Genomic DNA, 144179 nt, shown 5'->3' on the forward strand with positions numbered 1-144179 from the left:
ACACACACACGCACACACAGTGTGGTAAATTTGATATGCACAAAAGGATAAACTATTTACTTCTATTTCATCTTTTCTTATCTGAATATTTAGGCATTTAGCAGATGCTCTCGTCCAGAGAAAATTATCATACAACCTAAATAACATGTTATCAAACTAAATAACACACTATTCAAAAAAAAAAAAAAGTTTCTTACCTCTATCTTTATTACCGGGAAGTTGCAATGGAGAATACGATCTGGATCTTGAATCACTTGAGGGTGTGTCTGAAATATTGTAAATTGAGTCCTGACGCTGTCACTAGACACAGCTTCATGACCAGGTGCCCTCTGTCTTTGCCCATGTTCATGGGTTTTCCGCCTCCCCCTGGCATGTTCAGGAGATTCATAAGATGTTCCAGCGTCGTCAATGTCATCTCTCTGTCCTTTGTAACTCCCGCGATTGTCATCACAAGCATGGCTAATTTTGACGGTGGCTTGATGCGACTCACCACATTCTTCGTCCTCATCATCCCAATCGGACTCTGAATCTTGATCAAAACATGAATAATTGGAGTTTGAGTCCACAATTAGTTCCAAGGCTTGCTCAGCCGTAAACCTTTTTCTGGGCACTAGCATTTTTCTTGGTAGGCTGGTGCGTAGTTTCCATAAATTATATCCTCTTCATGCCATAGCATTACCTGGATACACCCTGCATGCCTATCCGGTCTTTAAGTCGTGACATAGAACCTTTTCAAAATACTATTTCCGGGTCCAATCCCCGTCATTTCAATATGCCGCAGTGCTGTGTTCCTCGTTGTTCTAAGAGATCTGAGTCTAAAAAACGATACCATTGTCATTCTACCGCTTTCCTAGCAACGAGAAAGAGAACATATATAAATATTAAGTTTTTCATCTTCATTTACGTCAAAAGTTATTGCAGTCCTGGGGTCCGTTTCACAAAGCAGGTTCAACAAACTCCGAGTCTTACCCGAACTCTGAGTTGATCTACACTGAGATATGAAACTCTGAGTTTTCGGTTCCAGAACAGCTGATTTGAGTTAGTTTTATCTACTTAGTAGTTTCACCTAGAGTTAAGTGTGTGCCCCACAGCTATAAAAAAGAAAAGACAGCGTCAATGGAGCCCCGATTTGACGAGTCACCATGGCAACGGGGAAGCGTCGGGCTGCGTTTTTCACCCCAGTTGAATTGGAAATCTTAATGCATTCATACAGCGAGTTTGAACATGTTTTTTTTTTTTTTTTTTTTTAAAGTGCAACACGGCTGCAGCGGCAAAGGAGAGGGAGACGGCGTGGGAGAACATTGCTGCTCGGGTCAGTGTGTAAGTTTAAATGGAGTCCGTTGCAATAACAATAATGGCTATTACAGGGGAAAACTGCTTGAATGGTAGCCTATTAATTTATTTCATTTAGGTGCAATACGCGGGGGAGAAGCGCACTTGGCGGCAGCTTAAGATGAAATATAAAAACACTGTTCAAACAGGTAAGACCTCGGCATAAACATCTATGCGCGGTCTTATAACCATCTCCCGACGAATATTGAATTCTCTGCGCAGTAACACTGCACCTTCATCCACGGGATCGTTGTCGAAAGGACATGCCATGTTCGTGAAAAAAAGTTGGCACCTAACTACTAATGGACTTGTGAATTTCCCAGTCTGGGATCAATAAAGTATACCTATCTATCTATCTATCTATCTATCTAATAAATACCTACTCAGTAGCGGTTTTAGGCACGGGCGAAGCGGGCAGCCGCCCGGGGCAGCATTTTTTCATGTCACGTGGGGGGCGGCACGAGTGCAAAAAAAAAAAAAAAAAATCAGCGCTATAAAGCAGTTTTATATTACCGTATTCATCCGAATATAAGACAATATTTTCTCCATTGAAAATGCCCTGAAAAACGCCCTCGTCTAATATTGGGGGTCTAAGCAAATACGCATGTATTGTACTTGCATATGTAAACCAGTAGGTAGGCTCGCCTGATGCCGCGATTACCGGTGAATGGCTGCATTGCACAGTCAATAATCAACCATGTTCTCTGTGTCATTGTCCGTTGTGCTGCTGCAGCCGCATATGAACAAAAGTTGATTTATAATGAAAGGTATATATGGCAGTCTGTGTGCCTGTCAGATCTGGCTGAACTGACCGGGTGGGTGCGGCACCGGTCGGCATCAGGCCAGTGCCGCGGCTGGCCTGCCTGATGCCGACAGGGGCGCCGGACAGGTGCCGGCGCCCCTGCCGTGCACAGCATGGCTGGCTCTGGGAGGGGCGCCTCTAGCAGCCAGAGGGGCTCCGGTAGAGGCCAGTAACGTCTGTTGGGGAGGGGGGTTAGGAGTAGTAACAGGGAAGGGCGCAAGGCAGTAATTTCACCCAGGGCGGCAACATGGGCAGAACCGCCACTGTACCTACTGACTGTTTTTTTTTTTTAAATAACAGACGGCAGAACTAATATGCCACGCCAAAACTCGCCTGCTGACTGAATGAATAAGGAAGTTAAATACCGTGTGTGGCTGAAAGAGGGCGGACACAGAGAGAAACTTGAGGTTTCATGAGAGTCTGTTACTGCGGTAACTGACCAAGAGCTTAAGTTACCTTCTTCTGTGAAACAGACTAGAGTTACCCCTCTTTCTCTCAGAGTTTCCCTCATTTCAGGGTTAACAGACTCAGGGTTTTCACTAAACATGCTTTGTGAAACGGACCCCTGTACGTTTTTTTTTTTTTTTTGGCATATCATCTTAAGATGTCAACTAGCTAGCTAGCTTACTGCTAACTTCTAACTCACCTCAACCTCGTAAACTCTCTTTTTCTGTTGGAACTGAAGGAGTTTAAACCTTTTTTCACTCTCGCAGGTACCTCACTGAAGAAAGAAGTGATTGTAAACAAGTTCACCGGTTCCGCCATTGTCTTTTGTTTTGAGTATCTGTCAGAGCGTTTGGACCCGGAAATAGTATTTTGAAAGGGTAAAATCCATAACAGCGCCCCCGCAAGTATAATGGTAAAAATGCGGATTGCCGGAAAATCTCGTCAATGGCGGGGAAGCGTTGTGTCATGAATGACAGAAATTCTCGTCAATGGCGAAGAAAGAGTTAAGAATCACTCTTAAGTCTTCAAGTGCAATTTCTTTTAGTACAGTCAGCCAAAATACTAATCCTAAAAAAGCCATTAAAAACTTAATATTGATTGGTTCCATAAAAATACATAAGAAATTTTGAGTATTGGGTCACTTTGGTACCAGTGATGAAGGTCGTTCTTTTTATTAAAAGACACAATTTTTGTTGCCAAGCTTGGTGTCTATATAAAGCCAGCACATTTGAAAGTTCTTCAGACACAAAAATGGCTAAAACAAGGAACCTAACGCAGGAAACATGCCTGAAGATAAAGATTCTCAGCCAGGAAGGGTACAGCTGCCGCCAGATAGCCAGGAAGTGCAGATGCAGTCCTTCAGCAGTTGGATCCACTCTGCAGAAATACAGACGAACCAACAGCTTGGAAGACAAACCAAGATCTGGGCGTCCAAGGGTTTCTTCAGCAAGAAATGACCGCATCCTGATCCGCATGTGCAGGCAAAACCGCCGAATGACATCACAGGAGCTTCAGCAGCAGTGGTCAAACCAAATTGGTGTTCAGTGTTCCACCCACACTGCACGCGGCCGACTTTTACATCATGGCTTAAGGTCCTACAAGGCTATCAAGAAGCCCCTGATCAATGAGAGACAGAGGCTAGCCCGGCGTCGTTGGACCCGGGCACACAAGAACTGGACAGCCAGGAACTGGAAGAAGATTCTGTGCTCAGAAGAATTTGTCAAGAATTTAGTTTTGATAGTTTTTCTTGTAAACAATAAACAAAAAAAATATATAATTTGTATTTGTTTGTATCTGTCTAATGCAGCCACACCTTTTGAAATATAAAAAATATTTTTCCACAAATATTTCATGATAATATTTGAAATTGTGTAAAATTTTAAGGGTGTCCAGAAACTTTTTTCCACCACTGTATGTGCAGCTGCACTAACTCCTTCTAGGAAACTAGAACATCAACCCATATGTCATCCCTTTGGTGTGTGCGTGTGTGTGTGTGTTTGCACCTCTTAGACTGACTTAAATCAGAAGATGAGTGACCGTGTGGAGGAAGAGGAGGGCAGAGCAGAGTCTGCAGTGTCCAGCTGTCTGTCCATGAAGAGCGACTGGTCTAAAGATAAACCTCCAGAGTTCAGTGCTGAACCTGGACCTTCAGACACAAAGTAAGACAGCTGTTAGAGTGCAGTGTGTGTTCACTGTTTTCTTGTGAAATCTGTTTGTGAAGCATGGAGAAAGTAGACGTGACCCCAAAACTGATGCTTCAGATCATGAGCCACATCCGCTCTTTTAGCTGGACCCCCCCTCACAAAAAAAGGCTGCGACCAAATCATGAGCTGCTGGGAGCGACTGGGAAAGCTGGGAGCACCAGTGCTGCCAGTGGAAAAGTTAGTCTGGAGCCCTGATTTACAAGAACTAACAACATGTTTCAAACATTTGTGTTTCCAGAGGTTCCTGCCACAGAGCAGAGTCTGCAGTGTCCAGCTGTCTGTCCATGAAGAGCGACTGGTCTAAAGATAAACCTCCAGAGTTCAGTGCTGAACCTGGACCTTCAGGCACAAAGTAAGACAGCTGTTAGACTGTGAGCCTGATGGAATATGATGACATGAGATTATATAGCAAAGCAAGTAGTGAGGATATCAAGAAAAGAGACTGCAAAGAGAGAAATGACTGCTCCCTGCTCTGCAATCCAGCTGTTCAACCAAAACACATCTGGGTCTGTGCTGTTTTCCACAAACTATGATGCTGTTTGATGTTTTGCACCAAAACACCTGAGAACATTTCCACGTGCACCTGCACTCACAAGTTCTTCACACACCTGTGTCTGAAGTTTAGATTCACATTGACTGACAGATAAATCTGATCCTGTGCTGCTCAGACTGATGTGCATGTGATGCACCATGGCTCACATCACACACACACACACACACACACACACACACACACACACACTAACACACTAACACATGCCAGCATGCCAGTGGGAGCAGTGGTGGCCAAAGTCCACAAGCCCATGACTTGAGTTAAAGTGTAGATCCTCCTGGTTAAATATTACTGCACTGCCAGTGGAAGTTGCTCAGTCAAATGTTTTACTTGAGTTAAAGTAATCTCTTTTAAAAATACTTCATTATTCAAAAGTACATTTTCATTTCAACATCAAGTTTCAAGGTAAAAAACACAAGGTTCAACACATTGCTGTATTATTGTCACAGTGCATTTATAGAACCTGAGAACTCTGAAAAAAATATTGTTTCTAACTTTGGCTGAATTTTAGGTTTTGTTTTTTTTTTTAACCTCTGACCTCCAGCTGTGTGAATGAAAATGGGTTCTCTGGGCAGCCACGGCTCTCCCCTTTGCAGACATGCCCACCTTCTGCTAATCCCATGCAGTTTGGGCCCCAAAGCCTGCAGTCCACATGTGTTCTTGTGGCCTGTTGTAAAATGGTGTGTGTGTGCAGACTGGGGCCTAAACAGTCTTGGAGCTGCATCAGTTGGCTTTGACTGGAAAGCTGAGACTCTTGTGGATTCAATGAGCCACATTTGATTCCTGTGTGATGATGTTGGCCCCCATAGCAGCCATTTCACTGCAGGTAGAGCATTTTGTCAAACTGGACGTCGCTGGAGAAAATGACCTCTAGTGACCTCTAAGAGAATCACAGCCTCATCAAACTTTACAGACACAAACTAGAGAGCGAGGCCGTTCAGAGGAGCTCTGCTTCTCCAGCTGGACTGACAGTGAGGGCCAGTTTCTGACACATTTCCACAACGAGGATAAGAGGATACTTAAGAATCGCAATATGTAATGATCGGCAGGTGTAGTGATAGTATTGGATCAGGAGATAAGCATATTGTCCCGGCCTGAGTGTTGTAATACCTGACTTCTGGTCCTGGAACCAGACAGGAGCACTCGAAACCAGCATGAAAACCCACTTGATGTGGAGGGGATTCAGACATTTGTTATGGGGTCTTCACTGGTGTAGTAACCATGGTGACTAATCTCAGGGTTAAATTAAGGGGGTGTCGTCCTCTTTTGCTTGTTGAAAGCTTGTTGCAGTGAGTTTCCTCCTCACGCTGTATTGTGGAGATTTTTTGCTTTTGTTATTGGTCAACTTTTCTTTTACGGATTGACAATTAAAAAAAACAAAAAAACATGAGCTGTCAAGCTCTTGGATTGCTGTATTTGTCATAATCTGCTGCAAAAACTCAAAGTGGATGTCATGCTCCTTACATGGACATTTAGTCTTGTAAATACTATCTTAATTGCATTAATATTAGAATATTGCAATCCATGTAAATGTAGTCACAGAAGGCCCGTTTCCACCGCAGGAACTTCTGGGTAATTTTACGGGGCCGTGGCCATTGTCGCGTCTCCACCGCAGGAACTACCTCGAAGGAGAGTGTTCAGGAACTTTTACAGGGGCTAAAAAATGGCCCTGCCTCGGGGTAGGGACTCTGAGCAGCCCCGAAAAACTCCTGGGTGGGGCTTGGGGTTTACTTGGTGCTGATTGGATATACCAGAGCCCGTCTACGACGAGCCTTGCCACTCTCCATTAACCCCCATTGTATCAAACTTGGTTGCAGTTCCACCGTAATTCCACTGGGGGTGATCGCGGGCGAGTGCAGAATGAATGGGGCTCTATGGAGCTAAACGGCTAAATTTGTCTCTTACTCCTGTTTATGGTTAAAAAATCGCAAATGCTGTTGTAGTTTCTGAAAGTCCAGTATGGATTATAGGTTAAAAGTGAAATTAGCGAGAACTTATATCCTTTCAGTTTCCTACAGTTTGGGCTGTTGTTGGCCATAACACGCTAGCATTTGCTAATGAATGCTGATTGGTCAGTGACGGACTTGCGGCTGTTTACGACCAGGGATCCCACTTGATGGCACCCGAAGACCAAGAGAAACGGGAAACACCACTCTTAAGGAGGACTTTTCCATCAAAGTTGATATTTGTGTGTACAGAGAATGTCTAATACACAGACGGGCTCTCTCGAGTGTCTCTGTCTGCTCTCCGGAGACGGGCTCTGGAAATCGCCGTAAAGCAGCACCTCTCAATGTGTGACGTCATCACACTTTTTGAACGGCTTTTTAGAACAGATAGGTGAACTTAAAAAATCCAATATTCAGCTGAGTGTATTTTTTTAGCCCCAACTTTTGAAAACAGTATTCAAATTACTTGACAAAAAATTATTTCCAGAGAAAAGTGGATTTTTAGGGGTGTAGCCCCATAGACTCCCATTCATTCTACACTCTCCCCCGAGCGCCCTCACATGGACAGAGGCGTGTTTCCGAGACCCGGAAGTTAGACGAGAGTGCCACTTCTCCCCATATTAGAGATTCTCTGGATATACTCATGGCGCGTTATGGTGTCAACAGAAAGCAACAAAATAACTGGCATTAGCTAACGTTAGCTAAAGCTAACAACACGCTTTTTTAACAACATGCATTTTGATGCCCCAGACAAACACGCAACAGTTATGTCACATCCAGAGCCCGGAAACTTTACAGGAACCTTCCTCTCAGTGGAGACACGGCAGTTGAGAGGGCTGAGCGAGACAACGTTCCTGTAGTGGTTCCTGCCCTCCAAATCCTACCAGGAACAAATTTGGCGGAAACGGGGCTAGAAAGTGACATAAGAGACCACTAATGATATTTTATAAAAGATTTTAAGATTTCAGTTAAAACGTAATGTTGTCTAAACATAAACAAACTGCTTTCATCTCCACAGGGACAGGAAGAGGAGTGGAGGTGATGTGAAGGAGCAGCTGTCCTGCTGTGCTTTGTGTCAGGAGGTCCTGAGGGATCCAGTCTCCACCAGCTGTGGACACTGGTTCTGCAGACGGTGCATCACCTCATACTGGGACCAGTCTGATCCATCAGGAGATCCTGCCTGTCCCCAGTGTGGAGAAAGATCCAGAACAAGACCTGGACTGCAGACACCCAGTCAAACCAGCCCAGTGGACGGCGGTCTGCAGGAGGCTTTAGACGAGCATAAGATCAGTCTGAGGAGGAGATGTGAATTTGTGCAAGAAGGAAGTGCTGCAGCAGGAACTGGAACCCCCCTCAACAGGATCTACACTGAGCTCTACATCACACAGGGAACGAGGGAAGGGGTTAATACCCAACATGAGGTGTGGCAGCTGGAGACAACATCCAAGATGGAGACCCTCAGTGACACTTCAATCAAGTGCCAGGACATCTTTAAACCCTTACCTGGCCAAGACACACACATCAGAGTAGTTGTGACACAGGGCGTTGCTGGCATTGGAAAAACCTTCTCAGTGCAGAAGTTCACTCTGGACTGGGCAGAGGGCTTGGAAAACCAACATGTCAGTCTTGTGGTTCTGCTTTCGTTCCGGGAGCTGAACTTGATCAAAGATGAGCGCTACAGTCTTCTCCAGCTGCTCCGTGTTTTTCATCCAACATTACAGATGGTCACAGCAGAGCAGCTCGCCATCTGTAAAGTTGTGTTCATCTTTGATGGCCTGGATGAAAGCAGGTTTTTATTGGATTTCCAGAACAGTGAGGTCGTGTCTGATGTCACACAGACATCATCAGTAGATGTGCTGTTGACAAACCTCATCAAGGGGAATCTGCTTCCCTCGGCTCTCCTCTGGATAACTTCTAGACCAGCGGCAGCCAATCAGATCCCTCCTACATGTGTCGACAGGGTAACAGAAGTCCGAGGGTTCACTGACCTCCAGAAGGAGGAGTACTTCAGGAGGAGATCCAGTGATGAGGAGCTGTGCAGCAGTATCATCTCACACATCAAGGCGTCCAGGAGCCTCCACATCATGTGCCAGATCCCAGTCTTCTGCTGGATTACTGCTACAGTTCTGGAACACATGTTGACTACAGACCAGAGAGGAGATCTGCCCAAGAGCCTGACAGACATGTACTCACACTTCCTGCTGGTTCAGACACAGAGGAAGAAGCACAAGTACGATGAGAGACATGACAGGAGTCAGCAGGAGCTGATGGAGACTGACAGGGAAGTTCTTCTGAAGCTGGGCAGGCTGGCGTTTGAACATCTGGAGAAAGGCAACCTGATGTTCTACCAAGAAGACCTGGAGGAGTGTGGTCTTGATGTCAGAGAGGCCTCGGTGTACTCAGGAGTGTGCACAGAGATCTTCAAAACCGAGTGTGTGCTCTTCCAGAGAAAAGTCTACTGCTTTGTTCATCTGAGCATTCAGGAGTTTCTCGCTGCAGTCTACATCTTCCACTGCTTCACCAACAGGAACACAGAGGTACTGGCCAGAGTCATGAGAACACACAAGAATAAAGGTGTTGACAAAAAGCCATCATTGGATATCTTCCTTAAGACAGTCTTGTATGAAGCCCTGGAAAGTAAAAATGGCCACCTGGACCTCTTTGTCCGTTTCCTTCATGGCCTCTCACTGGAGTCCAACCAGAAGCTCTTAGGAGGCTTGCTGGGTCCGACAGAGAGCAGACCAGAAGACATCCAGAGAGTCATCTACAACCTGAAGATAAGACGAGCAACACTTACCTCTCCTGACAGAAGCATCAACATCTTCCACTGTTTGATGGAGATGAACAACCTCTCAGTACATCAGGATATCCAAGAGTTCCTCAAGTCAGAGAAGAGATCAAAGAAGAAACTGTCTGAGATCCACTGCTCAGCTCTGGCCTACATGCTGCAGATGTCAGAGGAGGTTCTGGATGAGTTGGACCTGAAGGCGTACAACTCATCATTTGAGGGACGAGCGAGACTGATCCCAGCTGTGAGGAACTGCAGGAAGGCTCGGTTAGTCCTGATGTCAAATCAACATTATGCAAACAGTGTAGAGCTGCTTCCATACCTGACACCATCAGAAATACAATAAAGATATGTAGTTCCCTAAATATTCAGGATAAAGGATTGATTCTGTCAGAAAAAATATACTTCAGGCAGTCCAGGGTAAAAGGAGGCAACATGATGGTGATTGAACTTGAACATCAGGTTTCTACTGCTTGGTTTCTTCTGTATCTGAAGGAAACTGAATCAGGTCAACTGCGCTTAGTTATATATGTCTAGAAGACGTTTTGCCCCTTATCCAAGTGGCTTCATCAGTTCTAGACCAGGCTGGTAGTCTGACTACCAGCCTGGTCTAGTGAACAATAATGTTACTGCTCAGGCAGCAATGGAAAAATCAACATGACTTGTAACAAATAATCTGGAATGAACTACTCACTCAGACGCACTCAGGAACAAAGAACAAATGCCCCTTTTCCACTAGTACCTACTTGGCTTGACTTGGCTCGACTCTACTCGCCTCGACACGATTTAGGTTCCATTACAACTGAGTAGCACCTCGCCGTGGGTGGAGTCGTCATAGCAAGGCGGCACACCGTCCAGCTCCCTCTGGATTCTTTGGGCCGCCACCAAGCACAGAAAAGCCTCCACCTCTTCATTTGACCACGGTACCGGTTTGCTTGTCATTTTCCGACTTTGCCAACTTCAGCGGTGATCAATGCGCAAAGTCGCTGTTGCCGTTTTTTTTTTTTTTTTTTTTTTTTTAATGCCGGGTTTGGTTTTCGTGCAGGAGTCGCTCTCATGTGTCAGCGCTCCCCGTCCAATCAGTGGCCTGCACGGCGTTTACGTCACATTTCAGCTCGACTCAGCTCGCTTGGAACCCCGGCTGAGTAGGTCCCAAAATAGTATCTGCTACCAGGTACTACCACCTAATGGAAAAGCTCTCAAACCGAGTAGAGTTGAGCTGAGTCGAGCCGAGTAGGTACTAGTGGAAAAGGGCCAAAAGAGATCCTCCTCACCTGGAGAGCAGAGAGTGAAGGAACTCAGGAGACTTAATACACCTGTGTGAGCTCCTGTCTTCAGTTAACACACCTGATGTCTTTTCATTTCAGGTGTTATCTTTATCTTTTCATTTACTCTGATGGTTTTGTAAAGCACTTTGGAACTTTGCTTTAAAGGTGTAATATAATTATAAATGAATATTATCAGTATTATTATTAATATAATTGTTATAATAACTATTTCATTGGTTTGTCCTGCCTTTTTGAATATTTTGAAAAATCTCTGACTGATAAATATCCAAAACACTGGAAGTTATAGCTCCATATTTTATTCTTTATTCAGATTGAGTGAGTGCTTCTTGACAGACAGCTGCTGTGCTTCTCTGGCCTCGGCTCTGAAGTCCAACCCCCATCTGACAGAGCTGGACCTGAGTGAGAACCAGCTGCTGCGGGATTCAGGAGTGGAGCTGCTGTCTGCTGGACTGGAGAGTCCAAACTGCAGACTGAAGACTCTCAGGTCAGACTGCACTTTTTAATGATGTGTGAACATGTAATATTCTGTTAGCTGATCAGGAGTTTTACAGGCTTACATCTCAAATTGTTGTCACACTGTATTTTCACAACATCCTTGTGTGTTGAAATGAAAAACTGATATTGTACATTATTTCAACATGCAGGGGTCCAAATGGCCTCCATCTGTGGGAATCTGATATTTATTGTGGTAATTTCACAGAACGTATAGAGGACACCGTCATCGAGGTCTTGGTCCAACTATGGATTCACAAAGGATTCCAATATTTTGTTTGATGAATCATCAGGGACAAAAATCCCATGTGAGCAAATCAGTGCATTCTGGTATCTTTCACAGATTAGGCATGATGGGATGGAGTTGATATGTCCAACTTTTCCCATCTTGATTACATTCCCTCATGGTAACTGTTGTCTTGTAACTGTTCTGAACCTCAACTAAACCTTTAGGACCTCTTGTTTTTCATTGATTATTATTTTGATCATCTTCACACACTTTTTCACAGCTCACATGCTTCCCATGCAAAACTTTGTTTAAACTCTGCAGGCTGACAGACGACCACGCCAAATGAACATTTTGTATATTTCAGGATATTTTCTGTCTCTAGTCCCTCAGACTGAGCCATATGAACTCAGTCGACTGTCACCGTGTTTTTGACTGAATACCGTGATATCCATATTGTGAGGACATTGTTAGGATGACTGGTTGGTGCTTTCATGAAAATGTAAATTAGTGCTGAACAGTCATTAGTAATATGGATATGATGAGCGAGCAGGCTGAGGCCAATAACAGAGCAGCGAGGAGCGTCTAATAAGTTGAGAAAACTGCATCCCTTTACTGTAATGCAGCCTTTAAAAGCAGGAGAGGACAACACTGATGCCATAAGATATTACCATATCCCAAATCCCACATGATATCTGATCTCATATCACAGTACCCATATTACACTGTGTTCCAACTTATTATGCAATTTGGATTTCAGTGCCATAAACATTTAATTTTTTGTTTTTCAATTAAACTCATGGCTGGTATTGTGTCTTAGGTCTCTTTGGGTCACTGAAATCAATTTCAGACACCTGTGATAATTAGTTTGCCAGGTGAGCCCAATTAAAGGAAAACTACTTAAGTAGGATGTTCCACACTATTAAGCAGCCACAGGTTTCAAGCACCATGGGGAAGAGAAAAGACCTATCTACTGCTGAAAAACGTGAAATAGTGCAATGCCTTGGAAAAGGCATGAAAATGTTGGCCATTTCTCGCAAACTTAAGCGAGATCATCGCACTGTTAAAAGATTTGTGTCTGAGTCAGAGCACAGACGGGTTCACTCAGATAAAGGCATAATTAAGAGGGTTTCTGCCAAACAAATCCATAGAATCAAGAGAGCAGCTGCTAAAATGCCTTTACAGACCAGCAAACAGGTATTTGAAGCTGCTGGTGCCTCTGGAGTCCTGCGAACCTCTCCTCCAGAGGCTTGCAGTTGTGAAAAAACCTTCTATTCAGCCACCCCTAACCAATGCTCACAAGCAGAAATGGTTGCAGTGGGCCCAGAAATATATGAAAACCAATTTCCAGACAGTCTTATTTACTGATGAATGCTGTGCAACCCTCAATGGTCCAGATGGATGGAGTAGTGGATGGTTGGTGGATGGCCACCATGTCCCAACAAGGCTGCGACGTCAGCAAGGAGGTGGCGGAGTCATGTTTTGGGCTGGAATAATGGGAAGAGAGTTGGTCGGCCCTTTTAGGGTCCCTGAAGGTGTGAAAATGACTTCGGCAAAGTATATAGAGTTTCTGACTGTCCACTTTCTTCCATGGTATCGTACTTTCCGTAGCAAAATCATCTTCATGCACAACGCACCATCTCATGCCGCTAATAATACCTCTGAGGCATTGACCTCCATGGGCATAAAAGGAGGAAACCTCATGGTGAGGCCACCATCATCCCCTGACCTCAACCCTATTGAGAACCTTTGGAGCATCCTCAAGCAAAAGATCTATGAGGGTGGGAGACAGTTTACATCAAAACTGCAGCTCTGCGAGGCTATTCAGACATCCAGCAAAGAAATTCAACCAGAAACTGTCCATAAACTGACAAGTTCAATGGATGCAAGAATTGTGAAAGTGATATCAAAGAAGGGCTCTTATGTTAACATGTAATTTGGCCTGTTAAGATGTTTTTGATTGAAATAGCTTTTGATGTCCGTAAATATGACCTTCTAATACTGCAAAGTCAAAAAATGACCATTTTCAGTTCTTTACAACCCACAAAATGTTTTGAAAATCTGTTGTGCTTAATAGCTTGGAACAGTGTATTTTGAGTTTTTTATTTTTAAAAAGAATTCTGTTATCATTTTGAGTTTTGTTCAATAAAAATCAAATTATACTCTAACTGTTGGTGACTTGAAAATTATACTGACTGTCATTTTCATTGACTATTTAGGAAAATTGGACAAAAATATCATTTGCATAAGTTGGAACACAGTGTATATCAATATATTGATGGGCCCACCTCTACTGCCATCACCTGGTCAGTCTTTTGAAATGCTAATAACTTTGGCCCTGATTGGTCAGGAGACTGGGTGCTGGTGTCATGTGACGCAGAAGCTCTTGTTCTCCAGTTTTACTCTGAGAAGATGGTCGACTGAAGGCATCTGAGGACTTTTCACTGAGCCATTAATTTGTTATTTATGGACGTACCTATGGCTGTATTCACGTCTACCGTATTTAGCACTGAATTTGAATCATTTTGGACCTTTTATCATTTCTTGCTCACCTGTGTGAGCTCCTGTCTTCAATTAACACACCTGATGTCTTTTCATTTCAGGTGTTATCTTTATCTTTTCATTTACTCTGATGGTTTTGTAAAGCACTTTGGAACTTTGCTTTAAAGGTGTAATATAATGTAGATGTATAATGACAAATAAACTTCCTTGTATCCTTGTATAAATATAAATTAATATTATCAGTACTATTATTAATATAATTGTTATAATAACTATTTAATTGGTTTGTCCTGCCTGAAAAATCTCTAACTGATAAATATCCAAAACACTGGAAATTATAGCTCCATATTTTGTTCTTCATTCAGATTGAGGAGCTGCAGGTTGTCAAATAGCAGCTGTGCTTCTCTGGCCTCGGTTCTGAAGTCCAGCCCCCATCTGACAGAGCTGGACCTGAGTGAGAACCACTGGCTGCAGGATTCAGGAGTGAAGCTGCTGTCTGTTGGACTGGAGAGTCCAAACTGCAAACTGGAGACTCTCAGGTCAGACTGCACTTTTTAATGATGACATAAATATATGGATATTGTTTCATTCATATTGATTCTGAATCATATAGTAGCACTAAATGTCTGTAAGGCTGATATTGCTGTGAAGTATATGTTGTGTGTTTGGTGTGTCTGACCTTACAACAATGGTCAGACACACCTGAATTAATCATTTTGTCCAATAATGTAAGAAAAGAAATAAAGGAGCTGGCTTAAGTTCAGGAAGTAGCGGAGTTGTGCATAAAGCCAATTAAGCGCACATGTTGGAGTACCAGACTCCTCCCTGTCCACGCCACCATTTAAATATGAATATCATATTTAAATGAGCCCGGCACCTGAGAATGCCCTCTGAACGATCAGAAAACTACAACCTCACCATGAATAAGACGGGAAAAAGAGAAATTTCACAGAATGTGATTTAGAGACGCTCCTCACTGAAGTGTAGGCGCTCAAAAATGTCCTGTTTGGCACGAAACACGAAACACAAGAGGAGTGAGTGAGAGAGTGTGTGTGAGGCTGTCAATGCTGTGGGGTCGGAAAGGCGCACACACACTGAAGTAAATGCATTGGTGAAGAAGTGAATTCTGTGTCCTTGCCTCTTTTATATGGTTGAAATCAAATGTTGCCGGGCCCAAATGGCCTCCCGGATAAGATGTGCATTCATTAATTAGGGCCCGAGCACTGGAGCAGTGCGAAGCCCTATTGTTTTTGCTTGTTAATTTTATACACCACTTACACGGAGCTTGTTGTAAATGAATGCAGAAGTGCGCCGGGGAAAAGGTGAGGCTGATTAAGACATTTTATGCACAGGTTTATTTTATTTTTTTATTTTGCATTTCTGCTTTATTTGATAGTCACAGTAGAGATAGACAGGGCAGAGAGAGGGGATGATATGCAGCAAAGGAGCTGAGGTCGGATTCGAACTCCGGTCGCTGTGATCGGGACTGAGCCCTGGTGTATGGTGTGCGCTCTCAGTGAGCCACCGGGGCGCCCGACCCACAGGTTTATTGTCATGAGTGCTTTACACACAGAGACAATCAGGGGCCGGTCACAAAGCTCTGAAGCTGTAGTTTAACCAGCAAACAACAGCAAGTCACTAACTTGAACCACAGACTGGTACTGATGCTGTGAAGACTGGATCATATCTGGGGGCGCACATGCTCAATGCGCCTGAGGGGGATTAATATTAGGACAGTTCAACAAATAAATTATTTACTCACCACGAAGCCACCCATCGCGCACAGTGCCAGCTTGTAGTCTGTTCCCTCAGAATGTATGAATCGTGCGTTGAACCAGGCCACCTCGCCACAATGTTGGTTAACTGCATTTCCTCATCACATATGATCTGCATTGATCGACTGAAAATGCTTCCTGTTGACATAAACAAATTTACCTGTGATGGCGCTTTTATAGCAACGTGTGTGTGTGTGCAGTCAATAGCTCCAATTACATCATGAACACCGGCCACAGTCATTTCACTCTTGATACATCTGAACTTTGCCGTGGAAAAAGACGTACGCCACGTTTTTGTGCGTACACACGCTTTGTACATGAGGCCCCTGGTGAGCCGTCTGTTCCAGATCTCTGCTGTGATGTGAGGAAGAAAATCAAACACATCAGGGCTCATCAACTCCATTTGTCCAAAGGCCAGAATTTTTTTAGGCAGACACTGTGGGGACCAGACTTTCAAATAACAACATATTCATTTATTTAAGAATAATTAGCCTATTATTGTTTAGTATTTTCACTTTCTTACAAAATGAATACCTGTATCAGTGTGAGCAGGCTGCTAGAAAACATGGCAAATCCATAATAATAACTAGACACTGAAGTAGAAAAAGCTCTCAGAGCACAAGGAGCCAGTTCACTGAGGAGTGACGCTTCAAATCTGGAATTATGGAAACGGAATGACTGACAGGAAGTTTGAATCCCCTTTAACCGGTGTTGACTCTGTTATGCAGCGCCCTGATTGGAGGAAAATGTTGAGCCCATGCTTGCATGAAGATGCAGCACAAGACTCATTCCATTCCTAAAAGACAGGAAGTGGTTTGAGCTTCACCTGTCAGGCTGCTGCTCTTCAGTGACAAGCAGCCAATCAGACGCAGCTCTGTGAGTGAGGCCTGCCACAGATCTGCACTCTTCTGGTCTTAGAGTTTATTTTTTATTCTTCATTCAGACTGAGGGACTGCAGCTTGACAGAGAGCAGCTGTGATTCTCTGGCCTCGGCTCTGAAGTCCAACCTCCATCTGACAGAGCTGGACCTGAGTGACAACTGTCTGAAGGATTCAGGAGTGGAGCTGCTGTCTGCTCTGGTGGAGAGTCCACACTGCAGCCTGAAGACTCTCAGGTCAGTAGGGGGGTGGAGTCAGTCCTCTGAGGTCAGTGGAGGGGTGGAGTCAGTCCTCTGAGGTCAGTAGAGGGGTAGAGTCAGTCCTCTCAGGTCAGTAGAGGGGTGGAGTCAGTCCTCTCAGGTCAGTAGAGGGGTGGAGTCAGTCCTCTGAGGTCAGTAGAGGGGTAGAGTCAGTCCTCTCAGGTCAGTAGAGGGGTGGAGTCAGTCCTCTCAGGTCAGTAGAGGGGTGGAGTCAGTCCTAGAGGGGTGGAGTCAGTCCTCTGAGGTCAGTAGAGGGGTGGAGTCAGTCCTAGAGGGGTGGAGTCAGTCCAGGCGGAGCAGCTTGGTTGCTTGGTTCTTGTGCTAGACACAGTCAGTGCAGGCAGCATTTCCTGGGAAATGTCCAAAGTGCTCAGTGGCCTCAGGACTGGACAGAAAGACAGAGAGAGATCAGCCAATCAGAGCAGCCACAGGTGTGTTGGGATCATGTGCTCGAGTTGACCTGCAGATGATGATGATGATGATGAAGAGGATGATGGTTTTGTGTTCATCCCTACAGGCTGGAACATGTAAAAGACTGGATTCCAACTGGCAGCCTGAGAGGATGTGAGTACTGAGACACACACACACACACACACACACAGTACAAAGTACAAATACAAACAGTAAATGTGAACGAGCTGAAACTGTATGTGTGTGTGTTTCCAAAAGCAGCTAAAATCAGCTGACATGACAGGGAAACCTGGGCACCCTGGTCAGGGGCGCCGCCAGGAATTTTGGGCCCTATGAAAAAAAAAACAATTGGGCCCCCTCGGCGCAGAGATTGTCACCACATCTCCAAGACCCAAGTGTCCCATCAAAAGCTTTACATAACTCAAATGAAAGGCTTTCAACTGTCTCGCTTTTTGTAGTTCAATAATAGTGCAAGCACAATATTTACTGCAGGTGATTTGTACATGCAAGTCTGCATACAGTATGCAGTTCACTATTTGAAAAGCCACCATAAAAATGTGCTCAAGTCCATCTTTTACAGTCTCAATGTATTTTTATTGTCAACTCTCCAAATGGCAAACTCTCTTAACATTTAGGAAAGATTGTTAAAAAAGAAAAACAAACTTAAATATATATCAACTTTTTAATCAAAATAAATTGATTTAGTAGCACAGAGGAGATATGCTGCTCAAACACTTGGTATGTAGTGTTAGTGTGTGTTTATGACTTGTAGAACATAATAAATTATCTTGAAGGAGTAGATGTTTACCAGTAAGCTTGACTCCAATAAATTAACAATATGTTAAATTATTATTTGTTTTAAAAATGTAAATTACTTATCAAACAGACCTAACAATTCAGCTACCAATGAATGAGCAGTAGTATGCATGTGATAACACAGATTGAAAAACAAGCCAAAGTGATACCTCTTCTCTGAATAGACAAGCTAAGCCAGTGTGCTGCTGTTAGCCAGTGAAAATAGAGCGGAGTGGCAACTCTTCGCTTTGTTACACAATCTATGTCAGTGCGCTGCTGTAGCTGGAAAGTTTCTCTGTCTTTGGGACTCGTACGGTTCCCGCTGGCCGACGGGCTTCGGGGAGCTACTGAAGTGAGACACACAAACATCACCGGTCAAGCTCTAACGTTAGCTACCGTGTGTATTTAAAGCCACCTCCTGCATAATTTATTGCATGACTTGGTGCCAATATTTCAAAATTAACTCGCCAAGGGGATATTTTAGGCGCATTTGGCGAGTGGCGACCGCTGGTTTACAGCCCTGCTGGCATGTCATGAACACAGTGCTGCTCACCTTCTTCAGTGGGACAGGGAGGGGTGCTGGTATGGGGAGACTGGGGTGCTGCTGACTCATCTGTTCCTGCTATGTCTGCTCAAAGGGACAGGGACAAGGATTTAATATGAACATCTTGCAAAACGTTTCCCTGCACTGATTAAATGTTGATGAAATACGCTAACGCCAGTTTGTAGCTAGCTAGCTTATTTCACTGTGGACATTTAGCTAACAGGTTAATGGCACGCACAGACAGGCTGCCCACCTTTCTTGGTGAAAAAAAGTCAGTTAGGGCTTGACACCCCTTCCTTTCTCTCTCCTCTCTCTCTTTTCTCTCTTTCCTTTTCTGAAATCCCGATTTTATTTTCCTTGGCAACATTTTGGTCACCCACTGTTATCTCTTCATTGCAATTAATTTAGCACACCGTCACTGCGTAGCGCAGCTGCAGGACTGAACCATTTCATGCAGATATGGAGGGGGGAGTGGTCGGTCAATATGGATGTTTACTTTGTGGTCAATGGGGATTTAAAACTTTTACTGCCAAAAACAAGTAAAAACAAAGTGATCATAATGGTAATTATATATATATTTACTCGATGATGGTTTAATAATTTTATATTAGTTTTTACCTATTTTTTGGGGCCCCTGTCAGGCAAGGGCCCTTGGAATCGTCCTAACTTTTCCCCCATTTATGGTGCCCCTGGCCCTGGTAGCTCATGTGGTGCAGAGCTCCAGCTTGTCCAGGCTGAGTCGTGGGTTTGAATCCCACCTCAGGCCCTTTGCTGCAGGGCGGCCCCTCTCTCTCCCCGGCCTTTCCTGTCTCTCTCTGCTGAGTCCAGTCAAAGCTACAATGACAAAAAAAAACAACTTTAAAATTACAGAGAAAAATGATACGATACATACATGAGCCTGGTATTTTTTTCCCTTTATTAGTGAAAGAAAGATGCACAAGTCGAGTGCAGGTGGTGACAACATTAGAAAACATATTAGAAAAGGAGAAGACAGGACTGAATAAATGTGGAAAGAAAGAACCAGACAGTAACTCAAACAAAACAACACAGAAAATATGAAGAAGAAAAAAATTAAGAATGAGAGTAGATATATATTAGGGTAGATATACACACAATTTTAAGACCAGTTGAAAAATTACAAAAATTTACATTTTGCACTGTTGGATCTTGAGAAGGTTCTAAGTAGAGCTTCAAAATGCAAAAAGAAGAAATGGGAGTGAGACAAAAAAAAAAAAAAAAAAAAAAAAAATTTTGAGAAAGCAATTTATTGCTTCCTCTCCCCTAATATATAAGAGTGTATATTAGGGGAGATATAAGACCTGGAGGGAAAAAAAGGAGAAAAAAGGTCTCATTTATTTAATTTTTGATATGTATGTTTTTCTCTGTAAGCCTGGTATTTTGGGTGGACATGAAATCTGCCTTACAAACTGAACCAAAAATAAGCATTAAAAACAATAAACTAAACAAGCAAATGCTCTTTAAAAATGAATTAAAACCAAACTCAAATTGAAAACACAAAGTGTAAAATGACATAAAAAAATAAAAACTAATGAAAAATGCAAAACTATAATAACTTTATAAGAGCCAAGAGAGTGTGAGTGAATGATGCTTTCTGAGGTGTGTTGTGTGTCTTCTCCCCATCAGATGCCTGTGATCTCACACTGGATCCAAACACAGCGTACAGAGAGCTCCTTCTGTCTAAGGACAACAGGAGGGTGATGAAGGTGATCTGCTGGCTGTCGTGGCCTGATCACCCAGACAGATTTGACTTCTGGCCTCAGGTTCTGTGTAGAGAAGGTCTGACTGGGCGATGTTACTGGGAGGTCCAGTGGAGTAGAGGGGTTGAAATAGCAGTGACTTACAGAGGAATCAGAAGAAATGGTGCTGGCTCTCTGCTTGGAGACAATAAACAGTCCTGGAGTCTGAGGTGCTCTGATGACAGCTACTCTGTCAGACACAACAGTGAGGACACCAGCATCTCTGTCCCTCCCAGTGGATCTAACAGAGTCGCAGTGTATCTGGACTGGTCTGCTGGGACTCTGTCCTTCTACAGAGTCTCTTCTGACGGACTGAGACTCCTGCACACCTTCAGCTCCACCTTCACTGAGCCGCTCCACCCTGGGTTTAATTTGTGGTCAGATGATTCTTCTCTTGTGGTTGGGCTGCCAAAAAAAGATGGCCGCTGCTGCACAGACGTGAGCGTTTGTTGCTGCCACAGTCTGCCTTAATTTGCTTTACTTATGTCTGGCTTACATATCTAAACTAATACCCGCTTTAACATTCCTCATCCTAAAGTTAAGTACTCGACCACAAACTTTTAAACCTGAAACGGGATTCCAAACCGACGCCAAACTCTGTTTGCTCTCTACCATGGGCGAAGCGGTTTCCAACCAAGCCATCTGGGAATCCATTCAGCAGATGAGAAATGATATGCTTGCTCACTTTGATTCAAAAATGGATCCACTACAATCAAGCCTTAAGACAATACAAGGATCTCTGTCAACAATAGCAGAGCACGTGAAAGAGCTGGAGCAGCGCGTCAGCGCAAATGAGGACAACTTCATGGATTTGGATAAACAAGTACTAAAGCTTGAGAAGGAAAATTCATACCTAAAGGAGAAGGTGGAGGACCTTGAGAACCGGAGCAGGTCCTCTAATCTTCGTTTTCTTCACATACCTGAAGAGGCCGAGGGCCGGGATATGATGAGCTTCGTGAAGCAGCTGATTCCACTTCTCCTCGGGAAAGAGAACTTTTCGGCCCCGCCGGTTATCGAACGAGCCCATCGCTCACCAATCACACATAAACAAGACTCCAGAGCTAACCCGAGGCCAATCCTGGTCAAATTCCTCCATTTCCAGGATAAACTGAAGATCCTTCGGCTTGCCCAGATGAAAAAAGAGCTCATCTTCCAGGGTGCTCGAGTCCACATCTATCCTGACTACAGTGCGGGACTGGTTCAGAAGCGTTGGCAGTTCGACCACATTAAAAAGAAACTTCGTGACCTGGATATTAAATATTCCCTACTGTATCCTGCAACACTGAGAGTTGTTATGAATGGAAAACCAACTGTGTTCCGCTGTCCTGACGATGCAGAGACTTTTCTACGGGACAACTGTTCTTCTTCGTAAAATCCCTGGTGAAATTCTCTTTAAATGTCTCCTTTGTGCCTTGTTTTGCCTCACGTAGCACTATATCACAGGTTTTGAAAAATGTCACAAGATATAACACACGTTTTGCTCTGTTTTTACCATTTTGATGCTGGTACGCTTGGTCTGAAGCCATGCTCTAGGTTACCATAGAAACCAATGTTGTTTGCCGTAAATCGTGACGTAAGCGGTCGCGTCGCAATGAACTGTCGTAAAACCTCCTGAGACTATATTAATGGACTGAAGAGACTTGTTTCCCTTGTATTTCTTTTGATGTAACGACAGTTCTAGTCTTAAGTTAAAATATATATATATATATATATATTTATTTAACTGACTGATTAGTAACCTTTATGTTAATGATAGCCTAAAACTAAGTTAAATAATTTAAAATCCTCAGTTAAAACACATTCTCTGTTGTCAGACTTTTCCTTTCCTCATTGGGATGTCAGATTTTTTTTTTTTTTTTTTTTTTTTTTTCCCCACATGTTGGGCTTTATTTTTGTGGCACTCCCTCTATACTGCTCTTTTGGCAGACTGAGCTTACTTTTTGCCTTGTTCTGTTTGGCCAGTTTCTCTCCTGTGCATATACCTGTGGGTATGTGCTTTATATGTATGTCTGTGTGTTTGTCTGTACAGGTCTTCGTGTAATATTTTATGTTATTTTGTATAAGTGTATTTGTGTCCACAGCTCTCTTCCTCTAGCACAATCCGTCCACTCCCAAAACCACAGTCTTCTCAGTTACCTACCCCCGGAATACTATGCTGTATATTTATGTATACGGGTCTGTCTTATTAATTCTCCTGACTTATGAACTCTGTGAAAGGTTTACATATTATCCATCTAAATATCAGGAGCTTACCATCTAAAATGGACCTGTTAAAGGCATGGGTCTCTTATAACAAGCCCAGTGTAATCACTTTGTCTGAGACATGGCTGCATGATGGTATTTCTAATGAGGCAATCCACCTTGATGATTATGTCTTGTACAGAGCTGATAGAGGGTCTCGAGGGGGCGGAGTAGCTACATATGTTTCATCTAACTTATCCTCAGAACTTGTTACACCAGCGGAACACCCTTTTAACTTTGAATGTATTTTTGTAAAATTAACTCTTCATGCAAATAAGCACCTAACCATAGGAAATATTTATAGACCTCCAAATTCTCCCTCAGAATCTACTGAATGTATATTGTCTACCATTAACTCTCTTGTTCGTCCAGGAGAAATGATTATACTTGGTGACTTTAACAAAAACTGGCTTGACAGTACAGCTGGCAAAGAGAAAAATCTATTTAGTAGCACAAACCTTACACAAATCATTACAGAACCAACTAGAGCGCACTCATTATCTGCAACTTTACTGGACTGGATCTTGGTTACACATCCTGATAGAATTGTAAAATCAGGGGTTCTACCGGACAGCCTAAGCGATCACTCAATTATTTTTTGCGTCTGGAAAATTAAAGTTCCATGTCTCCCCCCCAAGTTTATAAAAGTGAGAAGGTTAAAAAATTTGAATGTTGAAAACTTTATTGAAGATATTATTGCTTTAAACTGGAATAGATTTCAGCTAATACCCACTGTTAATGATGCTTGGGATTACTTCTATACTGAGCTTAATGAGGTTATTAACAGACACGCACCCTGGACAACAATGAGGGTTAAAGGTAGACATTTACCATGGATAAATGCTGAACTCATTCATGTATTTAAAGAAAGGGATAAGGCATGGCAAAAATATAGATCTACAAAGGATGTGGCTGACCTGAACACATACAGACATCTTAGAAATATATGCACAACTCAAACAAGAAACGCAAAATCCAAATATTATAAAGATTTGTTAGCTGATGGTCTCAACAACCCCCCAAAATTCTGGAATATAATAAATACCATAATTAATAAATCTTCAAAAAGCTCTACCACGCATATACGGGTAAATAACGAAACTCTAAAGGATCCTACCTTGATAGTGGAAGCGTTTAGTCAGCATTTTTCTAAGATTGTTGGCCTTAACCCTTCCTCCTCCTCCTATCACAATTTCACACCGCGCAACCCTGTCTGTGACTCCTCCTTTTTCTTTTCCTCTATTAGTCCAAGTGATGTTCAGGAAATCATAGATGGACTCAGCTCAAGAAGTGTCACTGGCCCTGACGGACTAGATATAAAATTTCTGAAAAGTGCTTCTCATGTTTTGTGTTTTCCACTGTCAGATTTGTTTAATCTCTCTTTAAGCACTGGTGAAGTGCCCCTGGGCTGGAAATGTGCCAGGGTCACACCATTGCATAAGGGTGGTGACGCTTATGACATGAATAACTACAGGCCTATCTCCATTGTTAATTGTGTAGCCAAAATATTTGAGAAACTAGTTTTCAATCAGCTTTCTAAGTATATCAATGACTTCAATATTTTATCACCACATCAATCTGGTTTCAGGCCCAATTTCTCTACAACCACAGCTCTCACAAAACTTACAAATGACATTATATCTGCTTCAGATGATAACAAACTCACTGGTGCAATATTTATAGACCTGACCAAGGCCTTTGACATGGTTGATCACTATCTCCTACTGGACAAACTTCATAATATCGGACTGTCTCGCAGTGCTCTCCTCTGGTTTAATTCATATCTTCATCACAGACAACAGTGTGTCAGTTTTCTGGGCACTCAGTCTGACTATTTGCTCATTGAAAAAGGGGTGCCACAAGGCTCTTCTCTTGGTCCTTTACTCTTCTGTATTTTTATTAATGATTTGCCTCAATTTTGTTCTAATTCTCAAATTCAATTATATGCCGATGATACAATTATCTACACTTCCAGAAATGACATCTCTCAAATTCAGAAGACCCTACAAAATGACTTTGCTATTGTACAAAAATGGTTTTCTACTAACAAATTAATACTAAACAAGAGAAAGTCCTATAATATGTTGTTTGGCACCAGATCTAAGATCTTACAATCGGATCACTGGCTCATTACATATCTGGATGGTACAGCATTAGAGGAGGTAAATAAATACAAATACTTAGGGGTGTGGCTTGACTCACAGCTGTCCTATAATTTTCACATTGAATCTGTTATTAAGAAAATACATTGTATCTTAGGTCAACTTTATCGCTCCATTAACTGTTTTACTTTGCAAACTAGAAAAAGGATTGTCTCTCAACTTATTTTACCCATACTGGACTATGCAGATGTCATTTATCAAAACACATCAGATACTCAGCTCCATCCTATCAATATCGTTTACAACAGTTTGTGCAGGTTTATTTTAAGATGTCCATACCGAACCCATCACTGTTTCATGTACGACTCACTAAACTGGTTATCACCCAAAGCGAGAAGGCATTTTCACTGGTTACTTTTTATTTTCAAATGTATTCATTTCAACTATCCCCCTTACCTCAAACAATACCTGACCCCTTACAGTTCACAGTATAACCTCCGTCATACAGACTCCGTATTTTTCTTTGTTCCTAGAATACATAAAGAACTTGGTCGGTATGCCTTTCAATATAAAGCCCCCTCTGACTGGAATAAGCTACCCATTTCCCTTCGAACCATTTCTTCTGTTCATCTTTTTAAGAAATCTCTATTTTTTCATTTACAAACACATTGCTCTTGCTATTAGCTTTGCTGTGACTGGAAAATTATTATTATAGCTGGTGTTGGTGGGGGGTGTTAGGTTGGGAGAGCTTTTTTTTTTTTTTTTTTTTTTTTTTGTAATGTTTGGGTTATGTCTGTGTCTTTTCTCTTAATGTCTGCACTAATTTTTCTTATAATTTCCTGTAATGTCAGTACTGTACTGGTTGTCTTGTAATGTTATTGTCTGGTTTGTCTCTCTGTTTGGGACCCCCTCGAAAATGAGATGATTCATCTCAAGGGGCTATCCCATTAATAAACAATTCAAATTCAAATTCAATTCAAATTTTGTCAGAAACACACACAAACCTGAAAGTGTTTAGAACATGTTTGGCTGATTTGTGGTTTATGGTTGATGTTTTTTTTTTTTTTTTTTTTTTTTTTTTGTATCAGGCATCTTGTTGGATAATTGTTGATTGATTGATTGGACAGGCTAGTAAATAAAATAAGTCATTATAATGTTCGTATATTTAAATCTTAATGTTGTGCAAAAGTGTCATTTAAACCTCCTCCATTGATTAATTTTTTTTTTTTTTTTTTTTGTATTTTTATTCAATAAACAGATGTGAGAATGACAGCACATTGCTCACTGGAGAGCTCTGACTTGAGCCCCTCTCCTTTTGTGCCCCTCCCTTCACCTGTTGATCTCCAAGTCACATTAAGATGTTTAACGGTCTATACCTGATGTTTTACTGTCAACAGATTTGTATTTCATTTGTCAGTGCACATTAATAAACACATTACTGTGAATGTGTCAGAGGCTTTTCTCACCTGCAGCCCCTGGCCAGGTGTTACATAGGTTTCCTAAAACTGAAGACACTGGGTGTGTGTGTGTGTGTGTGTGTGTGTGTGTGTGTGTGTGTGTATGGACATTATTTAGGCACCAGGACTTCATAAAGCGAGGAGACAATAAGGTGCATTAATGCATAAATGCAGCAAAGCTAATGGGCGTGGAAGGTGCAGGAGTGAGCAGGGCCAGCAGGGGGAGCTGGACTGAGGACAGCAGGGAGACAGAGCCGGGCTGCCAACCTACAAACAGGAGCCACATCCATGCAGCAAACACACACACACACACACACACACACACACACACACACACACAATCAGGAGAAAAGGTTAGCAACACAGAACACCTGCAGATAGAGACCAAAGAGGAGAAGAAGAAGAAGAGGAGGAGGAGGAGGAGGAGGAGGAGGAGGAGACTGGAGGAACATCTAAAGCAGCAGAGACTGAACTAAACGAAGACAGGAGAGACTGAGCCTCCCTCACAGTTGATGTACTGTACTCTGTATGTATTTGAACTGTGTGGCGTCCTTTTTGATTGGATTAAAAATGTAAATGTTCCTCTTCTTCTCTTGTTTTATATTTGTGTTCTACGGGGCCGCGGAGGGGCCATAGAGAGAAAAATAAAACACACCAGGCCACGTTTTACTACACTGTGTACTAGAAATGTTTGAGTGCCAACCAGATACATTTTGACTCGCTTTTTGAATAAATGATTTTGTAGAGCTGTAGTCCTGTTTACAATCCGGTGGCAGGGTGAGGGCTTCCTGCTGCTGCTGCTGGGGCTGTGGGACAGAGCCAGACGGCTGAGAGTCACCCGGAGCCAGAGAATCTCTAATATAGGGAGAAGCACAGATATAGAAATAAAGCTTTCTTTCTACATCTGTGGGGAGAAGTGCCACTCTCGTCTAACTTCTGGTTCTCGGAAACATGTCTCTGTCCATGTGAGGGCGCTCGCGGGCGAGTGCAGAATGAATGGGAGTCTTTGGGGATAGACCCCTAAAAATCCACTTTTCTCTGGAAATAATTTTTTGTCAGTTAAATTGAATACTGTTTTCAAGCTGAATATTGGATTTACCTATCTCTTCTAAAAAGCCATTCAAAAGTGTGATGACGTCACAGCTTTCATATCGCGAGAGGTGCTCCAATTTCCAGAGCCCATCTACAGAGACCAGACGAGACACTCGAGACTCCCACTGTATCCTTGCAGTGAAGTTCATGTAATGTCCATTTCTGTAAAAAATGAAGTAAAATATTTAGGTATAAATTTGATTAAGGATGGCAAATTAAGGGAAAGTAACAATTTTCATGAAAAACTAGAAAAAATGAAAATAAATAAATAAATAAATAAATAAATCAGTGGCTAAGGAGAGATCTTACCATTTTTGGTCGAAATATATTGACAAAAGCCGAGGGCATTTCAAAGCTGGTTTGTCAATCTTTATATGTTGCTCCTCAAAACATTAAAAAAGTAAATTCCATAATATACAATTTCATATGGAGAAACACATTAAATCAAAAAAATCACAACTGGTTAAAGATAGCAACAAGGGAGGATTAAAAACATAAGACTTTGAACTGATGGTGGGAATGTTCAGAATAAATTGGATAAAAGCCTTTCTGTCACAAACTGAATCAGTATGGTTTCATATCCCCAAAAATATGTTCAAAAAAGTAGGAGGACTTGAATTTTTGTTAAGATGTGACTATGAAATCGCAAAACTGCCTGTTAAATTATCTGAATTTCATAAGGAAGTTTTACACTACAGGAAAATGTTATTTGCCCACAATTTTAGTCCACATGGCTCCACCTTATGGAACAACAGAACAATCACAGTAAATAGGAAAACTTTATTCAAGCAGAGGTGGTATGATAAGAAAATAATATTTGTAGCTGACCTGTTGGATAACCGTGGTTCATACATGACATTAGATTCCTTTAATGAAAAATTGAATATGCAGTGTTCTTACAGAGAATATAGTAAAGTATGTAAAGCAATACCAGTTCCCCTAATTCAGTTAATTCAAAACACGCTCTTACATTAAAAAATAAGGATAAAATTACCAGACATTCAAACTGGACAAATTAAAATTAGTGATAAAAAGTGAAATAATAAAGTAATACAGAGTATGTTTATAGGAATTTTTTCTCATGACCATGAAAAAGCTATAAACATTAAAACAAGTGAAAGTAATTTAAAAGTCTCAAACAAGTATATTAAATATTTAAAAGAACCAATCACCCCAAAAGTAAAAGAGTTACAATTCAAAATTATAAACGGCTATTATCCAGCTGCAGAAATACTAAAGAAAAGATTTGGATTTGAGGTGGAACCATGTTGTTTTTGTCATGCAGATAGTGAAAATATTGAACATCTTTTATTTTTTCTTGTCCAGTAGTAACACAATTCTGGAAAAATTTATTGGAATGGTTAGGTAATGAAATAGAAAACATCATACCATATAACACACAACAAATTATTTTATTAAAAGATAATGTTTCTTCAAATACGTCAGATTTGGTTAATATTATAATTTTGGGCAAATATCATATCCACACATGTAAATGGGAAAATAAAGAACCTTCACAGTTAAATAAATACTTTGCTTCCTTAAGATTACTAACACATTCATATGAAAAAATCAATAAGGTGATGGAAATTGCAATGCATAGTAGAAGCACAGGGATGCAGGCGGGAGCTGCTGAATTCTCCCATGAGCCCGATGAGGACCTGAACGCAGCACAAGTGAAAGTGAAAGTTTGGTTGAGGGTTTGGACGAGCCGCGACCAGGAGGCTCATCATCATCATCATTAATGTTGGACTGTCTCACTGTCCTGATCTAGAAGAGCTGCACACGTTCGGACGTCAGGAGAGGATTTCTGTTTCATCTTTGACTTCAAGTCCAAGAAGAAAGAATGAAAGGAAGAAAGGAAGAAACGTCCGCTTCTGCTGTGAGTCGCTACTTTTGTCTGACGCCATTTTCAAGCTGCATTTTCCCTGTTGAGTTCATCTGTTAGAAATAAATTTAAAAAGTAAAGCAGTGATCATTTTCTTTGCGGTTAAAAACAAATGTTAGCCAGTTCTATACGTCAGACAGGACGCTTTTAAAGCCGTTTATTTCCGTTTATTCCACAGGAAATACAGACTGATCTGTATGTATGAAACCTGCCACTGTAAAATAGACAAATGAATAAATTAATTAATAAAAACGCAAATCTATTAATAGTTTTCAAAGTGAGCAGGGCCCCCTGTGTTCCCAGGGCCCTGAACAGGCCTGTGTTTTTTCTGTTTCCAGCCTGAACAGAAAGCAAAGTGTTTCCTGTTTGTCAGGGTGAGAACAGGCCTCTGGTCCCTCAACACAGAACAGAGAATAAGGGCCAAACCTGTGGCTCCTTAACAAGAAAACATCATCTGCTCTGAGGATTTGATGGAAAGGAGTTTGTGTTTCTCTGCTGAGGCTCTGTTCTCTGAGAACAACAACAAGAAAAAGACATGAAGGGAACACGGTGCGCCACCAAAACTACTGAAAGAAAGATTTGCAGGTTTCATGGCGACACCAGGATTTGATGGTGAGCGCAGCGTCTGGAACGCAGCCTCTGGATTGGAACAGAAACAGGGAAACATGTCCATGAGCTTTGCTGCATTCACACTCCTTCATTTGTGCTTTCCTAAAGTGAATTTGTGCTTCACAAATTATTTGTGAATCTGCATTTATTTGTGCAGATCATCAGCGGCTCCCGGCTCCTTTACAGAGACCAAACGCTGCATGCATGAAACTGGTCGCCATGACAAATTCAAATTAACATGTCAAATTTAACTGTAAGGTTGGGGCCTCAGTGTGTGTGTGTGTGTGTGTGTTTCAGTGTGTATATTATTAACCCTTTATCACCTGCATAAATCCACTATATTACTTTCTGAGACATGGGGGAAAAATAATGAGCAAATAAAAAAAAATACAGCAAATAATTAGCAAGACATTAATAACAAAAAATTATATGAGATCCATATAAAGAATGACCAAAAAATAATAATATAATCAAAATACATACATCTGCGAAATAACAGTATTTGAAATGAAGAAGTAAAAAAACAATAAATAACTTATTATAAATATACACTTAATATAAAATAGCAACAAAATAACTGACGTTTCCACAACAATATGTTGAAACACACATTATTTATGTGCAGCTGCACTGACTCCATTTAATACAGTTAATGCCTGTTGTCCATTAGGAAACTAGAACATCAACCCATATATCATCCTTTTGGTGTGTGTGTGTGTGTGTGTGTGTGTGTGTTTGCACCTCTTAGACTGACTTAAATCAGAAGATGAGTGACTGTGTGGAGGAAGAGGAGGGCAGAGCAGAGTCTGCAGTGTCCAGCTGTCTGTCCATGAAGAGTGACCGGTCTAAAAATGATCCTCCATACTTCAGTGCTGAACCTGGACCTTCAGACACAAAGTAAGACAGCTGTTAGAGTGCAGTGTGTGTTCACTGTTTTCTTGTGAAATCTGTTTGTGGCGCATGGAGAAAGTAGACGTGATGCCAAAACTGATGCTTCAGGTCATGAGCCACATCCACGCTTTTAGCTGGACCCCCCCTCACAAAAAAAGGGTACAACCAAATCATGAGCTGCTGGGAGCGACTGGGAAAGCTGGGAGCACCAGTGCTGCCAGTGGAAAAGTTAGTCTGGAGCCCTGATTTACAAGAACTAATAACATGTTTCAAACATTTGTGTTTCCAGAGGTTCCTGCCACAGAGCAGAGTCTGCAGTGTCCAGCTGTCTGTCCATGAAGAGTGACTGGTCTAAAGATAAACCTCCAGAGTTCAGTGCTGAGCCTGGACCTTCAGACACAAAGTAAGACAGCTGTTAGACTGTGAGCCTGATGGAATATGATGACATGAGATTATCTAGCAGAGCAAGTAGTGAGGATATCAAGAAAAGAGACTGCAAAGAGAGAAATGACTGCTTCCTGCTCTGCAGTACAGCTGTTCAACCAAAACACATCTGGGTCTGTGCTGTTTTCCACAAACTATGATGCTGTTTGATGTTCTGCACCAAAACACCTGAGAACATTTCCACTTGCACCTGCACTCACAAGTTCTTCACACACCTGTGACTGAAGTTTAGATTCACATTGACTGACAGATAAATCTGATCCTGTGCTGCTCAGACTGATGTGCATGTGATGCACCATGGCTCACGTCACACACACACACACACACACACCACACACACACACACACACACACACACACACACACACACACACACACCTAAACAGTCTTGGAGTTGCATCAGTTGGCTTTGACTGGAAAGCTGAGACTCTTGTGGATTCAGTGAGCCACATTTGATTCCTGTGTGATGATGTTGGCCCCCATAGCAGCCATTTCACTGCAGGCAGAGCATTTTGTCAAACTGGACGTCGCTGTAGAAAATGACCTCTAGTGACCTCTAGGAGAATCACAGCCTCATCAAACTTTACAGACACAAACTAGACAGCGAGGCCGTTCAGAGGAGCTCTGCTTCTCCAGCTGGACTGACAGTGAGGGCCCGTTTCTGACACGTTTCCACAACGAGGATAAGAGGATACTTAAGAATCACAATATGTATCGATCGGCTCCCAGGTGTCATGATAGTATCGGATCAGGAGATAAGCATATTGTCCCTGCCTGAGTGTTGTAATACCTGACTTCTGGTCCTGGAACCAGACCGGAGCACTGGAACCCAGCATGAAAACCCACCTGGATGTGGAGGGGATTCAGACATTTGTTATGTGGTCTTCACTGGAGTCATAACCATGGTGACTAATCTCAGGGTTAAGTCAAGGGGGTGTCATCCTCTTTTGCTTGTTGAAAGCTTGTTGCAGTGAGTTTCCTTCTCACCCTGTATTGTGGGGATTTTTTGCTTTTGTTGTTGGTCAACTTTTCTTTTACGGATTGACAATTAAAAAAAAAAAAAAAGCATGAGCTGTCAAGCTCTTGGATTGCTGTATTTGTCATAATCTGCTGCAAAAACTCAAAGTGGATGTCATGCTGCTTACATGGACATTTTGGGCCCTATCTTGCGCCAGACTCCCTAAACCCGCTATTTGCGGATTTAGGATTTAGGAAGAGGCGTTCCCCCGTAAAAGTTGCTATCTTGTGCACCTCCCGCTATCCGCAAAACACCTCCGCTACCCGCTATATTATGCATAGGTGTGTTTTGGGCGTTACGCCAGTTAAACCAATCAGTGTGCCAGGTGTCATTGCCTTTAAGGGCAGGATGCGCTATCCTAAATCCTAAATCCTAAACCCGCGATGGAGAGAGGGAGGTAGATTTTCTCAGGGCTTCTACTGAGGCTAAAGCAAGTTGGCTTTATATACATATTATACACTATATTACTAAAAGTATTCGCTCACCTGCCTTTACTCATACTATGAACTGAAGTGCCATCCCATTCCTAACCCATAGAGTTCAATATGATGTCGGTCCACCTTTTGCAGCTATTACAGCTTCAACTCTTCTGGGAAGACTGTCCACAAGGTTGAGGAGAGTGTTTATAGGAATTTTTGACCATTCTTCCAAAAGCGCATTGGTGAGGTCACACACTGATGTTGGTCGAGAAGGCCTGGCTCTCAGTCTCCGCTCTAATTCATCCCAAAGGTGTTCTATTGGGTTCAGGTCAGGACTCTGTGCAGGCCAGTCAAGTTCATCCACACCAGACTCTGTCATCCATGTCTTTATGGACCTTGCTTTGTGCACTGGTGCACAGTCATGTTGGAAGAGGAAGGGGCCCGCTCCAAACTGTTCCCACAAGGTTGGGAGCATGGAATTGTCCAAAATGTTTTGGTATCCTGAAGCATTCAAAGTTCCTTTCACTGGAACTAAGGGGCCAAGCCCAGCTCCTGAAAAACAACCCCACACCATAATTCCTCCTCCACCAAATTTCACAGTCGGCACAATGCAGTCTGAAATGTACCGTTCTCCTGGCAACCTCCAAACCCAGACTCGTCCATCAGATTGCCAGATGGAAAAGCGTGATTCATCACTCCAGAGAACGCGTCTCCACTGCTCTAGAGGCCAGTGGCGGCGTGCTTTACACCATTGCATCCGACGCTTTGCATTGCACTTGGTGATGTGTGGCTTGGCTGCAGCTGCTCGGCCATGGAAACCCATTCCATGAAGCTCTCTGCGTACTGTACTTGGGCTAATCTGAAGGTCACATGAAGTTTGTAGCTCTGTAGCAATTGACTGTGCAGAAAGTCGGCGACCTCTTTGCACTATGCGCTTCAGCATCCGCTGACCCCTCTCCGTCACTTTACGTGGCCTACCACTTCGTGGCTGAGTTGCTGTTGTTCCCAAACGCTTCCATTTTGTTATAATAGAGCTGACAGTTGACTGTGGAATATTTAGGAGCGAGGAAATTTCACGACTGGATTTGTTGCACAGGTGGCATCCTATGACAGTTCCACGCTGGAATTCACTGAGCTCCTGAGAGCGGCCCATTCTTTCACAAATGTCTTGTTTCACAGTCTGCATGCCTGAGTGCTTGATTTTATACACCTGTGGCCAGGCCAAGTGATTAGGACACCTGATTCTGATCATTTGAATGGGTGAGCGAATACTTTTGGTAATATAGTGTATATTATATTATAGGCGAGTTAATTCGGGAGGTGGAGCCACATGTGTCCAAGTGGACGTGTCACAAGGTTGTACTGATTGAGTAAAATCCCCGGGCCACACCACACACACACAAGAGGCAGAGGTGGAACTATGTGTAAACTAATTTATTGACAAGGTAGATTGGGCAAATAAAATATTAAAAATAAAAATATAGCACAGCTGCTGGCTTATGATAAAACAATAAAACGTGCTGGCGTAAGTGTCCAATTAAAACAGTCTTTCCTCTAAACAGTCTATATGAGTAATATACTCAGTCCATTCCGGTGGCGTCCCGGTATCAGTCCGACCGTGTGCGTGGCGAGGCTCCGTCGGGGCGCGCATTGAAGCCGCCTGGACGCGCTCTCCTAACAGCCCAAACTTTAGGGATAGCGGGTGGTCCTGACCACCCGCTATCCGCTATCCCTAAAGTGTGTGCGCAAGATAGCAACTTTAGGGATAGCGCATGAAACACGCCCACGGACGCACCTCCAGGCACAAATGATGCAGTCGGCATAACGGATAGCGGGTAGCGGGTGGCGCAAGATACCGTTTAGGGATAGCGGAAGTTCCTAAATCCGCAATTTGCGGGTAGCGGGTAGTGGCAGCGGATAGCGGGTGGCACAAGATAGGGCCCTTAGTCTTGTAAATGCTATCTTAATTGCATTAATATTAGAGTACTGCAATCCATGTAAATGTAGTCACAGAAAGTGACATAAGTGACCGCTTATGACATTTTATAAAAGATTTTAAGATTTCAGTTAAAACGTATTGTTGTCTAAACATAAACAAACTGCTTTCATCTCCACAGGGACGGGAAGAGGAGTGGAGGTGATATGAAGGAGCAGCTGTCCTGCTGTGTTTTGTGTCAGGAGCTCCTGAGGGATCCAGTCTCCACCAGCTGTGGACACTGGTTCTGCAGACGGTGCATCACCTCACACTGGGACCAGTCTGATCCATCAGGAGATCCTGCCTGTCCCCAGTGTGGAGAAAGATCCAGAACAAGACCTGGACTGCAGACACCCAGTCAAACCAGCACAGTGGACGGCGGTCTGCAGGAGGTTTTAGACGAGCATAAGATCAGTCTGAGGAGGAGATGTGAATTTGTGACAGAAGGAACTGCTGCAGCAGGAACTGGAACGCCCCTCAACAGGATCTACACTGAGCTCTACATCACACAGGGACAGAGTGAAGAGGTTAATACCGAACATGAGGTGTGGCAGCTGGAGACAACATCCAAGATGGAGACCCTCCATGACACTCCAATCAAGTGCCAGGACATCTTTAAACCCTTACCTGGCCAAGACACACACATCAGAGTAGTTGTGACGCAGGGCGTTGCTGGCATTGGAAAAACCTTCTCAGTGCAGAAGTTCACTCTGGACTGGGCAGAGGGCTTGGAAAACCAACATGTCAGTCTTGTGGTTCTGCTTTCGTTCCGGGAGCTGAACTTGATCAAAGATGAGCGCTACAGTCTTCTCCAGCTGCTCCGTGTTTTCCATTCAACATTACAGACGGTCACAGCAGAGCAGCTCGCCGTCTGTGAAGTCGTGTTCATCTTTGACGGCCTGGATGAAAGCAGGTTTTTATTGGATTTCCAGAACAATGAGGTCGTGTCTGATGTCACACAGACGTCATCAGTAGACGTGCTGTTGACAAACCTCATCAAGGGGAATCTGCTTCCCTCGGCTCTCCTCTGGATAACTTCCAGACCTGCGGCGGCCAATCAGATCCCTCCTACATGTGTGGACAGGGTAACAGAAGTCCAAGGGTTCACTGACCTCCAGAAGGAGGAGTACTTCAGGAGGAGATCCAGTGATGAGGAGCTGTGCAGCAGAATCATCTCACACATCAAGGCGTCCAGGAGCCTCCACATCATGTGCCACATCCCAGTCTTCTGCTGGATCACTGCTGCAGTTCTGGAGCACATGTTGACTACAGACCAGAGAGGAGAGCTGCCCAAGAGCCTGACTGAGATGTACTCACACTTCCTGCTGGTTCAGACACAGAGGAAGAAGCACAAGTACAATGAGAGACATGACAGGAGTCAGCAGGAGCTGATGGAGACTGACAGGGAAGTTCTTCTGAAGCTGGGCAGGCTGGCGTTTAAACATCTGGAGAAAGGCAACCTGATGTTCTACCAAGAAGACCTGGAGGAGTGTGGTCTTGATGTCAGAGGGGCCCTGGTGTACTCAGGAGTGTGCACAGAGATCTTCAAAACCAAGTGTGTGCTCTTTCAAAGAAAAGTCTACTGCTTTGTTCATTTGAGCATTCAGGAGTTTCTCGCTGCAGTCTACATCTTCCACTGCTACATCAACAGGAACACAGAGGTACTGGCCAGAGTCATGAGAACACGCAAGAATAAAGGTGCTGACAATGAGCCATCGTTGGACATCTTCCTGAAGACAGTCATGTCTGAAGCCCTGCAGAGCAAAAATGGCCACCTGGACCTCTTTGTCCGTTTCCTTCATGGCCTCTCACTGGAGTCCAACCAGAGGCTCTTAGGAGGCCTGCTGGGTCAGACAGAGAGCAGACCAGAAGACATCCAGAGAGTCATCAACAACCTGAAGATGTACACTTACAGTGACTCACCTGACAGAGGCATCAACATCTTCCACTGTTTAATGGAGATGAACGACCTCTCAGTAAATCAGGACATCCAAGAGTTCCTCAAGTCAGAGAAGAGATCAGAGAAGAAACTCTCTGTGATCCACTGCTCAGCTCTGGCCTACATGCTGCAGATGTCAGAGGAGGTTCTGGATGAGTTGGACCTGCAGGCGTACAACACACCAGATGAGGGACGACGGAGACTGATCCCAGCTGTGAGGAACTGCAGGAAGGCTCGGTTAGTCCTGATGTGAAATCAACATTAAACAAACAGTGTAGAGCTGCTTCCATACCTGACACCATCAGAAATACAATAAAAATATGTAGTTCCCTAAATATTCAGGATAAAGGATTGATTATGAGAGAAAAAATATACTTCAGGCAGTCCAGGGTAAAAGGAGGCAACATGGTGGTGATGCCCACAGCAGCTCCCCCCTACAATACTTCAAAATCAGAAGCAAGTTTTTGCTGTGTAATTGAACTTGAGCATCAGGTTTCTACTGCTTGGTTTCTTCTGTATCTGAAGGAAACTGAATCAGGTCAACTGGACTTAGTTATATGTCTAGAAGACGTTTTGCCCCTTATCCAAGTGGCTTCATCAGTTCTAGACCAGACTGGTAGTCTGACTGCCAGTCTGGTCTGGTGAACAATGATGTTACTGCTCAGGCAACAATGGAAAAATCAACATGACTTGTAACAAATAATCTGGAATGAGCTGCTCACTCAGACACACTCAGGAACAAAGAACAGAGGCATTCTCCTCACCTGAAGAGCAGAGAGTGAAGGAGCTCAGGAGACTTAATACACCTGTGTGAGCTCCTGTCTTCAATTAACACACCTGATGTCTTTTCATTTCAGGTGTTATCTTTATCTTTTCATTTACTCTGATGGTTTTGTAAAGCACTTTGGAACTTTGCTTTAAAGGTGTAAAATATTTATAAATTAATATTATCAGTATTATTAGTGGGCAAGCTGGCAGCTTGCACACTCACATTCTTCCTTTGACACAGTTTGAAAGCCCAAAGCCTTACCTTTCTCATGATACATTTTATTTTCTGCACGGAAACCACACACCATGGTTACTCTTCCAGCTTGCCCACACAGTTTCCTCAGAAACTGCACTTTTCTAGTTTCTTGCTTTATTAGTGGGCCAGCTGGCAGCTTACACACTCACGTTTTTCCTACTACCGTATTGACCCGAATAAAAGACGACCCTGGTTTTAAGACGACCCCTCTTTTTCAAGACCCTTTTTTGGAAAAATACTTTTTATATGGACATTCTGCCAGGAGCGGACTTACCATTAGGCAAAACTTGCCGGTTGCCTAGGGCCCCAAGTTCCTGAGGGCCCCATAAAACTCCTCATACACTTATGGTTAATACAGTTATTACTTATTTGGGCACCTCCACCTCCTCCTACAGCTTTCGTTTTAGGCCCACACAATGAATTGGGAAAATGTGTTGCCCGATTGGGAATAGTGTGCTATTACTTTTATAAGGAATCCGACTGACGGAATTCTCAAAATTCCAATTTTCCTGAAAATTTCGGCCATAGGAAATGAATGGCCAAAACTTTGGAAGGCTCCAGGGCCCAGAGCTTTGGACCTGCGTCCACGCACCAAATACGAAAAACGTGCGTCTTCTGTAGAAGAAGCAGGGTTTCGATTTTCAGACCGATCCGACATTCCGTGTTTCCGCAATTCCAGTTTGAAGTTGGAATTCCAGACGCAATACACACTAATGGAGTTGAGCTAGAGTGGCATTCCTGGCATTCCTGAGCGGCTAGAGTGGAGCAGCCCTGAAAAATCGCCTAAAACTTTTGTCTTAAACTTACTCTGCTGGCCACAATTTTCACTCCACATGCATGAATTTGGGATCAAATTGTAGGAAAAATAGTTGTGCTTTGAAAAATGTAAATACAAAAGCAAAGTAGCTTCAACTTTTTACACTGTGACACTTACCGAGGCAGGAGTGCCAGCTCTCTTCCCCATAGACTGCCATTATATCTGGAACCCAGAATTTGAGGAGAGAAGCAGAAACACACACTTTTTCAACTCGCCGTTTCTCGGGCATTTTGGGGAGTTGGCGAATAATTTTCACACAGTTTGAAAGCTCAAAGCCTTACCTTTCTCATGATAACTTTTATTTTCTGCTCGGACTTACTGTCATTGAGAAAAAAGCAGGAGTTTGACCACTACTTTTAGGCGATTTTCTGCCAAGTGCCACTGTTACTCATGCTGTGTGCTCACATACCTTTTCAACTTGCTCCAGGGTGGGCATTTTTGGGAGTTGGAAAATAATTTTGACACCGTTTGAAAGCCCAAAGCGTTACCTTTCTCATGATACATTTTATTTTCTGCTCGGAAACCGCGCGCCACGGTTACTCTTCCAGCTTGCCCACGCAGTTTCCCTAGAAACTGCACAATCCTCTAGTTCCGTACGTTTTTTGGACCGTAACTCCTCCTACAGCTTTCGTTTAGGCCCACACAATGAATTGGGAAAATGTGCGGCCCGATTGGGAATAGTGTGCTATTACTTTTATAAGGAATCCGACTGACGGAATTCTCAAAATTCCAATTTTCCTGAAAATTTCGGCCATAGGAAATGAATGGCCAAAACTTTGGAAGGCTCCACGGCCCAGAGCTTTGGACCTGCGTCCACGCACCAAATACGAAAAACGTGCGTCTTATTGAGAAGAAGCAGGGTTTCGATTTTCAGGCCGATCCGACATTCCGTTTTTCCGCAATTCCAGTTTGAAGTCGGAATTCCAGACGCAATACACACTAATGGAGTTGAGCTAGAGTGGCATTCCTGGCATTCCTGAGCGGCTAGAGTGGAGCAGCCCTGAAAAATCACCTAAAACTTTTGTCTTAAACTTGCTCTGCTGGCCACAATTTTCACTCCACATGCATAAATTTGCGATCAAATTGTAGGAAAAATAGTTGTGCTTTGAAAAATGTAAATACAAAAGCAAAGTATCTTCAACTTTTTACACTGTGACACTTACCGAGGCAGGAGTGCCAGCTCTCTTCCCCATAGACTGCCATTATATCTGGAACCCAGAATTTGAGGAGAGAAGCAGAAACACACACTTTTTCAACTCGCCGTTTCTCGGGCATTTTGGGGAGTTGGCGAATAATTTTCTGCTCGGACTTACTGTCATTGAGAAAAAAGCAGGAGTTTGACCACTACTTTTAGGCGATTTTCTGCCAAGTGCCACTGTTACTCATGCTGTGTGCTCACATACCTTTTCAACTTGCTCCAGGGTGGGCATTTTTGGGAGTTGGAAAATAATGAAGTGAAGGGATATTACTGGATCTTGAGAATATTAGTCAACAGTATGGGGTGTCTGGTCAGGACATGGACGAAGGTTCTTCATTCAAGGGTGTTTATTGTTAATGAAGCAGAGAGCAGTACAGGCATGGGTCCAGATCTTAATGGTTTAGCTTGTGGGTGTGTGTGTGGTTCTAAAGAGAAATAAACAACAGGCAATTAGCCTACTTCTATGGCTAAACAACGAAATCTCTTATGCAATAAGAGATAAAACTTGGCGAATTCTGCAGGCTAAAGAATTGCTCACACCAACCGAACGTTAACTGAATCAAAACTAACTGAAAACGAAACTGTACGTCACAAGCATGCGCTAGACACAGGGCGTTGCCTAGCAACGTATCAACAGTCTGCTCTACTGTGTAGAGTCGAAGCTGAGCCTTCAGCACACTTAGGGCGTTTTCACACCTGAAAGTCCGAACCAAGGTCCGAACCAAACTCCGTAATTCTGTTACATTGTAACACATTTGGTCCGGTTGGTTTGGTTTCACACTGCAAATAGAGTAACGGACTTTACAAGACAAACATACAGGGGAAATTTATTCTTCTCATTAGAAGACGCATCAACTCCCCATGCACTTCCGCGGCTCATTTTGATTTGGTTACGCTGAGTTGTTGGGCTGGCCGGCATCTGACATCAGTATTACTTCCTGTTTACAGAAAATGAATGGAGCAATGAATGGAGCTTTGGGCATAGGCGGTATAGGCAGGCCTAGGGCGGCATCTGTTGGAGGGGCGCCGCTAGCGGCCGGAGGGGCGCCGGCAGCGGTTGTTTACCGGAGGGATACCCGCAGGATTTTATCGGCGTCATAGGTAGAGTCGTCGGCGACATAGGTAAAGCTGGCACTGGAGCGAGACATCTTTTTCCCGTTCTAATATTTTTGTTGGTATATTGCTACCAGCAGCACCAAGTTAATGAGCAATACATCAGAGTAACTGCTATTCGCAAGATGAGCCTCCTCATCATGCGAAAACTTTATCGAGAGGAGGAGAAAACGGCATACAGTCCTGCGAGTTATGGCAATGTGTATTCCAGAGAGAAGGTGAGTGTGGGAATATTTTTTAAAGAGATGAGCTGTTAGTAGTGATGTATTAACTTGTCTTTATAGTGCTATACATTTTTCATTCAGCATAATAACGGACACGAGTCGACCAACGTTGCGCCTTGCATATCACAGCAACGTTTAACGTTAGCAGCTAAAGTTAGCATGCCGTCAGAGACGCATAACCATGGTAACCAGCTGGTTAGCGTGACGTAACTTCCAAAAACTTCCTGTCATTGATACGAAGGTCCGAACCATACAAACAGTTGTTTTCACACTGCAGAAGGTCCGAACCATGGTTCGTTTGGTCCGGACCGAGACCACCTCTTTTGGTCGGACCAAATTTTGGTCCTTTGGTCCGGACTGTGGTCCGCAGCACCTTTCACACCTGTAATTTAGGTTCGGATCAAACTGAAAAGTCCGAAAGTCCGGACCAAACGAGACAGGTGTGAAAACGCCCTTACCTTTCTCACGATACCTTTTTACTTTCCAGTCGGACTTACTGTAATTGATTAAAATGCATTAGTTTGACCACTACTTTTAGGCGATTTTCTGCCAAGTGCCACTGTCACTCATGCTGTGTGCTCACACACTTTTTCAACTCGCTCCAGGGTGGGCATTTTTGGGAGTTGGAAAATAATTTTGACACCGTTTGAAAGCCCAAAGCGTTACCTTTCTCATGATACATTTTATTTTCTGCTCGGAAACTGCACGCTGCGGTTACTCTTCCAGCTTGCCCACGCAGTTTCCCCAGAAACTGCACAATCCTCTAGTTCTTTCTTTATTTCTTCATCTCTTTATTATTCCGTACTTTTTTGGCCCATAACTCCTCCATCCGAAATGAATGGCCAAAACTTCGGAAGGCTCCAGGGTGCAGAGCTTTTGACCTGCGTCCACGCACCAAATACGAAAAACGTGCGTCTTCTGGAGAAGAAGCGGTGTGTCGATTTTCAGGGCGCTCCGACTTTGCATTTTTCCGGAATTCCAGTTTGAAATCAGAATTTCGGACACAATACACACTAGGGTTGTCAAAAATATCGATACTCTGAAAAGTATCGATACTAAGAGGCCGTATCCGGATACGATATTAATTTACCAAAGTATCGATACTACAGTGCATGAGCATGTCATGCGCACTCGACAGGCAGCGCCGCAGGTCAAACAGTGCCCGGCAGGCAGAGCTCCAGCGACTCGGCCAGTGTTGCCAGCTTGGCAACTTTCTCGCTAAATCTGGCGACTTTCCAACTCCCCATGGCGACTTTTTTTGTCAAGAGCGACTAGCGACTTTTCCTGGTGTTATTGGAGACTTTTCTGGTATTTTGGAGACTGACATGAAAGCACGTATCGTTACTCTGCAGTTCCTGTTCTCAGTGAGCAGCGTGTGCTGCCGCGAGCCCCTCCCCCGCCCCAAAGTGGTCACAGCCTCGAGCCGCGCGCGGCAGTTGCAGTCGCCATTGACACAATTCCAGAAACTGTCAATCATATAAAACAATACTATGTTAATAAAAATAATGCTTAGTAGTTTGTAGTAAATTTGTAGTTCTAAAACATATGTCATTGTTATTTTTGCACCATAAGTTAAAATGTTGTAAAATTATTATGTTATTTGGATTATTTTTGCATTTTGCAATTTGCACAGAGTGAAAACAAAATGCGATTTTATTTTTTATTTTTTTGATTGAAAAGTCTATTTTTGAGTTTAAATTTTAATAAAAATATTTTTTATGCCTTTTAAATTTTTGTCATTTTTTTATCCCCGCGGTATCGAAAATGGTATCGAGTATCGAATATTTTCCTGGGTATCAATATCGAGTTTGAAATTTTAGTATCGTGACAACCCTAATACACACTAATGGCGGAATGTTCGGAGTGCCAGAGTGAGTGACATCACGGCTAGAGTGCAGCAGCCCTGGAAAATCATCTAAAAATTTGGTCTTTTTCTTGCTCCCCTGGCCACAATTTTCACTCCACATGCATAAATTTGGGTAAAGTAGTAGGAAAACTATTTTTGCTTTGAAAAATGGAAATACAAAAGCAAAGTAGCTTCAACTTTTTAAATGATGACACTTAACTAGGCAGGAGTGCCAGCTCTCTCCCCCATAGACTCCCATTATATCTGGAACCCACTATCTGGGGAGAGAGGGAGAAACACACATTTTTTTAACTCGCTCTAGGGCAGGCATTTTTGGGAGCTGAAAAATAATTTTGACACAGTTTGAAAGCCCAAAGCTTTACCTTTCTCATGATACATTTTATTTTCTGCTCAGAAACCGCGCACCACGGTTACTCTTCCAGCTTGCACACGCAGTTTCCCCAGAAACTGCACTTTTCTAGTTATTCATATAATTGTTATAATAACTATTTCATGGTTTGTCCTTCCTTTTTGAATATTTTGAAAAATCTCTGACTGATAAATATCCAAAACACTGAAAATTATAACTCCATATTTTATTCTTTATTCAGATTGAGGCGCTGCTGGTTGTCAGAGAGCAGCTGTGCTTCTCTGGCCTCGGCTCTGAAGTCCAACCCCCATCTGACAGAGCTGGACCTGAGTGAGAACTGGCAGCTGCTGGATTCAGGAGTGGAGCTGCTGTCTGTTGGACTGGAGAGTCCAAACTGCAGACTGAAGACTCTCAGGTCAGACTGCACTTTTTAATGATGTGTGAACATGTAATATTCTGTTAGCTGAACAGGAGTTTTACAGGCTTACATCTCAAATTGTTGTCAAACTGTATTTTCACACAATCCTTGTGTGTTAAAATGAAAACCTGATATTGTACATTATTTCAACATGCAGGGGTCCAAATGGACTCCATCTGTGGGAATCTGATATTTATTGTGGTAATTCCACAGAACATATAGAGGACACCATCATGGAGGTCTTGGTCCAACTATGGATTCACAAAGGATTCCAATATTTTCTTTGATGAATCATCAGGGGCAAAAATCCCATGTGGGCATATCAGTGCATTCTGGTATCTTTCACAGATTAGGCATGATGGGATGGAGTTGATATGTCCAACTTTTACCATCCTGATCACATTCCCTCATGGTAACTGTTGTCTTGTAACTGTTCTGAACCTCAACTAAACCTTTAGGACCTCTTGTTTTTCATTGGTTATTATTTTGATCATCTTCACACACTTTTTCCCAGCTCACCTGCTTCCCATGCAAAACTTTGTTTAAACTCTGCAGGCTGACAGACGACCACGCCAAATGAACATTTTGTATATTTCAGGATATTTTCTGTCTCTAGTCCCTCAGACTGAGCCATATGAACACAGTCGACTGTCACCATGTTCTTGACTGAATACCGTGATATCCATATTGTGAGGATATTGTTAGGATGACTGGTTGGTGCTTTCATGAAAGTGTAAATTAGTGCTAAACAGTCATTAGTAATATGGATATGATGAGCGAGCAGGCTGAGGCCAATAACAGAGCAGCGAGGAGCATCTAATAAGTTGAGAAAACTGCATACCTTTACTGTAATGCAGCCTTTAAAAGCAGGAGAGGACAACACTGATGCCATAAGATATTACCATATCCCAGATCCCACATGATATCTGATCTCATATCACACTATCCATATTATATCAGTATATTGATGGGCCCACCTCTACTGCTATCACCTGGTCAGTCTTTTGAAATGCTCATAACTTTGGCCCTGATTGGTCAAGAGACTGTGTGCTGGTGTCATGTGATGCAGAAGCTCTTGTTCTCCAGTTTTACTCTGAGAAGATGGTCGACTGAAGGCATCTGAGGACTTTTCACTGAGCCATTCATTTGTTATTTATAGACGTACCTATGGCTGTTTTCACGTCTACCGTATTTAGCACCGAATCTGAATCATTTTGGACCTTTTATCATTTCTTGCTTTTATTGTCTGTTTATTTGTGTTTTTAATATTTTGAAGTCTTTTCATCTCAGGTGTTATCTTTATCTTTTCATTTACTCTGATGGTTTTGTAAAGCATTTTGGAACTTTGCTTTAAAGGTGTAATATAATTATAAATTAATATTATCAGTATTATTATTAATGTAATTGTTATAATAACTATTTCTTTGTTTTGTCCTTCCTTTTTGAATATTTTGAAAAATTTCTCTGATAAATATCCAAAACACTGGAAATTATAGCTACATATTTTATTCTTCATTCAGATTGAGTGACTGCGGGTTGTCAGAGAGCAGCTGTGCTTCTCTGGCCTCGGCTCTGAAGTCCAACCCCCATCTGACAGAGCTGGACCTGAGTGAGAACCACCTGCAGGATTCAGGAGTGGAGCTGCTGTCTGCTGGACTGGAGAGTCCAAACTGCAGACTGGAGACTCTCAGGTCAGACTGCACTTTTTAATGATGACATAAATATATGGATATTGTTTGAATCATATAGTAGCACTAAATGTCTATAAGGCTGATATTGCTGTGAAGTATATGTTGTGTGTCTGTTGTGTCTGACCTAACAACAATGGTCAGACACACCTGAATTAATCATTTTGTCCAATAATGTAAAACAGGAAATAAAGGAGCTGGCTTAAGTTCAGGAAGTAGCGGAGCTGTGCATAAAGCCAATTAAACGCACATGTTGAAGTACTGGACTCCTCCCTGTCCACGCACCCATTTAAATATGCATATCATATTTAAATGAGCCCGACACCTGAGATTCCCCTCTGCATGATCAGAAAACTACAACCTCAACATGAATAAGATGGAAAAAGAGAAATTTCACAGAATATGAATTAGAGACACTCCTCACTGAAGTGTAGGCACGCAAAAATGTCCTGTTTGGCACGAAATACGAAACACAAGAGGAGTGAGCGGGAGAGTGTGTATGGGGCTGTCAATGCTGTGGAGTCGGAGAGTCGCACACACACTGAATTAAATACATTGGTGAATAAGTGAATTCTGTGTCCTTGCCTCTTTTATATGGTTAAAATGTTGCTGGGCTGAATGGCCTCCTGGGTAAGATGTGCATTCATTAATTGCTTGTTAATTTTATATACCACTTACACGGATCTTGTTGTAAATGAATGCAGAAGTGCGCTGGAGAAAAGGTGAGGATGATTAAGACATTTTATGCACAGGTTTATTTTATTTGTTTTTTTTTTTGTTTTTTTTGGCATCTCTGCTTTATTTGATATTCACAGTAGAGATAGACAGGGGAGAGAGAGGGGATGATATGCAACAAAGGAGCTGAGGTCGGATTCGAGCCCCGGTAGCTGCGATCGGGACTGAGCCCTGGTGCATGGTGCGCGCTCTCAGCCAGTGAGCCACCGGGGCGCCGGACTCATGGGTTTATTAGGGTCCGGGCAGCCTATGCTGCCAGGACACTATTGTATTCCTACGTGTTCTTTCTTCTTCTTTCTTTCTTCTTCTTCTTCTTCCGAGGAAATCATACTTCCAATGGGTGAAAAATCACCAAACTTTGCACAAAGGTCCAGTCCCATGCCAGATTACCTCAGCTGCAAACTCAAGTCAATAGTCCTGATGGTGGCACTATAGCAAGCCTCTAAAGTTCAAAACTTTGAAAATTCATAACAAATCAACCATATGTGCTACAACTTCACAACTTTCATCAAACTGTAGCCCCAATACTGAAGAAACTTTTGTGCACTCAAACCTATTGCAAATTATGAAGTCCATCACTCTGTTTTTTTCAAAAACTGTAAAACTTATTAAACCTATCTCCTCCCACAATTTTTGCTCAATTGACACAAAAATTGATACAGAGCATCTTCAGACTGTCCTACACAAACGTTGTTTCTCAGATTTTTGATTTATCAAAAATTGAGCCTACAGTGCATCAAAATGTTTGAGTGTAAATGGTACTGTAAACATATACCTGCAAATTCTCACTAAATAAATCTTCAATGTTCACGAAAAAAATGGACAAAATTCTAGAGTCATGGTAGATGATGTGTGGCAAGTTTCAAATGTGTATCTCAAAAACTGAATTTTTGACAGCATTTTGAATTTTGCTCTCGTGAACAATTGGAGTCAATGCAAAAATGGCATGTTTAAACATCAGTTTTTCACTTATGGAGCAAATCAATCATTGTTAAAAACAATGATCAACATCTCCATGCTGTCTAGATGCAATATGTTTATTTTCAGATTTTTGTCTTAATAACTGAATTTTTGACAGCTGTTTAAAATCTGCCTTTCCATACATGGCTGGCTGCTGTCCTGCAGGTCAGTGATTGGCCCAGTCAGTTTGTGAAGCTGCATGTGAAGTTTTAGCTCAGTGAGATAGAGGCCAGGCCTCGGTGTCAAAGATTGTGAGTTCAAGCCTCAGCTTGTGCAACATTCCCATGTGCCAAAACTCACCGAACTTTGCACAAAGGTCCAGTCCCATGCCAGATCATCATTGTCAGATTTTTGTCTTCATGACTTATTTATTTATTTTACAGTGGTTTGAAATCTGCCTTTCCATGCATAGGCGGCTGCTGTCATGTGACTGGCTTAGTCAATTTGTGAAGCCTCACATGAACTGACACTTGCCAATTAGCTCAGTGAGATAGTGTGTTGTCCTTCATGCCAGAAACTGTGAGTTCACGCCTCAGCTGATACAAAATGCACATAAGAATGCCACCTTTCTTTTCTTCTTCCTATTCTCTTCTTGTTGCTCAGAATTGCCTTAACTTGCCTGGTCCCGACCATTGCTGCGCAGCAGCTATAATGTTTATTGTATTTTAGTCTGCTGTGTTCATTTTGTCCCTATTGTTCCTCCATAGTCTTGTCAGCTTGTTTGTCCTCACACCTGCCCTGCATTGTCTCATTAGCCCCGCCCCCATGTTGCATGTCTTTGTTGTGTCTTGGCCAATCATCTGTCCCCTCCAGGCCTGTGTCCTGCCCTTTTCATACCAGGTGTGTCAATCAGTTCAGTTTAAGTTCATATTCTTCTGCTTGTTGCTTAGAATTGCTTAAAACTGCCCGGACCCGACCCATCGCTGCACAGCAGCTATAATTGACATGAGTGCTTTACACACAGAGACAATGAGGGGCTGGTCAGAAAGCTCTGAAGCTGTAGTTTAACCAGCAAACAACAGCAAGTCACTAACTTGAACCACAGACTGGTACTGATGCTGTGAAGACTGGATCATATTTGGGGGCGCACATGCTCAATGCGCATGAGGGGGATTAATATTAGGACAATTACACAAATAAATTATTTACTCACCAAGAAGCCACCCATCGCACACAGAGCCAGTTTGTTGTCTGTTCCCTCAGAATGTATGAATCGTGTGTTGAACCAGGCCACCTCGCCACAATGTTGGTTAACTGCATTTGCTCATCACATATGATCTGTGCATTGATCGACTGAAAATGCTTCCTGTTGACATAAACAAATTTACCTGTGATGGCGCTTTTATAGCAACGTGTGTGTGTGTGCGCAGTTGATAGCTCCAATTACATCAGGAAAACCGGCCACTGTCATTTCTCTCTTGATACATCTGAACTTTGCCATGGAAAAAGACGTACACCATGTTTTTGTGCGTACACACACTTTGTACATGAGGCCCCTGGTGAGCCGTCGGCTCCAGATCGCTGCTGTGATGTGAGGAAGAAAATCAAACACATCAGGGCTCATCAGCTCCATTTGTCCAAAGGCCAGAATTTTTTAGGCAGACACTGTGGAGACCAGACTTTCAAATAACAACATATTCATTTATTTAGGAATAATTAGCATCTTATTGTTTAGTATTTTCACTTTCTTACAAAATGAATACCTGTATCAGTGTGAGCAGGCTGCTAGAAAACATGGCAAATCCATAATAATAACTAGACACTGAAGTAGAAAAAGCTCTCAGAGCACAAGGAGCCAGTTCACTGAGGAGTGATGCTTCAAATCTGGAATTATGGAAATGGAAAGACTGACAGGAAGTTTGAATCCTCTTTAACTGGTGTTGACTCTGTTATGCAGCGCTCTGATTGGAGGAAAATGTTGAGTCCATGCTTACATGAAGATGCAGCACAAGACTCATTCCATTCCTAAAAGACAGGAAGTTTGAGCTTCAGCTGTCAGGCTGCTGCTCTTCAGTGATGTAATGAAGACCCTCTTCATTACTTAGTGTTGTCTATTCTATAGTACATTTTCTGGAGTAAGTGGTAAATGAAATACGACAAACACCAAGCATTGAATTATTTTATTGAATTTCTGTTTGTTATGGTGTTTAGATTTTTGGTCAATGATTAAAGGCCAACCTGTAAAACAAAGAAACATGCATTTAGTGTGGATACTTTGAGTAATGCCATGTGCTCATTGTGTGTATGATTGTTTCATTGCGCATTCACGTACCTTTGTTCTCCTCCGCAGGGTGTTCAGGCCGAAAGAGTCCCCAATGTCTGAGCACCAGTTTAAAGGTTCCAGGAGAGACCACATCATGATTAGTGTAGAGGTGTATGGAGTTTTGATTAATTCTTTACTTTTTGATTTGATCTAGTGTAAGGTGTAGCACAGCACAGATCATTTAGATTAATTGATTTTGTTGATGTAGCTATATTTTAATGTGTCAGTTGTTTGTTTGTATATAGTGAAATGTTGGGTGAGGGTGAGATCTCCCTGTGCTGTGGTTAGGGCTCGGCTCATTGTCAGTGGCAGGGTATATAAGGCCGCCTCTTTAGATCAATCTCGGTTGCTGCCAGGACCACATGCTGCCTGTGGTCCACAGTTCTGTGAGAGAATGTCTTTCTTTTTTATTTTGTGTCTTTTTTGGGTGAAATAAACACCTGGTTGGTCTGCACCTGATCTCTTTCTCAAGCCTCATGTGTCCATTGTCCAACCGCTACACGGCCATCTTAACAAGTGACAAGCAGCCAGTCAGACGCAGCTCTGTGAGTGAGGCCTGCCACAGATCTGCACTCTTCTGGTCTTATGGTTTATTTTTTATTCTTCATTCAGACTGAGGGACTGCGGCTTGTCAAGGAGAAGCTGTGCTTCTCTGGCCTCGGCTCTGAAGTCCAACCCCCATCTGACAGAGCTGGACCTGAGTGAGAACCCACTGCAGGATTCAGGAGTGAAGCTGCTGTCTGCTCTGGTGGAGAGTCCAAACTGCAGCCTGAAGACTCTCAGGTCAGTGGAGGGGTGGAGTCAGTCCTCTGAGGTCAGTGGAGGGGTGGAGTCAGTCTTCTCAGGTCAGTAGAGGGGTGGAGTCAGTCCTCTGAGGTCAGTAGAGGGGTGGAGTCAGTCCTCTGAGGTCAGTAGAGGGGTGGAGTCAGTCCTCTCAGGTCAGTGGAGGGGTGGAGTCAGTCCTCTCAGTAGAGGGGTGGAGTCAGTCCTCTCAGGTCAGTAGAGGGGTGGAGTCAGTCCTAGAGGGGTGGAGTCAGTCCTCTGAGGTCAGTAGAGGGGTGGAGTCAGTCCTAGAGGGGTGGAGTCAGTCCAGGCGGAGCAGCTTGGTTGCTTGGTTCTTGTGCTGGACACAGTCAGTGCAGGCAGCATTTCCTGGGAAATGTCCAAAGTGCTCAGTGGCCTCAGGACTGGACAGACAGACAGAGAGAGATCAGCCAATCAGAGCAGCCACAGGTGTGTTGGGATCATGTGCTTGAGTTGACCTGCAGATGATGATGATGACGATGAAGAGGATGATGGTTTTGTGTTCATCCCTACAGGCTGGAACATGTAAAAGACTGGATTCCAGCTGGCAGCCTGAGAGGATGTGAGTACTGAGACAGTATGAGCACACACACACACACACACACACACACACACACACACACACACACACACACACAGTACAAAGTACAAATCCAAACCAGGCTTTACAGAGAATGTGAGGGAGCTGAAACTAAATGTGTGTGTGTTTCCAAAAGCAGCTAAAATCAGCTGACATGACAGAAACCTGGGCGCCCTGGGAGCTCACGTGCTGCAGAGCTCCAGCTTGTCCAGGCTGAGTCGTGGGTTTGAATCCCACCTCAGGCCCTTTGCTGCAGGGCGGCCCCTCTCTCTCCCCGGCCTTTCCTGTCTCTCTCTGCTGAGTCCAATCAAAGCTACAATGACAAAAAAACAACTTTAAAATTACAGAGAAAAATGAGTTTTCCTCTGTGTCGATTTATCTCGTACATAAGCCTGGTATTTTTTTCCTTTATTAGTGAAAGAAAGATGAACAAGTCGAGTGCAGATAGTGACAACATTAGAAAACATGTTAGAAAAGGAGAAGACAGGACTGAACAAATGTGGAAAGAAAGAACCAGACAGTAACGCAAACAAAACAACACAGAAAATATGAAGAAGAAAAAAAAATTAAGAAAGCAAATCAATTGTAGTTTACTTTTGGTGTGTGCGCGTGTGTGTGTGTGTGTGTGTGGGGGGGGGGGGGGGGGGGGGGGGGGGGGGGGGGGGGGGGGGGGGGTGATGATAAGGGTAGATATACACTACTCACAAAAAGTTAGGGATATTTGGCTTTTGGGTGAAATTTATGGAAAATGTAAAATGTTCACGCTACAGTGATATTATATCATGAAATTAGGGCATTTAAGTAGAAGCATACACTGGTGATTTCCTCATCTCAAACAATTTCTTGAAACAAAAGCCAACAACAGTGGTGGATATACCACAACAAAAAATGTCAGTGTCAATAACTTGTCATGTGCCCTTGAGCATCAATTACAGCTTGACGACGACGTCTCGTGCTGTTCACAAGTCGACTTATTGTCTGCTGAGGCATGGCATCCCACTCTTCTTGAAGGGCGGCCCTCAGGACATTGAGGTTCTGGGGTACAGAGCTCCGAGCCTCTACACGGCGACTCAGCTGATCCCATAGGTTTTCTATGGGATTCAGGTCTGAGAAAGTGCAGGCCACTCCATCTGAGGTACCCCAGTCTCCAGCAGCCGTTCCCTAATGATACGACCTCGATGAGCTGGAGCATCAAACACCTGATGTGAATTTTGCCGTTAAACTCCTTGTTAGAGAACAGCAACTTGTGCAAAAAGTACTGAAACATTGAACAGTTGGACATGTGCATTCAAAAGTTTACAGAAGGTCACATTAAGTTCACCTGTAAAGGTTAGAATGCATTTTAGCTTTGTGAGGGACCAAGCAGGCAGGACAAGGACTTGCAAGTTAATTTTGGACAAAAAAGGCATTTATTTAGCCCAAAAGGTAAAAGGATCCATAATCAATTCAATAATCCAAAAAAACAAGAATACTTAACAAAGTTCTGGGCCCTAAAAATGAGGTCAACTAAACAGAACTTAACTCAATGGAATTGCAACTTAACCTGAACTGAACAAAAGATGAACTGACCTACTACTAGACACACAAGGTGAACCTATATACTGGTTGATCAGACCAATAAACACAAAAAGGGGGGTAGACAAGACAAACTAACTAAACAAAACAGAATAGACAAAAGTTCAGGTTATGAAGAAAATACAGAAAATAACTAGTAACAAATTATACAACACAATAAAGATCAGCTTAATATCTAAACCAGAAAAAAATAAATCAAAACAGAAATGAGAGATTCCCCTCCCCTGGAGGGAGACATGGGTGGTTCCTCCCAATCAGCGAATTCAGGGGATTTATTGCAGCTGCACCCACAGACTCCTTTTTCTGGCTGGACCACACACCAAGAACTAAAAGGTAACTCAAAGACAATAATATTACTAAACAGAACAAATGCTTTAACATATTGACATTAACCAGTAACTAAAATGTGCGCGCCAACAAAATAGAAACTGTGCAATGTCAAATATTAATAAAGCTATGAGTGTGATGTATGAACAAAAGTCTTATGTGTCCTGTCATTTATTTGTTAGCTGTATGTATGTGCATGGTGACTGCAAAAATGTGCATAAACTAGATAACCAAAAATAAGGTGATCCAAACAAAAGGTGTGTGGGACAGGCAGTGTGGTGTAGGGATACTCAAAGCCTGTGTGGCAGCAGGGCGGCCATCACACGTCCCCCCTCTTCTGGACTCTCGCTGGGACAGCGAGAGAGGTAGTCAGCAATGGGGTTGTCTCTGCCTGGGATGTGCCGCACCACAAACCGAAATGGTTGGATGGCCAAGTACCAGCGGGTGATTTTTCCATTGGTGTCTCTCATCCGCTCCAGCCACTGAAGTGCCTTGTGGTCTGTCTCCATTGTGAACTCCCTCCCAAGGAGATAGTAACGAAAGGAGTCCAGGGCCCACTTGATAGCCAGTGCTTCTTTCTCAATTGTAGAGTAGCGGGCCTCCCTGGGGAAAAGCTTACGGCTTATGTAAGCCACAGGATGCCGGTCCTCTGGTGGACCCTGAAGTAACACAGCCCCCACACCCCTCTCTGACGCATCAGTCTGTAAGACAAAGTGTTTGTCAAAGTCAGGATTATGCAAAACAGGGGACTCACTGAGAGACTGACGGATGTCATGGAAGGCTGCCACTGCTTCATCTGTCCACTGCAGCTGGTTTGGTGATCTTGACCCCGTCATGTCTGTGAGTCGGGCCGCCCTGGTGGAGAAATGAGGGATAAACCGGTGGTAGAAACCAGCCATCCCCAAGAAGGACCTCAGCTGCTTCCTGGTGTTGGGCAAGGGGCAGGACTCAAGGGCATGGACCTTGTGAACCTGTGGTTTTATCACCCCATTGCCAATAACAAAGCCCAGGTACTCTGTCTCAGTTTTGGCAAAGACGCACTTCAAGGGATTGATGGTCAGCCCAGCAGAGTGGAGGTGGTCCAGTACTGCCTTCAGATGTTTCATGTGGTCCTCCCATGTGGCACTGTAAACAACAATGTCATCCAGGTATGCACAGGCAAAATCAGAGAGGTCACACAGTACCTGGTCCATAAGCCTCTGGAAGGTTGCAGGGGCCCCATGTAGCCCAAATGGCAGAACCGTAAACTGGTACAGTCCCCATGGTGTTCGGAAGGCCATCAGCTCCCGAGACTGCTGCGTGAGGGGGACCTGCCAGTAACCCTTGCAAAGGTCAATAGTTGTCAGATACTTTGCCTTTCCCAGGCGGTTGATCAGATCATCAATCCGAGGAGTTGGGTAAGAGTCAAATTTGGAGATGGCATTCAAGTATCGGAAATCAATGCAAAACCTCATTGTGCCATCCTTTTTTGGCACCAGAACAACAGGATTGCACCACTCACTTTTTGACACTTCTATAATCCCGAGCTCCAGCATCAGTTCCACCTCCTTCTTCAGGGAGACCAGGAGGCGCTCTGGTATCCTGTAACTCATACGTCTGACAGTTGCACCCTCTCTTAGTACAATGTCATGCTCAACAACACTGGTTCGACCAGGACTCTCTTGAAATATTTCTGGGTTGCACAAGGCTCTCACCTGAGACTGCTGCTCTTCCGAGAGGTGGCCAAGATCAAAGTCAGTGTGGCTTGGTGTCGGCAGGTATTGGTCTTCGACTTCCTCTTCCTCCTGCACACTTTTGATCAACAACACCTCACCCCTCTTTTCTGGTCTTGGCACCCATTCCTTCAGGAGATTCACATGAAGGACCCTGCTGGAACGCCCCTGGCCTGGAGTGGAGACCTGGTAAGTGGTAGGCCCGAGCTGTTTTTGGACCGCAAATGGCCCTTGCCACTTTGCCAGCAGCTTGTTGTCCTCAGTGGGGAGCATCACCAGCACCTTCTGACCCGGGCTAAAGCTCCTCTGACGAGCCGACCGATCATACCATGCTTTCTGGCGCTGCTGGGCCTCCACCATGTATGCCTGGGCTAGTTCATTCATCCTCTCCAACCTCTCCCTCATTTGGACAACATAAGAGACAATATTAACAGGCCCAACCCTCCCCTGGTCTCCCTCCCATATCTCTCTTAGCAGAGAGAGGGGCCCTCTCACCTCATGCCCATAGAGTAACTCGAATGGTGAGAAACCAGTAGAGGCCTGGGGTACTTCTCTGTATGCAAACAGAAGGTACGGAAGCCACTGATCCCAGTCTGATCCAGTCTCATTTACGAACTTACGAAGCATCTGTTTCAGGGTCTGGTTGAAGCGCTCAGTCAACCCATCCGTCTGTGGGTGGTAAGGAGTGGTTCGCAGGCCCCTGATACCGAGCAGCTGATACACCTGTTTCAACAGTGTTGACATAAAATTAGTGCCCTGATCAGTCAAGATCTCTCTGCGAAATCCTACTCTTGAGAAAAACTGCACCAAGCAAAAAGCAATGTGTCTGGCTTTAATTGATTTCAAAGGGAAAACTTCTGGATATTTTGTGGCATAATCAGTGATCACTAGCATAAACCGATTTCCTGCTCTGCTTCTCTCAACTGGGCCGACAATGTCCATCCCAAGGCGCTCAAAGGGAGTGCCAATAATGGGAAGAGGCTGCAGTGGAGCTCTGGAGGGGCATTTGGCTGAGGTTTTCTGGCACTGAGGGCAGCTCCTACAGAACTGGGCCACATCTGACCGTAAGCCAGGCCAGTGGAAGTACCGCTTGATGCGCGCTGTGGTCTTGTGTTTCCCCAGGTGGCCAGCCCAGGGAACAGCATGGCCCAAGGTAAGTACTGCATCTCGGGCTGCTTGAGGAACCACTAGCTGTGCGACTGGCCCATGCTGCCGGTAGAGAATGCCATTCTGCAAGAAGTATTCCTCTGTGCTGGTGTCAGCCTTGGTCTCCTTCTCCTTTGCTCTCTGCAAGAAAGTAGTCAAGCTGGAATCACTCTGTTGCAACTCAATCACATTATTTGGCAGCTCAAAGCCTAAAGGCAGCTCTGGAGCAGCCTCCACAGATGTCTTTACCACTGTACCCTTAAACTTCTCTTGTCTTTTCTGGTTGCGTGGTTTCCGAGACTTCCCGGGTTTTGTCTCCAACTCGGCCCCATAAAAAGGCAAGGTACTGAGAGTCAGGGATGGCTCATCTGGCTGCTTCACTCGAGCTCTGGTGACTGCAACATTACATTTCTGACCTGGGTTCAACAGATCAAAGAGAACTGGCAGATCACGACCCAACACCACTGGAAAAGGCAAATTATCTGCTACACCTATGTTCAGGAGATATGCCTGTCCTTGCACTGTAATATACATGTCTGCTGTGGGGTAGGATTTCTCATCCCCATGCACACAGCAAATAGGGATGGTGTCAAGTGTGCAGATGATGTTAGGGGGTACAAATTCTCTGTGCACCAGGGTTTGATCGCTTCCAGTGTCAACAAGGGCTTTGAGTTCTTTGCCATTAACCTCAACAGATGCTATTTTTATAGATTGCTCAGTTTCTTTCTTGGGTTCAGCTCTACAATGTGGCACCAAACACATCTGTGTAAGTTTTGATGGATTCTTAGGACACATAGGTTTGGTGTGACCTTCTTGCCCACAAAGATAGCAGATGGTAACCCTATTAGGGGGCTTTGAGGACACATTGGTTGGCTGGTTGTCCCTCATAAAGGGCTTACCCACACCTGCGGCTGGCCTCTGGTGGTTTTGAGGGGGAGCTGGCCTGCGTGCCTCCTTTCCTGCCTTCCAGGAATTATAGCTCCAGGGCTGGCTTTTCTTCCGGGCAGCCACGAACACATCCGCCAGTGCAGCTGCTTCAGAGGCTGAAGAAGGACCATGCTCCCGAATCCACACCTGCAGCTCAGGAGACAACATTCTCAAGTATTGCTCCAAAATAAGAATTTCACTGATCTCCTGTACAGTTTTACCTTTGGGCTGGGTCCATTTCCCAAATAGCTCTTTTAGCCTGCAATAAAGCTCCTTTGGACTTTCGCCAGGTTTCACCTCCAGGGAGCGGAACCTCTGCCTGTAGGTCTCAGGATTGATGTCATACTTAGTTAGAATGGCTGATTTTACTTTTTCATAGTCAAGTGATTCATCAATATCCATGTGTACATAGGCACTCCTTGCCTCCCCAGTTAATAGTGGGATAAGCCGGAAAGCCCAGTCAGATTTAGGCCATCGACATGCTACCGCAATTCTTTCAAAGGTGATAAGGAAATGTTCAACATCATCATTCTCTGTCAGCTTTCCCAACTTAGGTTCAAGGGAGAATCGAGACTGACCTGAGAAAGCATCAGCAGGGTGTGCATTTTCTAATGAGGAAGGAGCTCGGGCCTGTGCAGGAGGCCTGTCATAGGCCTCTGACTCCAAGGGTTCCGACTCTGCTGGCAAACTAGGAACAGGGTTAGTGAGAATTTGTACCTCATCCTGCAGAAGCTGGAACTGCTGCTGCAGTGCTCTAAACCTCTGCTCCTGGCGCGCCGCGTCCTCCTTCATGCGAGCCTCTCGGACTTCCTGTTGCCCCATATAGGTTCGCAGGATTTCAGCCAGATCAGCTATTGTTGGCTCTGCACCACCTTCACCCTCAGTGCCATGAGGTCCTCCAGTGTCTGCATTCTCCACTTCTTCCCCTCCACTAGCAGGCTCCTCCAATTCAGTCTGTTGGTCCAGAAAACCTGCCTGGCCTCTTGCTGCTCTCCCTCTTCCTGCTCTTCCTCCACGGTTCATTATTCAGCAAGAGCCAGAAGAGTGAGGAGGTTGAGAAAAAAAAAACTTGCGTCCTTTACTGGCTGATCCCACCACTGCCACCATATGTGAGGGACCAAGCAGGCAGGACAAGGACTTGCAAGTTAATTTTGGACAAAAAAGGCATTTATTTAGCCCAAAAGGTAAAAGGATCCATAATCAATTCAATAATCCAAAAAAACAAGAATACTTAACAAAGTTCTGGGCCCTAAAAATGAGGTCAACTAAACAGAACTTAACTCAATGGAATTGCAACTTAACCTGAACTGAACAAAAGATGAACTGACCTACTACTAGACACACAAGGTGAACCTATATACTGGTTGATCAGACCAATAAACACAAAAAGGGGGGTAGACAAGACAAACTAACTAAACAAAACAGAATAGACAAAAGTTCAGGTTATGAAGAAAATACAGAAAATAACTAGTAACAAATTATACAACACAATAAAGATCAGCTTAATATCTAAACCAGAAAAAAATAAATCAAAACAGAAATGAGAGATTCCCCTCCCCTGGAGGGAGACATGGGTGGTTCCTCCCAATCAGCGAATTCAGGGGATTTATTGCAGCTGCACCCACAGACTCCTCTTTTTCTGGCTGGACCACACACCAAGAACTAAAAGGTAACTCAAAGACAATAATATTACTAAACAGAACAAATGCTTTAACATATTGACATTAACCAGTAACTAAAATGTGCGCGCCAACAAAATAGAAACTGTGCAATGTCAAATATTAATAAAGCTATGAGTGTGATGTATGAACAAAAGTCTTATGTGTCCTGTCATTTATTTGTTAGCTGTATGTATGTGCATGGTGACTGCAAAAATGTGCATAAACTAGATAACCAAAAATAAGGTGATCCAAACAAAAGGTGTGTGGGACAGGCAGTGTGGTGTAGGGATACTCAAAGCCTGTGTGGCAGCAGGGCGGCCATCACAAGCTTCATCCTGAAATTTTACCCGAAAGCCCAACAACATCCCTAACTTTTTGTGAGTAGTGTATATTAGGGGAGATATAAGACCTGAAGGAAAAAAAGGAGGGGAAAAAGGTCTCATTTGTTTAATTGTTGATATGTATTTTTTTTTCTGTAAGCCTGGTATTTTGGGCGGATATGAAATCTGCCTTACAAACTTTAAAATAAAAAGCAATGAAAAATGCAAAACTATAATAACCTTATGAGAGCCAAGAGAGTGTGAGTGAATGATGCTTTTTGAGGTGTGCTGTGTGTCTTCTCCCCATCAGATGCCTGTGATCTCACACTGGATCCAAACACAGCGAATAAAGAGCTCCGTCTGTCTGAGGACAACAGGAAGGTGACGAGGGGGAGACAGAAGCAGCCGTATCCTGATCACCCAGACAGATTTGACCAGCCTCAGGTTCTGTGTAGAGAAGGTCTGACTGGGCGATGTTACTGGGAGATCCAGTGGAGTGGACTGGTTTCTATAGCAGTGACTTACAGAGGAATCAGAAGACGTGGTGCTGACTCTGAGCTTGGATTCAATAAACAGTCCTGGAGTCTGACGTGCTCTCTTAACAGCTACTATGCCAGACACAACAGGAAGGACACCAGCATCTCTGTCCGTCCCAGTGGATCTGACAGAGTAGCAGTGTATCTGGACTGCTCTGCTGGGACTCTGTCCTTCTACAGAGTCTCTTCTGACAGACTGAGACTCCTGCACACCTTCAGATCCACCTTCACTGAGCCTCTCCACCCTGGGTTTCGTTTGTGGTTTTCTGATCCTTCTATTGTGGTTGAGCTGCCAGTTTGTCAGAAACAAACTCTGACCTGAAAGTGTTTAGAACATGTTTGGCTGATTTGTGGTTTATGGGTGTGTGTGTATGGACATTATTTAGGCTCCAGGACTTCATCAAGCAAGGAGACAATAAGGTGCATTAATGCATGAATGCAGCAAAGCTAATGGGCGGAAGGTGCAGGAGTGAGCAGGGCCAGCAGGGGGAGCTGGACTGAGGACAGCAGGGAGACAGAGCCGGGCTGCCAACCTACAGACAGGAGCCACATCTATGCAGCAAACACACACACACACTGTATGTATTTGAACTGTGTGATGTCCTCTTTGATTGGATTAAAAATGTAAATATTCCTCTTCTTCTCTTGTTATATGTTTGTGTGCTACGGGGCCGCGGAGGGGTCACAGAGAGAAAACTAAAACACACCAGGCCACGTTTTACCACATTGTGCACTAGAAATGTTTGAATGCGAACCAGATACAGTTTGACTTGCTTTTTGAATAAATGCGTTTTGTAGAGCTGTAGTCCTGTTTACAATCCGGTGGCAGGGTGAGGGCTTCCTGCTGCTGCTGGGGGCTGTGGGACAGAGCCAGACGGCTGAGAGTCACACGGAGCCAGAGAATCTCTAATATAGGGAGAAGCACAGATATAGAAAGAAAGCTTTCTTCTAAAACAATACACTCAGCTGAATATTGGATTTTTTAAGTTCACCTATCTGTTCTAAAAAGCCGTTGAAAAGTGTGATGACGTCACAGCTTTCATATCGCGAGAGGTGCTCCAATTTCCAGAGCCCATCTACAGAGACCAGACGAGACACTCCAGACTCCCACTGTATCCTTGCAGTGAAGTTCATGTAATCTCCATTTCTGTAAAAAATGAAGTAAAATATTTAGGTATAAATTTGATTAAGGATGGCAAATTAAGGGAAAGTAACAATTTTCATGAAAAACTAGAAAAATGAAAACAAACAAACAAACAAACAAAAACAAACAAAAACCTAAATCAGTGGCTAAGGAGCGATCTTACCATTTTTGGTCGAAATATATTGTCAAAAGTAGAGGGCATTTCAAAGCTGGTTTATCCATGTCAATCTTTATATGTTGCTCCTCAAAACATTAAAAAAGCTAATTCTATAATATACAATTTCATATGGAGAAACACATTACATCAAAAAATCACAACTGGTTAAAGATAGCAACAAGGGAGGATTAAAAACATAAGACTTTGAATCAATGGTGGGAATGTTCAGAATAAATTGGATAAAAGCCTTTCTGTCACAAACTGAATCAGTATGGTTTCATATCCCCAAAAATATGTTCAAAAAAGTAGGAGGAATTGAATTTTTGTTAAAATGTGACTATGAAATCACAAAACTGCCTGTTAAATTATCTGAATTTCATAAGGAAGTTTTACACTACAGGAAAATGTTATTTGCCCACAATTTTAGTCCACATGGCTCCACCTTATGGAACAACAGAACAATCACAGTAAATAGGAAAACTTTATTCAAGCAGAGGTGGTATGATAAGAAAATAATATTTGTAGCTGACCTGTTGGATAACCGTGGTTCATACATGACATTAGATTCCTTTAATGAAAAATTGAATATGCAGTGTTCTTACAGAGAATATAGTAAAGTATTAAAGCAATACCAGTTCCCCTAATTCAGTTAATTCAAAACACGCTCTTACATTAAAAAATAAGGATAAAATTACCAGACATTCAAACTGGACAAATTAAAATTAGTGATAAAAAGTGCAATAATAAAGTAATACAGAGTATGTTTAAAGGAATTTTTTCTCATGACCATGAAAAAGCTATAACCATTAAAACAAGTGAAAGTAATTTAAAAGTCTCAAACAAGTATATTAAATATTTAAAAGAACCAATCACCCCAAAAGTAAAAGAGTTACAATTCAAAATTATAAACGGCTATTATCCAGCTGCAGAAATACTAAAGAAAAGATTTGGATTTGAGGTGGAACCATGTTGTTTTTGTCATGCAGATAGTGAAAATATTGAACATCTTTTATTTTTTCTTGTCCAGTAGTAACACAATTCTGGAAAAATTTATTGGAATGGTTAGGTAATGAAATAGAAAACATCCTACCATATAACACACAACAAAGTATTTTATTAAAAGATAATGTTTCTTTAAATACGTCAGATTTGGTTAATATTATAATTTTGGGCAAATATCATATCCACACATGTAAATGGAAAAATAAAGAACCTTCAGTAGTCTGGTTTAAAAATGAGTCAAACACATTCATATGAAAAAATCAATAAGGTGATGGAAATTGCAATGCGTAGTAGAAGCACAGGGATGCAGGCGGGAGCTGCTGAATTCTCCCATGAGCCCGATGAGGACGTGAACGCAGCACAAGTGAAAGTGAAAGTTTGGTTGAAGGTTTGGACGAGCCGCGACCAGGAGGCTCATCATCATCATCATTAATGTTGGACTGTCTCACTGTCATGATCTAGAAGAGCTGCACACGTTCGGACGTCAGGAGAGGATTTCTGTTTCAACTTTGACTTCAAGTCCAAGAAGAAACAAGGAAAGAAAGAAAGAAACTTCTGCTTCTGCTGTGAGTCGCTACTTTTGTCTGACGCCATTTTCAAGCTGCATTTTCCCTGTTGAGTTCATCTGTTAGAAATAAAATTAAAAAGTAAAGCAGTGATCATTTTCTTTGTGGTGATGACAAAAAAAAATCATCAGGCGGTAAAAACAAATGTTAGCCAGTTCTAAACGTCAGACAGCACGTTTTTAAAGCCGTTTATTTCCGTTTATTCCACTGGAAATACAGACTGATCTGTATGTATGAAACCCGCCACTGTAAAATAGACAAATGAATAAATTAATTAATAAAAAATGTAAATCTCTTTAAAGTTTTCAAACTGGGCAGGGCCCCCTGTGTTCCCAGGGCCCTGAACAGGCCTGTGCATTTTTCTTTTTCCAGCCTGAAAAGAGAGCAAAGTGTTTCCTGTTTGTCAGGGTGAGAACAGGGGTGTATTCAACGACGTTACGATACGTAACGTTGTGTGACGTTGTCTCATTGAATGGTGTGTTTGGTTGTAACGTTTTGTAACAGAGAGCAACATGCCTCGGAGGTAGTTTTCCTCCGTTTGGTGGGCGTGTCACAGGTGTTATCCAATCAGCATCAGCCTGTATTGAAGCCTCCGAGATTTAAAACGCTAGAGCTCCATTATGGCTTCCAAGTCGCTATATTAGTGCAGCTTATGTTTAAAATGTTACCCATCATTTGAAGAGGTAAAAGCACATGTATGTGGTAAGTATGATGATAAATCAGACATAGTTTATTGTTTTTCTCAATAATATGGCAACTTTTATTCAACTTAAAAGTTAAAACTCATTTGTGTAGGCCTATGGTACAAATCTTGGAAACAATGTTTAACAATAACTGTTTTTTTCATAGTGGACATTGAATGTATTGCAGTACCCCTATAGTTAATGATCCATGTAAAGTACGGTAATGTCCTGCTCAGACAGTTCTTAGGCTACAATCGTGAGGAGAATGGTCCTCTCGGCTTCCATACTTGCAACGCTTGAGTAATGCAGCAGGTTGTTCAGAACTTTGTCGTTTCTGTTAGCTTGACGTTACGTACCGGTACGTCTGCGCTGAATACACCCCAGGCCTCTGGTCCCTCAACACAGAAAAGAGAATAAGGGCCAAACCTGTGGCGCCTTAACAAGAAAGCATCATCTGCTTTGAGGATTTGATGGAAAGGAGTTTGTATTTCTCTGCTGAGGCTCTGTTCTCTGAAAACAACAAGAAAAAGACATGAAGGGAACACGGTGCGCCACCAAAACTACTGAAAGAAAGATTTGCAGGTTTCATGACGTCACCAGGATTTGCTGGTGAGCACAGACTCTGGATTGGAACAGAAACAGGGAAACATGTCCATGAGCTTTGCTGCATTCACACTCTGTCATTTGTGCATTCCTAAAGTGAATTTGTGCTTCACAAATTATTTGTGAATCTGCATTTATTTGTGCAGATCATCAGCGGCTCCCGGCTCCTTTACAAAGACCAAACGCTGCATGCATGAAACTGGCCGCCATGACAAATTCAAATTAAAATGTTAAATTTCACTCTAAGGTTCGGGCTTCAGTGTGTGTGTGTGTGTGTGTGTGTGTGTGTGTGTGTGTGTGTGTGTTTCAGTGTGTGTATTATTAACCCTTTATCACCTGCGTAAATTCACTATGTTACTTTCTGAGACATGAAACAATGAAATAAAAAATACATACATTTGCAAAATAACAGTATTTGAAATGAAGAAGGAAAAAAACAACAACAAAAAACAACAATAAAAAGCTTATTATAAATATACACTTAATATAAAATAACAACAAAATAACTGTGATGTTTCCACAAAATAATGTTGAAACACACATTATTTATGTGCAGCTGCACTGACTCCATTTAATACAATTAATGCCTGTTGTCCATTAGGAGACTAGAACATCAACCCACATATCATCCTTTTGGTGTGTGTGTGTGTGTGTGTGTGTGTGTGTGTGTGTGTGTGTGTGTGTGTGTGTTTGCACTTCTTAGACTGACTTAAATCAGAAGATGAGTGACTGTGAGGAGGAAGAGGAGGGCAGAGCAGAGTCTGCAGTGTCCAGCTGTCTGTCCATGAAGAGCGACTGGTCTAAAGAAGAACCTCTATACTTCAGTGCTGAACCTGGACCTTCAGACACAAAGTAAGACAGCTGTTCGGCTGTGAGCCTGATGGAATATGATGACATGAGATTATATAGCAGAGCAAGTAGTGAGGATATCAAGAAAAGAGACTGCAAAGAGAGAAATGACTGCTCCCTGCTCTGCAGTACAGCTGTTCAACCAAAACACATCTGGGTCTGTGCTGTTTTCCACAAACTGTGATGCTGTTTGATGTTTTGCACCAAAACACCTGAGAACATTTCCACTTGCACCTGCACTCACAAGTTCTTCACACACCTGTGTCTGAAGTTTAGATTCACATTGACTGACAGATAAATCTGATCCTGTGCTGCTCAGACTGATGTGCATGTGATGCACCATGGCTCACGTCACACACACAGCGCCACAGCCACACACACACACACACACACACACACCCCTAAACAGTCTTGGAGCTGCATCAGTTGGCTTTAACTGGAAAGCTGAGACTCTTGTGGATTCAATGAGCCACATTTGATTCCTGTGTGATGATGTTGGCCCCCATAGCAGCCATTTCACTGCAGGCAGAGCATTTTGTCAAACTGGACGTCGCTGTAGAAAATGACCTCTAGTGACCTCTAGGAGAATCACAGCCTCATCAAACTTTACAGACACAAACTAGAGAGCGAGGCCGTTCAGAGGAGCTCTGCTTCTCCAGCTGGACTGACAGTGAGGGCCAGTTTCTGACACGTTTCCACAACGAGGATAAGAGGATACTTAAGAATCACAATATGTATCGATCGGCTCCCAGGTGTCATGATAGTATCGATCAGGAGATAAGCATATTGTCCCAACCTGAGTGTTGTAATACCTGACTTGTGGTCCTGGAACCAGACAGGAGCACTGGAACCCAGCATGAAGACCCACTTGGATGTGGAGGGGATTCAGACATTTGTTATGGGGTCTTCACTGGAGTCATAACCATAGTGACTAATCTCAGAGTTAAGTCAAGGGGGTGTCGTGCTCTTTTGCTTGTTGAAAGCTTGTTGCCGTGAGTTTCCTCCTCACGCTGTATTGTGGAGATTTTTTGCTTTTGTTGTTGGTCAACTTTTCTTTTACGGATTGACAATTAAAAAAAAAAAACATGAGCTGTCAAGCTCTTGGATTGCTGTATTTGTCATAATCTGCTGCAAAAACTCAAAGTGGATGTCATGCTGCTTACATGGACATTTAGTCTTGTAAATACTATATTAATTGCATTAATATTAGAATATTGCAATCCATGTAAATGTAGCCACAGAAAGTGACATAAGTGACCGCTTATGACATTTTATAAAAGATTTTAAGATTTCAGTTTAAACATTATGTTGTCTAAACATAAACAAACTGCTTTCATCTCCACAGGGACAGGAAGAGGAGTCGAGGTGATGTGAAGGAGCAGCTGTCCTGCTGTGCTTTGTGTCAGGAGGTCCTGAGGGATCCAGTCTCCACCAGCTGTGGACACTGGTTCTGCAGACGGTGCATCACCTCACACTGGGACCAGTCTGATCCATCAGGAGATCCTGCCTGTCCCCAGTGTGGAGAAAGATCCAGAACAAGACCTGGACTGCAGACACCCAGTCAAACCAGCACAGTGGACGGCGGTCTGCAGGAGGTTTTAGACGAGCATAAGATCAGTCTGAGGAGGAGATGTGAATTTGTGACAGAAGGAACTGCTGCAGCAGGAACTGGAACCCCCCTCAACAGGATCTACACTGAGCTCTACATCACACAGGGAATGAGTGAAGGGGTTAATACCCAACATGAGGTGTGGCAGCTGGAGACAACATCCAAGATGGAGACTCTCAGTGACACTCCAATCAAGTGCCACGACATCTTTAAACCCTTACCTGGCCAAGACACACACATCAGAGTAGTTGTGACGCAGGGCGTTGCTGGCATTGGAAAAACCTTCTCAGTGCAGAAGTTCACTCTGGACTGGGCAGAGGGCTTGGAAAACCAACATGTCAGTCTTGTGGTTCTGCTTTCGTTCCGGGAGCTGAACTTGATCAAAGATGAGCGCTACAGTCTTCTCCAGCTGCTCCGTGTTTTCCATCCAACATTACAGACGGTCACAGCAGAGAAGCTCGCCGTCTGTAAAGTCGTATTCATCTTTGATGGCCTGGATGAAAGCAGGTTTTTATTGGATTTCCAGAACAATGAGGTCGTGTCTGATGTCACACAGACATCATCAGTAGACGTGCTGTTGACAAACCTCATCAAGGGGAATCTGCTTCCCTCGGCTCTCCTCTGGATAACTTCGAGACCTGCAGCAGCCAATCAGATCCCTCCTACATGTGTCGAAAGGGTAACAGAAGTGCAAGGGTTCACTGACCTCCAGAAGGAGGAGTACTTCAGGAGGAGATCCAGTGATGAGGAGCTGTGCAGCAGAATCATCTCACACATCAAGGCGTCCAGGAGCCTCCACATCATGTGCCACATCCCAGTCTTCTGCTGGATCACTGCTACAGTTGTGGAGCACATGTTGACTACAGACCAGAGAGGAGATCTGCCCAAGAGCCTGACTGACATGTACTCACACTTCCTGCTGGTTCAGACACAGAGGAAGAAGCACAAGTACGATGAGAGACATGACAGGAGTCAGCAGGAGCTGAGGGAGACTGACAGGGAAGTTCTTCTGAAGCTGGGCAGGCTGGCGTTTGAACATCTGGAGAAAGGCAACCTGATGTTCTACCAAGAAGACCTGGAGGAGTGTGGTCTTGATGTCAGAGAGGCCTCGGTGTACTCAGGAGTGTGCACAGAGATCTTCAAAACCGAGTGTGTGCTCTTTCAGAGAAAAGTCTACTGCTTTGTTCATCTGAGCATTCAGGAGTTTCTCGCTGCAGTCTACATCTTCCACTGCTACACCAACAGGAACACAGAGGTACTGGCCAGAGTCATGAGGAGTGAATGTGATGACAAAAAGCCATCGTTGAATATCTTCCTGAAGACAGTCATGTCTGAAGCCCTGAAGAGCGAAAATGGTCACCTGGACCTCTTTGTCCGTTTCCTTCATGGCCTCTCACTGGAGTCCAACCAGAAGCTCTTAGTGGGCCTGCTAGGGTCTAAACAGAGGCTCTTAGGACGTCTGCTGGGTCGGACAGGGAGCAGACCAGAAGACATCCAGGGAGTCATCAACAACCTGAAGGAGATGAACACCTACAGTGTCTCTCCTGACAGAGGCATCAACATCTTCCACTGTTTGATGGAGATGAACGACCTCTCAGTAAATCAGGATATCCAAGAGTTCCTCAAGTCAGAGAACAGATCAAAGAAGAAACTCTCTGTGATCCACTGCTCAGCTCTGGCCTACATGCTGCAGATGTCAGAGGAGGTTCTGGATGAGTTGGACCTGAAGTCGTACAACACATCAGATGAGGGAAGGCGGGGACTGATCCCAGCTGTGAGGAACTGCAGGAAGGCTCGGTTAGTCCTGATGTCAAATCAACATTATACAAACAGTGTAGAGCTGCTTCCATACCCGACACCATCAGAAATACAATAAAGATATGTAGTTCCCTAAATATTCAGGATGAAGGATTGATTCTGTCGGAAAAAATATACTTCAGGCAGTCCAGAGTAAAAGGAGGCAACATGATGGTGATGCCCACAGCAGCTCACCCCTACAATACTTCAAAATCAGGAGCAAGTTTTTGCTGTGCAATTTAACTTGAGCATCAGGTTTCTACTGCTTAGTTTCTTCTGTATCTGAAAGAAACTGAATCAGGTCAACTGGACTTAGTTATATGTCTAGAAGACGTTTTGCCCCTTATCCAAGAGGCTTCATCAGTTCTAGACCAGACTGGTGGTCTGACTACCAGCCTGGTCTAGTGAACAATGATGTTACTGCTCAGGCAGCAATGGAAAAATCAACATGACTTCTAACAAATAATCTGGAATGAACTGCTCACTCAGACACACTCAGGAACAAAGAACAAAGAGATCCTCCTCACCTGAAGAGCAGAGAGTGAAGGAGCTCAGGAGACTTAATACACCTGTGTGAGCTCCTGTCTTCAATTAACACACCTGATGTATTTTCATCTCAGGTGTTATCTTTATCTTTTCATTTACTCTGATGGTTTTGTAAAGCACTTTGGAACTTTGCTTTAAAGGTGTAATATAATTATAAATTAATATTATCAATATTATTATTAATATAATTGTTATAATAACTATTTCATTGGTTTCTCCTTCCGTTTTGAATATTTTGAAAAATCTATGACTGATAAATATCCAAAACACTAAAAATTATAACTCCATATTTTATTCTTTATTCAGATTGAGGAACTGCTGGTTGACAGAGAGCAGCTGTGCTTCTCTGGCCTCGGCTCTAAAGTCCAACCCCCATCTGACAGAGCTGGACCTGAGTGAGAACCAGCTGCTGGGTTCAGCAGTGGAGCTGCTTTCTGCTGGACTGGAGAGTCCAAACTGTAGACTGGAGACTCTCAGGTCAGTCTGTACTTTTTAATGATGTGTAAACATGTAATATTCTGTTAGGTGAACAGGAGTTTTACAGGCTTACATCTCAAATTGCTGTCAAACTATTTTCACACCATCCTTGTGTGTTGAAATCAAAACCTCATATTGTACATTATTTCATCATGCAGAGGTCCAAATGGACTCCATCTGTGGGAATCTGATATTTATTGTGGGAATTCCTCAGAATGTATAGAGGACACCATCATGGAGGTCTTGGTCCAATTATGGATTCACAAAGGATTCCAATATTTTCTTTGATGAATCATTAGGGACAAAAATCCCATGTGGGCATATCAGTGCATTCTGGTATCTTTCACAGATTAGGCCTGATGGGATGGAGTTGATATGTCCAACTTTTACCATCCTGATCACATTCCCTCATGGTCACTGTTGTCTTGTAACTGTTCTGAAGCTCAACTAAACCTTTAGGACCTCTTGTTTTTCATTGATTATTATTTTGATCATCTTCACACACTTTTTCACAGCTCACCTACTTCCCATGCAAAACTTTGTTTAAACTCTGCAGGCTGACAGACGACCACGCCAAATGAACATTTTGTATATTTCAGGATATTTTCTGTCTCTAGTCCCTCAGACTGAGCCATATGAACACAGTCGACTGTCACCGTGTTTTTGGCTGAATACCGTGATATCCATATTGTGAGGATATTGTTAGGATGACTGGTTGGTGCTTTCATCAAAGTGTAAATTAGTGCTAAACAGTCATTAGTAATATGGATATGATGAGCGAGCAGGCTGAGGCCAATAACAGAGCAGAGAAGAGCGTCTAATAAGTTGAGAAAACTGCATCCCTTTACTGTAATGCAGCCTTTAAAAGCAGGAGAGGACAACACTGATGCCATAAGATATTACCATATCCCAAATCCCACATGATATCTGATCTCATATCACACTATCCATATTATATCAATATATTGATGGGCCCACCTCTACTGCCATCACCTGGTCAGTCTGTTGAAATGCTCATAACTTTGGCCCTGATTGGTCAAGAGACTGGGTGCTGGTGTCATGTGATGCAGAAGCTCTTGTTCTCCAGTTTTACTGTGAGAAGATGGTCGACTGAAGGCATCTGAGGACTTTTCACTGAGCCATTCATTTGTTATTTATAGACGTACCTATGGCTGTTTTCACGTCTACCGTATTTAGCACTGAATTTGAATTATTTTGGACCTGTTATCATTTCTTGCTTTTATTGTCTCTTTATTTGTGTTTTTAATATTTTGAAGTCTTTTCATCTCAGGTGTTATCTTTATCTTTTCATTTACTCTGATGGTTTTGTAAAGCACTTTGGAAATTTGCTTTAAAGGTATAATATCAATATAAATTAATATTATCAGTATTATTATTAATGTAACTGTTATAAAAACTGTTTCTTTGTTTTGTCCTGCCTTTTGAATATTTTGAAAAATCTCTGACTGATAAATATCCAAAACACTGGAAATTATATTTTATTATTATTTTATAATAATTATTTTATTCTTTATTCAGATTGAGGCGCTGCAGGTTGTCAGAGAGCAGCTGTGCTTCTCTGGCCTTGGCTCTGAAGTCCAACCCCCATCTGACAGAGCTGGACCTGAGTGAGAACCAGCTGCGGGATTCAGGAGTGAAGCTGCTGTCTGCTGGACTGGAGAGTCCAAACTGCAAACTGGAGACTCTCAGGTCAGTCTGCACTTTTTAATGATGACATAAATATATGGATATTGTTTGAATCATATAGTAGCACTAAATGTCTGTAAGGCTGATATTGCTGTGAAGTATATGTTGTGTGTCTGGTGTGTCTGACCTTACAACAATGGTCAGACACACCTGAATTAATCATTTTGTCCAATAATGTAAGAAAAGAAATAAAGGAGCTGGCTTAAGTTCAGGAAGTAGCAGAGTTGTGCATAAAGCCAATTAAGCACACATGTTGGAGTAGCGGACTCCTCCCTGTCCACTCCACGCCCCCATTTAAATATGCAAATCATATTTATATCATTTAAATATGAATATCATATTTAAATGAGCCCGGCACCTGAGAATGCCCTCTGAACAATCAGAAAACTACAACCTCAACATGAATAAAACAGGAAAAAGAGAAATTTCACGGAATGTGAATTAGAGACGCTCCTCACAGACTGGTACTGATGCTGTGAAGACTGGATCATATCTGGGGGCGCACATGCTCAATGCGCATGAGGGGGATTAGTATTAGGACAATTAAACAAATAAATTATTTACTCACCACGAAGCCACCCATCGTGCACAGTGCCAGTTTGTAGTCTGTTCCCTCAGAATGTATGAATCGTGTGTTGAACCAGGCCACCTCGCCACAATGTTGGTTAATTGCATTTGCTCATCACATATGATCTGTACATTGATCGATTGAAAATGCTTCCTGTTGACATAAACAAATTTACCTGTGATGGTGCTTTTATAGCAACGTGTGTGCAGTCAATAGCTCTAATTACATCAGGAACACCGGCCTCGGTCATTTCACTCTCGATACATCTGAACTTTGCCGTGGAAAAAGACGTATGCCATGTTTTTGTGCGTACACACGCTTTGTACATGAGGCCCCTGGTGAGCCGTCTGTTCCAGATCTCTGCTGTGATGTGAGGAAGAAAATCAAACACATCAGGGCTCATCAACTCCATTTGTCCAAAGGCCAGAATTTTTTTAGGCAGTCACTGTGTGGACCAGACTTTCAAATAACAACATATTCATTTATTTAGGAATAATTAGCATCTTATTGTTTAGTATTTTCACTTTCTTACTAAATGAATACCTGGATCAGTGTGAGCAGGCTGCTAGAAAACATGGCAAATCCATAATAATAACTAGACACTGAAGTAGAAAAAGCTCTCAGAGCACAAGGAGCCAGTTCACTGAGGAGTGACCCTTCAAATCTGGAATTATGGAAATGTGATGACTGACAGGAAGTTTGAATCCCCTTTAACCGGTGTTGACTCTGTTATGCAGCGCCCTGATTGGAGGAAAATGTTGAGCCCATGCTTGTGTGAAGATGCAGCACAAGACTCATTCCATTCCTAAAAGACAGGAAGTGGTTTGAGCTTCACCTGTCAGGCTGCTGCTCTTCAGAGACAAGCAGCCAATCAGACGCAGCTCTGTGAGGGAGGCCTGCCACAGATCTGCACTCTTCTGGTCTTAGAGTTTATTTTTTATTCTTCATTCAGACTGAGGGACTGCAGGTTGACAGAGAGCAGCTGTGCTTCTCTGGCCTCGGCTCTGAACTCCAACCCCCATCTGACAGAGCTGGACCTGAGTGACAACTGTCTGGAGGATTCAGGAGTTGAGCTGCTGTCTGCTCTGGTGGAGAGTCCACACTGCAGCCTGAAGACTCTCAGGTCAGTAGAGGGGTGGAGTCAGTCCTCTGAGGTCAGTAGAGGGGTGGAGTCAGTCCTTTCAGGTCAGTAGAGGGGTGGGGTCAGTCCTGTGAGGTCAGCAGAGGGGTGGAGTCAGTCCTGTGAGGTCAGTAGAGGGGTGGAGTCAGTCCTCTGAGGTCAGTAGAGGGGTGGAGTCAGTCCAGGCGGAGCAGCTTGGTTGCTTGGTTCTTGTGCTGGACACAGTCAGTGCAGGCAGCATTTCCTGGGAAATGTCCAAAGTGCTCAGTGGCCTCAGGACTGGACAGAAAGAGAGAGATCAGCCAATCAGAGCAGCCACAGGTGTGTTGGGATCATGTGCTTGAGTTGACCTGCAGGTGATGATGATGATGACGATGAAGAGGATGATGGTTTTGTGTTCATCCCTACAGGCTGAAACATGTAGAAGACTGGATTCTAGCTGGCAGCCTGAGAGGACGTGAGTACTGACACAGTATGAGCACACACACACACACACACACACACACTCACACACACACACACACACACACAGTACAAAGTACAAATCCAAACAAGGCTTTACAGAAAATGTGAGCGAGCTGAAACTAAATGTGTGTGTGTTTCCAAAAGCAGCTAAAATCAGCTGACATGACAGAGAAAGCTGGGCGCCCTGGTAGCTCACGTGCTGCAGAGCTCCAGCTTGTCCAGGCTGAGTCGTGGGTTTGAATCCCACCTCAGGCCCTTTGCTGCAGGACGGCCCCTCTCTCTCCCCGGCCTTTCCTGTCTCTCTCTGCTGAGTCCAGTCAAAGCTACAATGACAAAAAAAAACCCCAAAAAATTTAAAATTACAGAGAAAAATGAGTTTTCCTCTGTGTCGATTTACCTCATACATAAGCCTGGTATTTTTTTTCCTTTATTAGTGAAAGAAAGATGAACAAGTCGAGTGCAGAGAGTGACAACATTAGAAAACGTATTAGAAATAAATGCCAGGTTACTATTTATATAGTAACCTTTTAATTCACTGTTTAAATATCTGTTCTGGCATTTATTCCTTATATTCCTTATTAGCGCATATCAAATCAGATAATGTGTGATATGCATATGTAAACAGAATAATTCAAAAAACCTGTAATTAACTTTTTTTCTTGTCTTTGTGTGTGTAATCAACTTGTGAATTTTTATAGTGATATCTGAAAGTCAAATTTTGAACCCCTTTCCCCTGTGTGTTAAAAACAGTGTTTTTTGGTAATATGTGGTCATAAATAGGTGATTTTCAAAACTTTCCACCAATGGGATTTCTTGGGACTTTTTTTTCCCTCACTCAGGACAAACTGAGGATCCAAAATCAGTTGAGTTTGCTTCTCTTGCAATTTGTCCTAGGTTTTTTCATAAAATGACAGGACTACTGAGTGAATGATGCTTTCTGAGGTGTGTTGTGTGTCTTCTCCCCATCAGATGCCTGTGATCTCACACTGGATCCAAACACAGCGCACAGAAACCTCCGTCTCTCTGAGGACAACAGGAGGGTGACGTGGGTGAGAGAGCAGCAGTCGTGTCCTGATCACCCAGACAGATTTGACCTGTGGCCTCAGGTTCTGTGTAGAGAAGGTCTGACTGGGCGATGTTACTGGGAGGTCCAGTGGAGTGGAGTGGTTGATATAGCAGTGACTTACAGAGGAATCACAAGAAGTGGTGCTGGCTCTGAGCTTGGAAACAATAAACAGTCCTGGAGTCTGTGGTGCGATGATGATTATAACAGCTACACTGCCAGACACAACAGTGAGCCCACTGACATCTCTGTCTGTCCCCGTGGATCTGACAGAGTAGCAGTGTATCTGGGCTGGTCTGCTGGGACTCTGTCCTTCTACAGAGTCTCTTCTGACAGACTGAGACTCCTGCACACCTTCAGCTCCACTTTCACTGAGCCGCTCCTCCCTGCGTTTACTTTGTGGTCACATGATTCTTCTATTGTGGTTGAGCTGCCAGTTTCTCAGAAACAAACACCTGAAAGTGTTTAGAACATGTTTGGCTGATTTATGGTTTATGGTTGATGTTTTCTTTCTTTCTTTTTTTTCTTTTTATTGTATTGGGCATCTTGGTGGATAATTGTTGATTGATTGATTGGACAGGCTTGTAAATATAATAAGTCATTATAATGTTTGTATATTCAAATCTTAATGTTGTGCAAAAGTGTCATTTAATCCTCCTTCACCTGTTGATCTCCAAGTCACATTAAGATGTTTAACGGTCTATACCTGATGTTTTACTGTCAACACAGTTGTATTTCATTTTGGACAGTGCACATTAATAAACACATGACTGTAAATGTGTCAGAGACTTTTCTCACCTGCAGCCCCTGGTCAGGTGTTACATAGGTTTCCTAAAACTGAAGACACTGGGTGTGTGTGTGTGTGTGTGTATGGACATTATTTAGGCTCCAGGACTTCATAAAGCAAGGAGACAATAAGGTGCATTAATGCATAAATGCAGCAAAGCTAATGGCTGTGGAAGGTGCAGGAGTGAGCAGGGCCAGCAGGGGGAGCTGGACTGAGGACAGCAGGGAGACAGAGCCGGGCTGCCAACCTGCAGACAGACCATGCAGCAACACACACACACACCCCATCAGGAGAAAAGGTTAGCAACACAGAACACCTGCAGGTAGAGACCAAAGAGGAGGAGGAGGAGGAGGAGGAGGAGGAGGAGGAGAAGAAGAAGAAGAAGAAGAAGAAGAAGAAGGAGAGAGACTGGAGGAACATCTAAAGCAGCAGAGACTAAACTAAACGAAGACAGGAGAGACTGAGCCTCCCTCACAGTTGATGTACAGTACTCTGTATGTATTTGAATTGTGTGATGTCCTTTTTGATTGGATTAAAAATGTAAATATTCCTCTTCTTCTCTTGTGTTATGTTTGTGTGCTACGGGGCCGTGGAGGGGCCAAAGAGAGAAAAATAAAACACACCAGGCCACGTTTTACTACATTGTGCACTGGAAATGTTTGAGTGTGAACCAGATACAGTTTGACTCGCTTTTTGAAAAAATGATTTTGTAGAGCTGTAGTCCTGTTTACAATCCGGTGGCAGGGTGAGGGCTTCCTGCTGCTGCTGGGGGCTGTGGGACAGAGCCAGACGGCTGAGAGTCACCCGGAGCCAGAGAATCTCTAATATAGGGAGAAGCACAGATATAGAAAGAAAGCTTTCTTCTAAAACAATACACTCAGCTGAATATTGGATTTTTTAAGTTCACCTATCTGTTCTAAAAAGCCGTTCAAAAGTGTGATGACGTCACAGCTTTCATATCGCGAGAGGTGCTCCAATTTCCAGAGCCCATCTACAGAGACCAGACGAGACACTCCAGACTGTATCCTTGCAGTGAAGTTCATGTAATCTCCATTTCTGTAAAAAATGAAGTAAAATATTTAGGTTTAAATTTGATTAAGGATGGCAAATTAAGGGAAAGTAACAATTTTCATGAAAAACTAGAAAAAATGAAAAAAAAAAACAAACAAAAAACTAAATCAGTGGCTAAGGAGAGATCTTACCATTTTTGGTCGAAATATATTGTCAAAAGCCGAGGGCGTTTCAAAGCTGGTTTATCCATGTCAATCTTTATATGTTGCTCCTCAAAACATTAAAAAAGCTAATTCTATAATATACAATTTCATAGGGAGAAACACATTACATCAAAAAATCACAACTGGTTAAAGATAGCAACAAGGGAGGATTAAAAACATAAGACTTTGAATCAATGGTGGGAATGTTCAGAATAAATTGGATAAAAGCCTTTCTGTCACAAACTGAATCAGTATGGTTTCATATCCCCAAAAATATATTCCAAAAAAAAAAAAAAAAAAAAAAAAAAAAAAATAGGAGGACTTGAATTTTTGTTAAAATGTGACTATATGAAATCACAAAACTGCCTGTTAAATTATCTGAATTTCATAAGGAAGTTTTACACTACAGGAAAATGTTATTTGCCCACAATTTTAGTCCACATGGCTCCACCTTATGGAACCACACAACAATCACAGTAAATAGGAAAACTTTATTCAAGCAGAGTTGGTATGATAAGAAAATAATATTTGCAGCTGACCTGTTGGATAACCGTGGTTCATACATGACATTAGATTCCTTTAATGAAAAATTGAATATGCAGTGTTCTTACAGAGAATATAGTAAAGTATGTAAAGCAATACCAGTTCCCCTAATTCAGTTAATTCAAAACACGCTCTTACATTCAAAAATAAGGATAAAATTACCAGACATTCAAACTGGACAAATTAAAATTAGTGATAAAAAGTGAAATAATAAAGTAATACAGAGTATGTTTAAAGGATTTTTTTCTCATGACCATGAAAAAGCTATAACCATTAAAACAAGTGAAAGTAATTTAAAATTCTCAAACAAGTATATTAAATATTTAAAAGAGCCAAGCAAAAGAGTTACAATTCAAAATTATAAACGGCTATTATCCAGCTGCAGAAATACTAAAGAAAAGATTTGGATTTGAGGTGGAACCATGTTGTTTTTGTCATGCAGATAGTGAAACTATTGAACATCTTTTATTTTTTCTTGTCCAGTAGTAACACAGTTCTGGAAAAAAATTATTGGAATGGTTAGGTAATGAAATAGAAAACATCATACCATATAACACACAACAAATTCTTTTATTTAAAGATAATGGTTCTTCAAATACGTCAGATTAATATTATTATAATTTTGGGCAAATATCATATCCACACATGTAAATGGAAAAATAAAGAACCTTCAGTAGTCTGGTTTAAAAATGACTTAAACAAATACTCTGCTTCCTTAAGATTACTAACACATTCATATGAAAAAATCAATAAGGTGATGGAAATTGCAATGCGTAGTAGTAGCACAGGGATGCAGACGGGAGCTGCTGAATTCTCCCATGAGCCCGATGAGGACGTGAACGCAGCACAAGTGAAAGTGAGACTTTGGTTGAAGGTTTGGACGAGCCATCGAGAATCATTATCATTAATGTTGGAGTGTCTCACCGTCATGATCTAGAAGAGCTGCACACGTTCGGACGTCAGGAGAGGATTTCTGTTTCATCTTTGACTTCAAATCCAAGAAGAAGGAAAGAAAGAAAGAAAGAAAGAAAGAAAGAAAGAAAGAAAGAAAGAAAGAAAGAAAGAAACTCGTCATCATGGGACTAACCGCTTCTGCTGTGAGTCGCTACTTTTGTCTGACGCCATTCTCAAGCTGCATTTTTCACTGCTGAGTTCATCTGTTAGAAATAAATGTAAAAAGTAAATCAGTGATCATTTTCTTTGTGGTGATGAAAAAAAAATCTCATCAGGCGGTAAAAACAAATGTTAGCCAGTTCTATACGTCAGACAGCACGTTTTTAAAGCCGTTTAATTCCGTTTATTCCACAGCAAATACAGACTGATCTTTAACCCTGCAAACATGCCCCAGTGGGGCCCACGCAGGCTTTTTGTGGGCACTGTGGGCTAGGGCCAGCCCAGACCAAACCTACACCGGCCCAGTGCTGGCTTGTCCAGGCAAGGCCCAAAGCTCTGAGCTCACCACGGGCTCTCCGTAAGCAGCCCATAATAGCGGATTGCCCACAGAAAGCCCATGTTGGCCCAGTGTGGGCCAGCCCATTTGGGTCCAGAGCAACTTTTGTACCGTTGGGCCCATGCTGGTTTTGTGCAGGCAGCCCAAAGTCATTTCCCACGCTTTGGCGGCTTTTTTTTAATTTTATTTTTTTCTTGAAATTCAGAGAGACACTGCATTTATAGCCTCTGCACAGAAAGCATAAAAAATGCATTATTTGAATTGGATTGTGTCTGCACATGATCACTTAAAAACTCATGAACAAATATTACTTTTTGTTTTTAACAAGAAAAGCCTATGATTTTTAATAGATAATTGATGTTTTAAAAGGTTTAGCAGGGTTCAAAATTAACAGTTTACCATTTTACAGTTGCTGGTAAAAATATGTCTGGCTTCCAACCATTGGCTCATAGACATAAAAGAAAGAAAAAGAGAAAAATAAATAAAAAACTGGATTAAAATCAAAAAGACTCAAAGCTTTAAAAGAAATATATGACCCTGCATATTAGGAACAAAATTAAAGGCTTTATTATTTTTATTATTTATTTATTTATTTATTTATTTATTTATTTACGCTACAAATGTAAAGTTAAATGACTGCGACAGAGCGCTACATGCTTGGAACTATTTTTTGCTGAAGAGGTGCCATATATCACTACGCACTTGAGCCTCTTCACATCACCACCGGAACAGAACACAACTGTTACGTCTCCTGGCTGAAGGTGGTGTTTTCCCGAGGTGAGTTTTAATTGTAATGTTTCATCTTAAAGTTTAATGTTACAGCAAATATTGTCATAGTGTGTGTTCTCCTGGGATTGTATTTGAATATGGTTTTAGTTGATTCCGACCATTCGCCATTTTTTCGAACTAGCTAGGTGACTGACCAAGTGACTTCACTGATCACCTCACCTTGTATCAGAAAGGAGGAGCTAATCAGTGAAATCTCCAATAATTAATAATCAAATAATAATAATGACTCCAATAATTTAACAACATGTTAAATTATTATTATTATTTAAAAAATGTAAATTACTTATCAAACACTGTGATAACATAGATTGAAAAATAAACCAGAGTGATACCTCTTCTCTGAATAGACAAGCTAAGCCAGTGTACTGCTGTTAGCCAGTGAAAATAAATAGAGCAGAGTGGCGACTCTTCACTTTGTTAGGGTTAGGGTTATATTCCACTCAAAAACGACATTTCATTCAACTTATGTAAAATCCCGCCATATTCTGCTTAGCGGCGCAACTTGGTGGCGTTATCCTGGTAATTTCTGCCCTGACGACGTGCTAACATCCGTGCTAACTCGCACTGGCTCTGCCTCATCATCGAGCCGCGGCTCGGTCGGCTCGCCGGGGATGCACTCCCCTCGGCCTGGGGGTGAACGAGCGGGCTCATCGTCTCCTCCAGTGCTCCTCTGACTTTGGAAAAAGAAAGTGTTTACGTATCGACCATAAGTTGTCGCCATTGCGCTTTCAACCGTATCACCAGATGCGGTTAAAAGCTCTATATACTGTCTTTGGTATCACTGTTTCTGGTGCATAAAAAAACTATTTAAAATAAATAAACAAGCGACGCTTAGCCTGGTGGGGGGGCAAGAAAAGCCTGGCGGCCCGCCAGGCCTACAAAGCACTGGGGGAAACCCTGCATTAGTTTGCTCATATTTAGTCTGGGTGTCTGCCCTGAAAAGTCCTATGAGAGTTGGTGTCAAATGTTTCACAGTCTTTAAGTGACAGTGAAATAATATTTTAACCAGCAGAATAAACACGAGGCGTCAGATGGTTCATAAAATGAAATATCAAAATCAGTTGAATCAAAGTGACGATTCTGCTGAAACTCAAACTGAGGGCAGCGGTCCAGCGAGGGTCGCCCCTCACTGTGAGAGAGGGACAGTTCCTCTGCAGGAGTGTATGGCTGAGTGGGAGACACATTCATTTACTGAACACACAAATGTTACTGTAGTCAGATCGACTCGTGCCGTCATGGTGGGGAAGTCAGATTATGATCCCACTAATTTACGCATTGACACAGTTGGCGATTTTTTGCCACCATTCCTTGCAGCTGGATTATTGATTATTGATGTCTGCTCCGTCGTTGCGCTCGGGTGGATTTTTCCATGTCTGCGATTGGTCGTATGCAGCAAACACCGCCCTTTTTATGTGAGCGTGCACAGATCTAGATTGGAAAAGCCTGAGTTGAATTAGCGAGTTGATAACCGGCTTTATGGTATCGAAAATCCGGAGTGCGGATGTCTGGTTAAGTGAAGCCAGATAAGTAAGAGAAAGCCCGGCTATGTTAATCCAGCTTTATGGTACAGGCCTCTGGTGGAGGTCTTGGTTGGAATGAAAACCTGCAGCCTCTCGGCCCTCCATGGCACATGATTGGACACCCCTGGGCTAGTGGGTTTCCGCTACATGTAATTCATCGTGGCGCACCGACACGGCAAAATAAAAGCCACCACACCTTCGGAATGATGATTTTTTTTTTCTTCCAGATGTTAAAACAATTTTAAATGGATATATATATACACATATATAGGCTATGTAGCCTTTATTTGCACAAATATACTTATAATCAGTTTGAAATGATAATTTAAATATCATGAAATGTTACATTACACTGCAATTAACTTTAGTCATCACCCGCCTGTTTGATTATTACTGCTGTGCTCTCGCAGAGGGAGAGAAAAGGGCAAGAGAAAGGTACCTAGGCAAGATTAAATTTAATCAATTTTTTTTTTGGTCAAGCCTGTGAAAACGACTCTAATGTTATCGTTAATGTTAACATTGTAGGGCCTATAATTTCCGCGATCACGAAATTTGCCAAATAAAAGGCAATCTATTTTTTAACGCGGAATATCACCGAATTTGACATAATTTGAATGAAATGCTGTTTTTGTGTGGAATATGGACGTATGTCTGGGGAAAATCACATGGAGGGAAGCAAATCTGGGAGGCACAACCCCTCCAGTGGTTTCACCTGCACCACCAAGAAAAAACATTACAACAACTGCACCGGCACCGTACGAGTCCAAAAGGCAGAGAAACTTTCCAGGCTACAGCAGCTCACTGACATAGATTGTGTAACAAAGTGAAGAGTTGCCACTCCGCGCTATTTTCACTGGCTTACAGCAGCACACTGGCTTAGCTTGTCTATTCAGAGAAGAGGTATCACTTCAGCTTATTTTTCAATCTGTTATCACATGCATACTACTGCTCATTCATTGGTAGCTGAATTGTTAGGTCTGTTTGATAAGTAATTTACATTTAAAAAGGAGGAACCGGGGGGGGCGGTAGGTTAGGGTTAGGGTTATGTTTCAGAGGCTGTAAGAAAATGCTCCCTCCAGCCAAGTCCTCAGGATTTTGAAGTTGCGGATGAGATTAAGGTGTGGCTACGGAATTCAAGAGACAGTGGGTGGACGAATGGAGCGCTACCATCGTCGGCTGACTACCCAAGAGACCTTGGGGGAAGAGTGAGCTTTGCCAATCAACACATCACCTCAATAGAAGTATGGACATGTTAGCAGCACACAAGAATATATTTTCAGCATCAGAGGTCAGAGTTTTTGCAGTTTTTGCTTTTTCTTTGTTTGAAGTATGGGCTGAAAAATATGCCACTAGTAACTGAATTTGAATCATTCATATTTGAATTTTGACTGCAGTTCCTCTGATGTTCCGTTGACCATGTTTAGTAGGAAGAGTTAGGGGGCTCTAGTTTCGCAGACCAGGCGAGGCGGGGGCGTAGCGCAGATGCGCTTCGCCAACTGGGTGTGGCCAGGCGGATTTTCCAAGTTTGGCACGCCGTGCTCGGTGGCGCAAGTACTCCGCCGTCCCTCCTACCGGCGCAAGGGAGGAGAGAAGGCGTGGAGTGGGTTTGACACAGCCGATTCACATTTAACCAATCAAATGAGCCCCTGTCCTTGCCTTTAAAATGCGCTGCGTGAAGGCGTAATGAAAGTTTACACAGCTGATATGGAGGTCTATTGCCGCAGGCGGAGCGGAGCTCAGGAGACAGGCGCGGAGCGGAGACCGGCGAGCAGTGCGGACACGTCACCAAAAACTCACAGGCAGGCTTCCGGAGTGTCAGGCACATGAACGATGCAATAAATACCAAAAAAAACACTATTCAATGCTACGATCACAATCAGCACATACATATATCTCCATATCAACTGTCCCGTCACAGCTGATGTCAGATCAAAGGAGATTGGCACCGTTTATGCTGATTGTGAGGTTTTGGTGATGTGCGCCAGTCAGCCAAACTTCCACTGCGCCGGCTCCGCTCCGCCTTGCGCGGAAAGTAGACGTGGTTTCAGGAGGCGAGCTTTTGGCGCACCTCGGCGGAGCCTTTTGGCACGAAACTGTCACTGCGCAAAGTTGAATCTGTCGGCACCTCCCCCCGCTGCGCCGCCACTCCCATCTCCGCGCAAGTCCGTCTGCGAAACTTGGACACTGTCCGCCTCTCCCGTTTCGCTGGTCGAAACTAGCTCTGCGCGGGGTTCGCCTCACTGCGCCACCCCGCGCTGCGCCGGGAAACTAGAGCCCAGGGGGTCACCAACAGTATGTAAGTCTCTACATATTCACCTTACTACCCCCTGCTGTCTGACACTCTCACCCCCACTCCCGAACGGACTGCAACTGCAACTGTTACACTACACACTACACTACTGATAGACAGCAACACGCAAACACTGGAGGGGAAGGGCCGGATCAAGTCGGACAGTTCCTGAATCCCAGCACCGGGCATCAGGTTCTGCCACTTGGTTCATGGTGTCATGCTGACCCTGAACCTCCGTCGGAGTGAGTTTCTCCAGTGTATTGGCAGCTCAAATGGATGTGGGTCAGTGCCTTCACGTTCCCATCCATCCATTCATTTTCTATTTCCTTTCTTACTTCTATTTATTACTAATGCACACTTATGTTCATAATTGTAATTGTATATTGTATATAGGATTGTATATAGGAGTGTATATATATTCTTTCTATTTTTATTTCTTTTTTATCCATTTTACTTGCAGTGCTGGAGTTGTCACCATTGCATTTCACTGCTACTGTACTTGTACATCAGGCATGTGACAAATCAAACTTGAACTTGATGATGTCTTAAATGAATAAGGCTGTAATGCGCAGAGGAGAACATTTTTCATTCAGTGTAATGTGTTTGTATTTAATAAATGAATTGATTTGAATCCTTTTGACTATTGTACATTTTTGACAATTCATATATATCAATGACCGCATCCATTTTAGATGTATGGAACTCCCAAAGGAAACTACACTAGTAGCTGAGATACATTTATGTGTGGAACTGATTTATTGTTGTAGATTAATTTAACTGCAAAATCAGTGTGGGCCTAGCGAGGGCAGTGAGGGCTTCCTGAAGGCTAGGTAAAGGCTGCCTGCTGTGCGCCCTGTAGCCAGCCCTAAGTGGGCCCATGCAGGGCCAGTGCAGGCTTCCTTAGGGGTTAATGAGGGCTGCCCATGCGGGACCAGCACTGACCGGCCAATGTTTTGCCAATGAGCAAATTCTCAGGTGACCTGCGCGGGCTGCCCACTGGGGGCCCTTAAGACTGCCCAAAGTGGGCCTGTAAAGGGCCATTGCAGGCCTGTTTGCTGGGTATGTATGAAACCCGTCATCTCATCTGCTCTGAAGATTTGATGGAAAGGAGTTTGTGTTTTTCTGCTGAGGCTCAGTTCTCTGAAAACAACAACAAGAAAAAAGACATGAAGGGAACACGGTGCGCCACCAAAACTACTGAAAGAAAGATTTGCAGGTTTCATGACAACACCAGGATTTGCTGGTGAGCGCAGCATCTGGAACGCAGCCTCTGGATTGGAACAGAAACAGGGAAACATGTCCATGAGCTTTGCTGCATTCACACTCTTTCATTTGTGCTTTCCTAAAGGAAGTTTGTGCTTCACAAATTATTTGTGAATCTGCATTTATTTGTGCAGATCATCAGCGGCCCCCAGCTCCTTTACAGAGACCAAACGCTGCATGCATGAAACTGGTCGCCATAACAAATTCAAATTAAAATGTCAAATTTCACTGTAAGGTTCGGGCCTCAGTGTGTGTGTGTGTGTGTGTGTGTGTGTGTGTGTGTGTGTGTGTGTGTGTTTCAGTGTGTGTATTATTAACCCTTTATCACCTGCGAAAATTCACTATATTATTTTCTGAGACATGGGGAAAAAAATAATGAGCAAATCAGCAAAATAAATAAATAAATAAAAAAAATACAGCAAATAATTAGCAAGATGTTAATAACAAAAAATTGCATGAGATCAATATAAAGAATGACCAAATAATAATAATAATAATAAAATAAAAAATACATACATTTGCAAAATAACAGTATTTGAAATGAAGAAGGAAAAAAACAACAACAAATAACTTATTATAAATATACACTTAATATAAAATAGCAACAAAATAACTGTGACGTTTCCGCAAAATAATGTTGAAACACACATTATTTATGTGCAGCTGCACTGACTCCATTTAATACAATTAATGCCTGTTGTCCATTAGGAAACTAAAACATCAACCCATATATCATCCCTTTGGTGTGTGTGTGTGTGTGTGTGTGTGTGTGTTTGCACCTCTTAGACTGACTTAAATCAGAAGATGAGCGACTGTGAGGAGGAAGAGGAGGGCAGAGCAGAGTCTGCAGTGTCCAGCTGTCCGTCCATGAAGAGCGACTGGTCTAAAAATCGACCTCCAGCCTTCAGTGCTGAACCTGGACCTTCAGACACAAAGTAAGACAGCTGTTAGTGTGCAGTGTGTGTTCACTGTTTTCTTGTGAAATCTGTTTGTGGCGCATGGAGAAAGTAGACGTGACCCCAAAACTGATGCTTCAGATCATGAGCTGCATCCGCTCTTTTAGCTGGAGCAGAGCAAGTAGTGAGGATATCAAGAAAAGAGACTGCAAAAAGAGAAATGACTGCCTCCTGCTCTGCAATCCAGCTGTTCAACCAAAACACATCTGGGTCTGTGCTGTTTTCCACAAACTATGATGCTGTTTGATGTTTTGCACCAAAACACCTGAGAACATTTCCACTTGCACCTGCACTCACAAGTTCTTCACACACCTGTGTCTGAAGTTTAGATTCACATTGACTGACAGATAAATCTGATCCTGTGCTGCTCAGACTGATGTGCATGTGATGCACACATCTCACGTCACACACACACACACGCACACACACACACACACACACACACACACACCTAAACAGTCTTGGAGCTGCATCAGTTGGCTTTGACTGGAAAGCTGAGACTCTTGTGGATTCAATGAGCCACATTTGATTCCTGTGTGATGATGTTGGCCCGCATAGCAGCCATTTCACTGCAGGCCGAGCATTTTGTCAAACTGGACGTCGCTGTAGAAAATGACCTCTAGTGACCTCTAGGATCAATCAATCAATCAATCAATCAATCAGTCTTTATTTATATAGCATCAAATCACAACAGAAGTTATCTCATGACGCTTTACAGGTAGAGCAGGTAAAGACCACGCTCTACAAATTATAGTAGAAAAACAAGAAACCCAACAGATTCCCTCCTGAGCATGCTCTTGGCAACAGTGGCAAGGTAAAACTCCCCTTTAACAGGAAGAACCCTCAGGTAGAACCAGACTCAGGGCGGCGGTCATCTACCTCTACCGGTTGGGTGGGAGGGGAGAGAGAAAGAGACAAGGAGACAGAGACAGGGGGATAAGGACAAACTGGGACAGCAGACAACAGCAGAAACAGCAGGGTATCTTGAACAGGTAGTCTAGATGGAAGTGACACGCCGCATCTAGCCATCTCATCTGCAGCTGGATGACCTTCCAGGATGAGCAGGACAGTTTGACCTAGACAAGACACAGAAAGCAGAATGAAAGCAAAGGGGCAGTGGACTCTGGAACAATAGCATGCACTGAGTAAAAAGGGGGGTATAGAGGGGGACAGGAAGAAGAAGAAAGGAGGAGGGAAGAGAAAGATTAGACGAGAGGTAAGTGCTCAGAGCATGATATGAAGTCCCCCGACAGTCTAAGCCTATAGCAGCATAACTAAGGGCTGGTCCAGGGCAACCTGGGCCGACCCTAACTATAAGCTTTGTCAAAAAGGAAAGTTTTAAGTCTACTTTTAAAGATAGAGAGTGAATCTGCCCTCCAAACTGAGATAGGAAGATTGTTCCACAAACGTGGGGCCTGGAATTGGAAGGATCTGCCTCTCGATCTAGTTTTAGAGATTTTGGGAACCACCAATAAGCCTGCATTTTGGGAGCGCAGAGCTCTGGCAGGGTGATAAGGAACTATGAGCTCTTTCCGATAAGATGGTGCCTGCCCATTAAGAGCTTTATAGGTGAGGAGAAGAATTTTAAATTCTATTCTAGATTCTACAGGTAGCCAATGTAAAGAGGCCAGTATTGGAGTAATATGATCTCTTCTCCTAGTTCTAGTCAGCACACATGCAGCAGCGTTTTGGACCAGCTGGAGAGTCTTTAACGACTTGCTGGCACAACCTGATAATAAGGAGTTACAGTAATCTAACCTAGAGGTAACGAAGGCGTGGTAATTTGGTTCACAGTTTTAACAATAAATGTATGAAATAAAGCATCGGATCGTCGCTTTATTGACAGCCGGCCAGCGAGTCAAGCAGGTAAAATTCCCTCGTCTTAGCCTCTCGGCGATATCAAAATGTTTGTTGATAGTCGCCTAATATTTGTCAGTAAAATATGACATAATCGGAGACAGATTGGAGCCAGAGGACCCGACAAAGCCACACGTTGGACGCGGAGCAAGCAATTCATGGAATGGAATCATTAATGGAATGATCACACACACACAAAGGACAGAGCTGTTTGAGAAGGCGTAGCAACCAACCAGCGGTTTGTAACCTGCTTTGTTCTGTTGATTCCCTGTGGTGGTCTGTTTACAAGTTGTAAACTGTAATTCAGCAACAGTTTCAGCTGGTTGCTGCCGTTTGGGAAACTCATTGTGTTGAATACGCTATGGATGTTGTCTGGACCGCCGGGTCTATTACGCAATTGTGTGTGCCTTTGAACTTGATGGTTGGACTTGATCATGCGCTGCTCTATGTGATCGCTGTGGCTATGTGCTGATGTGGCTGGCTTTACATTCTCACATTGTTATTATTTGCTTGTGCATTCAAAATGAGTGGAACAAATGCTGGTTCAAATGTTGGAAAAATGGAAAAGGAGAAAAGGAAAACTATTCTCACTGAAAAGGCCCTAATAAATAAAATCGAGTCAATTCAAAAGGAGTGCAAACGGAAAATGAATGAAACGAAGGCTCTGTTCTCGTCTGTTAAGGAGCTCATGAAGGATGAGAAAAATGTTTCACTGGTTAAAGAGCAACTCCACATGTTGATGCAATTATCAGAAAATGCCAATGCGCTACAGGACTCTCTAATGCCTTTTATCCCACCCGATGAACAGGAAAGACAAAATGAATGGTTCTCAAAATTCAATAAACATACAAATGGATTCATTGAGGTTGTCAAGCCTGGATCTCAGTAATAGGAACCTCAAACAAACATGTTGTAGAACCTCAGTAGAGGCCTACTGAAAGGCCCCTGCTGGAACAGACCACAGAGATGGAAAATGGAGAACAGGGAGATGTTCAGGAGGAAATTAGACCATGTGACAGCATATCAAATCAAGGCAGTCATTCTGGATCAAAATCTTCAAAATCTAAAGCTTCCTCAGCCTCTTCTGTATGTGTTAAAGCCAATGGCTGCTTTAATGGCTCAGCAAAAGTGGCTCCAACAAAAGCATGCACTTGAGGAACAGGAAGCACAAATAAGAAAACAAAATGAAAGGCTTCAGCTTGATGCAGACATAGCTGCATCAGTGGTGAAGCTGAGTGTTCTAAGAGCTGGGTCAGGTGTGAGCAGTGCTGCCTCTCGGAGATCAGATGGCATGGAATCTTATTTTGAAAAGGGCCTTAACGTTAATGCAAACCCCTTTGTGCCACACAAAGATGGAAAGGATACAATAAGACAAGCTGGAGATGCAATTGACCATGCCAAAGGTGCAAGGCCAAAGGAAAAACACTCTGATATAGGGCTGGACGATATACCGAAAATTTACCGATACCGAAATTTATGGCGATAACCGACGTCACTTTGCTCATGTCGGTATGTTCGATATTTTAAAAAAACAAAATAAAAGTCGTTTTTGTCTTTTTTGGCTGTGTAGGTAGGCATGTTCATGTCCCTTTAAGACGCTGTACTACGTGTACAGCGTGTGTAGTCACATGACTCCACCCCCTCCAGTCTGGCTGCAGCTGAGGTAGTCGAAGTAGATTCAGTCGAGGAGGACTTGCTTGTCATATTTTATACTTTTAAACTTGGTTTGATTTTCAGTTGTTCAATAAATTTAACTAAAAGTATTTAATATGTATTTTCTTCATTTATTCTCAGACAGCACAGAGTCAGAGTCGCACTTCTCAGGCAACTTGTCGGCAACTTGTCGCTTTTCGGCTACAATCGCCGTTTTTTTTGGTCAGTTGGGTCATTCACGTGAATCGTGTAATTTTGAAGAGACGCCTGGCTTCCGAGTCCGATGCAAAGTTTTGACGTTAGTTTGAAGGAACCGCCTTATGTTAAATTAGACCTTGCATAACGTTATGCTACGAGCAAAATGGCTAACGTTAGTTAGCAAGACAAGCGGGCCATATGATTGAAATTCCCATCAGCAAGATAGCGAAATAATTAGCCAGCTAACGTTAGCTAGTTCTAATGTTAATTCCAGCATGGTCTGCTTGTCTTGCTAACTAACGTTAGCCATTTAGCTCTAAGCATATGCTTGCTATGTAAGGGCCTAGTCTTCCAGCTAACTAGCAACTCCAGTTATAGGAGTCAGAGCCCTCAGCACTCACAAGGACACACAGCACAGTCCCAAAGACAATAGAGCCCTCAGCGCTCACAATAACACAAAATATAGTCTCAAAGGCTATGGAGCCCTCAGCACTTGTACAGAGACAGAACACAGACCCAAGGGCTACGGATTATCCATCCTCTCTTCATAGAGATGCCCAACCTTTCTTCAGTAACAGTAATAGTGAACAGAGCAACATGGTGACCATAATGCAAAAACAAAATGAAATAACCTCAATGCTGGTACATCAACAATGCCTTGCTTCACTGCCTAAAAAGGACATTCCACTATTTGATGGCAACCCTTTGCAATACCATGCCTTTATGCAATAATTTCAACAGCCAATAGAAGACAGGACTGACAATGCTGCTGACTGCCTGCACTACTTGGAGCAATACACTGGGGGCAGCCTAAACAGCTAGTCAGAAGCTGCCAGGACAAAATCTTTTCATGGCCCTCAATTAAACCTGAGGATGGGAAGGCTTTGCAAGCATACAGCCTGTTCTTGCACGGCTGCTGTAATGCCATGAAGGATGTATACAATCTATGTGACTTGAACACGTCTGCAAATATGCTTACTGTAATCAAGAAGTTGCCCTATAAGTTGAGAGACAAGTGGCGAACAGAGGCATGTGACATTTAAGAAAGGCATCGCAAAAGAGCTATGTTTGCTGATATTGTCTGCTTTATTGAGTGTCAAGTGAAAATTGCTTTGGACCCGGTATTCGGAGACATACAAGATGCTCCAACAGTCAAAGAAGGTGGCAGAGCAAAATCAACGCCTTGTTCAAAAACTAGAGGAAGTAGTTTTGCCACAACTGTTAAAACAGTTGAAAGGGACTCTCCACCAGAAAATAAGGCTAAGGATGGATCGGAGAAGACTTGCCTATTCTGCAAGAAGGGAAGACACACACTGGAGTCATGCAATCTATTGGAGAGGAAGACTCACAGTGACAAGATGGAGTTCCTAAAAACTAATGGAGTTTGCTTTGGATGCTTGTGCATTGGGCACATCAGCAAAGAGTGTAGGAAATGTCTGTCTTGTAAGATATGTGGCTCAGGACATCTCAGCCTGCTTCATGTCCACTCCAAGGAGAATGGAGTGGAGGTTGAGAGACGCAAGTCCAACCCGGACAGAGCTGTTGACAGGGCTCTAGTTGAAGTCCAAACCAGTGGTCTTACTGGGGCCGGTGATCAGGATTGTAAGCTGGCCATCGTGCCAGTTAAAGTCAAATCTATGAAAGGTCAAAGGGCAGTGGAAACCTACGCCTTTCTGTACCCAGGGAGTTCAGCATCTTTCTGCACAAGTGGTCTGATGGATAGACTGGGTCTTTCTGGGAGGAAAACAAGGATTCTCTTGCGCACCATAGGCCAAGATAAGGTGGTGGACAGTGACATTGCAGCTGACTTGGAAGTTGCTGGATTGGACAGTGACTGGTATTGTGAAATACCCAAAATCTTTGTACAACATAAGATGCCTGTCAACAGAAGCAACGTCCCATGACAGCAAGATCTGGAAAGATGGCCTTATCTGAAACATGTCTACCTTCCACAGATAGATCTTGTGACTCCATCTACAGTCACCATCAACAGGATCTCCGCTGTCACTCTCGATGAGCTCTGGACCCAACAGTTCAAGTCAGATTTCCCTGAAAACACCCAGGAGGAATGTCAAGGGAAGATCATAAGTTTCTGGAAATGGCTAATGCAACTGTGGAACTGGTTGATGGTCATTACTCTATTGGATTGCCTCTAAAGGACAAAACTATCAGCATGCCCAATAACCGTAAAGTTGCAGAACAACGCACCCTTAACCGGAAGAGGAGGTTTAGCAGGGATGCACTATTCCACAAGGACTATACTGTATTCATGGGCGATCTGATATCAAGTGGATACACAGAGAGTGCCAGCTGCAGATCTTGAGCGAAGTGACGGCAGGGTTTGGTATATCCCTCATCACGGGGTGTACCACCCCAAGAAGAGGAGGATCCGTGTCGTCTTTGATTGTGTAGCATCATTTCAAGGCACATCACTCAATGCACATCTTCTGCGAGGACCTGACCTTACAAGTACGTTGACTGGAGTCTTGACCAGGTTTAGAAAGGTGCCCATTGTGCTGATGTCTGACATTGAGGCCATGTTCCATCAAGTTCGGGTGCCAGAGCCAGATGCTGACTTGCTCCGATTTTTCTGGTGGCCCAGTCAACCTATAGTGGAACACAGGATGCTCGTCCATTTGTTTGGTGCGACATCATCCCCAAGCTGCTCTAACTTCGCTCTCCGGAAGTGCGCCGAAGATAATAAACAGTTCTTCAGCCAGCAAGTGTTTGAGACCATCTTGCACAGCTTTTATGTCGACAACTGTCTTGCTTCTACAGCCACAGAAGAGGAAGCCATATCCCTCTACCAGGACTTGGTGACTATCTGTGCCAAGGGGGGCTTCCATCTAACAAAATGGCTAAGTAACAGTCGCTGTGTGCTGGCGGCAATACCGGAGGAAGAAAGAGCAAAGGAGGTTAAAGACCCGGATCTGGACCACGACATCCTTCCGGTTGAGAGAGCACTGGGAGTTCGCTGGTGTGTCCAGTCTGACACCTTTAGGTTCAGTGTAACCTTCCAGGACCGACCACTGACAAGAAGAGGAATACTCTCTACTGTCAGCTCTTTCTATGACCCTCTGGGGATATTGGCCCCTGTGGTTTTCACAACCAAAAGGATCATTCAGAACCTATTCTGGAAAGGGCTAGGATGGGATGACGTCATACCAACATCTGTTGCACAGGAGTGGGTCAGCTGGCTCAAAGAGTTACATCTGTTGGAGGGCCTCAGTGTCAGACGATGTTTAAAACCGCCTGACTTTGGAGAAGCAACCAGTGGCCAGCTGCACCACTTTGCTGATGCAAGCGAAGAGGGATACGGTACTGTCACCTATTTGCTGCTGCACAATAACCGTTCCCAGACCCATGTTGCATTCATAATGGGAGAGTCCAGGGTGACACCTTTAAAGCCTGTGACAGTCCCACGTATGGAGTTAACTGCGGCAGTTGTGGCAGCTCGCATGGACAGGCTATGGAGGAAGGAGCTAGGACTGCAGCTGCAAGACTCTGTGTTCTGGTCTGACAGTACCTCTGTGTTGAAATACATCAAAAATGAAACATCAAGATTGCGCATCTTTGTAGCGAACAGAGTTGCAGAGATTCTTAAGATGTCTGATGCTTCACAATGGAGGTATGTAGGTACTGCTCACAATCCCGCAGACCTGATCTCCAGAGGCATGGATAGCTGGTCCTCCATTTCTCATGCAACCAGAGGAGACCTGGCCTGTTAACCCTGACAAATTGGGAGAACTGACACCTGGAGATCCAGAGATCAAGGTTTCAGCTGCCACTGTCTCAATGGAACAAAGGGATGATGCTGTGATGAGTTTGATCAACCGCAGCTCATCATGGCGACGTCTGACACGAGTGATGGCATGGATTCTGAGGCTCAGAACTGTACTCTGGATCAACAGAAAGAGGAGAGAGGTTACTGAACGTCCTGTTCAGTCCTGTTCAGATGAACCTCAAAGGCGCTGGGAAACCTCGTCATGATTGTCTCTCATTGGGAGAGATCAGAGATGCTGAACTGGAGATAGTTAAGTTCTGCCAGAGTTAAGTTCTTCTGAAGAGTTCTCCTGTCTCCAGAAGGGAGAGAGTGTGAGAGGAAACAGTCACCTGTACAAGCTGAATCCCATATTGGAAGATGGGGTGTTGAGAGTCGGAGGACGGCTTAGTAAGGCTGCTATGCCCGAGGAGGCCAAACATCCAGCCATAGTAGCTAAAGACCTCCATATTTCAGACCTCATCCTATGGCAGATACATCAGGAGGTTGGCCACGGTGGTAGGAACCATATGTTGTCAAGGCTGCGCCAGCATTATTGGATTCCTGCTGCAGGTGTTGCCATAAGAAAGATCATATCCAAATGTGTTATTTGTCATCGGCTACATGGATCTGCTGGTCAACAGCAAATGGCGGACTTGCTGGGTGATAGAGTTTCAGCTGGAGAACCTCCATTCACCTATGTTGGCATAGATTAGTTTGGCCCCTTTGACATCAAGCGTGGCAGAAGTGTTGTTAAACGATACGGAGTAATCTTCACATGTTTGTCAATAAAAGCTGTACACATTGAAGTTGCCTCATCTTTGGACACTGATTCGTTCATCAATGCCTTAAGGTGCTTTGTCGCGAGAAGAGGCCAGATCAAAGAGCTACGCTCCGACAATGGCACAAACTTCATCGGTGCAGAGCGTGAACTGAAACGTGCCATTGATGGATGGAACCTGGAGCAAATCAATGAGGTGCTCTCACTGAAGGGGATCAAGTGGACGTTTAACCCTCCTACCGGATCACATCATGGCGGAGTATGGGAGAGGTTAATCCGTTTAATCAGAAAGATTCTCAATTCCACTCTGAGGACACAAAACTTGGATGAGGAGGGACTTCATACAGTGCTCTGTGAGGTGGAGTCAATTCTGAACAGTAGACCCATCACTAAGGAATCCACAGACCCAAATGACTTGGAAGCATTAACACCCAATCATCTGCTGCTTCTTAAAGTCAAGCCTTGCTTACCCCCTGGTCTGTTTCACAAGGAGGACAACTATGCACGCCATAGATGGAAGCAGGCTCAATACATTTCTGATCTGTTTTGGAAAAGGTGGATTAAAGAGTACCTGCCACAATTACAGGAACGACAGAAATGGACCAAGATCAAGCGAAACTTCATCCCTGGGGACATCGTGCTCATAATGGATGATTCGGCTCCTCAGAATTCTTGGATCATTGGGAGGATCACAGAGACTGTTCCAGACCAAAATGGACTTGTGAGACAAGTACGGATCAAGACCCAAACCAGCTCTCTCTGGGGTGGGGGGTGGGGTGGGGGAAGAGATTCAAGACCTGCAATGAACTATGGACTTCTTGCGCACAAAATAATCGCAAAAAAAAGGAACAAAATTGTGAAAAAAAGTGAAAACAGACAGTGGTAATTGTGTTTTTCTTGCATGTGATGTATTCTTTCCTTAATAATGGGTTGGTAATTATTACTGTGTAATGACTGTAATAATTAGGGGCCAGAATGTTGGTGCCAAGTTATTGTTGATAGTCACTTTATGAATGGGAAGCACATGTCACGTGGTGTGGGCGTCACCTACTCACCTCAGTAGTGAAATCAGCTGGTTGGAGAGCGGTCTTTTTTAAATTCATGAGCTGGAGAGAGGGGGTGAGTAGGGGAGGCTCATATTTTCCTGACCGCATTGCCAATTATTTTAAATGTTATTTGGTTCACAGTTTTAACAATAAACGTATGAAATAAAGCATCGGATCGTCGCTTTATTGACAGCCGGCCAGCGAGTCAAGCAGGTAAAATTCCCTCGTCTTAGCCTCTCGGCGATATCAAAATGTTTGTTGATAGTCGCCTAATACTGGAGTCGTAACAATGGTGACTAATCTCAGGGTTAACTCAAGGGGGTGTTGTCCTCTTTTGCTTATTGAAAGCTTGTTGCAGTGAATTTCCTCCTCACGCTGTATTGTGGAGATTTTTTGCTTTTGTTGTTGGTCAACTTTTCTTTTACGGATTGACAATAAAAAATCAAAAAAACATGAGCTGTCAAGCTCTTGGATTGCTGTATTTGTCATAATCTGCTGCAAAAACAAAGTGGATGTCATGCTGCTTACATGGACATTTAGTCTTGTAAATACTATCCTAATTGTATTAATATTAGAATATTGCAATCCATGTAAATGTAGTCACAGAAAGTGACATAAGTGACCGCTGATGACATTTTATAAAAGATTTTAAGATTTCAGTTAAAACGTAATGTCTAAACATAAACAAACTGCTTTCATCTCCACAGGGACAGGAAGAGGAGTGGAGGTGATGTGAAGGAGCAGCTGTCCTGCTGTGCTTTGTGTCAGGAGGTCCTGAGGGATCCAGTCTCCACCAGCTGTGGACACTGGTTCTGCAGACGGTGCATCACCTCATACTGGGACCAGTCTGATCCATCAGGAGATCCTGCCTGTCCCCAGTGTGGAGAAAGATCCAGAACAAGACCTGGACTGCAGACACCCAGTCAAACCAGCCCAGTGGACGGCGGTCTGCAGGAGGCTTTAGACGAGCATAAGATCAGTCTGAGGAGGAGATGTGAATTTGTGACAGAAGGAACTGCTGCAGCAGGAACTGGAACCCCCCTCAACAGGATCTACACTGAGCTCTACATCACACAGGGACGGAGGGAAGAGGTTAATACCCAACATGAGGTGTGGCAGCTGGAGACAACATCCAAGATGGAGACCCTCAGTGACACTCCAATCAAGTGCCAGGACATCTTTAAACCCTTACCTGGCCAAGACACACACATTAGAGTAGTTGTGACGCAGGGCGTTGCTGGGATTGGAAAAACCTTCTCAGTGCAGAAGTTCACTCTGGACTGGGCAGAGGGCTTGGAAAACCAACATGTCAGTCTTGTGGTTCTGCTTTCGTTCCGGGAGCTGAACTTGATCAAAGATGAGCGCTACAGTCTTCTCCAGCTGCTCCATGTTTTCCATCCAACATTACAGACGGTCACAGCAGAGCAGCTCATCGTCTGTAAAGTTGTGTTCATCTTTGACGGCCTGGATGAAAGCAGGTTTTTATCAGATTTCCAGAACAATGAGGTTGTGTCTGATGTCACACAGACATCATCAGTAGACGTGCTGTTGACAAACCTCATCAAGGGGAATCTGCTTCCTTCGGCTTTCCTCTGGATAACTTCCAGACCTGCGGCGGCCAATCAGATCCCTCCTACATGTGTCGAAAGGGTAACAGAAGTGCGAGGGTTCACTGACCTCCAGAAGGAGGAGTACTACAGGAGGAGATCCAGTGATGAGGAGCTGTGCAGCAGAATCATCTCACACATCAAGGTGTCCAGGAGCCTCCACATTATGTGCCACATCCCAGTCTTCTGCTGGATCACTGCTACAGTTCTGGAAAACATGTTGACTACAGACCAGAGAGGAGAGCTGCCCAAGAGCCTGACTGAGATGTACTCACACTTCCTGCTGGTTCAGACACAGAGGAAGAAGCACAAGTATGATGAGAGTCATGACAGGAGTCAGCAGGAGCTGAGGGAGACTGACAGGGAAGTTCTTCTGAAGCTGGGCAGGCTGGCGTTTGAACATCTGGAGAAAGGCAACCTGATGTTCTACCAAGAAGACCTGGAGGAGTGTGGTCTTGATGTCAGAGAGGCCTCGGTGTACTCAGGAGTGTGCACAGAGATCTTCAAAACTGAGTGTTTGCTCTTCCAAAGAAAAGTCTACTGCTTTGTTCATTTGAGCATTCAGGAGTTTCTCGCTGCAGTCTACATCTTCCACTGCTTCACCAACAGCAACACAGAGGTACTGGCCAGAGTCATGAGAACACACAAGAATAAAGGTGTTGACAGTGAGCCATCGTTGGATGTCTTCCTGAAGACAGTCATGTCTGAAGCCCTGCAGAGCAGAAATGGTCACCTGGACCTCTTTGTCCGTTTCCTTCATGGCCTCTCACTGGAGTCCAACCAGAGGCTCTTACAAGGCCTGCTGGGTCAGACAGAGAGAAGACCAGAAGATATCAAGACAGCCATCAGCAACCTGAAGGAGATGCACACCTACAGTGTCTCTCCTGACAGAGGCATCAACATTTTCCACTGTTTGATGGAGATGAACGACCTCTCAGTGAATCAGGATATCCAAGAGTTCCTCAAGTCAGAGAACAGATCAAAGAAAAATCTCTCTGCAATCCACTGCTCAGCTCTGGCCTACATGCTGCAGATGTCAGAGGAGGTTCTGGATGTTTTGGACCTGAAGGCGTACAACACATCAGATGAGGGACGACGGAGACTAATCCCAGCTGTGAGGAACTGCAGGAAGGCTCGGTTAGTCCTTATGTGAAATCAGCATTATACTAACAGTGTAGAGCTGCTTCCATACCTGACACTATCAGAAATACAATAAAGATTTGTAGTTCCCTAAATATTCAGGATAAAGGATTGATTCTGAGAGAAAAAAATGTACTTCAGGCAGTCCAGGGTAAAAGGAGGCAACATGATGGTGATGCCCACAGCAGCTCACCCCTACAGTACTTCAAAATCAGGAGCAAGTTTTTGCTTGTGTGTAATTGAACTTGAACATCAGGTTTCTACTGCTTGGTTTCTTCTGTATCTGAAGGAAACTGAATCAGGTCAAGTCAACTTAGTTATATGTCGCGAAGACGTTTTGCCCCTTATCCAAGTGGCTTCATCAGTTCTGTGAACAATGATGTTACTGCTCAGGCAGCAATGGAAAAATCAATATGACTTGTAACAAATAATCTGGAATGAACTACTCACTCAGACGCACTCAGGAACAAAGAACAAAGAGATCCTCCTCACTTGAAGAGCAGAGTGAAGGAGCTCAGGAGACTTAATACACCTGTGTGAGCTCCCGTCTTCAGTTAACACACCTGATGTCTTTTCATTTCAGGTGTTATCTTTATCTTTTCATTTACTCTGATGGTTTTGTAAAGCACTTTGCAGCTTTGCTTTAAAGGTGTAATATAATTATGAATTAATATTATCAGTATTATTATTAATATAATTGTTATAATAACTATTTCATTGGTTTGTCCTTCCTTTTTGAATATTTTGAAAAATCTCTGACTGATAAATATCCAAAACACTGAAAATTATAACTCCATATTTTATTCTTTATTCAGATTGAGGAACTGCAGTTTGTCAGAGAGCTGCTGTGCTTCTCTGGCCTCGGCTCTGAAGTCCAACCCCCATCTGACAGAGCTGGACCTGAGTGAGAACCAGCTGCAGGATTCAGAAGTGGAGCTGCTGTCTGCTGGACTGGAGAGTCCAAACTGCAGACTGGAGACTCTCAGGTCAGACTGCACTTTTTAATGATGTGTGAACATGTAACATTCTGTTAGCTGAACAGATTTACAGGCTTACATCTCAAATTGTTGTCACACTGTATTTTCACAACATCCTTGTGTGTTGAAATGAAAAACTGATATTGTACATTATTTCAACATGCAAGGGTCCAAATGGCCTCCATCTGTGGGAATCTGGTATTTATTGTGGTAATTCCACAGAACGTATAGAGGACACCATCATCGAGGTCTTGGTCCAACTATGGATTCACAAAGGATTCCAATATTTTCTTTGATGAATCATCAGGGACAAAAATCCCATGTGGGCATATCAGTGCATTCTTGTATCTTTCACAGATTAGGCATGATTGGATGGAGTTGATATGTCCAACTTTTCCCATCCTGATCACATTCCCTCATGGTCACTGTTGTCTTGTAACTGTTCTGAAGCTCAACTAAACCTTTAGGACCTCTTGTTTTTCATTGATTATTATTTTGATCATCTTCACACACTTTTTCACAGCTCACCTACTTCCCATGCAAAACTTTGTTTAAACTCTGCAGGCTGACAGAGACCACGCCAAATGAACATTTTGTATATTTCAGGATATTTTCTGTCTCTAGTCCCTCAGACTGAGCCATATGAACACAGTCGACTGTCACCATGTTTTTGACTGAGTACCGTGATATCCATATTGTGAGGATATTGTTAGGATGACTGGTTGGTGCTTTCATCAAAGTGTAAATTAGTGCTGAACAGTCATTAGTAATATGGATATGATGAGCGAGCAGGCTGAGGCCAATAACAGAGCAGCGAGGAGCATCTAATAAGTTGAGAAAACTGCATCCCTTTACTGTAATGCAGCCTTTAAAAGCAGGAGAGGACAACACTGATGCCATAAGATATTACCATATCCCAAAACCCACATGATATCTGATCTAATATCACACTATCCATATTATATCAATATATTGATGGGCCCACCTCTACTGCCATCACCTGGTCAGTCTGTTGAAATGCTCATAACTTTGGTCCTGATTGGTCAAGAGACTGGGTGCTGGTGTCATGTGATGCAGAATCTCTTGTTCTCCAGTTTTACTCTGAGAAGATGGTAGACTGAAGGCATCTGAGGACTTTTCACTGAGCCGTTCATTTGTTATTGATGGACGTACCTCTGGCTGTTTTCACGTCTCCTGTATTTAGCACTGAATTTGAATAATTTTGGACCTTTTATCATTTCTTGCTTTTATTGTCTCTTTATTTGTGTTTTTAATATTTTTATGTCTTTTGATTTCAGGTGTTATCTTTATCTTTTCATTTACTCTGATGGTTTTGGAAAGCACTTTGGAACTTTGCTTTAATAGTGTAATATAAAAATAAATTAGTATTATCATTATTATTATTAATATAATTGTTCTAATAACTATTTCTTTGTTTTGTCCTGCCTTTTTGAATATTTTGAAAAATCTCTGACTGATAAATATCCAAAACACTGAAAATTATAGCTCCATATTTTATTCTTTATTCAGACTGAGGCGCTGCTGGTTGTCAGAGAGCAGCTGTGCTTCTCTGGCCTCGGCTCTGAAGTCCAACCCCCATCTGACAGAGCTGGACCTGAGTGAGAACCAGCTGCAGGATTCAGGAGTGGAGCTGCTGTCTGCTGGACTGGAGAGTCCAAACTGCAGACTGAAGACTCTCAGGTCAGTCTGTACTTTTTAATGATGACATAAATATATGGATATTGTTTGAATCATATAGTAGCAGTACATGTCTGTAAGGCTGACATTGCTGTGAAGTATATGTTGTGTGTCTGGTGTGTCTGACCTTACAACAATGGTCAGACTCACTTGAATTAATCATTTTGTCCAATAATGCAAGACAGGAAATAAAGGAACTGGCTTAAGTTCAGGAAATAGCGGAGCTGTGCATAAAGTCAATTAAACGCACATGTTGGAGTACTGGACTCCTCCCTGTCCACGCACCCATTTAAATATGCAAACCATATTTAAATAAGCCTGGCACCTGAGATTCCCCTCTGCATGATCAGAAAGCTACAACCTCAACATGAATAAGACGGGAAAAAGAGAAATTTCACAGAATGTGATTTAGAGACGTTCCTCACTGAAGTGTAGGTGCGCAAAAATGTCCTGTTTGGCACGCTGTCCAACACGAAACAAGAGGAGTGATCGGGAGAGTGTGTGTGAGGCTGTCAGTGCTGTTGGGTCGGAGAGGCACACACACACACTGAATTAAATGCATTGGTGAATAAGTGAATTTTGTGTCCTTGCCTCTTTTCTATGGTTGAAATCAAATGTTGCCGGGCTGAATGGCCTCCTGGGTAAGATGTGCATTCATTAATTGCTTGTTAATTTTATACACCACTTACACAGATCTTGTTGTAAATGAATGCAGAAGTGTGCCGGGGAAAAGGTGAGGATGATTAAGACATTTTATGCACAGGTTTATTTTATTTATTTATTTTGCATTTCTGCTTTATTTGATAGTCACAGTAGAGATAGACGGGGGAGAGAGAGGGGATGATATGCAGCAAAGGAGCTGAGGTCGGATTCGAACCCTGATCGCTGTGATCAGGACTGAGCCCTGGTGAGCCACCGGGGCGCCCAACCCACAGGTTTATTGACATGAGTGCTTTACACACAGAGACAATCAGGGGACGGTCAGAAAGCTCTGAAGCTGTAGTTTAACCAGCAAACAACAGCAAGTCACCAACTTGAACCACAGACTGGTACTGATGCTGTGAAGACTGGATCATATTTGGGGTCGCACATGCTCAATGAGCATGAGGGGGATTAATATTAGGACAGTTAAACAAATAAATTATTTAGTCACCAAGAAGCCACCCATCACGCACAGTGCCAGTTTGTAGTCTGTTCCCTCAGAATGTATGAATCGTGTGTTGAACCAGGCCACCTCGCCACAATGTTGGTTAACTGCATTTCCTCATCACATATGATCTGTGCATTGATCGACTGAAAATGCTTCCTGTTGACATAAACAAATTTACCTGTGATGGTGCTTTTATAGCAACGTGTGTGTGTGTGTGTGTGTGTGTGTGTGTGTGTGTGTGTGTGTGTGCAGTCAATAGCTCTGATTATATCCGGAACACCGGCCACAGTCATTTCACTCTCGATACATCTGAACTTTACCGTGGAAAAAGACATACGCCATGTTTTTGTGCGTACACACGCTTTGTACATGAGGCCCCTGGTGAGCCGTTGGTTCCAGATCTCTGCTGTGATGTGAGGAAGAAAATCAAACACATCAGGGCTCATCAACTCCATTTGTCCAAAGGCCAGAGTTTTTTTAGGCAGACACTGTGGGGACCAGACTTTCAAATAACAACATATTCATTTATTTAAGAATAATTAGCATATTATTGTTTCGTATTTTCACTTTTTTTTTTTTTTTTTTTTTTTTTTACAAAATAAATACCTGTATCTGTGTGAGCAGGCTGCTAGAAAACATGGCAAATCCATAATAATAACTAGATGCTGAAGTAGAAAAAGCTCTCAGATAGAGCTTAAACGATTACTCGTTTCGAGTAATCGAGTACCTCGATTCTTTTTTTGCCTCGGGTAATTTTTCCTGCCTCGAAGAATCGCTTAATAAATAAATAAATAAAAATATAAATCCGCGGTGTTTCGCACGGACTGTTTTTAATGCAGCACAACCGCGCGTTAGTTTTTCTCCTCCTGCGCTGCTGTGTGCTCATGCCGAGGTGTGTGTGTGTGTGTGTGTGTGTGAGACTAAGGAGCACACACCCACCGCGCTGTCTGAAGCGTAGCGCGGTGAGAACAAAGTTAAAACAGCAGCGCACTGACATAGATTGTGTAACAAAGTGAAGAGTTGCCACTCCGCTCTATTTTCACTGGCTAACAGCAGCACACTGGCTTAGCTTGTCTATTCAGAGAAGAGGTATCACTTCGGCTTATTTTTCAATCTTTGTTATCACATGCATACTACTGCTCATTCATTGGTAGCTGAATTGTTAGGTCTGTTTGATAAGCAATTTAAAATTTTAAAATAATAATAATTTAACATATTGTTAAATTAAAAAAAAAAAAAAGCCAACATGATGCAGGTCAAAGACTTAAAAAAGACTATTGACTAAAACTAGTCAGTAATTTAGTCAACTAAAACTAGACTAAAATACAAAAAAGAATACAAGTTGACTAAATATGACTAAAACTAATAAGGGCATTTGACACAAGACTAAGACTAAAACTAAATTGAAAAATAGCTGACGAAATTAACACAAACAGAAATGTGTTAGAATGTTAAAACGAACTGTGTGTGTGTGTGTGTGTGTGTGTGTGTGTACATATATATATATATATAATTGCTCTTTATCTTGGCAAAAACGCGTTTTATCTGATTACTCGATTACTCGACAGAATTTTTGGTCAAATACTCGATTACTAAAATATTCGATAGCTGCAGCTCTACTCTCAGAGCGCAAGGAGCCAGTTCAGTGAGGAGTGACACTTCACATCTGGAATTATGGAAATGGAATGACTGACAGGAAGTTTGAATCCCCTTTAACCGGTGTTGACTCTGTTATGCAGCGCCCTGATTGGAGGAAAATGTTGAGTCCATGCTTGCATGAAGATACAGCACAAGACTCATTCCATTCCTAAAAGACAGGAAGTGGTTTGAGCTTCAGCTGTCAGGCTGCTGCTCTTCAGTGACAAGCCGCCAATCAGGCGCAGCTCTGTGAGGGAGGCCTGCCACAGATCTGCACTCTTCTGGTCTTATAGTTTATTTTTTATTCTCCATTCAGACTGAGGGACTGCAGCTTGACAGAGAGCTGCTGTGATTCTCTGGCCTCGGCTCTGAAGTCCAACCCCCATCTGACAGAGCTGGACCTGAGTGAGAACCCACTGCAGGATTCAGGAGTGGAGCTGCTGTCTGCTCTGGTGGAGAGTCCACACTGCAGCCTGAAGACTCTCAGGTCAGTAGAGGGGTGGAGTCAGTCCTCTCAGGTCAGTAGAGGGGTGGAGTCAGTCCTCTGAGGTCAGTAAAGGGGTGGAGTCAGTTCTCTGAGGTCAGTAGAGGGGTGGAGTCAGTCCTAGAGGGGTGGAGTCAGTCCTAGAGGGAGTCAGTCCAGGCTGAGCAGCTTGGTTGCTTGGTTCTTGTGCTGGACACAGTCAGTGCAGGCAGCATTTCCTGGGAAATCTCCAAAGTGCTCAGTGACCTCAGGACTGGACGGAAAGACAGATACCCCTTTTCCACCAAAGAGGTTCCAGGGCTGGTTCGGAGCCAGTGCCTGACTTAGCACCAGTTCTTTGTTTTTCCACCGCCCAAGCACGGGCCAAACTGGTTCCAGGCAAGCACCAACTTCGAGCAGGGGCTAAACAGGAGCCAGAGAAAGAACCGATGACGTGACCCACCACGTCATTGGTAGGTGGGGTTACAGACCCAAACGGGAACAGTGAACAGACATATATCAAGTTCAAGTTCAATTTTATTAATGTCCCAAAGGGCAATTTTGTTTGCTGCAGCATAAAGGCACAAGAACACATAAAAACATGGAGGACATCACATACCATTAAAGACAATACAAGTAACATCTACAGAAGATAGCAATTACTGAATAAACGTGCTAGTGTGCACCAAAACCAAACCCTAGTACATAAGGCAAGTTGATGCTACCAGAATTGGTATTATACTCGGTCACATGACTGCATTCTGGCTCCAATTACTAGAGCATGATAAGTAAACTATTAAGATAAAATAAAAATGAATATAAATATAAAATAAAATAAGGGTTCTGAGCACTGTTAAGCACACAGTGACCAGAAAAATACACAAGGAAACAATAAGAAAACCCAGTAATTTTGTAAAGTGCAAATCTCTTGAAGAGAATCAATAAAAAGGTGCCAGTCAGTATATGAACACTGAGAATAGTAATGGTAACAATAAAACAAAATCAAACAAACAAGCAAAAAACAGCGAATAAAATAAGCCAACGGCAGCAGCCACAGAAGTAAATACAACAATTATAGCTGCTGCGCAGCGATGGGTCGGGTCCGGGCATTTTTAGGCAATTCTAAGCAACAAGCAGAAGAATATGAACTTAAATACAAACTGAACTGATTGACACACCTGGTAAGAAAGGGGCAGGACACAGGCCTGGAGGGAACAGATGATTGGCCAAAACACAGCAAAGACAGGCAACATGGGGGCGGGGCTAATGAGACAATGCAGGGCAGAGGCCTGTATCACGAAGCAAGCTTAGTTTTCGCTGGATTAGCCAGACCTATCCAACTACACTAATCGAGATCATGGTGATCAGGGATAACCGGTATCGCGATGCTGGTTATCAACTCGCTCACTTGATCCAGGTTTGCCTCATCAGGAGCCGTGAACGCGCACGTATAAGGGGCGGGTTCTGAGGCAGCCGACCAATCACAAACATGAGCGACAAGGAAAAACGCACAGCGTATGTCACGGCGGAGGAGCAGCGTATTATCGCCTACTGGAAAAGTATGGGGAGGAGCGGCGTACTAGACTGGAAAAGTATGAGGAGGAAAACAACATCTACACACTAAATTGAACACCGCGGCTGCCGCCAAGAGAAGGCGGAATGCTTGGCAACGAATTGCCGACTGCATAAATGCGCAAATTACACATCAGTAAGTCCACATCTGACGCTGAAACCCATGCACTGCACTGCACAGATGTGCTGCGTGTATGACCGGTATAATTGAATTCCCCCACTTGTAACCCCTCAGCTTTCAATCAGGCCCATTCACTCACACAGGAATAATTTGCCCCCCAAAAATATTTAATTAATTGTGCCATTTTAAATGTCCCTAAAATGACGTGAAACGCCTCTAAAAATACTTTTAATTATCAAATTTCCTTTAATGATCTCTCGTGTGTTTTCCTCTCCTACAGAGTGTCAGCTGTGTATAGCAGGCAGCTGTTAGCCAGGCTGAAGCTGCTTCTCATTACATACATTACATTACATGCTTTCTCTCATACAGAGAGTCATTGGCAAAATCTAATGGGTTTGATCGGTCAAGGTAGAGAGTGAAATCCTTTCACGTCGTAATGCTCTCCGGGATCCTCAATGATTGGACAGGCCACGTTATTCACAGAAATGAATTGTGAATGGAAAATAAATTAAGTCTAAATAATAAATCATTTTTTAAATTATTATTATTATTTTCCATTTACAATTTCACGGACCACCTGCAATACCGCCATGGACCACCAGGGGGCCGCTGACCACCGGTTGACAATCCCTGGTCTAGACTATCCAGTTGGCTGCCAGCTATCTTAGATGCCACTTATACGATTTTCCCAAGGGAATTCTTATCTTTAATACAAAGATTTCCGTACCAACATATAATAGAAAAGGAGATGACAGATTCAATATAGGCACAATAAAACATTCTCATCAGGGTCTTGTCAATTTGGAATTTAGTCCAGTAATTTTAGGCCAAAATTGGGGTCAACCTAGGACAAATTGCAAGAGAAGCAAACTCAACTGATTTTGGATCCTCAGTTTGTCCTGAGTGAGGGGAAAAAGTCCCAAGAAATCTGATTGGTGGAAAGTTTTGAAAATCACCTATTTATGACCACATATTACCAAAAAACACTGTTTTTAACACACAGGGGAAAGGGGTTCAAAATTTTACTTTCAGATATCACTATAAAAATTCACAAGTTGATTACACACACAAAGACAAGAAAAAAAGTCAATTACAAGTTCTTTGAATTATTCTGTTTACACATGCATATCACACATTATCTGATTTGATATGCGCTAATAAGGAATATAAGGAATAAATGCCAGAAGAGACATTTAAACAGTGAATTAAAAGGTCACTATATATATAGTGACCTTTTAATTCACTAATTCTCGCGCACCCACGTCATCACGTTTTCCGCTGACATCATGACGTGGCTCTGACTTGCCTCCACTTGGCTCTTGGCCGGTGGAAAAGCAAACCGGTGCTTTGTTGACACCAGTTAAACACCGGCTCTAGCACCAGCTCCGAACTAGCGCCAGGTTCTTTTTGGTGGAAAAGGGGCAAGAGAGAGATCAGCCAATCAGAGCAGCCACAAGTGTGTTGGGATCATGTGCTTGAATTGACCTGCAGATGATGATGATGACGATGAAGAGGATGATGGTTTTGTGTTCATCCCTTCAGGCTGGAACATGTAGAAGACTGGATTCCAGCTGGCAGCCTGAGAGCATGTGAGTACTGAGGCAGTATGAGCAGGGGCGGACTGGGACAAAAAATCGGCCCGGGCATTTTGGACCAGACCGGCCCACCACATTTGATAACGCACACCTTTCCGGTCTTTTTGCTCTCTTAAATGTGTATACCAACTGTGCAACTCTTTAAAACCATAATACCATGCAATTAGTTAGCTGTCATCAGCAGTGTTGGGCACGTTACTTTGAAAAAGTAATTATTATAGTTACTAGTTACTTCTACTAAAAAGTAATTAATTACCAGGAAAAGTAACTATTACATTACTTTTAAAAAAAATTGTTCAAATATGTCAAATTACTTGGCTGCCCCAATCATACTGGCCTATAGTACTATAGTGGAACAATAAAATACAATAGATGAATAGGAATTGAACTTTTTTATTCTATTGAACAGGCCACAACTGGCCAACGCCTTTTGGGCATCTATTTCAGATCAGTAAGTGCAGGTGCCTATCAACATGAATGGAGAATGAGCCCAAACTGCACATAGGAAGGTCATGGCGACAAACAAAGTATACCACACAAATCCTTTAAATCTGAATCTGATTCGATTGGTATATATATCTCCCCATAAAGTTAGAAAAAGGCATTAAAAAAGGCAACAAAAAAAACAACAACAACAAAAAACCCCAAAACAAAACAAGGCAAAATAATAATAATAATAATAATAATGATAATAATAATTTAGCACCTGGGTTACAAATTCACAAAAAAGGTACAGAAATGAAAATTACAGAAACTCTAAATGCCACTGTGTGTGTCATCTAGCCAATGACAGGCAGAATGATAAGAATCACTTCACTGTCATGGTTAACAACAAAGTGAGGTAGGCTAATAAAGTAAAATCCGACTTTTGTCCGGGTGGGGAATTGAACCGAAGATCTCCTGCATGGCAGACGGGGGCACTATCCGCTCTACCATCGGGAACTGTATTCCTCCGGCATTGTTTGGGCTTCTTCTTCATTCATATTGAGAAATTACGAAAAAGCGAAAAAGTCCGATCGGTTTGAAAATTGACAGCCGCTTTTTTTCTCGCAGTTTCTCTGCGCCACTTTTGCGTTTTCTCTCCATCTCAGTAGATTCTATGAGATAACGTTCGACCCGCGTTGCACTGCACACCGGCTCACCGAGCAACAGGCTCGTGATATGATTGGGCCAGCCCCGTGTCAGTGAAGAAAAATGACCAATGGGCCGCAGAGCAGCGTGTCTCAAGGGCCGGCCCGGTGCTGAGTAAACAAACTCTTGCAATGACTTTATTTGCCGAAATCATTATGCAGGCGGGACCAAACTACGCAAAAGGGGTTATTTAGCAATGTGATTGGGCCAGCCCAGTGTCAGTCGGGCCGCTGAACTGAACTTATGGTCAGCTATTTCAATAATAAAATAATAATAATAAAAAAAAAAGTGTCGGGGGACTGTCGGCCCACTTAGCACATCGGCCCACCGGGCAAATGCCCGGTGTGCCCGATGGCCAGTCCACCCCTGAGTATGAGCAAACACACATACATACACACACACAGTACAAAGTTCAAATACAAACAAGGCTTTACAGAAAATGTCAGCGAGCTGAAACTGTATGCGTGTGTGTTTCCAAAAGCAGCTAAAATCAGCTGACATGACAGAGAAAGCTTGGTGCCCTGGTAGCTCACGTGCTGCAGAGCTCCAGCTTGTCCAGGCTGTAAATCAATTGTAGTTTAATTTTGGTGTGTGTACGTGTGAAAGGGGTGTATTATGAGGGTAGATATATATTATGGTAGATATATATTAGGGGAGATATAAGAAAAAAAGGTCTCGTGTTTAATTGTTGATATGGATTTGTTTTTCTCTGGTATTTTGGGTGGATATGAAATCTGCCTTACAAACTGAACCAAAAATAAGCATTAAAAACAATAAACTAAACAAGCAAATCCTCTTTAAAAATGAATTCAAACCAAACTCAAATTGAAAACACAAAGTGTAAAATGACATTAAAAATAAAAACTAATGAAAAATGCAAAACTATAATGTCCTTATAAGAGCCAAGAGAGTGTGAGTGAATGATGCTCTCTGAGGTGTGTTGTGTGTCTTCTCCCCATCAGATGCCTGTGATCTCACACTGGATCCAAACACAGCGTACAGAGAGCTCCTTCTGTCTAAGGACAACAGGAGGGTGACGTGGGTGAGAGAGCAGCAGTCGTGTCCTGATCACCCAGACAGATTTGACCTGGAGCCTCAGGTTCTGTGTAGAGAAGGTCTGACTGGGCGATGTTACTGGGAGGTCCAGTGGAGTGGAGGGGTTGAAATAGCAGTGACTTACAGAGGAATCAGAAGAAGTGGTTATGGCTCTGGGCTTGGAAACAATGAACAGTCCTGGAGTCTGTGGTGCTCTGATATCAAATACTCTGTCAGACACGACAGTGAGGACACCAGACTCTCTGTCCATCCCAGTGGATCTGAGAGAGTAGCAGTGGATCTGGACTGGTCTGCTGGGACTCTGTCCTTCTACAGAGTCTCTTCTGACAGACTGAGACTCCTGCACACCTTCAGCTCCACCTTCACTGAGCCTCTCCACCCTGGGTTTGGTTTGTGGTCATCTGATTCTTCTATTGTGGTTGAGCTGCCAGTTTCTCAGAAACAAACACCTGAAAGTGTTCAGAACATGTTTGGCTGATTTGTGGTTTATGGTTGATTTTTTTTTTTTTTTTTTTTTTTTTTTTTTTAATGTATCGGGCATCTTGGTGGATAATTGTTAATTGATTGATTGGACAGACCTATATAATAAGTCATTATAATGTTTGTATATTCAAATCTTAATGTTGTGCAAAAGTGTCATTTAAACCTCCTCCTCCACTGATTGTTTTTTTTTTTTTTTTTTTGTAGTTGTAGTCAATAAACACAGACGTGAGAATGACAGCACATTGCACACTGGAGAGCTGTGACTTGAGCCCCTCTCCTTTTGTCCTCCTCCCTTCACCTGTTGATCTCTAAGTCACATTAAGATGTTTAACGGTCTATACCTGATGTTTTACTGTCAACAGATTTGTATTTCATTTTGGACAGTGCACATTAATAAACACATGACTGTAAATGTGTCAGAGGCTTTTCTCACCTGCAGCCCCTGGCCAGGTGTTACACAGGTTTCCTAAAACTGAAGACACTGGGTGTGTGTGTGTGTGTGTGTGTATGGACATTATTTAGGCTCCAGGACTTCATAAAGCAAGGAGACAATAAGGTGCATTAATGCATGAATGCAGCAAAGCTAATGGACGTGGAAGGTGCATGAGTGAGCAGAGCCAGCAGGGGGAGCTGGACTGAGGACAGCAGGGAGACAGAGCCGGGCTGCCAACCTGCAGACAGGAGCCACATCCATGCAGCAACTCTCTCTCACACACACACACACACATACACACACACACACAATCAGGAGAAAATGTCAGCAACACAGAACACCTGCAGGTAGAGACCAAAGAAGAAGAAGTAGAAGAAGAAGAAGAGAGACTGGAGGAACATCTAAAGCAGCAGAGACTAAACTAAACGAAGACAGGAGACACTGAGCCTCCCTCAGAGTTTATCTACAGTACTCTGTATTTGAAAAAATGTAAATATTGCTCTTCTTCTCTTGTTTTATGTTTGTGTACTAAGGAGCCGCAGAGGGGCCACAGAGAGAAAGCAGCAGGTCTGAGTGCAGTTGAGCAGTTGCCCACTGTAAAACAGCAACTTCAGGGTCTGCTAACTAATTGGAATAAATCTGAAATGTCTTTCTAGTGTGTGTGTGTGTGTGTGTGTGTGTGTGTGTGTGTGTGTATAAAATGTATTAAAAGCTGAAAATAAAACTGTTTATGATAATCAGAAAAAAAAAAAAAAAAAAAAAAAAAATATATATATATATATATATATATACACTATATTACCAAAAGTATTCGCTCACCCATTCAAATGATCAGAATCAGGTGTCCTAATCACTTGGCCTGGCCACAGGTGTATAAAATCAAGCACTCAGGCATGCAGACTGTGAAACAAGACATTTGTGAAAGAATGGGAGCTCAGTGAATTCCAGCGTGGAACTGTCATAGGATGCCACCTGTGCAACAAATCCAGTCGTGAAATTTCCTCGCTCCTAAATATTCCACAGTCAACTGTCAGCTCTATTATAACAAAATGGAAGCGTTTGGGAACAACAGCAACTCAGCCACGAAGTGGTAGGCCACGTAAAGTGACGGAGAGGGGTCAGCGGATGCTGAAGCGCATAGTGCAAAGAGGTCGCCGACTTTCTGCACAGTCAATTGCTACAGAGCTACAAACTTCATGTGACCTTCAGATTAGCCCAAGTACAGTACGCAGAGAGCTTCATGGAATGGGTTTCCATGGCCGAGCAGCTGCAGCCAAGCCACACATCACCAAGTGCAATGCAAAGCGTCGGATGCAATGGTGTAAAGCACGCCGCCACTGGCCTCTAGAGCAGTGGAGACACGTTCTCTGGAGTAATGAATCACGCTTTTCCATCTGGCAATCTGATGGACGAGTCTGGGTTTGGAGGTTGCCAGGAGAACGGTACATTTCAGACTGCATTGTGCCGACTGTGAAATTTGGTGGAGGAGGAATTATGGTGTGGGGTTGTTTTTCAGGAGCTGGGCTTGGCCCCCTAGTTCCAGTGAAAGGAACTTTGAATGCTTCAGGATACCAAAACATTTTGAACAATTTCATGCTCCCAACCTTGTGGGAACAGTTTGGAGCGGGCCCCTTCCTCTTCCAACATGACTGTGCACCAGTGCACAAAGCAAGGTCCATAAAGACATGGATGACAGAGTCTGGTGTGGATGAACTTGACTGGCCTGCACAGAGTCCTGACCTGAACCCGATAGAACACCTTTGGGATGAATTAGAGCGGAGACTGAGAGCCAGGCCTTCTCGACCAACATCAGTGTGTGACCTCACCAATGCGCTTTTGGAAGAATGGTCAAAAATTCCTATAAACACTCTCCTCAACCTTGTGGACAGTCATCCCAGAAGAGTTGAAGCTGTAATAGCTGCAAAAGGTGGACCGACATCATATTGAACTCTTTGGGTTAGGAATGGGATGGCACTTCAGTTCATAGTATGAGTAAAGGCAGGTGAGCGAATACTTTTGGTAATATAGTGTATATATATATGTATATATATATAGGTCAGATTATTGATGCTGGTTCAGATTTCTTGTGTTTGAATCAGATGCTGTTCACACAAATTTAATCCTGAACACAAACCAAAACATCTGTCGGCATCAGAGTCCCTGCAGGACAGAATCTGCTCAGATTACTGAGAGTATCCTAAAACAAAGCCTGGAGACCCCTGATCTGATCCAGCTGACACTGTCCAGTCTCAGCTGGACTGAGGCTTAATCAAAGTTACGATAGTTTAGACTCAATTTACAAAAAATGTTGAATAAGTGGATAATTTTTCAGCCTTCAAAGTCAAATTTTCTTGTTATTCCATGTTTTTCCCCACACCTTGTTTATTCCAGTTGAACTGAACTCTGGACGTTTACCTGCTTGTTGCATTCATTTCTGCAAAAACCAACAGACGCACTCGGGTTAGATCCCAACATTTGGACCGAGACCCTGTTGAGGTCCTGGTGTCTCTCGACTGGATCAGTTTGATTGCGGTGTGAACGGTGATTTGACCTGACTGCACGAAGCACCGTGTGTTTTGAGCTGAGGCAGCTCCCGTAGCTCAGGTGAGTGTTACGGCTGACACAGGCACAAAACGAGGCAATGAACTCGGACTTGGAGCCACAAGGACGTATATTTAACTCAAATGAGCTCTGCAATAATGAAAAAATGCCAAAAACTGCTGCTGGTGCTCCATCTGTTGGAGAGCGGATCGACCAAATGTGTTTGGACACTAAAGTGAGAGAGGAAGAAGAAAAATCCCCCAAATACTATTTCACTGATTTGAAGCTCAAAAGGACTGCAGGTGTGAAAATGGCCCAAATCCAAAGGGTCCTCATTAATTTCACATAATGCACCTTTAACAGTGTTTAGCAGTGTAAGTGTGTTCTTGTCCACTAGATGGCAGCGTTGCTCTGGTTTCTGCTCATCGCCCAGCAGCTTCAGTTTGATGCTGCTTCCTCTGATTCCCCCTCGAGCTGCTTGTGTGTCCTGACCTCCTGATCCATCCATTCCTCCAGCCCTCCTCCACTCTGCTCCTCATCCATTCATCCATCCATCCCTCCAGCCTTCCTCCACTCTGCTCCTCATCCATCCATCCATCCCTCCTGTACCTTCTCGCTCAGGGGAGCCACAGCGGTGCGCTCGCCCGGGCAAAAACAATCAGGCGAGGGAGGAGAAGGAGGACAAGGAGCAAAGAGGAGAGGAAGGGTGGAAGGGTTGGGCCCTGTCTGCTGAAAGGAGGCGTCCCCCCCCCCACCCCCCTGCTCCCCGCTCGCCCTAACTTTTCAAAAAGGGCCAATTTTTAGAGTCCTGTCTCTTTGAGCGAGGGCATAAAGGCAGCAGCAGCCATAGATCAGCCCTCGCCTCCATTGTGGCCCCGGCAGGTCAGCTAGCCCAAGACGAAGAAGGCCATGCATGTTGATGAGCCGAGGGGAGGGTGTGTGTGTGCGTGTGTGTGTGTGTGTGTGTGTATGTGTGTGAGGTGGGGGCTGGGGGGGGCAAGTGTCCACCAACACACCACGGACCAACACATCACTGCACCCGTGGTTTCCACAAAAAACACACACACACACAAAAAAAAGAAGAGGGACGGTCCCTATCCTGAAGACAGAAGGTCCTGAGGGACTTCCTCGTTCTGTCTGATGTGGGAGGGGCCGGGGAGGAAGAGGAGGGTGGGGGTGGGGGGGCGATGGGGGCGGGGCTTGCATGTGGAGGGGTACATTCTTCCAGAGAGGGGTAAAGGAGTGAGATGTCATTAACCTTGATATGGGGTGTGTGTGTGTGTGTGTGTGTGTGTGTGTGTGTGTGTGTGTGTGTGGGTGGGTGGGTGGGGGGGGGACGCAGCTACAGATGTCCCCCAAGTGTCACAAGTTCACGACCCCCGTGTCGGTGTCGGGCACGCCCTCGCATATCATCACCATCATCTTCATCATCGTCATCGTCAGACATACACACATACACACACACTCAGGCATGCACACAAGCACATTGTTCCACTCCCTGGCTTGCTTGTGCATTCTCACACACACACACACACACACACACGGTCGTCACACAGAGGTTTGGAGTTCGTTCGCAGTCTTTGTGAGAAAGACTGAAAAATAGTATTTGAAACAATATTACAACTATTTGTGGTGCATGATTGTGCTGGTTTTTTTTTTTTTGTTTTTTGGTGGATAAATGTGTGAAAAAAGCTCCGACACGGCCGCATGCAGCTGGTCAGCTGAGAGGAAACTGCATGGTGTAAAGAAATGTGTTGCATCGTGTGTGTTCCCCTCTGAAAAAGCAGAAAAGACAAAAACGCATGTTGGAAATTAAGAGATTTATTAAACTTAAATGATACATCCACCATTTGAAAACTGTGAAAACTAAAGATCCTCAGCTTCAGTTCATCACTGAATGTTGCTTAAGGTCCAGCTTTTCTTAAACCTTTAAGCCGTTTTTTTTCTTAAAATGGTATAAAATGGTTTCAAGTGCAGATGTGTGCTGGTTTGACAAACAAAAGACAGGAAAACACGTTTTTTCTCAAATGCAGAAATCTATCTAATCCATTTTGAGTGTGAAAACCCAACTCTTTGTCATGCAAGATGTGTTTAAAGCAAACCACCAGACACAAACTAAATTTCCACACATTTCCCTGATGGAGAGGACAAAACTGAACTAAATCTCTACATCCAAAGCAGGAAATTAACTCTAGCTGCAACCAAAATGTTGCCTTATTCTGGTCGGGTTTTTCATTTTTCAGCTCTTCTAGAAGCTCCTGTGCTGCTTCTCGGACGCTGCTCGATTAAAATCCCTGCTTGTCATTCCACGCTGCTGTCGGTCACGTGGGCGTCCAGCCAGCCGTGGAAAAACTGTTGCGATTTGTCTCTGTTTTGCCCTCCGCAGCACTTTTTCCTCCGTTTCTTTTCTCTCCTCCTGAAGAGAAAAAAAAAAAAAGAAAAAGAAAAGCTTTGCATGCGAGACGTCAGGCGGCCGAGCAGCTTCTCTTCGATTGGTGCAACCAGGAAACACAACAACAACATCATGATCCCCGGTGCAGGGAGGCAGCTAATACCACCCCCCCCACCCCACCCCCCCACCATCACCACCCCTCCCTCCCTCTCTCTCTCTCTCTCTCTCTCTCTGCCCCCCCACCCTCCATTAGCCCCCAGCTTTCAGATGCAAACGAAGCAGACATATGGAGAGGAGGTCTTTCTGCAGCGGCCCTCCTAAAGATTCAGATTGTATGACAAATCACGTCCAGGGCCGCTGCCCCCCACCCCGCCTCCCCCCTCCTCCCCCGGTACCTCCAGCACCCACCACACCCCCAGACAACAGCTTCATTAGGCTGAAAGAAGGGAGTTTTCGCAGCTTTGTCGAGTCAAGACTCAGACCCCCTTCTTCCCCCCTTCTCAATTACTCCATTGTTGGCAGCGGCTTCAAGTTATTGCACTCCAAACCATATGGCTCTCTCTGGGCTCCACAAGTGACGCAGGTCTCCCCTGCAGCCGAAACCTGCACACACACACACTCAGACCTGCTGCCCACGCACAGTGTCCGGCTCCGTCACGCAGCAACGCCGGAGGACGCTCTCCTGCTTAATAAAGTGTAAATGTGAAATGTGGAGCAGCTGAAGCAGCTTGTTGTGGTGTGTGTGTATGTGTGTGTGTGTGTGTGTGTGTGTGTGTGTGTGTGTGTGTGTGTGTGTGCGCGCGCGTGTAGATCCATGCATTAACATTCTCAGTTGTTTCCAGCTTCCTGTGACACAATAAACTATCGTGTGCAGCGGTGGAGAAAGTACTGCAAACTGCTCCTCCAGTAGAAGTAGAAGTACTGTTCCTCTGCTGGTATGTGACTGCAGTAGAAGTAGAAGTACTGTTCCTCTGCTGGTATGTGACTGCAGTAGAACTAGAAGTAGTGCAGTAAAAATCTCCTGCAGTAAAAGTCCAAAGTGTCTCATGTCAAATGTCCTGGCAGTAAAAGTGACTGAGCTCCTTTTTCCAAACAGTAACTGTGTTAGCTGGGATCTTTTCCATGCAGCTAGAAAAGGAGGAGAGAACACACTCGGTGCAGCTTTTATTGTGAAATTTGGAAATGACAAAAATTAGAAGCAAAAAAGCAGAAGCAGGTTCCTCTTCTCATCTTTGCTGACTGAGCTTTTATTGTGAAAGGTTCCACAGTCTCTCACTGACCATTTGCTCTCTGTGATGGATCTGATTTAAAATGCAGTGAAGGACAAAACTCAAGCAGAAATGGACTGAAGCAAAACTAAAAGTACTCCAAAAAGTACAAGTACACAAAGAGGCTACTCAGTTACAGTAAAATGAGGAAATACAATCGACATTTCATAGTTTACAGAATATAATGAATCACTTCCACCACTGGTCTGGTGCCATGTTCAGCTCAAAGTCAGAAGCTGATCATTCACAGCTGTTTACTAATATCTCTGTGCCATTAACCTCAATATACAGTGTGAGGCTCGATGCCACTGTTTTGTAGAGTGATGCTACGTGTGTGTGTGTGTGTGTGTGTGTGTGTGTGTGTGTGTGTGTTACCACTGTAGGGTCATATTTGTAAAGCTGTATAATGTGGAAGGTGCAAATATCATCAATATATCAGTGTATCTCTGTGCAATTACCAGGATTTACACTGCAGTTTAAAGTACTATTTTGTAGTGCAATATTTTTTGCAGTATAATACTACACATAATGTATATATTAACATTGTAAGGTCATATTTGATCATACTTGCATATTTGTATAATGTGAAAGTACATATAGTGCATACAATGTATATAGTTCACATGTTTTTTTTTTTGTTTTTTTTTTTTAAATCTTTTAGTATATAGCAGTGTCTTTCCTCTATTCTTCTCTAGTTCTAGTTTTGTGCTGTAACATGTGAGTGGGGATCAATAAAGTTGATCTTATCTGCTGTGCTGTAAAGCCAAGCCAGTTGTGGTCCCTTCCACATCTAAAAAAAAAAAAAAAAAAAAAAAAAAAAAAAAAATCAAATATCATGTTGTTTGTCACCAAGTATCTCGATAAACGTGAGGATCTGGTGCTTTGATCAGAGCTTTACACACAGCAGGCGTGTCGGACACTTTATTCCACAGACGTGTGACACCTGGACGATTCCATAATGAACACAAACCTTTTCACATCCGAGTCCTGACGACAGAATCGCTTCATGTGGGGCTTCATGAGAAAACCTCCTGCTCTAAAGCACCAATCAGAGGCCAGGTCAGAGGTCACAGAGCCTTCAGTACTCTTGTGCCTTTATCCTACAATTATCTAAGACAGAAAATGACACACACAAAAAAAAAACGTTTGAAAAGGAAAACTATGACAGAGGTGACATGAGAGTGAAAACATGTTTATTCAGCCATAATTTATGTTTTATAAAACTGACACTACAATGAGCCGAGAATCAATGATCGATGTAAAAAACATACAACGTGCAAGTCAGAGAGAGGAAACAGAAAACTGGACTTTTCACATGCAAAACAGTCTCACACACACACACACACACACACACCTCAGGGTCTCTCTTCTCTGAGGAATTAAGCATCTGTCTCTCTCGTTTCTCTCCTTCAATCTCTTTCCTCACCAATGGGACCCACACACACACACACACACACACACACACACATCAGTGTGATGTAACCAGCCCCCCACCCCGCCACCCCCAGGGGCCTATGGGCCATACGGTCTTGTGTATTCAACAGGAGAAATCGGATGAGACTAATTGTGGTCAGGATTGATGATGGGAGCTGAGGTCTTGTTGTGTGTTTGTCCTACAGGATCGATGGCACCTGAACGCAGCGTCCGCTTCCCTCCGTCAGCACACTGCCAGAAAAAAAGGTACAGAGGTGGTTCTTCACACACTTGTTGCTGCACAGGGTCTCCCACCGAAGCCCTGAAGTGAGCACACGTGTGTCAGACGGGTCGGGACACGGAACACACACTATCAGTGAGGGGGTCAGAGTGTGTGTGTGTCAGAGTGTGTGTGTGTGTGTCTGCTAAATGAATACAGAGTGAATGCATACAGGCGATGTCTTCCTCCACTGCTCGGTCAAAGGAGCATCATAAACCTCCTGAGCGTAGTCAGGTAGACACACACTGTTCTGTCACTTGATTAAATTATTAAATTTACATTTTTAATGAAACTTATTATAACTATTATAATGCAAACCAAGACCTGACTGATTATTGATAACTGCTTTCCAAAAAGACAAATTCTTCCCAAATATTAAAACCCAGCTCAGCGTCTTACCGGGATTATTCCAGACTTTAATCGGTCAGGTGTTCTGTGAAGTCCCAGGACGGCCTGCCTCATGGTTTCATGGTGGATCTGGGACCTCCAGGGGGCCTTCAGGGCCTTCAAGGGGTTCTCCACAAAATGAGGAATAGTTTCATTTTGCTGTCATTTATTCAGCAGAAATTGTTGCAATATAAGAAATACATCAGTGATTATTTCAGCATTATGTCTTAATCTCATTATTTTGAATTATGTGTAAAGGTATTCAATGAATTTTATACTGTTAACACAAATCAAAATATGTTTTCATGTCACGGTTCCTGCAGAAAAGTCATTTCATATGGGGCTCTGGAGCTGAACTTGGGGGTCTGGAGTATTTGTCTTCCATGGACCAGAGACTGCATTTGATTGGACAGACACAATCATTAGCAGAGCGCAGAAGCCTGTTGTCACATCACAGCATATCAATTATATGAACTCACAGAAGATAAGTGCCAGTGTGCTTTTTTGTGTTTTTTTGGGACTAACCTGGCCCACTTGTTGTTTATTGTTGTCTTAGTATATTTGAAAGTGCATTAGGAGTTCCCTCAAAAACCTCTTCAGTTTTGCCGGTCACATCAGTGGTTTTGTCATTACAAATGCTCACTGTTTCTGTCAAACCCACAGATCTTTGTTTTAATTTCTAGCTGAGACCCTGAGGTTTCCAAAGATCCCAAACAGGAGCTGCTGGATGCCAGGGAAATGTGTCTAAAATGATGCACAACACATGCAGATCTTTTCTATTTGGTGTGATTCTGCAGCCATAAAACAAAACAACAGCATCTTGGCTTTGAATATTTCCCTTTCAGCCTGACTGAAGCAGTGAGCCACTGAAGTTCAACCTGCTGGTAGACCTCGAGTTAGGTCACTAGAAGTCCTCTGGATAAACTGAAAGTACACATATTAATTTTCTGTGGCACATTTTGGGATGTTTTATGGTGTTGACAGATCTAACAACAGATGTGTTGCAGGGATGTGGTGTCCAAGCACAATTGATCACATTTTTAATGCCAGGTGTGAACTACAACCCCACTGAATCTACAGTCTGGATATATCTGGATACAAAACCCCTGGGCTCAGCAGGGCCTCAGTGAACTGGGGGCCCAGGGCAAACCATAGGCCCCCCTAACTCCTGGTTTACTATCTTTTCTTTTCTTTTCTTTTCTTTTCTGTAAACTGTAAACAAACTTTCAAATCCACAAACACAAAGTAAGTAAAAAAATGTGATCTGTTGCTGATGGCCACAAATACCAGCACAGGTTTCCTGACATTCACTGTGGACTGACCCTGCTTGAGTTCAAAGAAGCACTTTATTATGATTACTGGAAGTCCTGAGTTGGAAAAAATATCCTCCACACCACACACACACACACACACACACACACACACACACACACTCTTTGGTTTCCTTTGTGAGCTTTTATCTGCATAAACACTTTTCCTTTGCGCTCTCCCCAAGTGACTCCCGAGCTCCCTCATCTCTGTCTCTGGAGTGTCGGGGAAACTTTCTCTTGTTTCACCTGAACAGTCCACCAATCCGTCCGCTGAGAACCGGTCATATGTTGCTGACGCAGCCGCTGGATCTTCACTTCAAATCCACAACAGTAGCTTAAGATTATGTAAAGTGAATTGAATGATCCGATTCTTTTGAATGACGCTTTGGTATGAATGCAGGGAAATTTCACTGCCCGTCCTGATCCACTCCTGCACCTACTCTGCCTCTGATTGGCTAACTCTAACCCTAACCGCACCCTAACTGTACCCTTAACCAACCAAAACCAACTGAGGCAACAAGGGGCAACGAGTACTAGCCAATCAGAGGCAGATAAGAGGCGGATATCACCAGACTCCGGGTGGGACGGTGCAGTCAGACTCAGAGGGCAACATTTGCAAATCAAAAGTATCAAATTGATCAAAGGAGCTGGTCTTTTGAGTGACTCTTGGAAAAGGATGGAGCTGTGATTCCCGTCACTATCTGGGAGTCACGTTGGACACTCGTCATGTGACCCGGCCAGCAGGGTTAGGATTAGGGTTAGGTTAGGGTTAGTGCACCCCGTCAGGTAACCTCCTGCACCTTGTTTTGTGAGAGTGCGGTTGCCGTGGCGGCGGCTGGCTGCTGATAAACTCTCTGGCCACACTGTTCTCATTGTGGCCGCTAATGCAGGGTAAACTGGAGGTAAATTACAACCCTGTGCAAACAAGCGCAGACAAGTGAATAGGAAGCCGTCGGGCGCTGCGCTCCGCTCCCAGAATGCAACAGCTGATTGATGGAGGCCTCCGGGTTCAGGCCCGCCACGCCGTCAGCATTCAGCCTCCTGATTCACGACCACATTCCATTACATCACAACATTAAAACCTTCCTGAACAACACGACTGCGAGGGCAGGGGAAGATATTCATAACGGCAGACAACACGCACAATGCACTGTATTTGATCATGCTTTGTTGCTGTGTTTGGGGATGCTAATGTGTGTGTGTGTGTGTGTGTGTGTGTGTGTATGTGTGTGGGTGTTTTGGAGGGGGGGTTCAGGTCTGTTACACTGCAGCCTGGGTGCACCAACTGTTTTTAAACTGTACATTTATATCTATATAAATAAATAGAATGCTATTTCTTTTTAAAACTTATTGCTGCTGCTCTGGTTATCTTATGGTGCTGTCTATTCTACTTCATTCTATTCTATGTCCAAAAAATTAATTAAAGGTTTAAGATAAAGGGGGCAGAATCCACTAACATGGGTCCTGGTAGGCTACTGATATCAGTAACAAGATAGAACCACAGTGTTTTATTCATTTTTATTTTGGATTCTGTGAATTTAAAAATTTCTTCCAGTTTTTTTCCCCCACCTTATCTTTTTTTCTTATTATTTTAATTTCATACCAAGGCATGATTCCTCCCGTCAGGGTTTCTGTCTGTTTTGTGTTAGGTTTTTATTACTCTCTCTCTCTCTCTCTCTCTCTCTCTCTCTCTCTCTCTCTCTCTCTCTCTCTCTCTCTCTCTCTCTCTCTCCCTGAAGTAGCCTCTCCTCTGGATCCCATTGAGGTGAACTAATACTGGGAGCGCTGGTCCCAGTCCGGCCGGGGGAAGGGATTATTCCTCGGATTACCATCCAAAAACTCCTCGGAGACTTTCTGACTCAAAGATCTCTCTCGGACAGTAATCGCGTTAATCCCCGCGGATTACCGCTGCCGCAAAATGCAGAATGGAATTTTAATTCAGGCTAAAGGATAAATAGATATGAAATCAATTGAGGAATGGACTGAGTCTTTACACCCCCCACCCCACCCACCTCACCCCAAACACACACACACACACACACACACACACACACACACACACACACACACACACACACACACACAGAGGAGCACTTTGTAGTTTAAACTTGGAGCAGCTGACATGCAAATGGAGAAACCAGACGGCTGCTTCTCTGATTCAAAATAATAAACTGACTCCAAGGCCCAGGAGATAATTATAAAATAAAAAATAAAGAGTTGCAATATCATTCCAATAATATTCCTATTGGGGGTAACAGTGTCTGTAGCGAGTTTATAGCTACTATAATGTAATATTTTTATGTCTTTATATCTCTATAATAAGCCTTGAGGGACTTGTGCTACTGATGGGCGGGTCTATACATTTAATCATACGTCATTAACTTTAATGGCATCCCTACGGTGTCACTATAATATTCGTATAATATTCCCAGGGCCTTATCTGTGACCTTATGGTAGCCTACTTTGTTATTATTATTATTTTTTTTAAACATCTCTGTAATAATAGGCTATTATAACAACGACTTAGGCATAAAGTATGTGTATGGAATGTTATTTTTATAGTCATTTAGTGAAGTTATTATACTAAATCTAATATTTAATAATATCACTAGGTGTGTGATATAGTGAGGTTAATGTCATCCTTGTATTTGTAGCTGGTGTTTTACGGGTTTTGTTTTGAATCCCCTGTGCGGGTTAAATGCCAACCCAAACTGTCCCGGTGCATCTCTCTCTTTGGACGCCGCGGTGATGCAGTGATGTGTGTGTGATTGTCCTGCGGGGTCTTACAGGATTAGTTTAGCTCTTTATCAGCTCTAATGAGATTGAGCCAAAGTGCGCAGACTTGATTTCTTTTCTCCATCAGCTGAATAACTGTTTTGTTCTTGTTGTTGCATCCACTTTCCTGGAGAGGCTCTCTGCTGCTTTTTTTTTTTTTTTTTTTTTTTTTTTTGAGCAGGGTTAGGGTTGGGGTGCTGGGATGGGATGGGGTTGGGGGGGTTGCATCTCATTCTGTTTCATTTTCTCACGTGTTTTGCTCCATTGAAATGCAATCACATCTCGTGTAGCAGCGGCTTAATCCTGTCAGGGCTTCACCCCGAGAAGGACCTTTCCTTTCTTTTCTTTTTTTCTATCATCTTTTTATTCTTTCTTTCCTCCCCTCTCTCTCTGTTGCTCTCTCTCCATCCATGAATCTCACTCTCTCTTTTTCAATCCAAATTCAATTACCGGGACGAAAGTTACAAAGAGACAAAACTGCAGGAGAATTCAACAATAACAACAGTACCAATAAATTAACAGTGAAATATAGAAAATTCCTCAGGGATCATATACAACAAAACATATGAAAAGGACCCCCCCCCCTCTCCTTTACCACCACGTGCCTCCTCCGCTCAGCCAATAGGAGCGCGTCCTCCTCTAAACCTTTTATAGCTTTATGTGAGCGGCAGGGCCCGGCGCAGCATCACGACAGAGCAACAACGAGACGGCAGCCTTTTCAAGCTGTTCCGCCACTTTGAAGTGATTTTCCTTAAGGGACGGGGGCTGTAAAAATAAAAATAAAAGTAGAAAACCCTCCAGTTCTCCTCTGTTTCTGCCTCTGTCTGTCCGGGTGTAAACTAATCTTCTCCTCCCACGGACAAGTTACGATTTCTGGCAGGCCGCGAACTGCACACCGTGATGCTTTTAGGGACGCAGCTGACAGTGTTTGGTGTCAGGTGAGGCTTCAGGTGCTGCGGGGTCAAAAACTTTCATGGTCTGGAGCCTCAGTTTGACCCCCAGTTGAGGGGATTTTGCCCTGCAGACTCTGATATAAGGAGATATTTTAGTTTGTGTTCATTTTGAAACTGTGCAGCTGTGACACGAAGAGCTACGGCACAAAGTCAAAGTTCTGAAATTAAAATAAAATGTTGGCTGCATGTTTTGTGCTGTGGCCACGTTAAGTGAATTAATCCTTTGAAACCTGTGCAAATTCACCTGATTTCCCTCAGTAACCCGGGCAAAAAAGGCCATGAGCAAATTAGCGTGGAGTGACATATATAGGCTACACAGGCTACATAAAAATTACCATAAAATTAGCCAGAGACATGGATGAAAAAGAATACATTAAAATGGCCAGAAAATTAGCAATATATAAATAAAACGAAATAATAAATACAAAAAATAATAAATAAAAAATACCCTGGAAAGTTTATCATTTATGGTTTATTTATTCAATCTATACATTTGATTATATATTTAAAAGTCTGATCAGTGGGTTAATGTCAGATTTCTGGTGTTCAACGCTTATGAAAGGCGTCTGAATGCAGTTCCTCATTTTGCTGAGGACCTCCTAAAAGACCCTCAAGGACCCCTGGGAGTCCACAGACCTCACTTTGAAGACCTCTGGGTGAGACAACTAAAGCCAGTTTTGGTCAAGACAAAGTTTGGTTCAGGTTAAATCTCAGCAGATAGAAGATTTTGATCCTTGTGATTTTTGGTGGTTGGTGCTGTGGGCGAGTAGGGGAGGGCAGGGTGAAGAGGAACAGCAGCAGCTCCACCAATCAGAGACAAACCAGAGTCACATCATCGCTCAATCAGTGCAGTTTGATGGCTTTCTAATCAAAGTTCAAAAACCAGATTGCCATTTTTTTCGACTAAATTTTGATTAACATAGAGAAAGTTGAGGTTAAAATAATCAAATATGCACAAGATTAAACAGCTCCTGCAGGTGAAGTCTGATGCATTTAGTCTGTTCTTATTGCAAACCAACATTTGAAATGCCTGACAGAAGGGGGTTGGTTGTAACATTTTTTTTCTTTTAATAAAAAGTGTTAAAGCAAACCCATAATGAAGAATAAAGCCGTTTTGTGGTATTTCAGTGACTCGGATTTAAGTTACATGATGGAACAGTGCATTTAATATATTTCCAATGATTAAAATCTAAATGAAGAAGATTTCATTTTTTTTTTTTTTTTTTTTTTTTGTGAGAGTAAATCAAATATGCACTCTTAGTTGTAGGCTAAAAGAAAACTGCTAAAATTGAACTTTATCCTATTTCCTTATATGTTACATCTTATGCAAGCTGGTGTTATAATTTACCTTGATACTGTTACAACTTACCCTGTTTATCTCTAGCAGAGCATGTGGGTGGGCCTACTTTGTGTCAAAATGTGAGAGATTTGAAGTTAAAACTGTCAGAGGCAGATAGTGCCAAGACAAAATGTTTTGCAACTGTCCCCGGTCTCCCCTAAAACTATTCAAGTCACATATGCTCTTTTAGTTTTAAAAGAGATGTTGAATCCACATTATAATCCGGGCTACTTTATGTCATGATCAAATGGTCAAACACTTAATTTTGCCCTGTTTCCTCTTATGTTACCTCTTACCCTGGTGGTGCAATTCACCCTGGGACTGTGACTCTGCTCATTTCTAGCAGATTCATGTGAGAAGCCACTTTGTGTCTAAATGTGAGATGTGATGTGAAAACTGTCAGAGGCGGATTATAATGATGAGGCAAATTGTGTTACAACTGTTCCCGGTCTCCCCTACAACAACTGGCTTAATGTTAATGTTAATGTGTTGGTTAAACGGTTTAATAAGAAAACCTCTCTGCCGCAGATGTCAGTTTCACTCTCGGGACTTGCGCTGCCTGTTTGCGGCCGCTTGTCTCCTCCACTTAATCCTTCCGTTGTGGGAAAACAGAAATCTCCCACTTTTCCCTGCAAGTTATTTGCATTTTTTAAAGACTTGGTGCTCATTTCACGAAATTTCAGAAGAGCAGACTCCTTCAGAAAGACTTTCCTCTGTGTCTGAGAGTTTTTTCTTTCTTTCGTTTGGTCTTGCTCTTGTTTTGTTTTGTGTTGTTGTGACTCCACAGGACAAATGATATTTCAGGCTGTAAACGCTGCTCGGGAGTTAGGCTACTTGCAAATGCAACCGAGAAATAGCCGGGCATATGGGCAGGTAAATAGAGCTGAGCAGGGGCAGAAATGATTTGTGTGCAGGCCGGGTTTTGTTCCCGCTGAGGCCATTTGAATAAGAATAATGCCAATAGAGTGGCTGAGGCAGAAAGAAAGCAGCACAAAAGGCCAGAGGAGCTGAATTTGGACGAGGGACAAACCAGTATAGGAGTGAAAAGAAGTGCGGGGCGGACGGCCACAATGGAACAATTCACCTTATAATCGCTTTGATATATTATACATGCCTGAAGACTCTAAACATTGTGTAATTATTTATAAATGACTGTCCCCCTATTCCCCATAATAGAGCAGGCAGAAAGGCGCTGCAGGTCTCTGGGCGAGCTCCTTCTAAATAAAAACCCCCGTCCTCTCGCTCTAAAGGAGCGCCGAGGAGCCGCAAGTGGAGTAAATGGAATAATTAATGGAAAATTGTATGGCTGTCTCATAAAGATGTCTTTAAAAACACTTCAGGAAAATTGGCCCATGCATGCCGCTGGACGGGTTTACTGCGCTGCCCTGCGTGTTGGGAATGTGAGGAGGAAACTGTGACAAGATGAAAAAAAAAATCCAGACATAATAAAATTTAAACAGTTAAGGCACGAAAAAAAGCAGACATGATAAGACTCTTTTGTCTGGTTTGGGACAACATGCCTTTATGTTGTCCAACAATGACGCTGCATATTGATGCAGAATTTGCTGTTTTTCGTGTGGAAAAGCAACAAATAGCCTATACGTGTGTTATCACTAGACATCCTGATTCTGTTTATTGTGAGATTTTCTTTTAAAAATATAACTGCAGCAACATATTTTCAACTTCTGTGGATCAATAAAGGATTTATTTATCAATCAATCAATCTATCTATCTATCTATCTATCTATCTATCTATCTATCTATCTATTGCAATACAGTTCATTATAAACTGCATACATTATTGTGAAGTGAAAATTACTACAACTTGCATTGATAAAACTTTTATTTTTATTTAAACATTTTTTTTTTTTTTTACAGATTTTTTTTTTTTAACAAAACACCTGTCGTGAACAAATTCCATAATCCGAAACACATCATTGAGACATTCGTGCCTATTAAGAAAAAAAAATACTGAGACAACTACCTGTAGCCTGTTCAGATTAATCTAGTTCGAGGCTCATTTTATTGAACTGAGAAAAATCAGAACTTTTCCTGTTTAAGAAACTGCACGTTTTGTGAGTTAGAATAAGAGGCACAGAAACACTGTAACTCATCTAAACCAACTTCACCACCTTTTCGTTTTATAAAAAGGTTTAAACACAGTTTTGCATGTTTGTGAAGTGCTTTAAAACTTGCTAAATGATGATGATGTGAAGATGAAGATTGTGTTTTAGGCCAAAAGCGAACAGGAGTGTCGCTCTCCTGCTCATGGAATTGATTTCTGTTCGTTCCGCTTGTGATGCCTCATTGTTTCTCCGCCTTTTATTTTTATTTGCCTCCGCTCCTCTCTGTGTTTTTGGGGCTTAAAACAGGATGGATGGGTGTTCATGTGGATTTTAGTGAGAAGAAGAAAAAAAAAGCCCTGAAGTCTTCGGAGCGTGTCTCCGCCTGGGGGAGGGAGGGGGGGCGAGCTCCTACCGACTCTTCTTTCTTTCTTCTTCTTTTTTTATTTTTACTTTACAGGTTTTAACTTTAAAAGTGGGTTTGGTCTCTCTCCGGGACAGGGCTGGGGGGGGTTGCATGTGCGTGCGTGTCGTTCGCGTGGCCGGGCAGCGGTCCTCTGCGCTCTGATTGGCTGACTGTGATTACCGGCACGCTTCTGCAGGGCGAACAAACACCGGGCGTCATTATGTTAATGAGCTGGTCCCGCGGCACGGGGCAGACCTGCTGCAGCCCATTCATCCCTCCTTCATCCCTCCTTCACACTGATGCCAAAGCCACAGAGAGGGGTGGGGGGCGGTCATTGTCCGTGCAGGGTATATAAGCGGGTTGAGGCCGGTCGTGTGCCAGGCTCACCGGCTCGCACGAGCTGAACCAAGAGCAAAAGAAGCAAAAGACGCGTGCCTTACCGATTTCCTCTACACACCAAAAAACTTCTCCCTTCTTGGATCTTTGGAGAGAAAACTTCATCACTTCACCACTTCAGCACCTGAGGTAGGTCCGCGGTGCGTCTCTGCTCAGGCTTCACTGCTCCAGGTTACCGGTGCGCGCGCTCGGCTGCAGGCTGCACGGTGGTTTTAACCAGCTCTTCTCTCTCTCTCTTCTTTAGGAACTTACATCAGCATGTGCACCGCAATGGAGACCGTCTACTCCGACATCGACAGCAACAGCTGCGACTTCTCCTTCCCGCACACCGACGATGAGGACTCCCGCGGCAGCTTGCGCTCCGCCTCCCCGGCCTGCTCCTCCCCGCTCGGCCCGGAGCCCGGCATCGCCGAGCAGCAGCAGCAGAAGAAGCGACGCCGCGGCCGCGCCAGGAGCGAGGCCGCCGTGCAGGTGGTGAAGAAGAACCGGCGGATGAAGGCCAACGACCGGGAGAGGAACCGCATGCACAACCTGAACGACGCCCTGGACGCCCTCCGCGGGGTCCTGCCGGCGTTCCCGGACGAAACCAAGCTCACCAAAATCGAGACTCTGCGCTTTGCGCACAACTACATCTGGGCGCTGTCCGAGACCATCCGCATCGCCGACCTGCAGGCGGGCAAGGCCGGCCGCGGCAGCGTGGCCGGGGACCCGCCCCTGACTCTCACCGCGGGCCTCGGGTGCATCGGCGACGCCCCGAGCCCTGGCAGCGACGCCTGCTCCTGGAGCTCCAGCGGCTCGTCCTCATCCTCCTCCCCTGCGTACTGCACCTCCAATCCGGGCAGCCCGGTGGCGGCGGCCGAGGACTACGGCTTCCTGCAGCCGGACGCACTGTACGGCTTCCACAGCTTTGTGCCGGGCATCTACTAACCTGCAGACCCGCTGCTCAGGCTCATAGACCAGAGTAATGTGAAGAGATCACCGGATCAGGGCCGGGACGCACCGGGGAGCCCCGCTGCGCTGTCGGAGAAAGAGGAATAAGACTAAGAATCACTGTTTGCCTTACAAAGCCCACTGGCTATCTGATACTTTTCTATTTGTTTCCTGTGTCTCTGCATACGGATTGTAAATGAGAATAACTTAATTTGTGTTTTTTTAGTTGGTTTTTGTATTGTTTTTGGTACGTTTTGTATTTCTCCAAAAACCTTTGCACTTTTTCCTTCCCTGACAAGACGGTGTAGGTTATACAGTATAAAGTCCACACGCAGCTTCAGACTCGAGGAGACAGATTTGCTTTGCAGAGCGGAGGTGAAAAGTCAATTTTACAATTTGTAGAGTGATAATGCAGAAAAGCGAGCGTGGAAATCGGGTTTCAACGCTTTGACAATAGAGTGAAAAGAGCTGCCCTCATTCATTATGTATTCTGCCCCCCCTCGAACCAACCAACCAACACACACACACACACACACACACACACACACACACACTACAAAGACCCAGTCGCATCACCAAGGCACGGATGGACCCTCTCTGTACTTTCTTAGTGTTGTTTTTTTATTTATTCAACTTTTGTTTTGCTTGCTTGTCATATGAAATTGTATTTTGTACATAGAGAGATTTTTATTCTATTTACTTGGAACTGTGGTGCTGCCAGCCATTTTTCTACAAAATAAAATTATAACGTTTCTAAAAAAACAAATAGCAAATCTCTGTGTCTTTTATCGCCATTTATAACAGTTTCCTCCATTTGCATTGAATTCCACACATCTCCATAAACAGACTCTTAAAAACATGAATCTGCTGCACATTTTCATTTTTCTTGCAAAACCGCCACATGGGCGCAACTATTGTCACAATATAGGCCAAATACTGAGAATACCGGAGCCGCCTGAATGCACCAGAGGACAATGGGCTCAGGATGCATTAATAAGTTAGTATTATGATTATTAGGCTATAATTAATATTAATAAGAAAACGGCTTTGGACAGGTGGAACTAGCACTTGATGCTCCAACTATAGACCTAAACTACATCCAAACAAAACAAGGACTAGAACAAGCTCGTTTATCTTATCAAGTTAAATTATCTGTGAAGAAAATGTGCAATGAGAGCTAATCATATAGGCCTAATACATTTCAGCATGACAATTTACATATTTCAAAAGAAAAACTTGAAGTATACACAGGAATATTACAGTAATCAGTTTGTCCATTATAGTAATAGGAAATAAAACACTTGATCAGGACACTATAAATCACAATGAATTCATAAGTTCAAATTCTGTAATTGTATACAGTGATATATATAGTAAATATATAATAATTTGTATATATAGTAATATTATAGTAGTTCCAAAAGAGATAAAGGACCATAAAGTCCTAAAGGGTCACTAAAAACACGAATATCATAGGACTATCACTGTGATTTTTCTTGTTTATTTGTAGGCCTATTATCCATCCCTCTAGCCCTTTACCCGCCCCCTACCCTCCAACACACACACACACACACACACACACACACACACACACACACACACACACACACACACACACACACCATCCCATCCAGCAGTCTTGTATCTGCACGTGTTGGGGATGGACAGATAAAGGGACCCCGGGGGGACAGACACATGCCAACTTCTATAAAAGAAAAGAAAAGAAAGAAAAGGGAGAAAGAGAAGAGGGGAAAAAAAGAAAAGCGGAGTGAGACTGCTGGCAGCCAAAGACACGGAGGAGGAAAATGAAAATGATAATCCCAGCATTAATCTGCTGAATGGGACAGTTGGACTTGAGCCTGGAAGTCCCTGTGGACTCAGCGGACAGCCGACACCAAGTCAAACACAGCAGCAACTCTCAACTCTTTATTAGAAGTTAAAAAATAAATAAATAAAATAAATATATCACTGCAGCAGGATTCAGATCTGTTTCTTCACACCCCTACAGGCCAAGAGGAACATAAACAAGACATAAACTACTTTAATTATGTCTAAACCCAATTCTATCCATGTTAATGTTACACATATTTGAGCTTGTGTGTAATATTTTCTTTAAAAAGTCTTAAAATTCAGACTTAACATTATTTTGTGCGGCCAACATGCCTAAAATACATATTGGAAGAAACCTGTGTATCTTTAAGGTGTATTTTTAAAATGTAAAGTATGTCCACAGCCCTACCTGTTGCACTGGAACAGACCTATAAGAGAAAAAAAATATTAAAATGATTGAAATGAAAATATTAAATATCCCACTGAACTGAATTCTCCCCAGTCAGCTGGCCTGCAAATATGTTTTGAATTAAAATGCAACAGCAACTCTAAACTGTTTTAAAGTTTTGAATTTCATGAAATCAAATAAAATTAAATAAAAATAATAATGATGGAACTTCTCTCAAGGCAGCTATAGCCTTAACAGGTATAAATGTAAGTGTGTGTGTGTGTGTTTGCGCGCGCGCGCGTGTTTTAATACAGCAGCAACTCCTAACTATTTTAAACATGTACAAGTTTTCACATATTTGACTGAAAAAAAAATCATTATTTATTTAATTCATGTGTTAAGCCAGTCTTTAAAAGGAAAGAAAAAAACAAACAACAAAAACAAATGCATAAAATAAAATAAAATAAAAAAGCACGAATCAAAACAATAAACAAATAAATTACTAAATAATAACTAAATAAACAACATCACAGTCCTGTCGAAGTGTCCTTGAGCAAGACACTGACCGGAGCTGCACTGAAATGTCAAACTTTCCACGTCGTGCCCAAACACAACGGCGGCAGCAGCGACGGGGACGCCTTAATTGCGCGCTCCCGATATGAATATAAGTTATTGTTCTTGTGCGCGGGGGCGTGCGCTAATTGACCGGGATTAACCGCCGCTGGGGCCACGAGCTGCCCGGAGCACCTGCAAACTAATGAGTCGTCCAATAAGTTTTAATTAGATTTCTATTGTGGTTGTTTCAGACTAAAGCCAAACGGAGCGCCGCTTTAAACAGATTTACAGCAGAGGCGGCCGTTGTCACTTTTTCTATTGGTTTAACACACACGCATACACGCATGCGGCAGATGCACGCACACACGAACCCCCCCACTCCCCCCCCCCCCCCCCCAAAAAAAAAAAAAAAAATACCCCTCTAACACACACACTCACACACAAACACACATAATTGCATGATTCATTTATGCAAACCACTTGCAATTAATTTTTCTGCAAGACTCACATGTGCTGTCTTTGTTTGGGCAGAGCAAAGCACTAACACTGCCAGGAGTTGCGGGTTCCAGTCCCACTGTAGTCCCAGCGCTTTGGGTAAAAATAAAAACTCCAAATAGCCTACTGGAAGACGTTTGAACATTTAAGCTTTGTTTTGGAAAATAACATGAATGCAGTTACTTTGTTTGTAGTTCCAGCTCCAGTCACACTTCTCATTCAGCTACACAGGAGAATGAAGGTGCAGGGGCTCCGAGGTAAAGATCGTCCTGTTAGGGGCTGGACACAGAGTTATAGTGTCATATATCTATGATCATCTCTGAAAGCTTCACATGAAAACTTGGGATAGGGATATACTGGATATACTGGAACTGGGACAAGACTTAGACTGGGATGCAGTTTGGAATAATGATACTGATTCTTTGAAAAATTGAAATAATCACTACAAACATCTGAAGTGCTGCCACAGAGCATCTCTGACACTGAGAATAACACAGGAAATGTTATTCTCATGTCTCATGTCCTCTCTGGTCCCAGAGGAGCTGCATGGGAACGGGCAGCAGTTTGGATTCTGTGGGGAGGAAAGATGGTGCCCATGTGGAGCTGCCAGAGGACCCTGCCACCTTTCAGCCCAGTCCAGTCCAGTCCAGTCCAGTTACAGTTAAGTCCAGTCCAGTCCAGGACAGTCTAACCCTGTTCCACTTCAGTCTAGTCCAATCAGCTCAGTTCAGTTCCAGTCTTGTCCATTCTGTTCAGTCCAGTCCAGTCCAGTCCAGTCCAGTCCAGTTTAGTCAGTTCAGTTCAAATCAATTCAGTTCAGTTCAGTTCAGTTTAGTCCAGATCAGTCCAGTCCAGTCCAGTCCAGTCAGTCCAGTCCAGTCTACTTCAGTCCAGTCTAGTCCAGTTTGTCCAGTCCAGTCCATTTCGAGTCGGGGTCAGTGATGCTGGGTCAGAAGCTGCGTTCAGGCTCCTTTCACAAACTGTTAAACTGTTCCTCATTTTGCTTTGGACCCTCTGGAAGTCCCTCAGACACACCTGGAGGTCCCAGGACCCCAGTTTGAAAACCACATGGCTGTAAAATGACCAATCATGTTCCAATGAGCAGAGCTTCTTCCTTCTGCTCAGCTCACATCAGCTGCTGCAAGTCAGAGAGCTGCAGCTCGCCTCTGTCTGCAGGAGCGAGGAGAGAGGCTCGCCGCTGAGCTGGTGTCTCTCTGCAAACTGAGCACGACATGTCATGTCCAAACTGTAAATATCTCCAGAGGTGGTGGACAGACAGCAGACCGTTGTCCAGCAAAACTAAAGCTCATATTTTAAATATTGTATTAACTCTTTGAAACTTGGGTCCACCTCAGATTTCTTGTGTTTTAATTATTAGAGCGCCGTTCAATAAAGGCCATTGAAGGAAAGAGTCCTGATGTACAGTGAGATAGTCTTCTTAAAGCAGAATAGTTGCTTAATGAGCTGAACATACCTCTAGTAGATCAGTTTCAATACTGCATTGTGTTAATGTGTGTAGATGTGCTGTAAATAGATCTGATCAGGGGTCAGATACTAAAAACTGAATGACTTGGAGTGGGACGGGGGACAAAAAATGTTGACATTCTTGGTTCAGCTGCAAAAGAGGGTCCTGAAAGTGAGTAGTAGCCCCTCTTGCACACACACACACACACACACACACACACAAACACGCGTGAGCACACGCACGCTGATGCACACACAGAGCGCCCCCCTCCCCAGCCGACTAATCGGATAAAGCATCAAGGCTGGAGCATTTCCTTCACCTCCCTGCAGTCTGTCTGTCTTCACAACACAGGTATAATACCATCAAAGTCCACACACACACACACACACACACACACACACACACACACATACACACACACACATACACACACACATACGCGTGCACACACACACACACACACATACACACACACACGCGTGCGCACACACACACACACACACACACACACACACACACACATACGTGTGCACACACACACACACACACACACACACACACACCCACACACATTAGTGCATTTTGTTGTTTTTGGCAGCGTTAGGTTTTGACTCTGTGTTGGTTTCTGTTGTCCAGTTTCTCTGTTTGGCATCCTGATACGTTCTACTCTTATTTTAATGTGAGTGTGAAGTTTTTCTCAGATGTTCCACTACACAATTTCAGTTTCAGTGTTTATTATCAAGTAAAAAATAAATGATAGAAAAGTACTTTTTCAGAGTGACGTGGGAGAACTTTGAAATAATGTTCTTTCAAGAGCTCTGACCTAAAAAAGTTCTCTAAAGATCCTCTTTCAAATTAGTTCTTGGTAGAGCCAAGTTGTTCAAAAAAGAAGTTTTAGAAACATTATTTTTGTAGTGACAGTTACGGTTCAGTTTTAGTTCTTTTCGAAGCAAAATAAGAAACAAGAGTTTGCCCAAACGGGAGCAAACAGGAGCCGGTGTTTGACATGCGTTGCTGTGATCCTTTTACAGCCTCGCTTCTCCTTTATTTTTGGTCGACACTGGTCAACCAATCAGTGATAATAAAAAGTTTAGTTAGTCCCGCCCCCCGGGGTCCTGCTGGGTCCTGTTGGTCCCACATGTGGAGCAGGGACCATAAAAAAAAAAAAAAATCAACTGGAACTGGACCTGGTGAATGGAAAATGCAAATTTCCAGGTTTTCAGTGTGAAAGAGGAACTGGTGAAAGGTTTGGCTGCATTTCAGTGGAGTTCAGCTTTTTATTATCTGATGAAGTTAAAGTCCAGGAGTCAGGATCGGCTTCAGAGCGGGTCGAGTCCTGATCAAAAAACCAACACCGTAAACGGTTTATATGGAAAAATGTCAAAGTAACGTTTCTTAAGGATCCACAGAGACGTGCACCTGCCTGCAAAACTACAAATCTGCTGTTAACATGACAAACGACTGAATGAATGAATGAATCAAACTAATAATATGCAGCGTTTTTTTTTTTTTTCCGTTTTATTCAGTTTGAATCCGCTTCATGAATCTTCTCCGTTGTTTGTTCTAAACGCTCCGTGTCTGGTGGCTCTTCCCGCTGAACAGGAAGTGATGCATTTTGTTTGAAAAAAAAAAACAAAAAAAAAAAAACAGAAGAAGAAGAAGATCGACCGAGAAAAGAGAAACTCACCCTGCGTTCCAAATCACATACTTATACTTTTTACTTTTAGTATGTACTGCAGCTGCCCTTACAAAGTATGTAATTTAGTATGAAATATGCATGCATATGCATACTATTGGGACACACTTCATACATCATCCCTGACCTCTGACCCTCTCGCTCACTTCCTCCTCCGTCCGTAGCTCCACATTTGAATGTTGTTGTCAAAATGGCGGTGCTGTTTCATACTGCGCTGTCCTCTGTCTGATTTCTGATCTTCTGTCTTCCTGTCGCTGCTGCTGTACCTGAACCAGGTGTGTGCGATATGTGTGTTTTGTTGTCGTCCGTATGTGGGCGTGGCCTGTACACGCATCTCAGTCAGTGCAATGTAATGTCCGCAAAGGATTGTGGGTCAGAATGGCCAGAGCAGCATGCTGACATGCAGACTGCGAAATCTGACCAGATGTAGTAGAACATCCTGGTACTCTTGGCATACTGCATCTGACATACTATGTATCGGGACATACTAAATGTTTTTTTTCCCTACTAAATAGTATGGCAGTATGGGTATTGGAACGCAGAGTCAAACTCCATCAACAGGAGGTCAAAGCCCCGCCCACACGGTGTGACTGACAGGTGATGTATCTGGAAGTGAGACACAGAAACACCACAGAGACGAGACGAGACGAGTGCTTAGCAACAAAGATGAAGACTAAATTAAAAAAACAAACAAACAAACAAAAAAAAACCCAAACAAAAACAAAGATTATTTTATTAACATTTTGTTGTATTAAAACAGAAAAGCAGAGTTTGGCTCCCGGCTGAGTGAAGGCTGACTGAGGCCGTTTACCGCTTTATAACCATCATTAAATATTGATTGGGACAAGATGGTGGATGCAGCAGGATGCCCCCCCCCCCTCCTCCCAGCAGGCCGTTATTGTAGCCGTGGAGGTGCAATAGCAGAGCAACAGTCTAATTAAAGTATAACTGCATGCTAATGGACAACAGATGGTGGGGAGGGAGAGAGAGAGAGAGAGAGAGAGAGAGAGAGAGAGAGAGGGAGAGATGGATGGATGGTGTAAAGGCTCAATTATGCTAATATGCTTCATAAAGACATAAAGAGGTGTTTTTGTCATTAGCATGTGGCTGATCAAAGCCTGGAGCTGACGCGATGACGAGCCGTCTGCAGAGTCGACAGAGGAAGCATCTCACAGGCTGCAGGCTGAAGTTCAAATTAAAGAGACAGTTCACTCAAAAAACAACATTTGACCCATAAAACAGGCAGGGCAGCTGGTTTTACCCACCAGCCTTCATTACATGTGAGAAAACATGGACATGTGTGCAAGGCATTGTGGGTATTTGAGTGTTTACCCAATTGGTCATATTCCATATTTGTATAATGTGAAAGGGACTTATAGTGCATATAATGGATATGGCACACATAGTTTTTTATTTCATTTTTTTTTTTTTAATCATTTATCTCTTTCCTCCATTCTTCTCCTCCAATGGAGAAGAATAAACTAATAAGATACATTTTCCCCTTTTTCCACTTTTTATTTGATTGTAAAGTCACAAAAATAATAAAATAAATAGAAAAAAATTAAAATAAAAACAGAGAACATTAAAATGTGTAGCAGCGTCAACTGTCCACGGTGTGTTGATGCTGGTAATGCACTCAAAGCAGAATTATTATTGTTTAGTTATATATAGTGATTATGAAACCTTGGTATGATGTGCAGGGGTTTCTCACACTGGATGTTCTGATTAACTTGGATTACATTACACCACATTACATTATAGACTGCATTAGGTATGATTCTGTTTCCTATTCTTTTGCCTTAAATGCTATGTGGTATATGAAATCACTTCAGATTATATCATCACATTATGACTGAATTGACATTTTCCTGATTTTGTAGCAAAGCAAAAATATTAAATTACTCCATCTTCTTCAGTCAAAACTGCAGAAGCTTTCACACTTCGATGCTGACAATTTCATGAAAACAGATTATTGTAAGTTTAAAAGAAATCTGTAAACGTTTTGCTAATAAAATTCATAGAATGCATCATAGGTTTAGCAGTATCTCATGCTGGACTTTAATATTCATCAGCTGCTTTAGTCAGAGGAAGTGGAAAAGTTTCAGTCGGTGCAGAACTGATTTGGGAATTAAAGCCCTTCATCTCCAAACTGGGAGGATTTTGCGGAAGCGGCAGACTGATCCTGGATCAGAGCTTTGGGTTTTGACTGCCGTCACCCTGAGGCGACATCAGACACACTTACCCATCAGTGCTGATCCCGGGTCAGCCTCTGCAGCCACCTCAAGGTCACCTAATCCCCTCTTGAAAGCCTCTGGAGCTGCTGGCTGAGACCTGCTGCTCCACGCTGCCTCGGGTCCGTTTGGTTTACCACACCTGGATGCACTGGACGGGTGGGGCTTACCTGCGCTTTGTCCTCTTCTGTTGAACCACAAGTTTCAGTTATTGTAAATAAATTTAGCGGGTTTGTCAAAACGTCCATTAAAGTGAAATGTGTTTCTGTGTTTGTTGTTGTTGTTTTCTGTATTTAAATGTCATGATATTCTTTGGATTATGTGGTTGCCTCTGATTGGTTGGTGCAACTATACAGGTGAGGCCGCACCTGTGTTGTTTGTTTCTAAAGCTCTGGTGAAGACCTGCAGACCTACAGTGCTCCAAACATGCCATTTTTTAAACAGTTTGGCCACTAAAAAAAAGGCTTTTTAATATTTCCATCCATGTTGTCTCATTTTCCTGGCATTTATGAGCGTTTGGACCGTCCTCTGGTTTGAGGGAGACATCAGGTTTTGGTTTCAGTCCCTCACAATCAAAGAGCGGGGAGCTTCTCTGTCGAGCCGTCATTTTGCACTGATGTTCATCAGCCGTACAGAGAAATCCATCGCAGAAGAGCACAGACCAGAATGCACTGCAGCTACGAGACATGGTGCGTTTAGTGTGAGCTTCACTGTCGCATTAAGAATCAAACATCACCCTGCCTCTCTCTCTCTGTCTCTTTCTGTCTCTCTCTCTCTCTCTCTCTCTCTCTGTCTTTCTGTCTCTCCTCTGATGAAAATGAAATCTGGGAAATCACAAACTGAACTGGGAGTGACTCAAAACTCCAGTGTGAGGATGTGTGAGCGTTTCTATATTTGTATGTCTTTGCCAAGACTTAAAATTCCTCCTGTTAATTTTCTCCAGAACATATGATATCTATCTGTATATGCATATTTGTATGTTAGTGGTTCTCAACCTGGGGTCCAGGGACCCCCAGAGGCCCCTGAGGGGGGATACTAATTTAGCCTGCTGAGAGAATGTGTAAGAATGACTGTTCTGTTCATTGGGTTCACACTCCTCACTGTTAATGCCAATCTACAGTACAGAGAGTTATGGAATAACTTAATCTGACCAGATGGTGATCCCTGAGATTACATCTGATCCACAGCCTGATGTGCCTCAATCTGGGACGTCCTTCACACCATGAAGGCTCTTTAAAGTGTGTTCAGGTTGGATTCTGAGTGACCCTGGTGGCACTAGTAGTAGTACCACTATTAGTACTGGCAATAGTAATAGTAGTGTTAGTATTAGCAGTAGTACTAGCAGGAATAGAAGTAGTGGTATCAGTCTCGCAGTGAGTCTCTAACCTTTCTAAACCACGATCACAAAGAGCTTTACAAGAAATACAACAAGTAATAGTAATATTAGTTTCAGTAGGAGTACTAGAAATAGTAGTAGTATCACTTGTACTGGCAGATGTAGCACTAGTGGAAACATTAGTAGTACTAGTAGTGGCACTTAATATCATTTAATTTCATTAACCTTTATTTAACCAGGTAGAAAGTCTTTACAAGGGAGATCTAGAAAAAAAGTGCACAGTTACAAATGCAACATAAAAATATCAAACATTTTCAATGGGAGTGTGAACACAAACCCCCATCTGATCCCTGCACCCCCTGTGACGGGGCGGGCGAAACGAGCGCTCCCTCCCGGCGGGGCGAGGCGTGCCGCCCGCAGGACAGGGCTCATCACCCCTCCGATAATGACTTGTTGATAAAATAGGAGCTTAAATTCTCTCTAATTGGTCCTCTAAGTATCACAAACTGCTTAGCGCCTGCGTGACAGACAGGCAGGCGGGGGGAGAAGGGATAAGTGGAATCTGGGCAGGGGGGGTGGGGTTGACAGGTAAACAGGTAAATAAACAGCAGTTGTTGAGATAAGGCCAGAACAAATGTCCCATAACAGCTCGTTACCGGCTGGGACAGTCCTGCAGCGAAGATCCAGACCCAAACCTTTCTGTCCTGAAGTTCAGCTGAAAGACGGATTTTTTCTGTTTTCATGCTGAACACTTTCAAGTCTTTAATGTCTCCTCCACAGTTTTCTTCTTCTCAGGGTGGAAAAGCCTTCAGGACACTAAAACCGTCCAATGAAATCAGACTGTTGAATTCCTTTGACCGTTATCGGCTCTTTAAGTGACAGTGGAGCGATGAAATGAAGATATACAAAGTGCAAGGGGAAGGTTTTTTTTTTTTTTTTCAGGAGGAACTAGAACGGGTTCAGAGCCCTAAATCATCTGCCCACTTTTCCAAATTCTCAGTCAGTTCAGAGTCTGGTGTCGCCTTCGAGGAATACTTCTCGGTTGGAAATTCAGTTAATTTGAGGCCATTGAAGTGCAATGAGAAGAAATTCAAAAAGAAAAAATCTGGCCACAAGACATAAGTCGTTCCCTCAATTTAATTAACTCTGTCTCACAGCAGTTTGTGCAGTAATCATGAAATTTAATCTACAGATTCATGCCCATAAACATAGATTAGCCTTGTGTCTGTGAACATGAAATGTCCTTTAGTGGTCAGTTTCTGTCTGTTGTAAATGTGCTGGACAGTTTGAGAGAATCTGCTGCATTTTCCAAACTTTTGTGACGGTTTGTTCTGTGCGTGAGAAATGACAGACATGTTTCTCCCTGCAGAAAGGACTGAGTGGAGGAGATATTGTGCTTTTCTGGATGTTTTGCTGTTTCCAGTGAGCCGACAGGCCGGTGGGTGGAGGCTTTCATCCAAACTGCCCAGAAAAGCCGCGCTCTGATGAAGGCTTTTAGATGATGGCCGATAAAGACCTGGAGAATGGAGACCTGAGGTATTACTCATTTCTGGAGTGTCGCTTTGAAGGCTACTTTGTTCTTCAGGCAGAGCTCTTACTTTGAAAACACTGACAAGAGCACTTGTCCTCCTGTTTGTGTGCCTACAAAAGCAGGAGTGCATGCATGGGTGGTCCAAGTGGGAGTGCAGAAGCTGTGCTCTGATCACTGAGCTCCGCTGGTTCAGAGCCTCTTTAACGTTTGTCCAGTGGAGATAAACTCACTAACTAACCTGATGCAGAGTGTGTGTGTGCTGACAGGACCAAAGTGCAGCTCGGTGTGTGTTTGGTTTAGCAGCTGCAGCAGTTTTGGTTCAGGTTGACTTTGGTTTGTGGAAAACTTAACTTGGGAACTAAATCTGGCTGGTCAGAGTTTAACGGACCATCCCATGCATGTTAAGTTTAATATCTACAAAATGTGTAAACACGTTTCTGCTGTTCTTTTCCCAAAGCGAGCAGTGGGATTTTAAAGCTGCCATGTAATTTCTCCTCCCTTTTCTCCAGCTGTTGGTTTCCATTCATTCCACTACAATATGAAAATGAACTTTCAGAGACGTCAGAATTTCTTCCCACCAGTACTACATCACCGTGATGAAGTCGCTCGCCTCCACAGCTGAGGGTGGTGGCGCTGCAGAGTCACCATGCAAACAAACACGGCTGATTTGTTTTAGCGTGTTGCAGGTCTGAGACTCAAATCGCCACGGGGATATTCAGCAGCCAATGAAAACTGATGTGGCAGACTGAGGAGGAGGAAGCAGGATGTTCTGAAACATCCCTGCAGAAACATCAGTAATCCATAGCCACATAAAAATACAGTGGTATGGTGTCCATGTTTGTTTTTGTGTCAAAAACCGTGGGAGAAAAATCATTTTTGCAAGTGCAGAAAACCTCACCTGCCTGTGCCTGGTCTTTGGGTTTGTTTGTTGTTATGTGTGTGTGCTTGTGCTGTGTGCACTGCACTCTGATTAATAGTGAACGGGTCACATGGGTAAAATAATGCATCATTAATGAGGAAAATATTAATATTGACTACAGTTTTTAGTTTTGCTGCTGAAATGTCACACTATACCTGCTGCAGTGACATTACTGTGCACATTTACAATCACTGAAAGCAGCCGCTGTCATTTTTAAAGTCTCCATGAAATGACCTCACATGACCTCTACTTCCTCTAAAACAGAGCGTAAATAAATTAAACAGTGACATCATCCTGTGCTAGTAGGTGAACATTAAAATTTCAACCAATAAAACCTTCACAAATCGTTAAACATCCTCAACCTATCCCTTCAAATAAAGTTGTGTTTGCATTTTTTAATAATCCTCCCTGCACCCTGTCCTGCCCAAACATCCTGTTCCAACCGGAAATACTGTACATCAAATGAAGAAAGTAAGAGTCCATTTCACCAACACACTCCTACATCAATACAACACATAAATCACCTGGGAGGCTTGTGCTGCTTGACATGAGAATTTATGCCTCCTGTTATGTTCAAATTTACGAACATCTTTTATGTTTGGGCTCAATTTGACAGTTTAAACCTCCACAAAATTATTAAAATTAAAATTGTTTCCAAAGTTTATGTTTCAGGTACTTTATGTTTCTTTGTTGACGACCTAAATAGCCCTTTAAAATAAAACATAACTCCCCCCACTCCCACTTATACATCCAGTATTCCTGTTACGCCACTATGGAAAAATATGCAAAAATATCACCATAAAATCTCACTGATTGACCTAAAATTGGAAAGAAATATTAACTTTTGGTGTTTTAATGGCTTTATATTATTTCTAAGTACAGATTTTTATTATTTATAACCGATGCGTTACAAAGTGTGTACAGGATGTTGAAAACATCATCATGTGATTTTCATGTTTACCTGGTAGTACCCATTACATTAGGAACACTCATTAAATATGAAGCGAAAAAAAATGATGATAATCATTTATTTAGAGACGTTAAACATTGGCTGGAGTCAAATTGACCCCAAACATAATAGGAGGGTTAAAAGGCAGCACAGGGGCAGGTACAGGTGGAGGGAAATGTCTGCAAGTCACTAAATCTGAGAATATAATTAGTTCAGGTGTGATGATGGTTTTTGCGTGCAGGAGGTTCGGATGCCATCAGAGCCGATCGCTGACCTCGGAGCAGCTCGGGCTTCCTGTCTGCAGATGATTTACACGAGTGTTTCTTCTCTTCTTCTCTTTATGTTTCAACAGCTCAGGAGCAGAAGAAGAGGAGGCAGAAGAAGAGGAGGCCGAGGAGGCTGAGAGGCTGAGAGGCTGAGAGGCTCTCCAGCGACACAACAGGCCGGTTAATGAGCGCCGCGCTCCTCCACAGCACACTCCCATTGATCCCCATTGTAAATTCCTCAACATTGTTCTCAATTTGTAAACCTACTTTATATTCTTTGTCTGAGGGACTAAAGCTCTCTACAGTGACCCCCCACACCCCCACTCACACACACACACACACACACACACACACACACACACACACACACACCCTCCTCCTCTGTACTGATAGTTTTTACGACGGGTCGACTTCACTGTGAAGGAGGAATTCCTGGTGTCAAAAGCCTCGTGGCCTTTTCCTCCTTTATTTTGCTCTCTTTCTCTTTCTCTTTCTCTGTGGTTAGAGATGACCCCCCCCTTCCCAATCTCCATCCTCTTCCTCTTCCTCCTCCTCCTCCTCCTCCTCCTCCTGTCCATCTGAATTCACTGAATTTAGCCACTGGCCTTTTCTCTTTCTCTTTCTGCTTACATTCACTTCCACTTTGCCACTGTTCCTCCATTCACTAATTGCCCCTCCCTACCACACACACACACACACACACACACACACACACACACACAGCCCAAGGCTCCTCCACCTATTCACTCACCTTGTTGCCGTTTACAGGGAAATGGACTAATCACTGTTTTATACCTGCAGACAGGAGATGTGCATTACCATTTTACTGTGTGTGTGTGTGTGTGTGTGTGTGTGTGTGTGTGTGTGTGTGTGTGTGTGTGTGTGTGGCCTCAGCAGTGTGTGAACCTGTGCAAAAGGAAATTAAAGTGACACTATATGACTCCTTCATTTTCATCTCTGATGTTATGAACTAATTAGGCGGCCTCAGTAAATACTCACCTCTGATTGGCTGATGACCGCCGCTTGCTATCCAATCACATCACAGTCGAGTCCACAAGGCTGCTCCATCATCTGTTGATTTTAAAACCTCTCCCTTGTCATTGTTAATGTCTTGTTCTGTCCTTATGGCCTCACTTGACGTGTTTCATCCTGTTTGACAGCGATTGTGTTTTTGCATTAAGCATGGCAATGAAATTGTTGAAATAAATATTGAACATTGTCTTACAGCATTGCGATAAAATGATCACTCATGCTTTTTTATTTGCACCGTGACAGTTTCTGGTGACTGATGGTAAAATTAACCCTTTGAAACCTGAGAAAATTCACATCATACCGCTCAGAAACACGGTGGAAGAGGCTTTTAGCAAATTCTCCAAAGAAACACAAATTGCAAGAGAATTATATGTTTTTTTTCTGTTTTTAAATGCTTGTAAAAGGCTTCGGGCATTTAATACTTTGCACAAACTGAGAGTCCTCGTGATATCAGCGTCCAGACAGGACTCCAAACGAGGCTCCGCAGCTCACTGAAAGTCAGCTTGGGAGTCCAGGACATGAAAAAAGTCAGAAAACCCCTGAACTCACCAGCACTCTCTGTGATTTCCTACAGTCACCTGAAGCCATCAGATAAAGTGCAGGGAAACCAAAGCGGTACAGATGGTCTCTCTCTCTCTCCCTCTCTCTCTCTCTCTCTGTCCCTCTCTCTCTCTCTCCTTTAGGGACAGATGTCCTGTAGAACCTGAGCTGGACGTTCAGAGGAGAAAATAAAAAACAATAAGAAACATGAAAATGTGAGCAGAGAAATGAAGAGAGGAGATTAAAGATAGAGTTGGGAGAAAGGAGAGGAGGAAGAGTGTCGTTTTCAGTGATCCTGCCTCCCGGTACACACACACACACACACACACACACACACAGTGTCATGCTTGAACACACACTCATGCAGGCACTTGTTCACACCGTCGCACACTCAGTGACCCGCGCTCGCTCTGCTAAGTGTGTGCACACAGAAACACACACACACAGGAAGGAACACACACACACACACACACACACACACACAGGAAGGAGCATACACACACACACACACACACACACACACACACACAGATTGACAGTCACACAAAGCCCTTTTTACATGAGCAATTTATGATTTTTACAGTTTTACTCATAAATTACATTTTAGATTATAATGTCAGCTCTGATTCAGCAGGAACAAGAGGTGTGTGTGTGTGTGTGTGTGTGTGTGTGTGTGTGTGATTGCTTGCATCACTGTGACGAACTTGTGTGCCATAAATAAGTATAATTGATTCTATTTTTTTATTATTTATAATTATTTATATTTTATTATTATTTATTGATGATTTTTTTTTTTTATTTCATGTGAAACAGCACTGACAGGAGTTTCAGGTTCAGGTGGAACAAAGAAACATCCTGTGTTTCCTGGGAGTCTAACTGATGTCACACACTGATGTAAGTGGTGGTAATCTCTGTTTTTTGACAGACATGATTATTAAAAAAAAAAAAAAATAACAGTTTTTGATGCTTTGTATATCGGCCTGGCTTTAATTTGTGAACTCGTTTTGTTGCTTGTTGTCTCTCATGTCAGATTTTCCACGTCTGACTGTCGGACCGCCATCGGCCGCTTCATGATGATTGACAGCTTGACGTGTCCTGTGATTGGCTGATTGTTAAATTATGAGATTCATGATTTTCATTTTTTTTTTTACTTTGTTTTATGTTAGTATAGTATATGTTTTGTATTATGTGTCTTGTTCTTGTTGAGTTTTCTCTCTTTCTTATCCTTCTTCCCCTTCTTTTTTTACATCAACCTGCCAAGGGACTACAGTTGGAAATTAGCCTATGGCTACAAACTGGCATATTTACATATGAAATATTTATTAATATGCACTGTCCCTTTTAAATAAATAAGTAAATAAATGACATTAACTTGCTTAAGAGCACTGTGGCAGCTGGACATTTGTTGGATTTGTTTGATTGTTGCTGGACTTTAAGATTTAACTGTAATTATCATCAGTGTTGGTGTCATATGTGAGCACATGGAGATGAATGTGGAGGTAGAATAAAGCATATGTGCCATGTGTGTAGGTTATAGGTGTGTATGCATACATGTGTGTGTGTGTGTGTGTGTGTGTGTGTGATATGTGTGTGTGATGTGTGTGTGATGTAATGGACGCAAAGCTAAAGTGTGAATTAGCAGAATTTTATTTGAAATCCAACTTTTAAAAGTAAATCTACATAAAGGAGCCTCGTTTCCTCTGCTGAAGTTTATTGAGCTGTGAGGAATCATTTTATTTAATTCTAATATCATCTAGTTGATGGTTTTGGTTGCTTTTATTTTTCGTTCATGTTATTTTTCAGATGATGATTATTATGATGACCTCCATCTGTCAGAGAGGAAAACAGCAGGGTCAAAGGTCACGGGGTCGACAGGTAGAAGTGGAGGGTGAAGAACTCTTAAAGCAGAGTGGAGCGCTGAAAAACGAGCTGAGAGAGAGAGAGAGAGGGAGAGAGAGAGAGAGAGAGAGAGAGGGAGAGAGAGAGAGAGAGAGAGAGAGAGAGAGAGAGAGAGAGAGAGAGAGAGAGAGAGAGAGAGTAACAGTAGAGGAGGAGGTGCATCACATGCTCCATCACCTCCAACTGCACCCCCCATTTGCCCCAAAGCACAGGCAGTGTGAGTGTGTGTGTGTGTGTGTGTGTGTGTG

General features: G+C 43.1%; 6 protein-coding genes across 6 annotated transcripts; 5 read left to right on the forward strand and 1 right to left on the reverse strand.

Annotated features, from left to right (window-relative positions):
• Window positions 1–8063: 8063 nt before the first annotated feature.
• Window positions 8064–21141, forward strand: LOC115366968 (protein NLRC3-like; the record flags this gene model as incomplete). The annotated part of the gene is made up of 5 exons (XM_030062646.1): window positions 8064–9838; window positions 14446–14619; window positions 16799–16955; window positions 17530–17557; window positions 20388–21141. Coding segments are annotated over 5 exons (2718 nt in total), but the record flags the coding sequence as incomplete, so codon positions are not given.
• Window positions 21142–30718: 9577 nt separating this feature from the next.
• On the forward strand, window positions 30719–51555 carry LOC115366969 (protein NLRC3-like). Its single transcript, XM_030062647.1, has 6 exons — window positions 30719–30786; window positions 34779–36812; window positions 43409–43582; window positions 45106–45276; window positions 49844–49932; window positions 51551–51555. Exons 1-6 carry the CDS (start codon window positions 30719–30721, stop codon window positions 51553–51555), a joined length of 2541 nt encoding a protein of 846 aa, XP_029918507.1.
• A 3459-nt stretch (window positions 51556–55014) lies between these two features.
• Window positions 55015–57325, reverse strand: LOC115366971 (zinc finger protein 202-like). The gene is made up of 3 exons (XM_030062649.1): window positions 56281–57325; window positions 55293–55791; window positions 55015–55030 (listed from the first exon to the last, which is right to left on the reverse strand). Exons 1-3 carry the CDS (start codon window positions 57323–57325, stop codon window positions 55015–55017), a joined length of 1560 nt encoding a protein of 519 aa, XP_029918509.1.
• Window positions 57326–65412: 8087 nt separating this feature from the next.
• Window positions 65413–74787, forward strand: LOC115366973 (NLR family CARD domain-containing protein 3-like; the record flags this gene model as incomplete). Its single annotated transcript, XM_030062650.1, has 7 exons — window positions 65413–67229; window positions 68082–68252; window positions 69792–69962; window positions 71480–71650; window positions 72058–72104; window positions 73082–73262; window positions 74676–74787. Coding segments are annotated over 7 exons (2670 nt in total), but the record flags the coding sequence as incomplete, so codon positions are not given.
• A 1909-nt stretch (window positions 74788–76696) lies between these two features.
• On the forward strand, window positions 76697–107420 carry LOC115366519 (NLR family CARD domain-containing protein 3-like). The gene is made up of 7 exons (XM_030062012.1): window positions 76697–76816; window positions 83818–83966; window positions 93990–96026; window positions 96845–97015; window positions 98537–98707; window positions 101809–101979; window positions 107337–107420. Exons 1-7 carry the CDS (start codon window positions 76796–76798, stop codon window positions 107344–107346), a joined length of 2730 nt encoding a protein of 909 aa, XP_029917872.1. The 5' UTR covers window positions 76697–76795; the 3' UTR covers window positions 107347–107420.
• Window positions 107421–125859: 18439 nt separating this feature from the next.
• neurog1 (neurogenin 1) lies at window positions 125860–127565 on the forward strand. Its single transcript, XM_030062274.1, has 2 exons — window positions 125860–125998; window positions 126114–127565. The coding sequence occupies exon 2, from the start codon at window positions 126128–126130 to the stop codon at window positions 126794–126796; it is 669 nt and encodes a 222-aa protein (XP_029918134.1). The 5' UTR covers window positions 125860–125998; window positions 126114–126127; the 3' UTR covers window positions 126797–127565.
• Window positions 127566–144179: the final 16614 nt, after the last annotated feature.

The sequence above is a fragment of the Myripristis murdjan genome, chromosome 10, assembly GCF_902150065.1.
Source record: "Myripristis murdjan chromosome 10, fMyrMur1.1, whole genome shotgun sequence".
NCBI lineage: Eukaryota > Metazoa > Chordata > Actinopteri > Holocentriformes > Holocentridae > Myripristis > Myripristis murdjan.

What these genes read in the sequence shown, in the direction of transcription:
- LOC115366971 (XM_030062649.1), bottom strand. Translation starts at nt 57,325, where the DNA reads ATGAACCGTGGAGGAAGAGCAGGAAGAGGGAGAGCAGCAAGAGGCCAG. An exon ending in CCACCAGAGGCCAGCCGCAG is followed by an intron (nt 55,792 to 56,280) that starts GTGTGGGTAAGC and finishes TGTTGAACCCAG; the next exon opens with GTCAGAAATGTAATGTTGCA.
- LOC115366519 (XM_030062012.1), top strand. Translation starts at nt 76,796, where the DNA reads ATGGGACTAACCGCTTCTGCT. An exon ending in AGGAACTGCAGGAAGGCTCG is followed by an intron (nt 96,027 to 96,844) that starts GTTAGTCCTTAT and finishes TTCTTTATTCAG; the next exon opens with ATTGAGGAACTGCAGTTTGT. An exon ending in TGCAGACTGGAGACTCTCAG is followed by an intron (nt 97,016 to 98,536) that starts GTCAGACTGCAC and finishes TTCTTTATTCAG; the next exon opens with ACTGAGGCGCTGCTGGTTGT.
- neurog1 (XM_030062274.1), top strand. Translation starts at nt 126,128, where the DNA reads ATGTGCACCGCAATGGAGACCGTCTACTCCGACATCGACAGCAACAGC.
- LOC115366969 (XM_030062647.1), top strand. Translation starts at nt 30,719, where the DNA reads ATGAAGAGTGACCGGTCTAAAAATGATCCTCCATACTTCAGTGCTGAA. An exon ending in TGCAGACTGAAGACTCTCAG is followed by an intron (nt 43,583 to 45,105) that starts GTCAGACTGCAC and finishes TTCTTCATTCAG; the next exon opens with ATTGAGTGACTGCGGGTTGT. An exon ending in TGCAGACTGGAGACTCTCAG is followed by an intron (nt 45,277 to 49,843) that starts GTCAGACTGCAC and finishes TTCTTCATTCAG; the next exon opens with ACTGAGGGACTGCGGCTTGT.